Here is a 144,179-nt window from a genome sequence, read left to right as displayed (position 1 = left end):
TGCCATTTGCATGCTGTACCTGCATGCTTACTTTCAATGGTACACAAAATTGCTGGAGAAACTCAGCGGGTGCAGTAGCATCTATGGAGCGAAGAAAATAGGCGACGTTTCAGGCCGAAACCCTTCTTCAGACTGATGGGGGGTGGGAGGGGAGAAGGAAGGAAAAAGGGGAGGAGGAGGAGCCCGAGGGCAGGGGGATGGGAGGAGACAGCCCGAGGGTTAAGGAAGGGGAGGAGACAGCAAGGGCTAGCAAAATTGGGAGAATTCAACATTCATGCCATCAGGATGCAGGCTGCCCAGGCGGAATACGAGGTGCTGTTCCTCCAATTTCCGGTGTTGCTCACTCTGGCAATGGAGGAGACCCAGGTCAGAGAGGTCGGATTGGGAATGGGAGGGGGAGTTGAAGTGCTGAGCCACCGGGAGTTCAGGTAGGTTATTGCGGACTGAGCGGAGGTGGTCGGCGAAACGATCACCCAACCGCCGCTTAGTCTCCCCGATGTAAATCAGCTGACATCTAGAGCAGCGGATGCAGTAGATGAGGTTGTAGGAGATACAGGTGAACCTTTGTCGCACCTGGAACGACTGCTTGGGACCTTGAATGGAGTCGAGGGGGGAGGTGAAGGGACAGGTGTTGAATTTCTTGCGGTTGCAACGGGAAGTGCCCGGGGGGGGGGGGAGGGAAGGGAAGAATTGACAAGGGAGTTGCGGAGGGAGCGGTCTTTGCGGAAGGCAGGGGGGGGGGGGGGGGGGGGGGGGGGAGATGGGAAGATGAGGCGAGTGGTAGGGTCACGTTGGAGGTGGTGAAAATGGCGGAGGATTAATATTTGCCGGCTGGTGGGGTGAAAGGTGAGGACCAGGGGGACTCTGCCCTTGTTGCGAGTGCGGGGATGGGGAGAGAGAGCAGTGTTGCGGGGTATGGATGAGACCCTGGTGCGAGCCTCATCTATGGTGGCGGAGGGGAATCCCCGTTCCCTGAAGAACGAGGACATTTCCGATGCCCCGGTATGGAATGTCTCATCCTGGGAACAGATGCGGCGTAGGCGGAGGAATTGGGAGTAGGGGATGGAGTCTTTACAGGGGGCAGGGTGGGAAGACGTGTAATCCAGATAGCCATGCGAGTCAGTTGGTTTGTAGTGTATTTTCAATGACTGATGTATAACCATATATAACAACCATATAACAATTACAGCACGGAAACAGGCCATCTCGGCCCTACAAGTCCGTGCCGAACAACTTTTTTCCCTTAGTCCCACCTGCCTGCACTTATACCATAACCCTCCATTCCCTTCTCATCCATATGCCTATCCAATTTATTTTTAAATTATACCAATGAACCTGCCTCCACCACTTCCACTGGAAGCTCATTCCACACCGCTACCACTCTCTGAGTAAAGAAGCTCCCCCTCATGTTACCCCTAAACGTCTGTCCCTTAATTCTGAAGTCATGTCCTCTTGTTTGAATCTTCCCTATTCTCAAAGGGAAAAGCTTGTCCACATCAACTCTGTCTATCCCTCTCATCATTTTAAAGACCTCTATCAAGTCCCGCCTTAACCTTCTGCGCTCCAGAGAATAAAGACCTAACTTAGAAACATAGAAACATAGAAATTAGGTGCAGGAGTAGGCCATTCGGCCCTTCGAGCCTGCACCGCCATTCAATATGATCATGGCTGATCATCCAACTCAGTATCCCGTACCTGCCTTCTCTCCATACCCCCTGATCCCCTTAGCCACAAGGGCCACATCTAACTCCGTCTTAAATATAGCCAATGAACTGCCCTCAACTACCCTCTGTGGCAGAGAGTTCCAGAGATTCACCACTCTCTGCGTGAAAAAAGTTCTTCTCATCTCGGTTTTAAAGGATTTCCCCTTTATCCTTAAGCTGTGACCCCTTGTCCTGGACTTCCCTAACATCGGGAACAATCTTCCTGCATCTAGCCTGTCCAACCCCTTAAGAATTTTGTAAGTTTCTATAAGATCCCCTCTCAATCTTCTAAATTCTAGAGAGTATAAACCAAGTCTATCCAGTCTTTCTTCATAAGACAGTCCTGACATCCCAGGAATCAGTCTGGTGAACCGTCTCTGCACTCCCTCTATGGCAATAATGTCCTTCCTCAGATTTGGAGACCAAAACTGTACGCAATACTCCAGGTGTGGTCTCACCAAGACCCTGTACAACTGCAGCTTATTCAACCTATCTCTGTAACTTAGTTGTTGAAACCCAGGCAACATTCTAGTAAATCTCCTCTGTACTCTCTCTATTTTGTTGACATCCTTCCTATAATTGGGCGACCAAAATTGTACACCATACTCCAGATTTGGTCTCACCAATGCCTTGTACAATTTTAACATTACATCCCAGCTTTCTATACTCAATGCTCTGATTTATAAAGGCTAGCATACCAAAAGCTTTCTTTACCACCCTATCTATATGAGATTCCACCTTCAAAGAACTATGCACGGTTATTCCCAGATCCCTCTGTTCAACTGTATTCTTCAATTCCCTACCATTTACCATGTACGTCCTATTTTGATTTGTCCTGCCAGGGTGTAGCACCTCACATTTATCAGCATTAAACTCCATCTGCCATCTTTCAGCCCATTCTTCCAAATGGCCTAAATCACTCTGTAGACTTTGGAAATCCTCTTCATTATCCACAACACCCCCTATCTTGGTATCATCTGCATACTTACTAATCCAATTTACCACCCCTTCATCCAGATCATTGATGTACATGACAAACAACAAAGGACCCAACACAGATCCCTGAGGCACCCCACTAGTCACCTGCCTCCAACCCGACAAACAGCCATCCACCATTACCCTCTGGCTTCTCCCATTCAGCCACTGTTGAACCCATCTTGCTATTCCTGCATTTATACCCAACACTTTAACCTTCTTAACCAACCTTCCATGAGGAACCTTGTCAAAGGCCTTACTAAAGTCCATATAGACAACATCCACTGCTTTACCCTCGTCAATTTCCCTAGTAATCTCTTCAAAAAGATTAGTCGAAGATGACCTTCCAGGCACAAATCCATGTTGACTGTTCCTAATCAGACCCTGTTTATCCAGATGCTTTATATATATTATCTCTAAGTATCTTTTCCATTAATTTGCCCACCACTGAAGTCAAACTAACAGGTCTATAATTGCTAGGTTTACTCTTAGAACCCTTTTTAAACAATGGAACAACATGCGCAGTACGCCAATCCTCGGGGACTATTTCCGTTTCTAATGACATTTGAAATATTTCTGTCATAGCCCCGGCTATTTCTACACTAACTTCCCTCAATGTCCTAGGGAATATCCTGTCAGGACCTGGAGACTTATCCACTTTTATATTTTTCAAAAGTGTCAGTACTTCTTTTACTTTGAAACAACTATGTACAAGGACATTATGGAGGGTACTGTAGGTACTTTGCTCAGGCAGATATTTACCTGTCATCATGGAACCCGAGTATCACTGAGCAAAATATAATTCAGACTGAACAATTGAAAATATTTTTGAGAGGGAATTCAAAACATTATCTTAAGTCTCTTTCAAAAGACAGTCAAGATCTGCATGCAGTTGCAGTTTCCTGATTAAATACCATTTGAACCAATCAAACATCAAGTCATTTTGCAGAAGGATTCCTGTCCCCCACATCGTTGAAGAGATTAAATGTTCTGGTAGTCACAGTAAATCCAGTTATAATGCACCCAGCCTCAAGGCCAAATGTCCAACTCAAAAGACCAGAGATGCTGCCTGACCCACTGAGTTACTCCAGCTGTTTGTCTTTTATAAACCAGCATGTGCAGTTCCTTATTTCTACACTTACTAAATGCAGATGTAGGCTGATCAATGTTTCACCCCGTTAAACTAATGCAGATTTGCATTTTCAGATACAAGGTTTTATAACTGCTGTTAGTACAAACACTGATGACTCACTCACATGGGAAGCCAGTGGTCAAGGAAGAGGTGGAAGGATCCGAGCTCACCACTGAAGCAAACAGAGATGATCCTGCTGCAGGGGCCACACTTACAGCTCCTGTGGTCAAACCTGCAAACACATCATGTTCAAATCTTTACACTTAAAGATAAATGTTTTCCAGAATAAAGATGCAGCAAGCCTGAAGGAGACGGCTGCTGTTTTAGGGTACATTTACTTCACTCATAGTGAGAGTTAACCATCCATAAATGCAAGTTTAACTTCATTATCATATGTACGTGCAGCAAGGCACTAATCTTACTTGCAGCAGCATCATAGGCACACAGATGCAGACAAACAAGCAGCTGTTATTTATTTCAGATGACCAGTCTTTTGTGTTTAAAGAACTGCACTGACTCCAAAGCATCTGAGCTCTAATACTAAAAATAAGTAGATAGCTGACATTCCCCAGGTGAATAAAGGGGTAATCTATGGGTGGAACCAGGGGATATGTGGGATCCTAAATGAATGCTTCTCTTTGGTATTCGCCAGGGAAAAGAACGTGGAGGCTGGAGAAATGAGGGAGTGCAGCGTATATTCACCAAGTTAATTCCTGGAATGGCGGGACTGTCATATGCTGAAAGAATGGAGCGACAGGGCTTGTATGCACTGGAATTTAGAAGGATGAGAGGGTATCTTATAGTAACATATAAAATTATTAAGGGGTTGGACACGCTAGATGCAGGAAACATGTTCCCGATATTGGGGGAGTCCAGAACAAGGGGCCACAGTTTAAGAATAAGGGGTAGGCCATTTAAAACTGAGATGAGGAAAAACTTTTTCACACAGAGAGTTGTGAATTTGTGGAATTCTCTGCCTCAGAGGGCAGTGGAGGCCGATTCACTGGATGCATTCAAAAGAGAGTTAGATAGAGCTCTCAGGGCTAGCGGAATTAAGGGATATGGGGAGAAGGCAGGAACGGGGTACTGATTGTGGATTATCAGCCATGATCACATTGAATGGCGGGGCTGGCTCGAAGGACCGAAGATTCCCTCTCATCCTTCTAAACTCCAGAGTGTACAAGCCCAGCTGCTCCATTCTCTCAGCATACGACAGTCCCGCCATCCCAGCAATTAATCTTGTAAACATACGATGCACTCCCTCAATAGCAAGAATGTCCTTGCTCAAAGTAGGGGACCAAAACTGCACACAATACTGCAGGTGTGGTCTCACTAGGGCTCTGTACAACTGCAGAAGGACATCTTTGCTCCTATATTCGATTCCTCTTGTTATAAAGGCCAACATGCCATTTGCTTTCTTCACTGCCTGCTGTACCTGCATGCTTACTTTCATAGACTGATGTACAAGGACCCCCAGATCCCGTTGTACTTCCCCTTTTCCCAACGACGCTATTTAGATAATAATAATACCAAGGCCCCCCCTTTTAACATCTCCACTGACCTCCTTACCCCTCCTCCACACTGCTACCTCTCCCAGTTTGACCTGGTCACCCCTATTGAAATCTCCAAACTCATCAGCTCTTCCAAACCCACTACCTGCTCCCTCGACCCTCTCCCCTGTTGAAGTCCTGCCTCCCCGTTCTCTGCCCCAACCTCACTAATCTCTTCAACTCCTCATTGTCCAAAGGAATTGTCCCCTCCGCCTTCAAAACTGCTGCTGTCACACCAATCTTAAAGAAACCTGGTCTTGATCCCTCCTCTCTCATTAACTACCGCCCAATCTCAAACCTCCCCTTTCTTTCAAAAACCCTGGAGCGTATCGTTGCGTCGCAACTTCATTCCCACCTCCTTGCGTATAACCTACTTGAACCCCTCCAATCTGGCTTTCGCCCCCTCTATAGCACAGAAACTGCTCTCCTCAAAGTCCTCAACGACATCCTCACCTCTGCTGACACTGGTTCCCTCAACATCCTCATCCTCCTCGACCTGAGCGCAGCCTTCGATACAGTGAACCATAACATCCTGCTCACCAGACTTAAAGACCTTGGCATTGAAGGTTCTGCACTCAGCTGGCTCCGTTCCTACCTTTCCAACCGATCCCACTTCATCTCTCTCCATAACCACACCTCTGCTACAGCCACTGTCACTCAAGGCGTTCCCCAAGGCTCTGTTCTCGGTCCCCTCCTCTTCATCATCTACATCCTCCCCCTTGGTCAGATACTCCGCCACTTCAATCTGGACTTCCACTGTTACGCTAATGACACCCAGATCTACCTTGGCACCAAATCCCCCCACAAACCCCCCCCCCCCACCCTCTCCCATATCAACTCCTGTTTGTCAGCTATAAAAACCTGGATGCAACACAATTTGCATTTATTTGCTGCTGAGGGGGGAAGACGCCTTTTCTGTAAAATCGCTTCTGTCTTGTCTTGATGACATTAAGTCCTGGTTGGCCCTAAACTTTCTTGGATTTAATGAAAAGGAGACAGAGGTGATTTTAATTGATCCCAATGGCTGCCGTGAACCTCCATTTGTTGATTTAGGTCCATTGTCAAGGTACGTGAAGCCAACAGTTGTGAACCTGGGTTTTAGGATGGACAGTGACTTTAAATTAGATCGCCAAATATGCACGGTGGTTAAGTCCAGCTTCTTTCACCTAAGGAAGCTGGCGAAGGTGAAGCCCATTCTTGAGCGGCAGCATTTTGAGACAGTAATCCATGCCTTTATTACATCTAGGCTGGATTACTGTAACGCGCTCTATTTTGGTGTTGCTCGTTCTTCACTAGCTCGTCTCCAGTTGGTTCAGAATGCTGCTGCTCGCCTTTTAACAGGGACTCGAAAGAGGGAGCACATATCGCCAATTCTGGCCTCCCTGCACTGGCTCCCGGTGCACTTTCGAGTTCATTTTAAGATACTGTTATTTGTTTTTAAATCTCTGAATGGGCTCGCCCCGCCTTACATCTCTGAGCTGCTCCACCCATACGCTCCTGCCCGGTCCCTCAGGTCAGCTGGTCAGCTGCTCCTGGAGGTACCGAGGTCTAGTCGGAGGCTCAGAGGGGCTAGAGCCTTCTCTGTTGCTGCTCCGGCACTCTGGAACACCCTGCCGTTGCACATCAGACAGGCCCCCTCTCTGTCCATCTTCAAATCCAGTGTTAAAACACATTTGTACTCCCTGGCTTTTGACCATGCCTGAGGCTTTGCTTCTGTTTGTGGTGTTTTTGATGTTTCTTTATTTTACATGTCTTTTCCTACTATTTCTTTTGATTGTTATTTTTGGTGTGTATTAACTTTTTTTGTCAATAATTAGTGATGTACAGCACTTTGTTGCAGCTATGTTTGTTTTTAAAGTGCTCTATAAATAAAATTATTATTATTATTATTATTATAATTTCCTCAAACTCAACAGCGATAAAACAGAATTCCTCCTCATAGGCTCCAAAGCCACACTCAGCAAAATCAATAACCCCACTCTCACCATCAACGGCACCACTGTCTCCCCCATCTCCCCAGGCCCGCAACCTTGGCGTGATCTTTGATTCCACCCTCTCCCTTGAGCCTCACATCCGCCATGTCATTAAAACCTCCTTCTTTCATCTCCGCAACATCGCCAAACTCAGACCCTCTCTCACACCGCCCGCTGCTGACTCATCCATGCCTTCATCTCCTCCCGACTGGACTATTGCAACTCACTTCTCCTTGGCATCAGCTCCACCTACATCAACCGACTCCAACTGGACCAGAACGCAGCCGCCCGACTCATCACCCACACCAAATCCTGGCATCACATCACTCCAGTCCTCAAACAACTTCACTGGCTTCCCATCTCCCACCGGATCACCTACAAAATCCTGATCCTCACCTACAAAGCCCTCCTCCATCTGCCCCCCCCCCCATATCTCACTGACCTCCTCTCCCCCTACCAACCCTCACGGTCCCTCAGATCCACATCAGCTGGTCTCCTCTCCATCCACAAGTCCAACCTCCGCAGTTTTGGGGACAGAGCCTTCTCCAGGGCAGCTCCCAGGCTCTGGAACTCCCTCCCGCAACTGATCCGCAATTCCGTGTCCCTCACCATCTTCCAGTCCCGCCTCAAGACCCATCTCTTCACCTCTGCCTATCCTTAGCCCCACGTGCCGTCCCTTTTCATCTGTGCATTAATTACCTCATACTGTGTTTTGTATTGAATTCTGTATTTACTTTGTGTACTAGTCATGTCTCTACTATTTATTTCATTCCCCTTACATGTTTTTCCTCTACCTGCTACATTTTTGTAAGGTGTCCTTGAGACTCTTGAAAGGCACCCATAAATAAAATTTATTATTATTAATAATCTGCCTTCCTGTTTTTGCTACCAAAGATGATAACCTCACATTTATCCGTATTAAACCTCATCTGCTATGCATCTGCCCACTCCCCCAACCTGACCAAGTCATCCTAATCCCTACTCTTTGTTTCCTGTCTGCCAACCACTTCTCTAACCATGTCAATACTCTACCCCCAATACCACGTGCCTTCATGTTACCCACTAATTTCCTATGTGGGACCTTATCAAATGCTTTCTGAAAGTCCAGGTACACTACATCCACTGGCTCTCCCTTGTCAAATTTTCTTAGTTACATCTTCAAAAAATTCCAGAAAATTAATCAAGCATGATTTCCCCTTCATAAATCCATGCTGACTCGGACCGATCCCGTTACTGCTATCCAAATGTTCGGCTATCTTATCTTTTATAATCGACTCCAGCATCTTCCCCACCACCGATGTCAGGCTAACTGGTCTACAATACCCTGTTTTCTCTCTCCCGCCCTTCTTAAAAAGTGGGATACCATTAGCTATCCTCCAATCCACAGGAACTGATCCTGAGTCTATAGAACATTGGAAAATTATCACCAATGCATCCACGATTTCCAGAGCCACTTCCTTAAGTACCCTGGGATGCAGACCATCAGGCACTGGGGATTTATCAGCCTTCAGTCCCATCAGTCTATCCATTTCCTGCCGAATGTGGATTTCCTTCAGTTCCTCCGTCACCCCAGATCCTCTGGCCACTACTATATGAGGAAGATTGTTTGTGTCCTCCTTAGTGAAGACAGATCCAAAGTACCTGTTCAACTCATCTTCCATTTCCTTGTTCCCCATAATAAATTCACCTTTTTCGGTCTTCAAGGGTCCAACTTTGGTCGTAACTAATTCTTTCCTCTTCACATACCTAAAGAAGCTTTTACTATCCTGCTTTATATTCTTGGCTGGCTTACCTACATACCTCATCTTTTCTCCTCGTATTGTCTTTTTGGTTATCTTCTGTTGTTCTTTAAACATTACCCAATCCTCTTGCTTCCCGCTCATCTTTGCTACGTTGTACTTGTTCGCTTAAATTTTTATACTGTCCCTGACGTCCTTTGTCAGCCATGGTCGTCCCTTTCTCCCTTTGGAATCTTTCTTCCTCCTAGGAATGAACTGATCCTGCACCTTCTGTATTATTCCTAGAAACACCTGCCATTTTTGTTCCACTGTCATCCCGGCTAATCTTTCCAGTTAACTTTGGCCAACTCCTCCCTCATGGCCCCATAGTCCCCTTTATTCAACTGCAACACTGACACCTCCGATCTACTCTTCTCGCTCTCCAAGGCTTTTGACAAGATCACAGGTGGTAATTTAGTCCGGAAAGCTAAGCCAGACAAATTCTGGAATCTGGTATTTGATTGCATTATGGGATAGTCGGTGAAGTAAATAGGCAACATAAAACAGAGAGAAAACCTGTGAGCAGCTGACCTCTTTCATCTGGTAACCACAGCCACTGGATGAATGATTTACAAGTTTCACTTTGTCCAGGTACTCTCACTGTGGTTTTATTTAGAATATCCACACTAGAATAGAACGAGCTTCTGATCTTATCGTCTTCCATGAAAACCAGTATCCCCCTCAGAAGTAAAGGTTTATAATACCTCTTAGAAACATAGAAACATAGAAATTAGGTGCAGGAGTAGGCCATTCGGCCCTTCGAGCCTGCACCGCCATTCAATATGATCATGGCTGATCATCCAACTCAGTATCCCGTACCTGCCTTCTCTCCATACCCTCTGATCCCCTTGGCCACAAGGGCCACATCTAACTCCCTCTTAAATATAGCCAATGAACTGGCCTCCACTACCCTCTGTGGCAGAGAGTTCCAGAGATTCACCACTCTCTGCGTGAAAAAAGTTCTCCTCATCTCGGTTCTAAAGGATTTCCCCCTTATCCTTAAGCTGTGACCCCTTGTCCTGGACTTCCCCAACATCGGGAACAATCTTCCTGCATCTAGCCTGTCCAACCCCCTAAGAATTTTGTAAGTTTCTATAAGATCCCCTCTCAATCTCCTAAATTCTAGAGAGTATAAACCAAGTCTATCCAGTCTTTCTTCATAAGACAGTCCTGACATCCCAGGAATCAGTCTGGTGAACCTTCTCTGCACTCCCTCTATGGCAATAATGTCCTTCCTCAGATTTGGAGACCAAAACTGCACGCAATACTCCAGGTGTGGTCTCACCAAGACCCTGTACAACTGCAGTAGAACCTCGCTGCTCCTATACTCAAATCCTCTTGCTATGAAAGCCAACATACCATTTGCTTTCTTTACTGCCTGCTGCACCTGCATGCCTACCTTCAATGACTGGTGTACCATGACACCCAGGTCTCGCTGTATCTCCCCCTTTCCCAATCGGCCACCATTTAGATAATAATCTGCTTTCCCGTTTTTGCCACCAAAATGGATAACCTCACATTTATCCACATTATACTGCATCTGCCAAACATTTGCCCACTCACCCAGCCTATCCAAGTCACCTTGCAGTCTCCTAGCATCCTCCTCACACCTAACACTGCCCCCCAGCTTAGTGTCATCCGCAAACTTGGAGATATTGCCTTCAATTCCCTCATCCAGATCATTAATATATATTGTAAATAGCTGGGGTCCCAGTACTGAGCCTTGCGGTACCCCACTAGTCACTGCCTGCCATTGTGAAAAGGACCCGTTTACTCCTACTCTTTGCTTCCTGTTTGCCAGCCAGTTCTCTATCCACATTAATACTGAACCCCCAATGCCATGTGCTTTAAGTTTGTATACTAATCTCTTATGTGGGACCTTGTCGAAAGCCTTCTGGAAGTCCAAATACACCACATCCACTGGTTCTCCCCTATCCACGCTACTAGTTACATCCTCGAAAAATTCTATAAGATTCGTCAGACATGATTTACCTTTCGTAAATCCATGCTGACTTTGTCCAATGATTTCACCACTTTCCAAATGTGCTGCTATCCCATCTTTAATAACTGACTCTAGCAGTTTCCCCACTACCGATGTTAGACTAACTGGTCTGTAATTCCCCGTTTTCTCTCTCCCTCCCTTCTTGGGATATGAACTTCCCCCTAACCTGGCGTTTCTGAACCACCAAACTCCTGTGTTAATCAGAGGGAGATAGATGGACATTCCTCTCATTGTATTACCGACTCACCTGCTGGCTTTGCACCAAAGGAAAAGCTCTGAGATGCAAGGGCTGCCGTGGCCGCACTTGACACAGTCGTAGGTGCACCAAAAGCAAAACCTGGAAGAGATAATAGCAGCATCAAATCAGGAGGGAGCCTGTACACATCTTCAATGGAATAACTCTCCAAACAAAACAGGCTTTTTACTGTACAGTAAAACAGTAACACATGACTTAGCATTGCAGACTCAGATGTCCCAGATTACCATTACTCCAAGAGGCATTGGCTATTTTGTTGGAATGTGTACAGTATTATAAATGTTTCCATGAACAAGATGAGCTGGAGAGGAGGTTCAGGAAACAGGGCCATAGGGAACAGCTGTCGAACCATTGGGACTTTTAAACAATGAGACAGCCATCAGATAGTGAAGATTGGCTGTGCTTCAACACTGCCAAGCAAACAGAAATATCAATTATGCAATCATTTCACACGTCAATTGCATCGAAACTTAAACAAGAAATGCTGGGAGAACTCAGTCGGTCGGACAGCATCTGCGGAGAAACCGGTCAACATTTGGGAATTTACTCAGAACGGCGAGGTGTGAGACGGAAGACTCAACATGGATTGATTTTGACATGCCAAGTAATCAGAAGCATCAGTACTGACTATCAGCGAGACGTTTTATTGACGGGGTGAGAGGGGACATCAGCACAGTGATGGGAAACCATGAGCAGTTCACTTGATGCCCCAGTACTGAGGAAGGATCCATCACCCGAGACTTCGACTGGTTTCTCTCTCTCGCTAGTTGACTGGCTGAGTTATTTCAACATTTGTTTCAGATACCAGCATCTGCATTTTAACTTGTTTTACATTAAATTCTCAACACTTTCTTAGCATTTATGAATTGTGTATTGACTAGAACTGTAGTAAGATGTAATAGGAAGGCTTTTTTTGATGTGCACGTTTGCAGACAACTCAAAAGTGGGTGTTAAAAATTGCAGCGGGATCTTGATCGGTTGGCCAGGTGAGCCGATGAAATTTAATGCAGAGAAAGGTGAGGAGAGTCTAACATGGGCAGGAACTACACAGTGAGTAGTGTTCTGATGGGTGTTGTAGAGCAGAGGGATCAAGGGGTGCAGGTGCGGAGTTTTCTGAAAGTGAGGCTACGGGTTGATAGGGTAGTATTAAATATAGAAGTTGGGAGGTCATGCTGCAGTAATATAAGATGTTGGTGAGGCCACATTTCGAATATTGTGTTCAGTTTTGGTCACCACGTTGTAGGAAAGCGTGCAGAAATGATTTACGAGGATGTTGCCAGGATTCGAGGGCCTGAGCTATAGAAACATAGAAATTAGGTGCAGGAGTAGGCCATTCGGCCCTTCGAGCCTGCACCGCCATTCAATATGATCATGGCTGATCATCCAACTCAGTATCCCGTACCTGCCTTCTCTCCATACCCTCTGATCCCCTTGGCCACAAGGGCCACATCTAACTCCCTCTTGAATATAGCCAATGAACTGGCCTCAACTACCCTCTGTGGCAGAGAGTTCCAGAGATTCACAGATATAGAGGAGGTTGAGCAGGCTATGTCTTTATCTTCAGCATGCAGGAGGATGAGGGGTGATCTTATAGAGGTGTACAAAATCATGAGGAATAGAATGGGTAAACGCAGTCTTTTGCCCAGAGTGGGGGAAATCAAGAACCAGGTCATCGGTTTATGGTGAAGGGGGAAGGATTTAATAGGAACCTGGAGAGGCAACGTTTTTGTTTACACAAAGGGCAGTGGGTGTATGGAACAAACTGCCAGACGAGGTACTAACGGCAGGTACTATGGCAATGTTGAAGCATTTAGATAGGTACGTTGATAGGATAGGTTTAGAGGGATATGGGCCAAATGCAGAGGTGGGACTAGTGTATGAGGCACGTTGGTTGGCTTGGGCAAGTTGAGATGGGCCTGTTACTGCTCTGTACGACTCAAATTAAAAGAAGAAGTCATTAATTCTTCAAAGCAGCAGTTTGAGGAATGTACCACCAAGGAGAAGTATTGTGGGGATAGACGTGATAAGGATACGAGTACTGCAGTAGAACCAGAATGCAACAAAATGTGTGCTCAATAAACATGTATGGCTGCTGAAGGTACTGACTCACTTCTTTTCATTGATGATACAACTGCTGATGGTAGTAGCATAATGAATCCTGAAGTGTATAGACACTTCCTATCTGCTCATGTTCAAACAAATGCCTCAAAACTCATTGGCCGGCGGTGACAACGACAATGGTTTAGGACAATGATCCCAAACATACTGCTAAAGCAACAAAGGAGTTTTTCCAAAGCTAAAAAATTGTCAATTCTTGAGTGGCTGTCAATCACCTGATCTGAACCCAATTGAGCATGTCTTTTATATGCTGAAGAGAAAACTGAAGGGGACTAACCCCCAAAACAAGCATGAACTAAAGATAGCTGCAATACAGGTCTGGCAGAGCATCACCAGAGAAAACACCCAGCAACTGGTGATGTCCATGAAACGCAGACTTCAAGCCGTCATTGCATGCAAAGGATAAGCAACAAAGTACTTTCATTTACATGACATTGCCAAACAATATGGTGCCCTGAAATTAGGGGACTATGTATAAACACTGCTGTAATTTCTACATGGTGAAACCAAAAAGTATAAAAATGGATTTATTAAAATCTGACAATGTGTACTTTAACCACATGTGATTTATTCTATTACAAATCTCAAATTGTGGAGTACAGAGGCAAATAAATAAATGATGGGTCTTTCTCCCACACATTATGGAGGGCACTGTATGCAAGATGCTCAGAGCCTACTAATATAGTCCCCATGCACTAATGGCATGTGTAAAATGGTGCCCAGCAAGAAACTTCATAGTATAAATAATAATGCATGGGCGGAAACCAGATCACCCAGGGAAAACTGGTGGTGACAGGGAGAATGTGGAAACACCACACCAACAGCATCCAAGGTCAGGATTAAACTAGATCTTTGGCACTTTGAGACAGCAGCTCCATCAACTGTGCCACTGTGCTGCCCAAACTGTACAGCAAAATTCAGCTCCTTATCTGTTACAAACCAATCCACAAAGAACAACAATGCCAAGGCATTATCAGCCCATGATTCAACAATCTGTGCAGGTGAGAGGACAAAGCTGATTAACTATTTCCTCTTTATCCTGTTGTTTGTGACCTTGCGTACACAGGAGGGATGACACCAATGAACACAGCGTGGATGGAAACAACACTCACCTGTCGCTGGTGCTCCGAGGGAGATGGGTGCTGCTGGTTTGGGAGGTGCTGTGGTGCAAGCCGGAGTGCCAAAGCTGAATCCACTCAGTGGTTGAGTTGTGCAAGTGGTAAAGCCAAATCCTCCAGCTGTGGTGGTCTGGGTTGGAGCAGCTGGGGCAGCTGGAGCAGCGGTAAACCCAAATCCAGTGGTAGCTGTCGTCTGGGCTGTGGAGACAGCACCGAGTCCAAAGCCCCCTGGAACTGGTTGCGCCGGTACAGCGCCAAAACTGAAGCCGGAAGGCGCCACGGTCTGGGCAGTGGTTCCGGAAGGCAGTGAGAAGCCAGCGGTGGTGGCAGTGCAGGCAGAGGTGGCAGGAGCAGTAGCGCTCGTGGCTTGCATGCTACCAAAGGAGAAGCCAGCGGCTGGTGGGGCTGTTGCACTGCCAAAGCCCCCTAAACTGCCTTTATTCATTCTGCAGAGAAAATACAAGTTTACATTAAAACACACATCTGTACATAGCACAGGAATAGACACCCTGGCCCACCATGTCTGTGACAAATTAAACGACTGCGACCTGCCCAAACATGGTTTATATCCCCCTCATCCCCTGCCTGTTCACATGACTGTCTAGCACCACACCTGGCCCTGACTGTTCACATGACGTCCGTCTCGTGCCTCCACTATCACTCCTGGCCCCGACTGTTCACATGACCGTCTCGTGCCTCCACTATCACTCCTGGCCCTGACTGTTCACATGCCTGTCCAGTACCTCCACCATCAGTCCTGGCCCTGACTGTTAACATGACCGTCTCGTGCCTCCACCATCAGTCCTGGCAACACGCGCTAGGCTCATTTCACTCGTGCTCTCTGTAAAAATAATTTGCCCCACACATAAGTTTATAAACTTCTGTCAAGTTGCTCCCTCAGCCCACTACACTCCAAGTTCAAAAACAATTCACATTTGACCAATATCTTGTTGCAGATTATAGCTAACAGCTAACATCTTGGTGAACCTGCACCCTCTCCAAAGCCCCCATCCTTACCCCCTCCCTGTAATGCAGCAAACAATCGCCCAGTCTGTGCACCAAGCCTCAAGACCACCAAGCGCGGACTGGCCCATCGTTTCACTCAACACCTTTGCTCAGTCCGCCCTGGCCTATGCGATACCCCGGTTGGCAAACACTTCAACTCCCCCTTCCCCTACTGACCTTTCTGTCCTGGGCCTCTTCCATTGTCAGAGTTTTGCTATGACAGCTTACAACTCAGTGGTATGAACATTGACCTCTAACTTCAAGTAACGCCTCGCTTTCCCTCTCTCTCCATCCCTCCCCCAACTTAGTCCTCGCACTAGTTTCACTATCCGCCTGTTCAGTTTCACTGTTTGTATAACATTATTGCCTCCCCAGTCAACAATGGACCACTGTGGGCTCCATCTTTGCTGGAGCATGGTTGCTTTTTGCATATCTTTCATTTTATTGCTCGATGAGCCTTTTATATATCTTGTTTCCCTCTCGCCTGACTCTGTGTCAAGAAGGGTCTTGACCTGAAACGTTACCTAATCCTTTTCTCCAGAGATGCTGCCTGACCTGCTGAGTTACTCCAGCTTTTTGGGTCTATCTTCAGCGTAAAGCAGCATCTGCAGTTTGTTCCTACACAGCACCAGTAACTTGGCTTTACATAAAGCTTTGAAGACATCAACACCTTATTTTATGACACTCCATCCCCTCCTGCTCTATCTCCCTCAATTCATTCCATGCCCAGACTACATCCCTGCATCCAATAACACCACTATCCCACGCCTCCCCCAAACTGACCCCCACCACTCGTCCCCATTCTGAGGAAGGGTCCATGGCCCCAAAAGTGGCCGGTTTCCCTCTCCTCAGATGCTGCTCGACCGGCTGAGTTCCCCCTATCCTTTTGTTGATGTTTTCAAGGAGAATGAACATTAATGCAAGGTCCAGCAGTTGAACGTACGCAAGGGGGAATCCTCCAGCCGTGGTGGTTGCTGCTGACTGCGCTGGGAAGCATCCAGCCGTGGTGGTTGCTGCTGACTGCGCTGGGAAGCATCCAGCCGTGGTGGTTGCTGCTGGCTGTACTGGGAAGCCTCCAGCCGTGGCGGTTGCTGCTGGCTGTACTGGGAGACCAAAGCCAGTGGTTGCAGTTGGGGTGGTGAATGAGAACATGTTGGCATTTGGGGCCGAGGTGGTGGCAGGTGCAGCGGCTGCTGGCTGCTGTGCTGTTCCAAAGCCAAAGCCTCCTTGAGGAGCCCCAGCATTGTTGCCAAATGAAAATCCGCCAGTGCCACCCGTGGACGTCTTCTGCGAGGCAAATGAGAAGCCGCCTCCGGCAGCCGGATTTCCAAAATTAAAGCTCATTCTGAAACCTGAGGGCAAAGACAGATGATGCAATTAAACCAAGATCAGAAACTAAGTGGCCAGCCCTGCTGGTACACAAAAATGCTGGAGAAACTCAGCGGGTGCAGCAGCATCTATGGAGCTGCACCCGCTGAGTTTCTCCAGCATCTTTGTGTACCTTCGATCTTCCAGCATCTGCAGTTCCTTCTTGAACACGGCCAGCCCTGCTGGGTTGGAATTGACAGCACCATGGTGAGGAGCACACAGGTGTGATGGGCCGGGCCATGTCCATCAGCTCAGGTGCACACTCAACAACAGACCCCACTCTCACCTGCCAACCAAAGCAGGCCACCCTCCACCTGACTGCATGTACCCCTCCCCCACAACTGCAGGCCACAGAGAAGACTCTCCCCCTCTCCCTTGGGCAAGGGTCTCTCCATCTCCCACTCCGCCCCCCCCATTCTCCCTGGGAGCCTGGATCAGTCTCTTCCTCCGCAATGCTTCCCGCTCTCTCCCTTTCCGACTGCCACCTCACCTCTCTCTCTCCCCATGGTTGAGGTCTCCCCCTACCTACACCGCCTCATTCCCTCTCCGATAACTCACACTCCCCAGTCTCTCACTCCTCCACCCATCCCTACCTCCTAGGGTCTCAGTTTCCCCACCACTCACCCCTCTCCCCAGGGTCTTCTTCTCTTCCCTCTCTCTTCACCACTGTCCCTCACTTCTCTCTCTCTGTTGTCATAAGGGCATAAGTGACAGGAAAAGGATTAGGCCATTCGGCCCATCAAGTCTACTCTCCCATTCAATCATGGCTGATCTATCTCTCCCTCCGAACACCATTCTCCTGCCTTCGCCCCATAGCCCCCAACACCCGCACTAATCAAGAATCTATCTATCCCTGCCTTAAAAATACCCACTGACTTAGCCTTCCGTAGCAAAGAATTCCACAGATTCACGACCCTCTGACTAAAGAAATTTCTCCTTATCTCCTTCCTAAAAGAACGCCCTTTAATTCTGAGGCTATGACCTCTAGTCCTAGACTCTCCCACTAGTGGAAACATCCTCCCCACATCCACCCTATCCAACCCTTTCACTATTCTGTATGTTTCATAAGGCCATTGGAATAGGAGTAGAATTAGGCCATTCGGCTCATCGCCATTGAAACATAGACAATAGGTGCAGGAGTAGGCCATTCGGCCCTTCGCACCAGCATTCAATATGATCATGGCTGATCATCCACAATCAGTATCCCGTTCCTGCTTTCTGTCTATATCTCTTGATTCCATTAGCCCTAAGAGCTAAATCTCACTCTCTATTGAATACATCCAGTGAATTGACCTCCATTGCCTTGTGTGACAGAGAATTCCTAAATCATGGCTGATCTATCTCTTCTCCTAACCCCATGACCACTGACACCCGTACTAATCAAGAATCTGACTATCTCTGCCTTAAAAATATCCACTGACTTGGCATTCTGTGACAAAGAACTCCACAGATTCAAAGACATTTCTCCTCATCTTCATAAAAGAACGTCCTTTAATTCTGCGGCTATTGCCTCTAGTCCTAGACTCTCCCACAGGTGGAAACATCTTCTCCACATCCACTCAACCCAAGCCTTTCACTAGTCTGTATGTTTCAATTAGGCCCCCCCCTCATTCTTTTAAACTCCAGCGAGTACAGGCCCAGTGCCGACAAACGCTCATCTCAGGTTCTCTGCCGCAGAAGGCAGTGGAGTGTATTCACTGGATATTTTCAAGAGAGAGTCAGTCTGAAGAAGGTTCTCGACCCAAAACATTACCCATTCCTTCTCTCCAGAGATGCTGCCTGACCAGCTGAGTTACTCCAGCATTTTGTGTCTACATTAGATTTAGCTCTTAGGGCTAAAGGAATCAAGGGATTATGGGAAGAAAGCAGGAACAGGGTACTGATTTTAGATGATCAGCCATGATCATATTAAATGGCTCGAAGGGCCGAATAGCCTATTCCTGCACCTAATTTTCTATGTCTCTCCCTCACGACAACCTCTCCTACCCCGTGGTCTCTCCCCAGTATCTCCCGGTCCCCATTTCCCAGTCTCTCTCCCCTCCCTCAGGTCACCTCCGTCACACATCTTCCTCTCCCCCAGGCCTCCCTCCCTCCACTCAACTCTCACCTGGCTCCAGTCTCTCCCCCTGGTCACTCATTCCCATCTCCATTCCTCTCACCCTATCCCCACTACCCCATCCCTCTCTCCCACACTGCCTCTCCCCATTCGCCACAGAACCAACCTCTCCCCGTCTCTCTCTCTCTCCCGCCCACCCCCCCCCCCTCTCTCCCCCTGTCCCACTCACCCCAGGCCCAAATCCTCTCTCTCCCCTGACCCAACCAGGCCCACTACCCCCCCACCTTCACTCTCCCCCTGGGTACCCACTCTCACCCCCACACCGTGTGTGTCCCCCACACCGTGTGTGTACCCGCTGTCCCCCACACCGTGTCCCCCACACCGTGTGTGTACCCACTGTCCCCCACACCGTGTGTGTACCCCAGTCCCCCACACCGTGTGTGTCCCCCACACCGTGTGTGTATTCCAGTCCCCCCACACCGTGTGTGTACCCCAGTCCCCCACACCGTGCGTGTACCCCAGTCCCCCACACCGTGCGTGTATTCCAGTGTCCCCCACACCGTGTGTGTATTCCAGTCCCCCACACCGTGCGTGTACCCCAGTCCCCCACACCGTGTGTGTACCCCCACTGTGTCCCCCACACCATGCGCGTACCCCAGTCCCCCACACCGTGTGTGTACCCCAGTCCCCCACACCGTGTGTGTACCCACTCTGTGTCCCCCACACCGTGTGTGTACCCACTCTGTGTCCCCCACACCGTGTGTGTACCCACTCTGTGTCCCCCACACCGTGTGTGTACCCACTGTCCCCCACACCGTGTGTGTACCCCAGTCCCCCACACCGTGTGTGTACCCCAGTCCCCCACACCGTGTGTGTACCCCAGTCCCCCACACCGTGTGTGTACCCCAGTCCCCCACACCGTGTGTGTACCCACTCTGTGTCCCCCACACCGTGTGTGTACCCCACTGTGTCCCCCACACCGTGTGTGTACCCCACTGTGTCCCCCACACACGTGTGTGTGTACCCCTCTGTGTCCCCCACACCGTGTGTGTACCCCCTCTGTGTCCCCCCACACCGTGTGTGTACCCCCCCAGTCCCCCACACCGTGTGTGTACCCCACTGTGTCCCCCCCACCGTGTGTGTACCCCACTGTGTCCCCCACACCGTGTGTGTACCCCCTCTGTGTCCCCCACACCGTGTGTGTACCCCACTGTGTCCCCCACACCGTGTGTGTACCCCTCTGTGTCCCCCACACCGTGTGTGTACCCCACTGTGTCCCCCACACCGTGTGTGTACCCCTCTGTGTCCCCCACACCGTGTGTGTACCACTCTGTGTCCCCCACACCGTGTGTGTACCCCACTGTGTCCCCCACACCGTGTGTGTACCCCAGTCCCCCACACCGTGTGTGTACCCCAGTCCCCCACACCGTGTGTGTACCCCAGTACCCAGTCCCCCACACCGTGTGTGTACCCCAGTCCCCCACACCGTGCGTGTACCCACTCTGTGTCCCCCACACCGTGTGTGTACCCCAGTCCCCCACACCGTGTGTGTACCCACTCTGTGTCCCCCACACCGTGTGTGTACCCACTCTGTGTCCCCCACACCGTGTGTGTACCCACTCTGTGTCCCCCACACCGTGTGTGTACCCCAGTCCCCCACACCGTGTGTGTACCCACTCTGTGTCCCCCACACCGTGTGTGTCCCCACTCTGTACGTGGATAAATAGCTTCCTGTCGGGTCGAAGCCAGAGAGTCAGAGTGGGCCATCACACATCCACGGCCCTCAGCCTCAGTACCGGCTCTCCACAGGGCTGTGTACTGAGCCCCCTGCTCTACACCATCTACACGCATGACTGCACCCCAGTCCACCACAGCAACACCATTGTCAAATTTGCGGATGACACTACAGTGGTGGGACTCATCTCCGCGGGGGACGAGTACGCCTACCGGGATGAGGTGGAGCAGCTGACAGGGTGGTGCGAAGAAAATAACCTGCTCCTCAACACCTCAAAGACGAAGGAGGTAATAATAGACTTCAGGAAAAACAAAACGGACATGGTACCACTGACCATCAGAGGGGACTGTGTAGAGAGGGTGGCGGATTTCCGCTTCCTGGGAATCCACATTGAGGAGGACCTGACGTGGAGCGTGAACACCACTGCGCTGCTGAAAAAGGTCCAGCAGAGACTGCACTTCCTGCGGGTGCTCAGGAAGCACAACATCACTCAGAGGCTGCTGCTGTCCTTTTATCGGTGCTCCATTGAGAGCATACTAACATACTGTGTATGCGTGTGGTACACCAGCTGCACAGTGGCTCAGAGGAAAGCGCTCCAGAGGGCCATTGACAACGCCCAGAGGATTGTCGGCTGCCCTCTCCTTACCTTGGAGGACCTACACAGTTCCCGCTGCACCAAAAAAACCCAGAATATAATAAAGGACATCTCCCACCCCGGACACTCCCTGTTTGAACTGTTGCCGTCAGGCAGACGGTACAGATCCACAAGGACAAGGACAAATAGACTACAAAACAGTTTTTACCCCACTGCTATAAAAGCACTAAATGTGGCCGCCAAGGAACGCAGGGGCGATACAGACTAAGGGACTGTGGTAACGGTGAAATCGACAGAAGGATGGAGGGTTGGGTGTGTATGCGTGCTTTGTCTGTGTTTTTTATTTATTGCTTATCTTTATTATTTTACCGTGGATGTTTCGTTAGCTTTAGAAATGTTTGAATGCTGCACTGACTGGCTGACATTTTAAATTTCGTTGTACATGGCCCATGTTACAATGACAATAAAGAAACTATTCTATTCTATTCTGTGTCCCCCACACCGTGTGTGTACCCCACTGTGTCCCCCACACCGTGTGTGTACCCACTCTGTGTCCCCCACACCGTGTGTGTCCCCACTCTGTGTCCCCCACACCGTGTGTGTACCCCACTGTGTCCCCCACACCGTGTGTGTACCCACTCTGTGTCCCCCACATCGTGTGTGTACCCCTCTGTGTCCCCCACACCGTGTGTGTACCCACTCTGTGTCCCCCACACCGTGTGTGTACCCCAGTCCCCCACACCGTGTGTGTACCCACTCTGTGTCCCCCACACCGTGTGTGTACCCACTCTGTGTCCCCCACACCGTGTGTGTACCCCAGTCCCCCACACCGTGTGTGTCCCCACTCTGTGTCCCCCACACCGTGTGTGTACCCCAGTCCCCCACACCGTGTGTGTACCCCAGTCCCCCACACCGTGTGTGTACCCCAGTCCCCCACACCGTGTGTGTACCCCACTGTGTCCCCCACACCGTGTGTGTACCCCACTGTGTCCCCCACACCGTGTGTGTACCCCAGTCCCCCACACCGTGTGTGTACCCCAGTCCCCCACACCGTGTGTGTACCCCAGTCCCCCACACCGTGTGTGTACCCCAGTCCCCCACACCGTGTGTGTACCCACTGTCCCCCACACCGTGTGTGTACCCCAGTCCCCCACACCGTGTGTGTCCCCACTCTGTCCCCCACACCGTGTGTGTACCCCAGTCCCCCACACCGTGTGTGTACCCCACTGTGTCCCCCCACACCGTGTGTGTACCCCAGTCCCCCACACCGTGTGTGTACCCACTCTGTGTCCCCCACTGTCCCCCACACCGTGTGTGTGTACCCACTCTGTGTCCCCCACGCCGTGTGTGTACCCACTCTGTGTCCCCCACACCGTGTGTGTACCCACTCTGTGTCCCCCACACCGTCGTTGCCGCTCACCAGTCTCCGAACCGTCGCTCCTTCATCCGGGTGTCTGCGTCAGAGCGCGGCGCCAAAACCCGCCATGCTGCGCGCGCAGCGCCGACGCCTGGCCGCGCTCATTTCCATGAGGGGAGGGGGCGGGGCGATGCGGGGAGGGGGCGGGGCGATGCGGGGAGGGGGCGGGGCGATGCGGGGAGGGGGCGGGGCGATGCGGGGAGGGGGCGGGGCGATGCGGGGAGGGGCGGGGCGATGCGGGGAGGGGGCGGGGCGATGCGGGGAGGGGCGGGGCGATGAGGGGAGGGGGGCGGGGCGGGCGGCGCGGGCGGGGCGATGCGGGGAGGGGGCGGGGCGATGCGGGGAGGGGGCGGGACGATGCGGGGAGGGGGCGGGGCGATGCGGGGAGGGGGGCGGGGCGATGCGGGGAGGGGGGGGGGGCGATGCGGGGAGGGGGCGGGGCGATGCGCGGGGAGGGGGCGGGGCGGCGCGGGGAGGGGGCGGGGCGATGCGGGGAGGGGGCGGTTGTGCGCTTAGACCACTTGTCGCCACTGGGGGGCGCTGCAGGTTTCCCGCCGGTGAACAGCAGGGGGCGGGGCCAAGGTCGAGGCGGGCTGTTATTGGGCGGCCGGACTGTCCGTCACCCCGCCCCGCCTGTTTACTGTCGCCATGGAGACCGCAGCCCAGGCAACGCGGGGAACAACGGGACCGGGCGGGTGAGTGAGGGAGGGAGTGAGGGAGGGGGTGGGTGAGGGAAGGAGTGGGTGGGTGAGGGAGGGGGTGAGGGAGTGAGGGAAGGGGGTGAGGGAGGAAGAGAGGGAGGGGGTGAGGGAGGTGGTGAGGGAGGGAGGGAGTGAGGGAGTGAGGGAGGGAGTGAGGGAGTGAGGGAGTGAGGGAGTGATGGAGGGGGGGGGTGAGGGGAGGGAGTGAGGGAGGGAGTGAGGGAGGGAGTGAGGGAGGGGGGTGAGGGAGGGATGGGGTGGGGGGGGTGAGGGAGGGAGGGAGGGACAGAGGGAGGGAGAGGAGATGGTGGGGAGAGAGATAGGGGGGAGGGTGTGTCGGTGGTGTGTGAGGGAGAAGGGAGAGGGCCAGAGAGTGGGGTGGGGGAGTGTGAGGGGAGGGGGAAGTTGTGGAGCAAAGAGCTCCATCTATGATCTTTGGTGTGGAGTGGGGTGGGGTGAGGGCAAGGGTGAGAGAGAGAGAGAGAGAGTGAGTGAGGAGAGGGACAGGAGAGGGAGTGGAGGGAGGGAAGGGGAAGTATGACGGGGAAAGGGGGGATGTGAGGGGAGGTGGGAGAATTGAGCGGAAAGAGTATTCTCATTAAACTCCATCTGTGATCTGTGTGACTGATTTCTATACTGCTGTATCCTTTGACAGCCTTCATCTCATCCCATGCGAGTAAATGTTAACATAGAGATAATTTGGTTAAGGCAATATATTATGTAACATTATGACACAGTGGGACCTCTCAGGAATCAAAGCGGTCGCCTCTGTGTGGAGCCACAGGAGATGGGCAAGGTAGTGTTACCGTCGATGAAGTACTGAAGGTATGTCGTGTATGAAGATAGACAAATCTCCAAGGTCTGATCAGATATATCCGAGGACACTGCAGGAAACTAGAGAGGAAATTGCGAGTTGAAATTTACAAGTCTTCGTTAAATACAGGAGGTGGCAAATGCAGGGAAAATGCTGGGAACTATAGGCCAGTGAGCTTAACATCTGTAGTTGGTAAGTTACTGGAGAGTATTTTGAGGGATAGGAAATGCAGGCATTTGAATGGGCAAGGTCTGATTAGGGATAGTCAGCACGGTTTTGTACGTGGAAGGTCGTGTCTCTCAAATCTGATTGATTTTTTTGATGACGTGATAAAAAAGGTCGATGACGGCAGAGCTGTAGATGTTGTGAACATGGATTTCAGTAAGGCGTTCGACAAGGTTCCGCATGGTAGGCTGCTCTGGAAGGTTAGATCGTATGGGACCCAAGGAGAGATAGCTGAATGGATAGCACATTGGCTCCATGGAAGGAAACAGAGGGTGAAGGAGGAAGGTTGTTTCTCAGACTGGAGTCCTGTGACTAATGGTGTGCCTCAGGGTTCAGTTACTGTTTGCAACTACATCAATGATTTGGATGAGAACGTACAGGGCAAGATTAGCAAATTTGCTGATGGTACAAAAGTTAGTGGTTTTGCAGATAGTGAAGATGGTTGTGAAAGATTGCAGCAGGATCTGGATCGATTGGCCAGGTGTGCGGGGGAATGATTGATGGAATTTAATTCAGAGAAGTGTGAGGTGTTGCATTTTGGGACGTCGAACAAGGGCAGGACCTACACAGTAAATGGTAGGTCTCTGGGTATTGCAGAGCTGATGGATCTAGGAGTCCAGATGCATGGTTCCCTGAAGGTTGAGTCACAGGTAAATAATGTGGTTAAAAAGGCTTTTGGCATTTTGGCCTTCATCATTCAAGCTTGAAAGGGCTCAGAAAAGATTTACGAGGATGTTGCCAGGACTAGAGGGTGTGAGCTACAGGGAGAGGTTGAGTAGGCTGGGTCTCTATTCCGTGGAGCGCAGGAAGATAAGGGGGGGATAGAAACATAGAAACAAAGAAAATAGGTGCAGGAGTAGGCCATTCGGCCCTTCGAGCCTGCACCGCCATTCAATATGATCATGGCTGATCATCCAACTCAGTATCCTGTTCCTGCCTTCTCTCCATACCCCCTGATCCCTTGAGCCACAAGGGCCACATCTAAATCCCTCTTAAATATAGCCAATGAATTGGCCTCAACTACCTTCTGCGGCAGAGAATTCCCCCCTTAATCTTCTAAATTCTAGCGAGTACAAACCGAGTCTATCCAGTCTTTCTTCATATGAAAGTCCTGACATCTCAGGAATCAGTCTGGTGAACCTTCTCTGTACTCCCTCTATGGCAAGAATGTCTTTCCTCAGATTAGGAGACCAAAACTGTACGCAATACCCCAGGTGTGGTCTCACCAAGACCCTGTACAACTGCAGTAGAACCTCCCTGCTCCTATACTCAAATCCTTTTGCTATGAATGCTAACATACCATTCGCCTTCTTCACTGCCTGCTGCACCTGCATGCCTACTTTTAATGACTGGTGTACCATGACACCCAGGTCTCGTTGCATCTCCCCCTTTCCTAATCGGCCACCATTCAGATAATAATCTACTTTCCTGTTTTTGCCACCAAAGTGGATAACCTCACATTTATCCACATTATACTGCATCTGCCATGCATTTGCCCACTGACCCAGCCTATCCAAGTCACCTTGCAGCCTCCTAGCATCCTCCTCACAGCTAATACTGCCGTCCAGCTTTGTGTCATCCGCAAACTTGGAGATGTTGCATTCAATTCCCTCGTCCAAATCATTAATATATATCGTAAATAGCTGGGGTCGCAGAACTGAGCCTTTCGGTACCCCACTAGTCACTGCCTGCCATTGTGAAAAGGACCTGTTTACTCCTACTCTTTGCTTCCTGTCTGCCAACCAGTTCTCTATCCACATCAATACTGAACCCCCAATACCGTGTGCTTTAAGTTTGTATACTAATCTCTTATGTGGGACCTTGTCGAATGCCTTCTGAAAGTCCAGATACAACACATCCACTGGTTCTCCCTTATCCACTCTACTAGTTACATCCTCGAAAAATTCTATAAGATACGTCAGACATGATTTACCTTTCATAAATCCATGCTGACTTTGTCCAATGATTTCACCACTTTCCAAATGTGCTGCTATTCCATCTTTAATAACTGATTCTAGCAGTTTCCCCACTACCGACGTTAGACTAACTGGTCTGTAATTCCCTGTTTTCTCTCTCCCACCCTTTTTAAAAAGTGGGGTTACATTAGCTACCCTCCAATCATCAGGAAAAACTCTAAAGAGTTTTGAAAAATTATCACTAATGCATCTACTATTTCTGGGGTTACTTCCTTAAGTAGCCTTGGATAGAGAACTGGTTGGCAGACAGGGATCTTATGGAGGTGTATCAAATCATGAGAGAAATAGATCGGGTAGATGCACAGAGTCTCTTGCCCAGAATAGGGGAATTGAGGACCTGAGGACATATAGTTTCAAGGTGAGGAGGAAAAGATTTAATAGGAATCCGAGGGGTAACTTTTTCACGCATAGAGTGTATGGAACAAACTGCCAGAAGAGGTAGTTGAGGCTGGGACTATCGCAACGTTTATGAAACAGTTAGATAGGTGCATGGATAGGACAGGTTTGGAGGGATATGGACCAAGCGCAGGCAAGTGGGACTAGTGTAGCTGGGACATGTTGGCCAGTGTGAGCAAGTTGGGCCGAAGTGGCTTGTTTCCACACTGTATCACCCTATGACTATGATGCTGAGGGGATTTCACCTCTAATGGAGGGTTCTGGATCGGGGCTCTAGTTTCAGAATAAGGGGTCACGTTTAGAAATGAAGAGGAATCTCTTCCTCAGAGGGTTGTAAATGTTTTGAATAATCTACAATAAAAAGTTATGAAGGCTAAATTTGACTGGAATGTTAGGCTTTTTATCATTAGGCAGAAAGATGAAGGTGAAAGCACAACGACCATGCATGGTGGAGCAGAGCTGAGTGCTACAGGGCCTACCACTGCTCCTATTGTGTTCTCATGTATTTATGCACTAAACAGGGATATTAAAGATTAACAAGATAACAGAATGGATTTCACCTTTTCTGTTAACCAACTGCAAGCTTTGTCAAACCTACTTACGCATCCAGAACAAGAGGAAGGGGAGCTGGAAGAACGGGTACGTTTCAGAGTTGTACCAGAAACTGAGGTTAATAGACAGAATATCTTTTAGACTCTGGACTTTGTTTTCACTCTTCAAAGGACTCATGATCTTAAGAAAAATTTAATAGGAACCTGAGAGGCAACTTTTTTCACATAGAAGGGTATATGGAACAAGCTGCCAGATGAAGTAATTAAGGCAGGTAAAATAATATTTAAAAGTCATTTGACCAGGTTCATGGATGGGAAAGGTTTAGATGGATATCCAGAATCAGGGGCCACAGTTTAAGAATAAGGGGTAAGCTATTTAGAACGGAGATGAGGAAAACACTTTTTCACGCAGAGAGTGGTGAGTCTGTGGAATTCTCTGCGTCAGAGGGCGGTGGAAGCCGGTTCTCTGGATACTTTTAAGAGAGAGCTAGATAGGGCTCTTAAAGATAGCGGAGTCTGGGGATATGGGGAGAAGGCAGGAACGGGGTACTGATTGGGGATGATCAGCCATGATCACATTGAATGGCGGTGCTGGCTCAAAGAGCCGAATGGCCTACTCCTGCACCTATTTTCTATTGAAAAAGTTTCCCCTGAATCTCCTCTTAATGAAAGTATTAAAAAGAATCATTAGGGATAATAGTTATGATCACTTGGAAAGGCAGAGGCTGATTAGGGGAGTCAGCATGGTTTTGTGCATGGGAAATCCTGCTTCACAAATCTGATGAAGATAAGTTGGCAGACATTGTGTGCATGGCATTCAGTAAGATTTTGACAAATGTCTGCACAGTAGGCTGGTGATGAACGTTTGGGCATGTAGGATCAAAGGTATTCTGACAAATTGGATCCAAAATTAGTTTAGTGGTAGGAGGCAGAGGATAGTGGTGGAAGGGTATTTATCTAACTGGAAATCTGTACCTAGTGATGTACCGCACAGATCAGTGCTGGAGATTTGTTTTAGTTTGCCATATATATATATATATTAATATGGGGATGAGAATATCTGCTGTCGGCTTAGTACGTTTTTGTGATGACAGAAAGATCTGTAAAGTTGGAGATTGATTGTCTTGGGATACAAAGGGACAGAGTTTAGCTGGAAGATGGGGTGAGGTGATGGTAGATGGAAGTTAATCCATGTAGGAGACAAAGCAATTGATTAATCTAATACTGGCTGTACAAATGCAGGGAGCTTAGAAGCATTGATGTACCGAGGGATCTTGTGGTGCAAGTTCACAGCTTGCTAAAAATCATGGCACTGATGGATAAAGTAGTGAAGAAGGCATCCAGCTTTCTTGATTTACTAGGTAGAGGTATTGAGCAGCCAATTAAACTACAGCCCACACTTCTTTGCGATGAGGGAGGAAACTAGAGCACCTGGAGGAAACTCAAGTGGTCACAGGGAGAACATGCAAATTCCATACAGACAGCGCTAGAGGTAATGATCAAACAACTCGGACTCTCGTGTTGTGAGGTAGCAGCTCTACCGCCTGCGTCACTGTGTTGGTTTATGGCGAGAGGAGAAATATTTACAGAGATCTGAGGGCAAAGCTTTGAGTTAGCATCTTGAGTTAGCACCTTCAAGGGAGCAGGTAAATTTATCACTGTCAGAAAATGGAGGCTGAGTCTGAACATGCAGAAGCATAGGTTATGTCACCACCTTCTACTGAAGTGGGAGCATCAGCTTTTTCAGGGGAGTGATGCTGATTCTCTGTCCCAGCATTAGGAGTATAAAGCTTCCCACATCTGACAATTCAGTGTTGGCTCTGTGGTGATTTTGCTTGCTAGCTGAACTGTGAAATTGAGCGACAATGGGTATCTATTGGAAATATAATCTCTACAGTTTCCAATGAACAATAAAATAATAACTATGATATGCAATTTAATTTTTTCATTCCATGTTGAAAGATCTCAGCATTGAGCCAGTTGTCGATGGGATGTAATGACTTCTGTATATTGTGTTTTTGGCTTGCAGCCTGATGGAGGAGCCATTGCTCTGCAGCCCGGCCATATTGGACCTCCAAAACGATTGAACCACACAGGTAAAGTGTCCAAGTGCAGCATGGAGCAGAGGAGCTGGCCCTTAGTTTAGGCCTACAATGTCAGTGCTCAACACAACATGTAGTAATCATGTCTTTCCGCTGACTTGTTAGCACGCAACAAAAGCTTTTCACTGTGGCTCGGTACAAGTGACAATAAACTAAACTGAGCTAAACTGAACTGAGAACCTTTTTCCCATGGACTAGAGGGCACAGCTTGAGAGGGGCAAAATGTAAAGATGTGCGGGACAATTAGTTTTACACAGAGTGTGGTGAGTGCTTGGAATGCGCTGCCTGGGGTGGTGCTGGAGGCAAATATGATTGTGGCATTTAAGAGACTTTTGAATGGGCACATGGAGATGCTGGGAATGCAGGGACATGCAGTTAAGAGTTAGTCTTGTCATTATGTTTGCAACTGACATTGTGGGTGGAAGGTTTAAGAAACAACTGCAAATGCTGGAAAAATCGAAGGTAGACAAAAATGCTGCAGAAATGCAGCGGGTGAGGCAGCATCTATGAAGCGAAGGTATAGGTGATGTTTCTGGTCGAGACACTTCAGACTGATGTCCGGTTGGGGGTGGGCGGAAAGAAGAAAGGAAGAGGCGGAGACACTGGGCTGTGGGAGAGCTGGGAAGGGGATGGGAAGGAGGGAGAAAGCAGGGACTACCTGAAATTGGAGAAGTCAATGTTCATACCGCTGGGGTGTAAACTACCCAAGCAATATATGAGGTGCTGCTCCTCCGATTTATGGTGGGACTCACTCTGACCATGGAGGAGGCACAGGACAGAAAGGTCGGATTCGGAATGGGAGGGGGAGTTGAAGTGCTGAGCCACCGGAAGATCAGGTTGGTTAACGCGAAGGTGTTGGACGAAGCAATCGCCAAGCCTGCACTTGGTCTCACTGATGTAGAGCAGTTGACACCCAGAACAGCGGATGCAATAGATGAGGTTGGAGGAGGTGCAGGTAAACCTCTGTCGCACCTGGAACGGCTGCTTGGGTCCTTGAATGGAGTCGAGGGGGGAGGTAAAGCGACAAGTGTAGCATTTCCTGCGGTTACAAGGGAAAGTACCCTTGTACCCTTGGTGGTTTGGGTGGGAAGGGACAAATTGACCTGGGAGTTACGGAGGGAGCGGTGTCTGCGGAAAGCGATAGGGGAGGAGGTGGGAAGATGTGGCCAGTGGTGGGATCCCGTTGGAGGTGGCGAAAATGTCGGAGGATTATCTGTTGTATATGACGGCTGCTAGGGTGGAAGGTGAGGGCAAGGGGGACTCTGCCCTTGTTATGAGTGGGGGGGGGGGGATGGGGAGTGAGAGCAGAGCTACGGGGTATAGAAGAGACCCTGGTGAGAGCCTCATCTATAGTAGAGGAATTGGGAGTAGGGGATGGAGTCCTTACAGGAAGCAGGGTGGGAAGAAGTGTAGTCTAGATAGCCATGGGAGTCAGTGGGTTTGTGTAGGGTCTGTTCCTGGGCTGTGCTGTACTGTTCTATACCCAATGTCCTACAATGCCAAAATAAACAAATAAATAAATCTCATCTGCCTGCACATGATTCATAGCTGCAGCTTCTCTCACACCCATCCCATGGATCAGTTGGAGTGGGGGTTGGATATAGTGAGGAGCTTACAGGAGGCAGGAAGGGTTATAGACAGTAGTTCCAGGAAGACAACACTAAACGTTCAGCCCAGATAGTTGGGTGACCATCAGGCGATGCAGAAGTCTCAGTTGTTATCTCACTCTCAATCAGTGTAATCAAAGTCAGTGTGAACATGGTGGGCTGAAGGGCTGTTTCTCTGCTAGATGGTTCTATGAGAATTAGTTCTGTTGTGGTATTTCAGTGACTGCTGTCTGATATTAATTGTAAATACGTACACTGCTCCAAGAACTTCAATTTTAATAGAGGAAGACTAATTATTAGGAAAATCTTGGCTACTAGGCGAGGTTTGTTTTCCCTGTAGCAGAGGAAGCTAAAGAGTTAACTGATAGGGATATACAACATTAAGCAAGGCACAGGTAGAGAAGTACAAATGGTTTTCCACCAGTGAGGGCATTCAAGACAAAAGGTCATAGGTTTCAGGTGACAAGTATATGTCAATATATGGATGAGTTGAATGTGCAGATAGCTATTAATGACTATGATATAGTTGGGATCATGGAGACATGGCTCCAGGGTGACCAAGGCTGGGAGCTGAACATCCAGGGATATTCAATATTCAGGAGGGATAGACAGAAAGGAAAAGGAGGTGGGGTAGCGTTACTGATTAGAGAGGGGATTAATGCAATGGAAAGGAAGGACATTAGTTTGGAGGATGTGGAATCGGTATGGGTAGAGCTGCACAACACTAAGGGGCAGAAAACGCTGGTGGGTGTTGTGTACAGGCCACCTAACAGTAGTAGTGAAGTTGGAGATGGTATCAAACAGGAAATTAGAAATGCGTGCGACAAAGGCAAAACGGTTATAATGGGTGACTTCAATCTACATATAGATTGGGTGAATCAAATTGGCAGGGGTGCTGAGGAAGAGGATTTCTTGGAATGTATGCGGGATAGTTATCTAAATCAACATGTAGAGGAACCAACGAGAGAGCAGGCTATTTTAGACTGGGTATTGAGTAATGAGGAAGGGTTAGTTAGCAGTCTTGTTGTACGTGCCCCCTTGGGCAAGAGTGACCATAATATGGTTGAGTTCTTCATTAGGATGGAGAGTGACATTGTTAATTCAGAAACAATGGTTCTGAACTTAAAGAAAGGTAACTTTGAGGGTATGAGACGTGAATTGGCCAAGATTGACTGGCAATTAATTCTAAAAGGGTTGACGGTGGATATGCAATGGAAGACATTTAAAGACTGCATGGATGAACTACAAAAATTGTTCATCCCAGTTTGGCAAAAGAATAAATCAGGGAAGGTAGTACATCCATGGATAACAAGGGAAATCAGGGATAGTATCAAAGCTAAGGATGATGCGTACAAATTAGCCAGAAAAAGCAGCATACCGGAGGACTGGGAGAAATTCAAAGACCAGCAGAGGAGGACAAAGGGCTTAATTAGGAAAGGAAAAATAGATTATGAAAGAAAACTGGCAGGGAACATAAAAACTGACTGCAAAAGTTTTAATAGATATGTGAAAAGAAAGAGATTAGTTAAAACAAATGTAGGTCCCTTGCAGTCAGAAACAGGGGAGTTGATCATGGGGAACAAGGATATGGCGGACCAATTGAATAACTACTTTGGTTCCGTCTTCACTAAGGAAGACATAAATAATTTGCCGCAAAATAGCAGGGGACCGCGGGTCAAAGGAGTTGGAGGAATTGAGTGAAATCCAGATTAGCCGGGAAGTGGTGTTGGGTAAATTGAATGGATTAAAGGCCGATAAATCCCCAGGGCCAGATAGGCTGCATCCCAGAGTACTTAAGGAAGTAGCTCCAGAAATAGTGGATGCATTAGTAATAATCTTTCAAAACTCTTTAGATTCTGGAGTAGTTCCTGAAGATTGGCGGGTAGCAAACGTAACCCCACTTTTTAAGAAGGGAGGGAGAGAGAAAATGGGGAATTACAGACCAGTTAGTCTAACATCGGTAGTGGGGAAACTGCTAGAGTCAGTTATTAAAGATGGGATAGCAGCACATTTGGAAAGTGGTGAAATCATTGGACAAAGTCAGCATGGATTTACGAAAGGTAAATCATGTCTGACGAATCTTATAGAATTTTTCGAGGATGTAACTAGTAGCGTGGATAGGGGAGAACCAATGGATGTGGTGTATCTGGACTTCCAGAAGGCTTTCGACAAGGTCCCACATAAGAAATTAGTATACAAACTTAAAGCACAAGGCATTGGGGGTTCAGTATTGATGTGGATAGAGAACTGGCTGGCAAACAGGAAGCAAAGAGTAGGAGTAAACGGGTCCTTTTCACAATGGCAGGCAGTGACTAGTGGGGTACCCCAAGGCTCAGTACTGGGACCCCAGCTATTTACAATATATATTAATGATCTGGATGAGGGAATTGAAGGCAATATCTCCAAGTTTGCGGATGACACTAAGCTGGGGGGGCAGTGTTAGCTGTGAGGAGGATGCTAGGAGACTGCAGGGTGACTTAGATAGGCTGGGTGAGTGGGTAAATGTTTGGCAGATGCAGTATAATGTGGATAAATGTGAGGTTATCCATTTTGGTGGCAAAAACAGGAAAGCAGACTATTATCTAAATGGTGGCCGATTGGGAAAGGGGGAGATGCAGCGAGACCTGGGTGTCATGGTACACCAGTCATTGAAGGTAGGCATGCAGGTGCAGCAGGCAGTAAAGAAAGCGAATGGTATGTTAGCTTTCATTGCAAAAGGATTTGAGTATAGGAGCAGAGAGGTTCTACTGCAGTTGTACAGGGTCTTGGTGAGACCACACCTGGAGTATTGCGTACAGTTTTGGTCTCCAAATCTGAGGAAGGACATTATTGCCATAGAGGGAGTGCAGAGAGGGTTCACCAGACTGATTCCTGGGATGTCAGGACTGTCTTATGAAGAAAGGCTGGATAGACTTGGTTTATACTCTCTAGAATTTAGAAGATTGAGAGGGGATCTTATAGAAACTTACAAAATTCTTAAGGGGTTGGACAGGCTAGATGCAGGAAGATTGTTCCCGATGTTGGGGAAGTCCAGAACAAGGGGTCACAGCTTAAGGATAAAGGGGAAATCCTTTAAAACCAAGATGAGAAGAACTTTTTTCACGCAGAGAGTGGTGAATCTCTGGAACTCTCCGCCACAGAGGGTAGTTGAGGCCAGTTCATTGGCTATATTTAAGAGGGAGTTAGATGTGGCCCTTGTGGCTAAGGGGATCAGGGGGTATGGAGAGAAGGCAGGTACGGGATACTGAGTTGGATGATCAGCCATGATCATATTGAATGGCGGTGCAGGCTCGAAGGGCCGAATGGCCTACTCGTGCACCTAATTTCTATGTTTCTATGTTTCTATAGATGGGAGTGGACATTTTTTCACACTGAGCATGGTTGTAGACTGGATTGCATTGCCTAAAGAGATGGTGGAGGCAGAGGCTTTCAATACTTTGAATAAGTATCTAGACAGGTACTTGAATTACTAAGGCATGGAAGATATGTTAACACAAGTGAATGGGATTAGTCCAGGTAGGTACCATAGATGGCATGGCCAAATCACATCCATATTGACAGATGTTTCTCTGCAATACGACTCTACAACTCCCCGACTGTGTGCATGTCTACTATCTATTCTGACAACTTCCTACCTGCTGCAGTCTTCCACATACTAGTTGAGATTGTATCTACATCCTTCGTCTTAGAACATGTCCTCCCCTGCTTTTTGGTGCCCAACATTCTTGCTATCCACTGCTGCATTTTCTTGTTCATCATTATTTTTGTCCTCCTCACTCTCCTCGTGCCAATGAATGGTGCCATGCCTGGAGAGACCCTTGTGCCAGCAAGTATTGGTCTTCGCCTCAGTCTATTCTTAGATGCTTTAACCATTGGCTTGCCTGCTGTGTTGGATGGAGGCCTTGTCTGTCTTATTTTCTGGACCAGTATCACCACCCTTCCTGATCGTTTCCTCAACCTTTTCACTGCCGACACCATCCTAAAACAATTCATCACATAACAGACAGGTTAATATTAACAATAGAATACAGCATCTACCAGCCACATCTAGATGATAAAGGACGTTTGCTGTTGTGAAAGACATTGCTCTTGCATTTATTTAGAAGGAGTAAGAAACTTTGGAATGTGGATAATTTGCTTACACTATTTAAAGCCAGATGGTTGCAAATATGGTTCTATTTGTCATATGGTTGCTGATTGTGGTGTACACTCAACAGATGAATTATAGAAGCCTGTGACCCATACAATTTGTCATTTTTACTTCAGAAGAACATACTAACTTAAAAATATTTCATTTGATGAACCATATCTGATTAATTTTAGTTCGTAATGAATAGTACTGCTAAAATCAAGTGAATTACTAACAGGATCAGAGGCACTAAACAAGTACCTATTTCACAAGTACATTTTTCGCTTGGGCAACTTACAACCCAGTGGTATAAAAATTGATTTCTCTAACATCAAGTAACCCCTGAATTTCCTCTCTCTCCATTCCTTCCCCACCCATCATACCAGCTGCAAAGTCGTCTTGTTGAGTCTCGTTGTCTGTACTCGTTCTCACCCAACAAACAGCTAACAATGGCCTGTTTCCTTTATCATCGTTACTTTTTTGCATATCTTTCATTCATTTGTTCTCTCTCTACATCACAGTCTATATCTCCTGTTTCCCTTTCCCCTGATTCTCAGTCTAAAGAAGGGGCTCGACCCTAGAGATGTAATGCTGAGACGCTGGTCAGGCCACATTGGGAGTACTGTGAGCAGATTTGGGCATCATATCTGATCATGGATGTGCTGGCTCTGGAGAGGGTCCAGAGGAGGTTTACCAGAATGATTCCAGGAATGAGTGGGTTAGCATATGATAAGTGTTGACAGCACTGGGCATCTACTCGCTGGAGTTCAGAGAGTTGAGGGGAGCACCTCATTGAAATTTACAGTATAATGAAAGGCATAGATAGAGTGGATATGGAAAGGATGTTTCCACTGGCGGGAGAGTCTAGGACCCGAGGTCATAGCCTCAGAATTAAAGGGTGCCCTTTTTAAAAGGGAGGTGAGAGGAGGAACTTCTTTAGTCAGAGTGTAGTTAATCTGTGGAACTCATTGCCACAGAGGGCTGTGGAGGCCAAGTCAGTGGATATTTCTAAGGCAGAGATAGACAAGTTCTTGATTAGAACAGGTGTCAAGGGTGAGAGAGTTAGATGTAGCTCTTAGGGCTAACGGAATCAAAGGATATGGGGATAAAGCAGGAATGGGGTACTGATTTTCGATGATCAGCTATGATCATATTGAATGGCGGTGCTGGCTCAAAGGGCCAAATGGCCTACACCTGCACCTATTTTCTATGTTTCTTTGTTATGGGGAGAAGGCAGGAAAATGGGATTAGATGACAGAGATCAGCCATGATTGAATGGCAAAGTAGACGATGGGCCGAATGGCCTAATTCTACTCCTATAACTTGTGAATTTATGACCCAAATCGTCACCTATTCCTTTTCTCCAGTTGCTATCTGGCTTGCTGAGTTACTGCAGTTTTTTGTGTCTATCTTCGGTTTAACCCAGCAGCTGCAGTTCCTTCCTCCGGATAGAAGTTGGGACGTTCTCTTACAGTTGTACAATAGACAATAGACAACAGGTGCAGGAGTAAGCCATTTGGCCCTTCAAGCCAGCACCTCCATTTAATGTGATCATGGCTGATCATCCCCAATCAGTAAGCCATTCCTGTCTTCTTCCCATATCCCCAATCTTCAAGAGCCCCATCTAGCTCTCTCTTGAAAGTATCCAGAGAACCTGCCTCCACCACCCTCTGAGGCCAGAGAATTCCACAGACTCACAAGTCTCTGTGTGAAAAAGTGTTTCCTCATCTCCGTTCTAAATGGCTTACTCCTTATTCTTAAATGGCCCCTGGTTCTGGACTCCCCCAACATCAGGAGCATGTTTCCTACCTCTGGAGTGTCCAAACCCTCAATAACCTTATATGTTTCAATAAGATCCCTTCTCATCCTTCTAAATCCCAGAGTATACAAGCCCATCCGCTCCATTTACTCAGCATATGACAGTCCCGCCATCCCGGGAATTAACCTTGTGAACATACACTGCACTCCCTTGACAGCAAGAATGTCCTTCCTCAAATCTGGAGACCAAAACTGCACACAATAATCCAGGTGTGGACCCACTAGGGCTCGGTCCAACTGCAGAGGGACCTCTTTCTATACTCAACTCCTCTTGTTATGAAGGCCAACATGTCATTCGCTTTCTTCACTGCCTGCTGTACCTGCATGCTTACCTTTATGGACTGATGTACAAGGACCCCCAGATCCCGTTGTACTTCCCCTTTTCCCAACCTGACACCATTTAGATAATAATTTTCTTTCCTGTTTTTGCTACCAAAATTGGATAACCTCACATTTATCCACATTAAACTGCATCTGCCACGCATCTGGCCACTCACCCAACCTGCCCAAGTCACCCTGCATTCTCATAGCATCCTCCTCACAGTTCACACTGCCACCCAGCTTTAACTCATCTGCAAATTTGCTAATGTTATGTTAGCATTTTTTACGAATGGTATGTTAGCATTCATAGCAAAATTATTTGAGTATAGGAGCAGGAAGGTTCTACTGCAGTTGTACAGGGTCTTGGTGAGGCCACACCTGGAGTATTGCGTACAGTTACATAGAAACATAGAAATTAGGTGCAGGAGTAGGCCATTCGGCCCTTCGAGCCTGCACCGCCATTCAATATGATCATGGCTGATCATCCAACTCAGTATCCCGTACCTGCCTTCTCTCCATACCCCCTGATCCCCTTAGCCACAAGGGCCACATCTAACTCCCTCTTAAATATAGCCAATGAGCTGGCCTCAACTACCCTCTGTGGCAGAGAGTTCCAGAGATTCACCACTCTCTGTGTGAAAAAAGTTCTTCTCATCTTGGTTTTAAAGGATTTCCCCCTTATCCTTAAGCTGTGACCCCTTGTCCTGGACTTCCCTAACATCGGGAACAATCTTCCTGCATCTAGCCTGTCCAACCCCTTAAGAATTTTGTAAGTTTCTATAAGATCCCCTCTCAATCTTCTAAATTCTAGAGAGTATAAACCAAGTCTATCCAGTCTTTCTTCATAAGAAGACAGTCCTGACATCCCAGGAATCAGTCTGGTGAACCCTCTCTGCACTCCCTCTATGGCAATAATGTCCTTCCTCAGATTTGGAGACCAAAACTGTACGCAATACTCCAGGTGTGGTCTCACCAAGACCCTGTACAACTGCAGTAGAACCTCCCTGCTCCTATACTCAAATCCTTTTGCAATGAAAGCTAACATACCATTCGCTTTCTTTACTGCCTGCTGCACTTGCATGCCTACCTTCAATGACTGGTGTACCATGACACCCAGGTCTCGCTGCATCTCCCCCTTTCCCAATCGGCCACCATTTAGATAATAGTCTGCTTTCCCGTTTTTGCCACCAAAATGGATAACCTCACATTTATCCACATTATACTGCATCTGCCAAACATTTGCCCACTCACCCAGCCTATCCAAGTCACCTTGCAGTCTCCCTTCCCCTCACAGCCTAACACTGCACAATGCCACTGCCAATCCCCCCCCCCCACCATTTAGACACTTACTTATTATTTTTTTAATTCAAATCGTTTGCTATGTCACTCTTCAAGGGAGATGCTAAATGCATTTCGTTGTCTCTGTACTGTACACTGACAATGACAATTAAATTGAATCTGAATCTGAATCTGAATCTGAATCGGACACTGCCCCCCAGCTTAGTGTCATCCGCAAACTTGGAGATATTGCCTTCAATTCCCTCATCCAGATCATTAATATATATTGTAAATAGCTGGGGTCCCAGCACTGAGCCTTGCGGTACCCCACTAGTCACTGCCTGCCATTGTGAAAAGGACCCGTTTACTCCTACTCTTTGCTTCCTGTTTGCCAGCCAGTTCTCTATCCACATCAATACTGAACCCCCAATGCCTTGTGCTTTAAGTTTGTATACTAATCTCTTATGTGGGACCTTGTCGAAAGCCTTCTGGAAGTCCAGATACACCACATCCACTGGTTCTCCCCTATCCACGCTACTAGTTACATCCTCGAAAAATTCTATAAGATTCGTCAGACATGATTTACCTTTCGTAAATCCATGCTGATTTTGTCCAATGATTTCACCACTTTCCAAATGTGCTGCTATCCCATCTTTAATAACTGACTCTAGCAGTTTTCCCACTACCGATGTTAGACTAACTGGTCTGTAATTCCCCATTTTCTCTCTCCCTCCCTTCTTAAAAAGTGGGGTTATGTTTGCTACCCGCCAATCTTCAGGAACTACTCCAGAATCTAAAGAGTTTTGAAAGATTATTACTAATGCATCCACTATTTCTGGAGCTACTTCCTTAAGTACTCTGGGATGCAGCCTATCTGGCCCTGGGGATTTATCGGCCTTTAATCCATTCAATTTACCCAACACCACTTCCCGGCTAACCTGGATTTCACTCAATTCCTCCAACTCCTTTGACGCGCGGTCCCCTGCTATTTCCGGCAAATTATTTATGTCTTCCTTAGTGAAGACGGAACCAAAGTAGTTATTCAATTGGTCCGCCATATCCTTGTTCCCCATGATCAACTCACCCGTTTCTGACTGCAAGGGACCTACATTTGTTTTAACTAATTTCTTTCTTTTCACATATCTATAAAAACTTTTGCAATCAGTTTTTATGTTCCTTGCCAGTTTTCTTTCATAATCTATTTTTCCTTTCCTAATTAAGCCCTTTGTCCTCCTCTGCTGGACTTTGAATTTCTCCCAGTCCTCTGGTATGCTGCTTTTTCTGGCTAATTTGTACGCATCATCCTTCGCTTTGTTACTATCCCTGATTTCCCTTGTTATCCATGGATGTACTACCTTCCCTGATTTATTCTTTTGCCAAACTGGGATGAACAATTTTTGTAGTTCATCCATGCAGTCTTTAAATGTCTTCCATTGCATATTCACCGTCAACCCTTTTAGAATTAATTGCCAGTCAATCTTGGCCAATTCACGTCTCATACCCTCAAAGTTACCTTTCTTTAAGTTCAGAACCATTGTTTCTGAATTAACAATGTCACTCTCCATCCTAATGAAGAACTCAACCATATTATGGTCACTCTTGCCCAAGGGGGCACGTACAACAAGTTTTGGTCTCCTAATCTGAGGAAAGACATTCTTGCCATAGAGGGAGTACAGAGAAGGTTCACCAGACTGATTCCTGGGATGTCAGGACTTTCATATGAAGAAAGACTGGATAGACTCGGTTTGTACTCGCTAGAATTTAGAAGATTGAGGGGGGATCTTATAGAAACTTACAAAATTCTTAAGGGGTTGGACAGGCTAGATGCAGGAAGATTGTTCCCAATTGTTCGGGAAGTCCAGAACAAGGGGTCACGGTTTAAGGATAAGGGGGAAATCTTTTAGGACCGAGATGAGGAAAACCTTTTTCACACAGAGAGTGGTGAATCTCTGGAATTCTCTGCCGCAGAAGGTAGTTGAGGCCAGTTCATTGGCTATATTTAAGAGGGAGTTAGATGTGGCCCTTGTGGCTAAAGGGATCAGGGGGTATGGAGAGAAGGCAGGAACAGGATACTGAGTTGGGTGATCAGCCATGATCATATTGAATGGCTGTGCAGGCTCGAAGGGCCGAATGGCCTACTCCTGCACCTATTTTCTATGTTTCTATGTTTCTATGTTACTTGTAATCCCTTCATCTAAATCATTAATATATATTGTAAATAGCTGCGGTCCCAGCACCGAGCCTTGTGGTACCCCACTAGTCACTGCCTGCCATTCTGAAAGGGACCCGTTAATCCCGACTCTTTGTTTCCTGTCTGCCAACCACTTCTCTATCCTTGTCAATACTCTACCCCCAATACCATGTGCTCTAATTTTGCCCACTAATCTCCTATGTGGGACCTCATCAAGGCTTTCTGAAAGTCCAGGTACACTACATCCACTGGCTCTCCCTTGTCCATTTTCCTAGTTGATTCCTCAGAAAATTCCAGAAAATTAGTCAAGCATGATTTCCCTTTCGTAAATCCATGCTGACTCGGACCGATCCTGTTACTGCTATCCAAATGTGCCATTATTTCATCTTTTATAATTGACGCCAGCATCTTCCCCACCACTGATGTCAGGCTACACAAAAAAGCTGGAGAAACTCAGCGGGTGCAGCAGCATCTATGGAGCAAAGGAAATAGGCAACGTTTCGGGCCGAAACCCTTCTTCAGACGCTCCATAGATGCTGCTGCACCCGCTGAGTTTCTCCAGCTTTTTTGTGTAACCTTCGATTCTCCAGCATCTGCAGTTCCCTCTTAAACACTGGTGTCAGGCTAACTGGTCTATAATTCCCTGTTTTCTCTCTCCCACCTTTCTTAAAAAGTGGGATAACATTAGTTACTATTCAATCCACAGGAACTGATCCTGAATCTATAGAACATTGGAAAATGATCACCAATGCGTCCACAATTTCTAGAGCCACCTCCTTAAGTACGCTGGGATGCAGACCATTGGGCCCTGAGGATTTATCAGCCTTCAGTCCCATCAGTGTGAATACAGCATGTGGACAGTTACATACAACATGTGGACAGTTACATAGATACAGCATGTGGACAGTTACATACAACATGTGGACAGCTACATAGATACAGCATGTGGACAGTTACATACAACATGTGGACAGTTACAGAGAGATACAACATGTGGACAGCTACATAGATACAGCATGTGGACAGTTACATACAACATGTGGACAGCTACATAGATACAGCATGTGGACAGTTACATACAACATGTGGACAGCTACATAGATACAGCATGTGGACAGTTACATACAACATGTGGACAGTTACAGAGAGATACAACATGTGGACAGCTACATAGATACAGCATGTGGACAGTTACATACAACATGTGGACAGCTACATAGATACAGCATGCGGACAGTTACATACAACATGTGGACAGTTACAGAGAGATACAACATGTGGACAGCTACATAGATACAGCATGTGGACAGTTACATACAGCATGTGGACAGCTACATAGATACAGCATGTGGACAGGGCCTTTGGGGTACATTCTCATCACCCCCCTCAGACTCTACCACTAGACATTACAGGCCATTTAGAATGTCTAGTTGTCTTACCAACACTTTAGGATGTGCTGTCTTTTGACAACTGAAGCTGTGATGTCACTGTACAACCCTGATTCAAGTATATGAGAGGCATGGGTAGGATAGACAGTCAGAGGAATCGACTGTGGGCCGAAGGGCCTATTGTGGTGCTGTACTGATCTATGCATTCCGTGTCCATGTCAATAGATCACAGAGTCAGCATCACAAATGCTTGCTTTGGTTTACTAATAAACCCTTACCAAGCATTCATTGGGAACAAAATATAATCTACTTGCAAATGACAAAACAAAGATGCTTGAGAAGCAAGATGTTCCAAAGACATTTGAATAAACAAGCATTAGTTCTCTGTACCGTACCAGTTAAGAGCAGGACATTTCTATCTCAGTGATTTCTGGAAATGCTAACAAAATAATGAACTTTGGACTCAGTGGGTCTTCAGAGTTTAGTAGTCATTCTCTTAGCCCGCCTCTAAACCCTATCCAAACTATAAATGTATTTCCATGGTACTGGGATTGAAACATAATCCCAGTCCAATGCTGCTGCAATTGGTCACTGACGATCTGATTGCTACTTTCTCATTCACCCTCGCACGAACCCACTCTGTGACAGATACCTTGGACATTCACCCCAAACTATTAACCACCTCCCAATGCCCGAGTATGACACTGAGGCAGTTCTCTATTACATTTGCCCACTGAATTGCATTCATCCATTATTTTAAGGAGGTTTTTACCTTCCAAGGAGTGGTATCAATCTACGATACTGATAAACAGGTTCAGAAATGTTCTTTGCAAAAATGAACTAAAATCTCGGACATTAATGAGGAACTTGGTGTGACATCAGAGCAGTTACTGTGACATCACAGAGACCACTGCTCTTATGTTGCCCTGACAAACTATCCCAACTATTTCTTATGTTCAATATCAAATAGAGTTGGCTGTCACCTGTAAATATTTCTCAAATGTACACATTAGATATTACAATGTACAAGTTATGAACAAATGTGTACACGTGGTTATGTAGGACTTATTACCTGTTGTCCATTGGCCAAGCCAGGCTCATTCATTCACCTGATCAGCGAAACAGAAACACGGTTCACTGTGTTAACCATGGAATTTAAATTCACTTATGAATAATTTGAGTTATGACTGGCAGTAAAACTATTGGATAATCATAAACCACTCTTCTTGTTTACTAATCTCTTTCCAGCTCTTGTTAATCACATGAAATGTACCTTTGTGACTGACTTCTAAATGGATTCTGAAATGGCCGAACAAGTGGTCAGTTGGACAGTATTTAATATGGGCGATAAATGATTCACAGACCCTGAAAAGTGAATGTAAAAATATCACTGCAGAATCACTGAGACGTTTTTGTTAGTAGGAGACACACTAACTGTTTTACTAATGGTCACATTTCACATCTACCTTAGCAGACATAGTGACACAGTTATAGGACAAGGGGCAAGTCATTTAAAACTGAGAGCCTGCCCTGGAATTCTCTGCTGGGCCCTCTCTCTCCCCTCTCTCTCTTTCCCCCCTCTCTCTCCCCTCTCTCTCCCCTCTCTCCCCTCTCTCTCCCCTCTCCAAGGGTCATTTGAAATATTTAAGGTGCTGATAGATCAAGGAATTGAGGGTTGTGGGGAACTAGCAGAGAAGCCCAGTTGTAAGCAGCATGGATTAGCCATGATCACATTGAATGGTGGGGCAGGATTGAGGGGCCGAGTGGCCAACTTCTGTTCCTGGAGCATCGGTCCTCCATTCTCCAAACGCATTACTGTAAGGTGTAGTGCAGTAAACATCACCAGGATAATGGGAGCATCCAGGTGATTACATGGAGTCTGATGAACTTGTAATCTCAGTTTCCTCAGAACACATTTAAAATGTGATGAGAAAAATAAAGTTCTACATTTCTGCACCATTTGTGTTCAGCAGATTGCAGCATTGTTGAGCCCACAGATGTTAAAACAATCTGGGTTGAGGATGATGTGCCTGAGGGGTCAGAGTATGAAGACATTTGGGATACAAGACAACAGCCTGAGTGAGTGACAAAGACCTTTAGACCTTGTGATATGGAGGACATACAATACATCGCAATCAATGTTCTGTTAATATTAGTGCTAATATTCCTGTAACTTTCTGCTATTGTTTGCATTCACTATTTGAAATGGATCAGTTTAATGGAGCAAACCGTTTTTTCATATTTCCTCACTCTCCCTTCAGGAATCTGGAAGGAGAATAAAGTGTAGGAAACATTATCGAGGAGATAGAAGTGTTCAATGGGCTGAATGGCCTCTTTAATACCCTCTTAATACATCTCAATCATATCCCCAATTAGCCTCCTCTGGCATGATGATCAGCACTGGGGTTGTGGGCCGAAGGTCCTGTTCCTGTGCCGTACTCTTCTATGTTCTATACTCCAGGGAGAACAAATCTACCTCATAAGGTCATGTGTTAGGAGTAGAATTAGGTCATTCAGCCCATCAAGTCTACTCCGCCATTCAATCATAGCTGATCTCCCTCCTAACCCCATCCTCGCCTTCTCTGACGGCCTCCACAGTCTTCTGTGGTAAAGAATTCCACAGATTCACCGCCCTCTGACTAAAGAAATTCCACCTCATCGCCTTCCTAAAAGAACGTTCTTTAATTCTTAGGCTGTGTCCTCTAGTCCTAGACTCTCCCACTAGTAGAAACATCTTCACATCCACCCTATTCAAGCCTTTCACTAATCTGTATGTTTCAATTAGGTCCATCCTCATTCTTCTAATTCTAACTCCAGTGAGTACAGGCCCAGTGCCGTCAAACGCTCATCATATGTTAACCCACTCATTCCTGGGATCATTCTTGTAAACCTGCTCTGGACCCTCTCCAGAGCCAGCACATCCTTCCTCAAATATGGTGCCCAAAATTGCTGACAATATTCCAAATGCGGCCTTACCAGTGCGTTATGGAGCCTCGGCATTACATCCCTGTTTTTGTACACAAGCCCTCGTGAAATAAATGCTACCCCTCATCTCTCCTCATAACTGCACCCCCGGCAACATCCTGAGGAATGTTCTCTACTCCCTCCCCTCCCCAGTACAACCTGGATGGCCAAGATGACACACAATACTCCAGCTGAGATCTTCCCAGGCTTGAATAAACCTGGAGCATAACCTCCCTCCTTCTGTATTCAGCACCCACTAATGAAGGCCAGTATTCCATCAGCCTTCCTAGCCATGTCATCGATGTTTGTGTGAGCCACTGGTTCTGTTGCCTCTAGGTATGAAGTTCTGTTCAAACAGAGAGTTGGCACAGAGGATGTGTTTCTAGGCATGAGCAGAAAGGATGGATCGACAGCCTGTTGTGAAGATATGGTGGTGAGTGACTATAATCTGTACGATTGGGGCATTCAGAGAGTTGTACTGCAGAGACACAGAGCCTCCGATGCACCACGTCCTTGCCAACGTTGTGGCCGTCCTTAATGCCTTCGTTAGGCCCATATCCTTCTATGCTTTGTCTATTAAAATTTCTGTCTAAATGTCTCTTAAACATGATGATTGTAACTGAATCCACAGCTCCTCTGAAAGCTAGGTATCGACCACTCTCTGCTTGAAACCCCCCCCCCCCCCCCCCCCCCCTCAGATCCACTTTAAGATTGCTCCCTTTCACCTTAAACCTGTGTTCTCTGTTTTGGACTCCTCCACCATGGAGAATAAAATATTGTAATTCTTTAATTTCCTCCACTCACAGCTTGGGACCATTTGATACACCTGTAGGAGCTCTGAAACCTCACTGCAAGTGTGACTGAAACAGCCAACGTACATTCAGGGGCAGTGTTGAAGACGGATTATCACATTCTTGTACAATTCAAGTTCAAAAATGTGACTATATGGTTGATTTTGTCCTAAAGAAAGGGTTTAGCTCTTCAATCGTCCAGTTTCCAGCACAATGTAACACAACTCTTCATTGGGCCCTTTAATGCAGATGAGCACGCACAATCCTGAGAATCTTCTCTCCTCTGGAACATCTTTGGATGAGAATTTTCTTGCTGTGATTTGTGAGCCAAATACTCATCCGTGTAAGATGTGTCTGAGTCAGTGGATTTTATTAGCAGCTCAGTGCCACAGCTTCAGAAACCCAGGGGATCAATCCTGACCTTGGGTGGAATGCTGTCTGCATGGAGTTTGCATGTCCCCGTAGCTCCAGTGGGCTGAAGGACCTGTTTCCTTGTCGTATCTCTAAAACGACGGCTAGTCCACATAGACCCAAGCTGAGTTTTCAATGGGTGTTGTGGCAGGAGGGACAGGTTTACACAAGGAATACCTCTGTGCCTAGAACATCAAAGAACTAGACAAACAAACTATATATAAACAAACATACAAACAACTCCTTTACCCATCCGTGACAAGACATGGTTGACTGTTGGATTGTTTCAATATTCTGTTGATTACTTGCGGGTGATATATTTCAACCTGTTTTTTAGATAAGAATCAATCTGCCCGGCTGCAAGTCAGCAGACCTGACTCTGGACGTCAAAGAGCGATTTCTGGGCCTTCGCTCATCTGTCTAGTAAGTGTCCGCAGGTCGAGTATCCAGGTATCTCGGGCAGGGAGAGAGACACCCAAGCTCAATGCTGCTCTAAAATTAAAACAGAAAATGCTGGAAATACTCAGCAGGTCAGGCTGCTTTTGTGGTAAGATCGTTAGCAATAGTGGGAATACTGTTCAGCTGCAGGGTGGGAAAGGGATGAAAGGGGTGAGATCGGGTGGACATGGGGTTAATGAGGGTATTGGCAGAATATAGATCACGCTGAGGAGATTAGTTTAGCATGGCATTGTGTTCAGCTCAAGATATGGTGGGTCAAACAGCCTATACCTGTACTGTACTTAGTGTCCGGTCAGTGATTTATCTACCTTCATATGTGGCGAGATGTCCAGCACCTCCTCGACCGTAATATAGACTGTCCACAAGACATCTCCATCAACTGTCCCAATTCTTCTAGTCTTCATGTCTTTCTCTATGGTAAAAACAAAGGAGAAATACTCATTGAAGCCCTCAATCTCCCATTGCTCCACACAGAGATGACTGCTCTAGTTATACTGAGGGACCCTATTTTCTCTCTAGTTATCCGTTTTCCTTAATGTACATAAAATCTCTCTGGATTCTCCTTAATATTATCTGCCAGTACTACCGACTGCCCCTCTTTCTTTGCCTTACTGTCATACTTCTCAGTTCCCAAAACTCCTCCAGGGATACAAGTGATCCTAGCTCCATCTACCTGTCCCATGCCTCCTGACCAGTGCTATAATTTCTCTCATCATCCAAGCTTCCTTACACCCACCTTGAAAAACAACAAGGTAGCTGGACTTGATGGAATTCCAGCCGAGGTCTACAACCTGCTCCATCACCATCTGCATCAACTTCTCATCAAGATCTGGATAAATGAAGATGTGCCGAGACTCAGCAATCGTTACCGTTGACATAAGGAAAGGCGATCGATCTGACTGCAGAAAGTATCATGGGATTTCCCTATTAGCAACAGCAGGCAAAGTCCTCGCCCGCATCATGAACAACCGACTCAAGCCTTTAGCCGAGAAGATCTTTCCAGAGACACAAGTCGGGTTTAGACCATCACGTGGAACAGCCAACATGATCTTCACAATGCGTCAACTACAAGAAAAATGTTGTGAACAACTTCAACCTTTGTACATGGCATTCATTGACCTCACTAAGGCCTTCGACTTGGTATCAAGGGAACTCTAATGGGACATCCTATCCACCTATGGATGTCCTGAAAAGTACATTTGAATCCTGAGACTCCTCCACGATGACATGCTTGCCACAGTCATGGCCAGGAACAGCAACTGTGAGCCATTTCAAGTCAGATCAGGAGTGAAACAGGGATGCACGATTGTCCCAACACTGTTCACTATCTTCATTGTGACAACCATCCACATCATCCAGGACAACCTAACCTCAGGAAACAAAACAATCTATGGAACAGATGGCAGACTTTTCAATCTTGCCCGTCTCAAGTCCAAAACTAAGACATCTATGAGCTCCCTCATCAAGTTCCAATACATAGACGACAACTGTGTTGCAGCTCTCTCAGAAAATCATCTGCAACAGATCCTGACTGCCTTCAACAATGCATACACAAAACTTGGACTTACCTTCAACTCCAAGAAAACTCAGGTTATCCACCAATCGTCACCAACGGAGACAAATCTGAAAGGACCATCAATTTAACGGTGAAATAACCCTGGAAAATGTGGATCACTTTCCGTATCTTGGAAGTCACGTCTCCTCCAATGTCGACATAGATGACGAGATCCAACATCATCTTAAGTGTGTCTTCAATCCAGCGTCTTTCATAATCGTGACATCCGAACCGACACCAAAATGTTAGTGTACAAGGCAGTGGTGATTTCAACGCTCCTGTATCCATCAGTAACCTGGACAACATACCAACACCATCTGAAAACACTTGAAAAGTTCCATCAACGATGTCTTCGAAGCAGCTTAAATATCAGCTGGGAAGACATCAGCATGCTGAATGAAATAAAAACATTTAGCATCGAAGCCTTCGTCATCAAGAACCAACTAAGACGGGTCGGTCATGTTGTTCAGATGGAAGATGAGCATCTATCAAAACAAACCTTCTACTCCCAGCTTAAAGAATGCAAACAGAAAAAGACAGACAAAAGAAGAGATTCAAGTTCCACAATACTACAATACAAAAAAAAGTTCACCTTAAAAGCCAGAATGAAGAAATGTGAGATCGACATGGACAATTGGGAAACCAATGCCAAGGACAGGAAACTCTGGCGAACCATCATTCAAGAAAGAACAGCGATCTTCGAAGCCAAGGGATGTGCAGAATTAGAAGAAAAGAGAAGAAAACTGAAAGAGAGGCAGCAACACCCAAAGCCCGATCTGCCATCTGGAATTACCTGTCCTGAATGTCGAAGAACTTTCAAAGCCAGGATAGGACTCGTACGTCACTTGAGAGTCCATAAAATCAACAGAACATAGACCATCATCCTCGACCTCGAGGGGTAGCCACCTGTTTTGTCTTTCATACTAACGGAACTATGCATACCTTGAACTCTCACTATCCACTATTCAAAGTATCCCACTTTCCAAACATTGCTTTGGCTTCAAACAGCCGACTACAATCGAGTTAGGCAAGTTCCTACCAAAGTAATGATTTGATTTTGTCCCCCATTACTACTTCTCCAGTGTTATGTTTCTGTGGTCCAATGTCCACTCTTGCCTCTCTTTTACTCTTTATATATCTGTAAAAACATTTGGTATCCTATTTTATATTATTGGCTCGCCTACCTTCATATTTCCCCACCACCTCTTACTATGACATGGGTAGCAACTGTATCATGGTATTGGGGGTTCAGTATTGATGTGGATAGAGAACTGGCTAGCAAACAGGAAGCAAAGTGTAGGAGTAAATGGGTCCTTTTCACAATGGCAGGCAGTGACTAGTGGGGTACCGCAAGGCTCAGTGCTGGAAAGTAGACTATTATCTAAATGGTGGCCGATTAGGAAAAGGGGAGATGCAACGAGACCTGGGTGTCATGGTACACCAGTCATTGAAAGTAGGCATGCAGGTGTGCAGCAGGCAGTGAAGAAAGCGAATGGTATGTTAGCATTCATAGCAAAAAGATTTGAGTATACTGTAGGAGCAGGGAGGTTCTACTGCAGTTGTACATGGTCTTGGTGAGACCACACCTGGAGTATTGCGTACAGTTTTGGTCTCCAAATCTGAGGAAAGACATTCTTGCCATAGAGGGAGTACAGTGAAGGTTCACCAGACTGATTTCTGGGATGGCAGGACTTTCATATGAAGAAAGACTGGATAGACTCGGCTTGTACTCGTTAGAATTTAGAAGATTGAGGGGGGATCTTATAGAAACTTACAAAATTCTTAAGGGGTTGGACAGGCTAGATGCAGGAAGATTGTTCCCGATGTTGGGGAAGTCCAGAACAAGGGTCACAGTTTAAGGATAAAGGGGAAATCTTTTAGGACCGAGATGAGAAAATCATTTTTCACACAGAGAGTGGTGAATCTGTGGAACTCTCTGCCACAGAAGGTAGTTGAGGCCAGTTCATTGGCTATATTTAAGAGGGAGTTAGATGTGGCCCTTGTGGCTAAAGGGATCAGGGGGTATGGAGAGAAGGCATGTACTGGATACTGAGTTGGATGATCAGCCATGATCATATTGAATGGCGGTGCAGGCTCGATGGGCCGAATGGCCTACTCCTGCACCTATTTTCTATGTTTTTATGTATCCTGGAACATTCAGCTGCCAATCCTGTCCCTCCTTCAGCAGGTTTCCATAATGGCTTTAACGTCTCAGTCATGCGTACCAATCCATTCCCCCAGTTCATCCACCTTCCCCATCAGGCCTCACAATAAACACTCCTTCCTCTCTCCCCACTGCACTCATGTCTATCCTGTCTACTGAACTTGCTGTCATTGGCTTCCAGCCTCTCACCTACCTCACTCCTGCATTAGAACCATTCTAGCTTAAACCCTCCAATGTAGGACTAGCAATCCCCGCTGGCCAGGATATTGGTTCCCCTTGAGATCAGGTCCCTCTTGTACTGGAGAATCCCAGTGTAGCTCCATACCCTCACTGCAAGAGAACCTCTGCCCCAGAACAAGTGATAGCATTGGTACAAACATCTGAATCCTTTCCCCCTGCACCAACTCCTCAGTCTGTGCCTTGGGTGCACCACTCAGTGCATCCTCCTTCTGTCTGGCAGCATTCCTACACAGACATCTCATACTGGAAGACTAACAGGTTTTAGGCTCTCTCACCAAGTTGATGCCTGCCTTGGGTGTGTTCCTGGGACAGTCTGTAGTTCAGAGTCCTCTGTTGCACAGCTGTTCAGGAAGAACCTCAATAAGGATCCATGTACAGTATCCTTTTCTACATCTTTGCAATGCACAGTTCATCAATGATCATCACGTCCGTGTCACAGCTGTGTGTTGGGAGTGGGAATTGGACCATGCGTTAAGGATATGGTGGGAAGAACTGCTCCTACTACAGCCAAAGCAAGGTCAACAACAGATGGACAAACACTTTAAAGCTTTAAAACTGAAACCTACTAAAGCCAACTTTACCAATCTGTTTCCATCACTTCATAGATGGCAGCTTTCTGAAACCAAGTAGCATTAAACTAATATGTGGATGGTGAGTTTGATCTAATTGAGGTCTCATTAATCCTTGTTATCTTTGTTTTCTTCTGTTTTCCAGCAAGCTGGGTTTACACCTGCCCCATCCTGTGGACAGCAAGAATGGAAAGGCTGAGTTCCACGCTGACTCTCACACGCTGCAAGTCACCCTGACAATGAAGAGAGACTTTGACTTCATTAATTTTGCTTGAGCAGACAGAAGGAATGGGAGATTTGGTCAGAGGCAAGATAAATTCAAGCAGGAACAAACATTACGCTGGACTATTGTCCTGTATTTATAATGTGTTCTTAGCACAGGCAAATTTATGTACATATATAGCCCAATCATCCAGAAAAGTGGGATTTCACAAAGTACCACCATGATTCTATGCAACAAAGCTAAACTTGCCTCCAGGCCACATCTGAATAATCTCACTCCCACAGCTCTTGACAGCAGCAGCACAGATGGAGGCACTAAACTATAATATTCTGAGCATTATTGTTGTCATTCTTTGATTTGTTCTGAAAATGGAAGTGAGGAAGATGATCCACAATAATTGTAATCTCATCTTCTTTATAATATTTGGTGCATGTTAAACCATAAAGCCCTTTCTGTAACTCTGACTGTGCCTGGCAGATAAGCTGATACAAGACAGGAAATTGAGCACAGATCACTGACGCACCATGGACATCTCTCATCTGGCCATTCTTTGGTGATGTGTAGTTGATAGAACACACTCCAGGTTGCCCTCTTTATTCCCGCCTTGTGCCAGGGTAATATGCTGTTGACATATTGTGTTCTTCCTTACTACTGGATAAATACCTCAAAGTTCCCCATGTGCACTGGCAGCCGTTCAACTCAGGTCATTAATATTCTACCCCAATACCTATCCATTTAGTGCTTGCTCCTCTATAGTTTCTGAAACTCGCTGTGGAAACAAACCTGCAGAATTTGTACTGTTTATTTCTTGCATCTGAAATGGTTTAGATCTGTTATTTTAATATATTTTTCCTATTAATCTTTCTGGTGTAAACTGAGGAAAAGTGGGAATTAAATATTTCTGAGGTTCCCTTGTGGCTCAATCTGATTTCAGTTATTCTTTCGTTGTTGATACATCATAGAATACTATTTTGATAATATTGTACTTTGTCCTGTATTTTCAATAAAGTTAAACTACTGTATGGGTATAAAATCTAAAGTGATGAATGAAGCCAACAAGCCCAAGATAACAATTAAACCAGGCTGGCATTAAAATGAAGGTCAGACGGACCTGTTCATCGTTCCTGTTTCACCACTGCCGTCCTCCAGCAGATGGTGGTAGTCCCTATTCACTTTCCATTTGTATTTCTCTGATGCTCATAACTGCTGACATCTCCATCAAAGACTAACAGCGATTCCACTTTCTTCTTCATCGTTTTAGCTCATCCTACATCTCAATAATCTATTTTATCATCACCACAGCAGTATTTAATATCAAAGGGTTCATGGTACCACAGCAATTCTGCTTCTGTTTTGATCAAACATTGGCTGCTGTCTGCTGTTGACATTAGTGGAACAACCTTGTGTCAGCTACCTTCTGCTTTCTGTCTTTCCAATCTTATTCACTTTCCCTCTAACTTTCCTACATTCTGTCTAGTTGCTGATTTCCTAACATGGTTTGTCGGCACTGGGCCTGTACTCGCTGGAGTTTAGAAGAATGAGGGGGGACCTCATTGAAATGTACAGAATAGTGAAAGGCTTGGATAGAGTGGATGTGGAGAGGATGTTTCCACCAGTGGGAGTCTAAACTAGAGGTCATAGCCTCAGAATTAAAGGACGTTCTTTTAGGAGCGAGTTGAGGTGGAATTTCTTTAATCGGAGGGTGGTGAATCTGTGGAATTCTTTGCCACACAAGGGTGTGGAGGCCAAGTCAGTGTATATATCTAAAGCAGAGATATATAGATTCTTGATTACTAGAGGTTACGGAGATTACTAGTCAAGTCAGAGTTTTATTGTTATGTGTCCCAGATAGAACAATTAAATTCTTAGGTACACAAAAATGCTGGAGAAACTCAGCGGGTGCAGCAGCATCTATGGAGCGAAGCAAATAGGCGACGTTTTGGGCCGAAACCCTTCTTCAGACTGATTGAAATTCTTACTTGCTGCAGCACAACAGAATATGTAAACATAATGCGGAACAGGAGATAAAAGTTCAGTGTGTCTATATACCATAGACCATATATATACACAATAAATAAACAGATAAAGTGCAATAGGTTGTCATTGTTCAGAGTTTGTTTGATGTCAAGATTAATAGCCTGATGGTTGTGGGGAAGAAGCTGTTCCTGAACCTGGATGTTCCAGATTTCAGGCTCCTGTACCTTCCTCCAGATGGCAGCGGAGATGAGTGTGTGGCCAGGATGGTGTGGGTCTTTAGTGATGTTGGCAGCCTTTTTGAGGCAGCGACTGCGATAGATCCCTTCGATGGTGGGGAGGTCAGAGCCGATGATGGACTGGGCAGTGGTCACAACTTTCTACATTCTTTTCCGCTCCTGGACGTTCAAGTTGCCGAACCCAGGCACGATGCAACCGGTCAGCATGCTCTCTACTGTGCACCTGTAAAAGTTAGAGAGAATCCTCCTTGACATGCCGACTCTCCATAATCTTCTCAGGAAGTAGAGGCGCTGATGTGCCTTCCTTATGATTGCATCAGTGTGCTGGGACCAGGAAAGATCTTCGGAAATATGCACGCCCAAGAATTTGTTGTTCTTGACCCTTTCCACCATCGTCCCATTGATATAAACGGGATTGTGGGTCCCTATCCTACCACTTCCAAAGTCCACAATCAGTTCCTTGGTTTTGAGTTTGTTGCGCTGGCACCATTTGATCAATCGGTTGATCTCACTTCTATACTCTGACTCATCACCATCAGTGATTCATCCCACAACAGTGGTGTCGTCGGCGAACTTGATGATGGAGTTTGCACTATGTCCGGCTATGCAGTCATGAGTATAGAGTGAGTACAGCAGGGGGCTGAGCTGATTGTTATCGAGGCTGACACATTTCCAGCAATATGGACAGATTATGGTCTGGTGGATGAGGAAGTCGGTGATCCAATTGCAGAGGGATGTGCAGAGACCCAGATCGGAGAGCATGGTAACCAGCTTTTTTTAAATTTATTTATTTAAAAAAAAATGTAATCAAAAATATTTATTTAAATATTAAAAAAGTATTTACAATACAATAAAACAAAACACCACCATAATACAAGACAAACAAATATGCTAAGCAACTATATTCCAATCCTTGTCCAGGATACCTTGTCTGGCAAGAAAGTGCATTTATTGCCTGTACAGGTCGACGCTCACACTGACTACCATTAAACAGGTGCCTGAACCGGTTTGATTTGCCAAGCTGCCAAGTGTAGGTGACTGTCATTGTCCTGCTGTGCACATAGTGCCTGATGTTGTCTGTTATAGAATGAATGCAAGGTGGAGGAGAAGCATCTCATCTTCAGACCAACTGTGAAATCATCTTCAGACCATGACATTCAAATATTTGAGCAATAATTTTGGTTGAATCTTTCCATTTTTAAGTTCAGATTTCTATTATGGGCCTTTGATACAGATAGAGAACACATCTTTGATACAGATCTGTGACATTGGCCCCACTTGCTCTTTGGTTATTTTCTCTTTGAGAGTGGAGGAAATTCCCAAACTGATCTTCAGGGCTTATCTGAAGAAGTGTCCTGACCTACTACCTCCCACCAGAAAACCAAAGACCACAAACAAGAACTCAGCATGGTGAACCGGTTCAGGCACCTGTCTGATGGTAGTCAGTGTGAGCGTCGACCTGTACAGGCAATAAATGCACCTTCTTGCCAGACAACCATGCTGAGGTGCAGAGATGTTGGGATAAACTTCACCTTCTCTCCAGAGATACTGCCTGTCCCGCTGAGTTACTTCAGCATATTGTGTCTATCTTCAGTGTAAACCAGCTTCTGCAGTTCCTTCCTACACAAGTTATTTACATCTGACTGTCTTACAACCCATGTGTATGAATATTGATTTCTCTAACTTAAAGTAACCCCTGCATTCCCCCTCTCTCTCTCCATCCCTCCCCCACCCTAGTCACACCAGCTTCTCGTTCTCACCCAGCAAACAATGGCCTGTTTCCTTTATCATTGTTATTTTTTGCATATCTTTCATTCATTTGTTCTATATCTACATCAATGTCAATATCTCTCATTTCCCTTTCCTGTGACTTTCAGTCTGAAGGGTCTCGACCCAAAACGTCACCCATTCCTTCTCTCCAGAGATGTTGCCTGTCCCGCGGAGTTCCAAACTTGATGGCTAACTGAGCTCATCTGCCTGAACATGACCATGCTCTTTATTCCCTGCACTTCCCTCAACAGCTAGGGTGTTGTGTTCATGGATTTTAGTAAGACTCTTGATGGGGTCCCTCATCGTAAACTAATCTAGAAGATTAAGATGTAAAGGATTCACGATGATTGTATGGATTCAGAATTGGCTTATTCATAGAAGACAGATGGTTGTGGCTGGAGATCTGGTTGGTGACCAGTGGAGTTCCATAAAGGTCTATACTGGAACATTGCTGTTTCTGATATTTATAAATCATCTGGACATAAATCTAGATGGATTGGTGAGCACATTTGCTGGTGAAATCAACATGAGAGAAGTTGCAAACAGTGAGGAATGCAGTCTGAAGATATAGTGGGAATAGAGGGATGTGGATCATGTACACACAAATTATATCAGTTTAATTTGGCATCATGTTGGACACATACATTGTGGGCTGAAGGGTCTGTTCCTATGCTGTACTATTCTGTGTTCTATGATCACCTCCTCAAAAAACTCAATCGTTAGTAAGACGTTTGCTATGTCGCTCTTCAAGGGAGATGCTAAATGCATTTCGTTGTCTCTGTACTGTACACTGACAATGACAATTAAAATTTAATCTGAATCTGAATCTGAAGACACAACCGGCATGTACAAAGCTGGGCTGCCTATCTCTAATTAACCCATTCTCTGACAAATGGGAGTAAATTCTATTTCGAAGAATTATTTCCAAGTTTCCCTCACTGCCCTATTGTTCCCTGGATTCTCTCTACTTCCTTTCTCAAATGAACAACATTGGCCATTCGACTGTCCTCCGGGATGTCACCCATGGCTAGATAAGATGCAGAGCCCCCCCGTCATCTCCTCTCTGGCCTCCCTCAATAATAATAATAATAATACATTTTATTTATGGGCGCCTTTCAAGAGTCTCAAGGGCACCTTACAAAAATTTAGCAAGTAGGGGAAAAACATGTAAGCGGAATTAAATAAATAGTAGAGACATGACTAGTACACAAATTAGAGACAGAATTCAATGCAAAACACAATATGAGGCAATGCAAGCACAGATGAAAAGGGAGGGGGACGTGGGGCTAAGGATAGGCAAAGGTGAAGAGATGGGTCTTGAGGCGGAACTGGAAGATAGTGAGGGACACGGAATTGCAGATCAGTTGGGGGAGGGAGTTCCAGAGCCTGGGAGCTGCCCTGGAGAAGGCTCTGTCCCCAAAACTGCGGGCGGCTGCGTTCTGGACCAGTTGGAGTCGGTTGATGTAGGTGGAGCTGATGCCAAGGAGAAGTGAGTTGCAGTAGTCCAGTCGGGAGATGAAGGCATGGATGAGTCTTTCAGCAGCGGGAGGTGTGAGAGAGGGTCTGATTTTGACGATGTTGCGGAGATGAAAGAAGGAGGTTTTAATGACATGGCGGATGTGAGGCTCAAGGGAGAGGGTGGAATCAAAGATCACACCAAGGTTGTGGGCCTGGGGAGATGGGGAGACAGTGGTGCCGTCGATGGTGAGAGCGGGGTTATTGATTTTGCTGAGTGTGGATTTGGAGCCTATGAGGAGGAATTCTGTTTTATCACTGTTGAGTTTGAGGAAGTTATGTTGCATCCAGGTTTTTATAGCTGACAAACAGGAGTTGATATGGGAGGGGGGGGGGGATTTGGTGCCGAGGTAGATCTGGGTGTCATCAGCGTAACAGTGGAAGTCCAGGTTGAAGTGGCGGAGTATATGACCAAGGGGGAGGATGTAGATGATGAAGAGGAGGGGGCCGAGTACGGAGCCTTGGGGAACGCCTTGAGTGACTGTGGCTGTAGCAGAGGTGTGGTTATGGCGAGAGATGAAGTGGGATCTGTTGGAAAGGTAGGAACGGAGCCAGCTGAGTGCAGAGCCTTCAATGCCGAGGTCTTTGAGTCTGGTGAGCAAGATGTTATGGTTCACTGTATCGAAGGCTGCGCTCAGGTCGAGGAGGATGAGGATGTTAAGGGAACCAGTATCAGCAGAGGTGAGGATGTCGTTGAGGACTTTGAGGAGAGCAGTTTCTGTGCTATGGAGGGGGCGAAAGCCAGATTGGAGGGGTTCAAGTAGGTTATACGCAAGGAGGTGGGAATGAAGTTGTGACGCAACGATACGCTCCAGGGTTTTTGAAAGAAAGGGGAGGTTTGAGATTGAGCGATAGTTAATGAGAGAGGAGGGATCAAGACCAAGTTTCTTTAAGATTGGTGAAACAGCAGCAGTTTTGAAAGCGGAGGGGACAATTCCTTGGGACAATGAGGAGTTGAAGAGATTAGTGAGGTAGGGGCAGAGAACGGGGAGGCAGGACTTCAACAGGGGAGTGGGGAGAGGGTCGAGGGAGCAAGTAGTGGGTTTGGAAGAGCTGATGAGTTTGGAGATTTCAGTAGGGAAGAGATTGAATTTTTTTTCGCCTTCTATCACAGTGAAGAATGTGGAGGAGTCACTGTGGTGGATGTTTGTTAAAATGTTTTTGTGTGTTCTGTTGCTTTTTATTTGTGACTGACTTGGCAAATGAAATTCCTTATACGTTGCAAAACATACTTGGCTAATAAAGTATTATTGTGATTGTGTGTTGTTCTATATCCTCTTGTTTTCGCTTTATGCCACCCCTCTGCTGCCTCTTCAATTAAATCAAGGCCAGCCAATCCACTCGCTCTTTATAGCTCCAATGCAGGCATCATCCTGGTGAATCTCGTCTGTAATTACACCTACCCTGTTTTGCAGTGAGCAGGCCTGCACGCCATATCCCTTCCTCTCTAGCGAACCATGTTGCTTCTTACACTGAACTCCAAAGTCGCCGTTAATCAACATTCTTCATCACCCAACCATTTGCTCAATATTTCTGACCCCTATTTGACTTATGCTTTCCATCTTCACCTTTGTCAATCACCTTTACTATCAACACCACCACCACTTTACAAGGTAGACAAAATGCTGGAGACAGTGGGCTGAGGGAGAGCTGAGAAGGGGAGGAGAAAGCAGGGACTACCTGAAATTAGAGAAGTCAATGTTCACTCTTAACCACCACTTTACATGTCATTTGCAAACCTACTAATCATACTTGTTACAATCACAAATAAATTTAACATGTACCATTACTCCATGCATTCCACCACTAATCACCATGTACATCCTATCAACAAACCAATTTTGGATCCAATCGTGCCAGCTTTGCTTTCGACCAGCTACTATGTAGGACCTTTCTCCAATGCCTTATCACAGTCCATTTGGTCAACATCTACTGTCCTGCCTTCATCAATTTGACTTACCCTGAAATAACACAAAGTAGCAAGATAGCATCAACTCAACCCTATGAGAAGTTAGGCTTTGGAAACATGTTTCTGTAGAACAAACTAGTCAAACTGAAAAGGCAAGAATATTTGAAGCAAGGGTTTAAAAAAAAAGTAATTGGTGATCAATTGACATGCGGAAACATTGTGTGTTCATTATTTTATATTATTATACAAGATCTAGTGATGCAGAGTGAACAGAGCAGATCTAATTTGATGGAGACACAAGAGGCTATAGATGCTGGAATCTTGAGCAAAAAGCAGATCACTGAAGGAACTCAGCAGATTAGGCAACATCTGTGGATGGAGCAGACAGATGCCCAAAGACACATGACTGGTAATGTTATCTGTCCATTCCCCTCCATGCTGCCTGACCTGCTGAGTTCCTCCAGGAATCCAATTGTACATTCAATCCCCACAATCTTTATATACACAATTCAAAATATTAGTAATTGGACAGTTATTTGTACATTTACAAATCTATTCCAAAACAGGACAGATGAAATATCTATGCAGCATTAAGTTTGACTGGCGTGAGCTCAGTACAGTAGCTAACAATACATACTGCAAAAGAATCACACCATTCAATTTACTCTGTCGGGTCAAGAATTTACTCACATCATGCCACATAGTCTTAACAAAACTGCAACAGCAAATTATAGCAACAATATATTGTAACATACAAAATCCAGTGCTCATCTGAAAGCATTGCATTGACCTTGGATGGACACAGGCGCTGCCACTATTGTCCAATGATTCTAAATAACTATCTCCAAGAGGCTCGAGAGGTACAAAACCAGTACAGTAACATTTAGCTTCAGTAGCTCAAAACATTTTTAATGACGATGTCTCGTACTTACAACTATCTTGGCCAAATGAAAGAAGCGTTGAACTTGATTTTGATAATCTCAGTACATGCGACAATAAATTATATTCAACTAAATAATAACCTTACAATGCCGTCATTAATTGATTGTGATCATATTGTAATACAATTCAATGTAATCATTCAAGAAGGAAGATCTGCTAAATAGCTAAAATTATGACATGATGGCATTGACTTGTCACAGAAGCTGGAGCAAATCTAATATGGAAAATGAAAGATTATTAGAAGGTGTTTCTGGAAAACGTAATGCAACTAAAACCTAAACAATATACTGGAGAGAAAGCAAAGCTCGGTTGCCTTGGAGGGCTGTGGATATCACAATGCTACCAAGGGGCTAAATATTCAATTCTATCAACTTGAAATGTTTTCTCTAGAATTCAGAAGATTGGTGGGGAAATGGTGAAAACATTTAAGTTTTCAAGAACTAAATGACATTCAGGTCCACCCCAGATTACATGATTCCGTTCCTGCTTGTCACCTGAACTGTTCACAGGTTAGACATGTGGTGATTGGGCTATATATATATTATATATTTTAAACCACAGAAGGTGATCTCAGTCATTCAGAGTTTCCATTAGCAGAAGGTAGGTACCTGTAATCCTGCAGCAATCACACTGGCCACTCAAATGTTCTGTATGTATATGCTGTACAAAAGTTGGAAGCTCATAAGCTGCAAAGAGCTGTGAAGCAACTTGGAGGTATTGACAGCTGCTAACCCTAAAACCACACTCAATAGAGGGCAGATGCTGGAATATGAAGAGTTAAGTAAATAAAAAGTTCTACAGGTAATGGCTTCGATATTCAACAATCAATGTTAAATCAATTGTTAACATTAAATAGAATTGAATGATTATTAAGCCAAGGTAATATAATATATTTCCTTTACTTTCATACTGAATGGTGAAAAAGGCTTGATTAGTCGACAGAAACTTGAAACAAAAACCCAGCCAATCGAGCAGCATCTGTGGAGAGAGAAACCAGTCAACATTTGGCGGCATGGACTCTTCCTCCTAACTGGGGGAGAGGGAAGGGGTCAGTTTACTGTGGATGGGTCAGTTTACTGTGGATGGGTCAGTTTTCCAACAAGAGCTGTGGGGGACGGGGAGGTGTGGGACAAAAGTCTTGACAGGGACAAAAGTCGGACCGGTCTGGTGATCAGGAGCATGAGTACTGACCATCAGCGAGACTTTTTACAGAGACTGGGTGAGAGGGACATCGACATGGTGATGGGAAACGATGGACAGAGTGGCCAGTGGAAGATGCACGTTGTACTCTGGTTTCCAGTGGACCTGACTGTGGCGGTGGAGGAGGTGTTGATGGACAGAGAAGAATGGAAGTGGAGGAGTGAGTGAGACTGAGTGTAAATGTTCCACACAGCCTTCACCCAATCTGGGTTTGGTTTCTTCAGTGTAGAAGAGGCCACATTGTGAACACCAATTGGAAGTGTAAAGGAATTATTACTTCACTTGGAATAATGTTTTTAGTCCCAGACAGCAGGAAGGAAAGAACAAATGTTGCATTTCTTCCAGTTGCATTGGAAGATGGTGAGGGATGGAAAGAAAAGAGCAGACCAAGGAATCACTGAGTGAGTAAGAAATGCAGAAAGGTGAGAAGAAAGGAAGATGTGGCATGGTGAGATCCTGTAAGAAGCCCTATAGGGATAGTTGGAGATATTTACCAGAGATTGCTTAACGTTGCAGCAACAAGCATCAGCAATGAGTGGCCATATGAAGCGTTTCCAGTTTCAACATGGACTCTGAAGAGGGAGGAGAAATAATGATCGTAGAATTGGAAAACACTACCATATCTGGACCACTGATTCTTTCCCAGAGCATGCAATGACCCTTTCTGATTTGTAACCCGACATGCCCTGAAGCCAAAATACCATCACAGGATGAGGGAAGGACAATGCAAAACATGAATATATCTTCAAATCTAACTGCAGCTGCAAACTAGAATGGCTAGGTTCAAACAACAGCAGAAGCAACACCAAGAACTAATCTCAAGGAACATGCAAAAAGTAACTTAAATTTTGGTTTAAATTTGGTGGATAATCTAGATTTTGAATCAGAAAATTCTAAAATTCTGAAAAGGATCATAGCAGCAAAAGCTATATTATGCTGTGATTTAAAGAAAGTGGATGAGGAACTTCCCACAACACAAAGAATTGCACCTACTGTGCCCTCCATAATGTTTGGGACAAAGACCCATCATTTATTTATTTGCCTCTGTACTCCACAATTTGAGATTTGTAATAGACAACATCACATGTGGTTAAAATGCACATTGTCAGATTTTATTAAAGGCCATTTTTATACATATTGGTTTGACCATGTAGAAATTACAGCAGTGTTTATACATAATTCCCCCAGAGCAACAGACAGCCAACCATGTCATCTCAACTCTACCACCCACCAAATGGAGCTCAGGGCCTGGCAGACATTGACGCCAACAGAGACACCAACCTGGCTGCTCAAGGCCTGGCTTGAGATCTAACTATTCCTTTGGTTTACGTTCCATTCATTTCAGAGCACCATAATGTTTGGGACACATGGCTTCATAGGTGTTTGTATTTGCTCAGGTGTGTTTAAATGCTCCTTAATGCAGGTATAAGAGAGCTCTCAGAACCTAGTCTTTCCTCCAGTCTTTCCATCACCTCTGGAAACTTTTATTGCTGTTTATCAACGACGACAAAAGTTGTGCCAATGAAAGTCAAATAAACCATTATGAGACTGAGAAACAAGAATAAAACTGTTAGAGACATCAGCCAAACCTTAGGCTGACCAGAATCAACAAAGCTAAAAAATGGTCAATTCTTGAGTGGCCAAGTCAATCACCTGAACTCAATTGAGCATGCCTTTTATATGCTGAAGAGAGAACTGAGGGGACTAGGCCCCCAAAACATGCATAAGCTAAAGATGGCTACAATACAGGCCCGACAGAGCATCACCAGAGAAGACACCCAGCAACTAGTGATGTCCATGAATCGCAGACTTCAAGCAGTCATTTCATGCAAAGGATATGCAACAAAATAGTAAACATGACTACTTTCATTTACATGACATTGCTGTGTCCCAAACATGATGGTGCCCTGAAATGGGGGGGGGGGGGGAAACACTATGTATAAACACTGCTGTAATTTCTACATGGTGAAACCAAATTGTATAAAAATGGCCTTTATTAAAATCTGACAATGTGCACTTTAATCACATGTGATTTGTTCTATTACAAATGTCAAATTGTGGAGTTCAGAGGCAAATAAATAAATGATGGGTCTTTGTCCCAAACAATATGGAGGGCATTGTGCCTTTCCTTTGCGAAGCTGTAAAACAGAACCAGATAGTCAAGGAAATATAAATACCTAGTTACTAATATTTACCTAGTAGTTACCTTGTGCTTATTTTCTGACTGGTTTACCACATCTTAATGCCCCAGCGATCCTTCCTTTGATTAGTACAACTGAGTTAGATGGAGCTCTAGGGGCTAGCGAAATCTAGGAATATGGGGAGCCATCAGGCACGGGGTACTGATTGTGGATGATCAGCCATGATCACAATGAATGGCGGTGCTGGATCGAAGGGCCAAATGGCCTCCCTCTGCACCTATTTTCTATGTTTCTATCTGCCAAGACGGAAAGCACTATTATTGAACTGTTGTTTTCTAATTTAGGGTTTCTAACATGTGCAATTTAAAGTGACGACAATCCCACAAAGATAAACCATATTCAAGTTTACAAGGAGGTCAAACCTTTATCGTTAACTGCACAAAGCACACGCCTTCCTGTGTGTGCAGGCCTGTGTGTACGTGGAATGGAATCTGCCTACACGTGTGTTTACATGTGTAGTTGCACTTTATCTGTAAGAGTTGGATGAAGGTCATTGCCCCGGTGAGCACATTCAAACTGGACGGCAAAGTCTTCTCTCCTGTGGGTCTTCAGCGAGTGCACAAATCTTCTTTTCCCACAATTTCATTGAACTCGAATGCAGGAACATTCATGCATAAATCTTGAGGCAAGGGTGGAAGAAAAGGCTTCCTTCCTCCAACACACAAATGCCAGGCAGCAGCACAAGCTAGAAACTGTTTGCAGAATATAACTTAGATCGGGAGTTTTCGCAGTTGCTCATACGTAATGAAGAACTGAAGGAAATAGTTAAGTTAAACAATGCAACAATTTGTTAACTCTCTCAGCACATTCAGAGCAAACAAGAGAAACACGTTCCCATACCAACACTCCTTGAGAAATACGTCATACTAAAAAACTGCAGAGGCTGGAAATCTGAAATAAAAACCCAAGAAAATATTAGCAGGATTTAATAGCCCTCGATCCTGTCCCACCATTCAACATAATTATGTCCGATCCATGCTGTCCTCAACATTTCCCCACAACTGCCCAAATATGTCTCCATCTCCATCGTCAATATATTGAATGATTTGGCCTCCACTGCCCTTGAGGAGCCGAGAATTCCAGAGATTCATAACCCACAATCAGAGACAAGACATTTCTACCCACCTCAGTTTGAAATGACCAACCCTGATCCTGTAACTTTGGCCCCTTGTTCCTGACACTCCCACTGGGGGAAACATGTCAACTTTTCCCTTGTCAATCCTCCTTGTGATTTTACTTTGGAGTCACGTGAGTGACTACGTGAAGAACCCGCCAGGACGCATGCGTGTCATATCGCTTCACGCATTGCGAAACGACAGGTGGGGTGGAACCACGTTCCCCCGCAGCGGTAAATTTGAAACCGAGACCGACAGGTAACTGAATTACTCTGCGGTCGTTTTTTGTTTCCCGCGCTGTTTTTTACAGGGGGGGAAACTGGACAAAAATAGAGTCCACAAGGGCTGCGTCTAAAACTGGCTGGGGAGGACCGCGGAGTTGCGGGCAACCAGCAGCAGCTGAAGGCACCAGCATCACCGTGAGTGGGATCAGCTGTGCCCGACTTAGCACCCGCGCTGGCCAGATCAACACCACGACCGGGCGGGAAGACTACACAGATCAGAGCCGTTCATCCTTGGGGAGAAGGCAGGAACGGGGTACTGATTGGGGATGATCACCCATGATCACATTGAATGGCGGTGCTGGCTCGGCCAAATGGCCTACTCCTGCACCTATTATCTATTGTCTAAATTAGGTCACTCCTAATTCTTCTAAACCCCAATGAATACAGACCCAAACTGACCTGCCTCTCGATAAAACAACCCTCTCATCCCAGGAATTGGTCTGGTGAATGGTCTTTGAACTGCCTCAAAACCTACGAGATCCTTTTTTAGGTTAAGTACAAAAAGAGAAAATGCTTCAGTCTGAGCAAGTTAGGTAGTTTAAACAGTGCTGGCAAGTCAATGTTTCAGGTTGATGACATTTTGATGCTGAGGTCAGTGATCTAAAACACTGCATATTTTTCACTCTAGATGCAGCCTGACCTGCTGAGAATTTCCTATATTTCTGTTTTTGTTTCAATAATCGAAAATACTTTAACCATCGGCCACATGCCATTGACTCCAGACCCAGGAACATGTTTAAGGGCTTTTTGTGCAGAGGGGCCAAACAGCATAGGTACAAAGGTCCCTGAAAGAGGTGTCAGAGGTACATGTGGTGGTCAAGAAAGCTTTCAGGAGATTGCCCTTCATCAGTCAGGGGACTGAGTGTAGAATTTGGAATGCTATTTTACAGTTGCACAAGTTGTTGATGAGGATGCATTCGGAATATTTGGAGTATTGCCATAGGAAGAATGTCATTAAGATGGAAAGAGTGCAGAGAACATTTATGAGGATGTTGCCACAACTCTATGGCCTGAGCTAGAGCGAGTGGTTGGGCAGACTACGGTTTTATTACTTGGAGTGCAGGAGGCTTACAGATTCAAGATTCAAGAGAGTTTATTATCATGTGTCCCTGATAGGACAGTGAAATTCTTGCTTTGCTTCAACAGAACAGAACATAGTTGGCATGACTACAGAACAGATCAGTGTGTCCATAGACTGCACAGACTTTTAGCCGGAGTGGGGGAATTAAGAAGCATAGGACAGAGGTTTAAGGTAAGAGGGGAAAGATTTAATAGGAACCTGAAGGGCAATGCTTTTACACAAGGAGTGATGGGTACATGGAACAAGTTGCTAGAGGAAGTAGTTGAGGAAGGTACTATAACAGGATCATGGATAGTAAAAGGTCAGAGGGTCAAATGGGGGCAGGTGACTGGCATAAATGGGACATGTTGGGCAGCATAGACAAGCTGGGCCAAAGGGCATGTCTCCCTCCATGCTGCCTGAATGACTCTATGAAAAGGATACGATGATATTCCAGGGCCCAAGCCGTAACCAGTTTGGCCAGAATCCTTTGTACAGAGCAAAGAAACCTTCCGTTTTCCAGATCTAATGATGAATTTAAAAATAAATTAAATATTGGCCTTCTTCCAAAGACATACAGGTTTGTAAGTTAATTAACTTGGTAAGTGTAAAAATTGTCCCTAATGTGTGTTAGTGTGTGAGGATCGGTGGTCGGCGCAGACCTGGTGGGCCGAAGGGTCTGTTTCCGTGCTGTATCGCTAAACTAAAACAAAACTCTCTTATTTAAAATATTTACTCTAACCCCAATTAGCAGTGGCACAGCAGTAGAATTGTTTTCTTGCATTGTCAGAGATCCAGGTTCAATCCTGACTATGGGTGCTGTCTGACCGAAATTTGTACGTTCTTCTGTGACCGTGTGGGTTTTCTCTGGGTGCTCAGGCTTCCTTCCACATTCCAAAGACATGCACGTTAATTGGGTTCTGTAAATTGTCCCTAGTGTGTAAGTTACAAAACTCGCAGATGATAGAACTAGTGTAAGGGTGACCACTGGTCAGCACAGACTCTATGAACCAAAAGGCCTGTTTCCACATTGTATCTCTAAATTAAATACTGTTAAAATGTTGAGACCTGCTTTGGTTTCTTCCAGGCCAAGTGAATTCTTAGTGACATATTTCAGAGCAATACAAGTCCTTCAGCTCACTGAGTCCACACTTACATCAGTGCCCATTTGTACTCATCCCACTTTATTCTCCCCACATTCCCACCAACTCCTCTAGATTCTCGGCCGGCCAGACCCTCATGCAATGGTCATTACCTGATATGAGCAACATGCAAGGCTCATGTTGATAACTCTCTCCACCTTTACCTGCACAAGACCATCCAGGGTCCCTTTATAATCCACCTGGCTCCCCAAAGCCACGCTCTGGTTCATCTTGCGAGTGCGTACTACATCAACGGGATTGGATGCCAAGGCACCAGCCAAACCACAGGTGAAGCTCGAGCTGGAACAGCAACAAGTATCAACATGGCCAAGGTATGAACATTAGGACTCTTGAAGTCTCTTCTACTATTCCTTGAGATCGTGACTGAACTGTGACTGTCTCAGTCACTCCACACTATTTTAGAATAATCATGCAAGCAAATTCACAAACGACCATAGAAGTCCGAGCCGCATGACGCACAAAGAGGCTCTTCAGTCCACCGCATCCTTGTTGCCTGTTGCACCAACTTATACCAATCCCATTTATCCACATCAGGGTCTCTGCCACCAGCACCCCTTCAGATCTAAACCTCCTCCCTTGCACCTTAAACCCATGACTTCTGGCTTGAGATTAACCTCACCATGAGAAAGAAATTCTGACAATCCCACTCGCAACTCCCTGGATAACTCATCCCTTCCCACCCCCTCCTGAGGTACCTTCCCCTACAACCGCAGAAGATGCAACACCTGTCCCTTTACCTCCTCCCTCGACTCTGTCCAGGGACACCGACAGTCCTTTCAGGTTAGGCAGAGATTCACTTGCACCTCCTCTAACCTCATCGACTGTATCGGTTGTTTAAGATGTGAACTCTTATACATCAGCGACCAAACGTAGGCTGGGCCATCGTTTAGCTGAACACCATCGCTCAGCCCGCCTGAACCAACCTGATCCCCCGGTTGCTGGACACTTTAATTCTCCCACACTGACCTTACTGTCCTAGGTCACCTCCATCGTTAGAGTGAGGCTAAACGCAAATTGGAGCAACAGCAACTCATATTTTGCTTAGGCAGCTTATAGCCCAGTGGTATTAACATTGATTTCTCTAACTTCGGGTAGCCCCGGCATTCCTTCTCTCTCCGTCCCTCCACCACCCAAGTCGCATGAGCTTCTCGTTTTCACCCAACAAACAGCGAACAATGGCCTGTTTCCTTTATCATCATTACTTTTTTGCAGATCTTTCATTCATTGTTCTTTATCTCTCTACATGTCTACATCTCTCATCCTCTATATCTCTTGTTTCCCTTATCCCTAACCTGTCTGAAGAAGAGTCTCGACCCGAAACGACACCCATTCCTTCGCTCCACAGATGCTGCCTGACCAGCTGAGTTACTCCAGCACTCTGTGAAACGTCACCTATCCATGTTCTCCACAGATGCTGTCTGATTTGCGAGCGGTGCGAGGGGGGAAGTGAATATGGAGGTCAAAGTGCTGTTTATGAATGTGCGAAGTATAAGGAATAAAGTGGACGAGCTTGAGGCTCAGTTAGAAACTGGCAAGTATGATGCTGTGTGAATTAATGAGACATGGCTGCAAGAGGGCCAGGGCTGGGAATATTCAAGGGGATACCTCTTATCGAAAAGACAGGCAGAGGGGGTGGAGTTGCCCTGTTGGTGAGGAATTAAATTCAGTCCCTTGCAATGGGTGACATTGAAGCAGGAGATGTGGAGTCAGTATGGATAGAACTAAGGAATTGTAAGGGTCTTGGTGAGACCACACCAGGAGTATTGCGTACAGTTTTGGTCTCCTAATCTGAGGAAAGACATTCTTGCCATAGAGGGAATACAGAGAAGGTTCACCAGACCGATTCCTGGGATGGCAGGACTTTCATATGAAGAAAGACTGGATAGACTCGGCTTGTACACGCTAGAATTTAGAAGATTGAGGGGGGATCTTATAGAAACTTACAAAATTCTTAAGGGGTTGGACAGGCTAGATGCAGGAAGATTATTCCCGATGTCGGGGAAGTCCAGAACTAGGGGTCACTGTTTAAGGATAATCTCTGTTAGGACCAATATGAGAAAATCATTTTTTACACAGAGAGTGGTGAATCTCTGGAATTCTCTGCCACAGAAGGTAGTTGAGGCCAGTTCATTGGCTATATTTAAGAGGGAGTTAGATGTGGCCCTTGTGGCTAAAGGGATCAGGGGTATGGAGAGAAGGCAGGGATGGGATACTGAGTTGGATGATCAGCCATGATCATATTGAATGCCGGTGCAGGCTCAAAGGGCCGAATAGCCTCCTGCTGCACCTATTTTCTATGTCTATGTCTATGTCTAAGGGTAAAAAGAGCCCAATGGGACTAATCTACAGGCCCCCAAACAGTAGCCTGGACATAGGGCGCAAGTTGAATCAGGAGTTTAAATTGGCATGTAGTAAAAGTAATGCTGTGGTTGTTATGGGAGATTTCAACATGCAGGTAGACTGGGAAAATCAGGTTGGTACTGGACCCCAAGAAAGGGACTTTGTAGAGTTGATGGATTGTTAAAGCAGCTTGCATTGGAGCCTACCAGGGAGAAGGCAATTCTGGATTTAGTGTTATGTAATGAACCGGATTTGATAAAGGACCTCGAGGTTAATGAGCCATTAGGAGGCAGTGACCATAACATGGTCAGGTTTAATATACAATTGGAGAGGGAGAAGGGTAGATCGGGGGTGTCAGTGCTGCAATTGAATAAAGGGACTAGGGGGCCATGAAGGCAGAGCTGGCCAAAGTTGACTGGAAAGATACACTAGCAGGGATGACAGTGGAACAACAATGGCAGGTATTTCAAGGAATAATACAGAAGGTGCAGGATCAGTTCATTCCTAGGAGGAAGAAAGATTCCAAAGGGAGAAAGGGACGACCATGGCTGACAAGGGACATCAGGGACAGTACGAAGAAGTACAACGTAGCAAAGATGAGCGGGAAGCAAGAGGATTGGGTAATGTTTGAAGAACAACACAAGATAACCAAAAAGACAATACAGGGAAGAAAAGATGGGGTATGTAGGTAAGCTAGCCAAGAATATAAAGCAGGATAGTAAAAGCTTCTTTAGGTAGGTGAAGAGGAAAACAAGACCAAAGTTGGACCCTTGAAGACTGAAAAAGGTGAGTTTATTATGGGGAACAAGGAAATGGCAGATGAGTTGAACAGGTATTTTGGATCTGTCTTCACTAAGGAGGACACAAACAATCTTTCTGATATAGTAGTGGCCAGAGGATCTGGGGTGATGGAGGAACTGAAGGAAATCCACATTAGGCAGGAAATGGTGTTGGATAGACTGATGGGACTGAAGGCTGATGAATCCCCAGGGCCTGATGGTCTGCATCCCAGGATACTTAAGGAAGTGGCTCTAGAAATCGTGCATGCATTGGTGATAATTTTCCAATTTTCTATAGACCCAGGATCAGTTCCAGTGGATTGGAGGGTAGCTAATGTTATCCCACTTTTTAAGAAAGGTGGGAGAGCGAAAACAGGGAATTATGTTCCAGTTAGCCTGACATCGGTGGTGGGGAAGATGCTGGAGTCAATTATAAAAGATGAAATAGCCGAACATTTGGATAGCAGTAACAGGATCGGTCCGAGTCAGCATGGATTTACGAAGGGGAAATCATGCTTGACTAGCCTTCTGGAATTTTTTGAAGATGTAACTAGGAAAATGGACAAGGGAGGGCCAGTGGATGTAGTGTATCTGGACTTTCAGAAAGCATTTGATAAGGTCCCACAGAGGAGATTAGTGGGCAAAATTAGAGCACATGGTATTGGGGGCAGAGTGTTGACATGGATAGAGAAGTGGTTGGCAGACAGGAAACAAAGAGTAGGGATTAATGGGTCCCTTTCAGAATGGCAGGCAGTGAATAGTGGGGTATTTGGATGAATGGATTCAAAGTAACATTAGCAAATTTGCAGATGACACAAAGCTAGGTGGCAGTGTGAACTGTGAGGAAAATGCTATGAGAATGCAGAGTGACTTGGACAGGTTGGGGGAGTGGGCAGATGCATGGCAGATGCGGATAAATGTGAGGTTATCCACTTTGGTAGCAAAAACAGGAAGGCAGATTACTATCTAAATGGCGTCAAGTTGGGAAAAGGGGAAGTACAACGGGATCTGGGGGTCCTTGTACATCAGTCTATGAAAGTAAGCATGCAGGTACAGCAGGCAGTGAAGAAAACAAATGGCATGTTGGCCTTCATAACAAGATAAATCGAATACAAGAGCAAAGATGTCCTTCTGCAGTTGTACAGAGCCCTAGTGAGACCACACCTGGAGTATTGTGTACAGTTTTGGTCCCCTAATTTGAGGAAGGACATTCTTGCTATTGAGGGAGTGCAGGGTAGGTTGAGAAGGTTAATTCGAGGGATGGCGGGACGGTCATATGCTGAGAGAATGGAGCAGCTGGGATTGTACACTCTGGAGTTTAGAAGGATGAGATGGTATCTCATTGAAACATATAAGATTGTTAAGGGTTTGGACACGCTCGAGGCAGGAAACATGTTCCCGATGTTAGGCGTGTCCAGATCCAGGGGCCACAGTTGAAGAATAAGGAGTAAGCCATTTAGAACGGAGACGAGGAAACACTTTTTCTCACAGAGAGTGGTGAGTGTGGAATTCTCTTCCGGTGGAGGCAGGTTCTCTGAATGCTTTCAAGACAGAGCTAGATAGGGCTCTTAAAAATAGCGGCGTCAGGGGATATGGGGAGAAGGCAGGAACGGTGTACTGATTGGGGATGATCAGCCATGATCACATTGAATGGCGATGCTGGCTCGAACGGCCGAATGGCCTACTCCTGCACCTATTGTCTATTGTTTATTGACCCACTGAGTTACTCCAGCACTCTGAAACGTCACCTATCCATGTTCTCCACAGATGCTGCCTGACCCACTGAGTTACTCCAGCACTCAGTGAAACGTCAGCTATCCATGTTCTCCACAGATGCTGCCTGACCCGCTGAGTTACTCCAGCACTCTGTGAAACGTCACCTATCCATGTTCTCTACAGATGCTACCTGACCCACTGAGTTCAGCTTTTTGTGTCTATCTTGGCGAATTTATAAATCTCTGTCAGGTGTCCGTCATTCTCCTCCGCTCTAGGGAATGTGTTCAAATTGTCCTGATAACTGACATGCTCCAATCTAGGCAACATCCCGGTGAAATGGAGACACAAGGAACTGCAGATGCTCAGTGCTCCAGGCAGCATCTGAGGAAGGAAGGTCTTGGGCCATGACCTTTCTTCAGACTGATTTGTTCAGCAAAATTTAGCAGCAGGATGCTTCTTCAGTCTGAAGCAGGCCCCAACCTGAAATGTGCCTGTCCATTCCCTCCACAGTTGCTGGCTGACCCGTTGAGTTCCTTCAGCACTTTGTGTTTTGCCCAAACTCCTGTTGAACCTCCTCTGCATTCCCACGTGCAAAATGTCGCCAATGCAAGCAGGGGTAGTGGTGGAAACAGATATAAAGCAGCTTAAGAAGCTTTTAGCCGCAAATATATGCAGATATTGGAGGCGTATAAGGTCATAAGGAATTGGAGTAGAATTAGTCCATTCGGCCCATCAAGTCTACTCCGCCATACAATCATGGCTGATCTACCACTCCCTCCTAACCCCATTCTCCTGCCTTCTCCCCATATGCTCTGACACCTGTACTAATCAAGAAATGGATGGATCATCAGTCAGAAGAGATTAATTTAACTTGGTATCAAGTTCGGCACAGAGATTGTGGACAAGGACCTGTTCCTGTGCTGTATTTTTGTCTTCACTAACTCTCATATCAACTCCTCTCATATCTGTGGATAAATGTGAGGTTATCCACTTTGGTGGCAAGAATGAGAAGGCAGATGATTACTGAATAGTCAGATTAGGAAAAGGGGAAGTACAACGAGACCTGGGTGTCCTTGTACATCAGTCACTGAAAGTAAGCATGTAGGTACAGCAGGCAGCGAAAAAAGCTAATGGCATGTTGGCCTTCATACCGAGAGGAGTTGAGTATAGGAGCAAAGAGGTCCTTCTGCAGTTGTACAGGACCCAGGGGAGACCACATCTGGAGTGCAGTTTTGGTCTCCTAATTTGAGGAAGGACATTCTTTCACAGCGCTCCCAGACCTACACCAGGTCTGGGAGGGCTGTGAAACATTTTTCCTGCATCTAGTTTGTCCAATCCTTTTATAATTTTATATGTTTCTATAAGATTCCCTCTCATCCTTCTAAATTCCAGTGAATGCAAGCCCAGTCTTTCCAATCTTTCCTCATATGACAGTCCCGCCATTCCGGGGATTAACCTTGTGAACCTACGCTGCACTCCCTCAATAGCAAGGATGTCCTTCCTCAAATTAGGGGACCAAAACTGCACACAATACTCCAGATATGGTCTCACCAGGGCCGTGTACAACTGCAGAAGCACCGAGCCTTGCGGCACTCCAGTCGCCACTGCCTGCCATTCTGACAGGGACCCGTTTAATCCTACTCTTTGTTTCCTGTCTGCCAACCAATTCTCTCTATGTCAATACCCTACCCCCAATACCATGTGCTCTAATTTTGCCCACTAATTTCCTGTGTGGGACCTTATCAAAGGCTTTCTAAAAGTTCAAATTTAATTCTTCCACCTCAACCCTTAAAGTAAATCTCTCCATCTTTATGCCATCAGAACATTAAGGAAGGAGATATGGTAAAAAATAATTCCTTATACATGATCATCAAAGGCACGACCACATCGTTTAAGGTGAGAGGTAGTAAATTGAGAGTAGATTAGAGGGGAAATCTATGGCTGCGGCTGTGTGGAACACATTGCCTGAGGGGGTGGTGGAGGTAGAGACACTTGTGGTTTATAAGAAGCATCTCGACACTTGCTTGAATTGCCAAGGCAGGGATTTAGATTCTTAGATCACTGGGATCTGTTTTGGGGTAAGGGGGAACTGTACAAAAGGGACGGATTGCATCTTAACAGGTGTGGGACCAGCATTCTGGCAGGCAGGTTTGCCACTGCTACACGGGTGGCTTTAAACTGAATAAGGGGGGTGGGGTGTTGAATGGGATAGTGGAGGATGGAGTTAAAGGGAAAGGGTTTCTTAAATGTGTGAGCGTAGAGACCGAGGGGTGTAAAATGAGGGTAGAAGCAATAGGTAGCAAGGTGAAAAGTAAAAGTGGCAGGCAGACAAATCCAGGGCAAAAATCAAAAAGGGCCACTTTTCAACATAATTGTATAAGGGGTAAGAGTGTTGTAAAAACAAGCCTGAAGGCTTTGTGTCTCAATGCAAGGAGCATTCGTAATAAGGTGGATGAGTTGAAGTGCAGATAGCTATTAATGACTATGATATAGTTGGGATCACGGAGACATGGCTCCAGGGTGACCAAGGCTGGGAGCTGAACATCCAGGGATATTCAATATTCAGGAGGGATAGAGAGAAAGAAAAAGGAGATGGGGTAGCGTTACTGATTAGAGAGGGGATTAATGCAATGGAAAGGAAGGACATTAGATTGGAGGATGTGGAATCGGTATGGGTAGAGCTGCGAAACATTAAGGGGCAGAAAATGCTGGTGGGTGTTGTGTACAGGCCACCTAACAGTAGTAGTGAAGTTGGAGATGGTATCAAACAGGAAATTAGAAATGCGTGCGACAAAGGCAAAACAGTTATAATGGGCGACTTCAATCGACATATAGATTGGGTGAATCAAATTGGCTGGGGTGCTGAGGAAGAGGATTTCTTGGAATGTATGCGGGATAGTTATCTAAATCAACATGTAGAGGAACCAACGAGAGAGCAGGCTATTTTAGACTGGGTATTGAGTAATGAGGAAGGGTTAGTTAGCAATCTTGTTGTACGTGCCCCCTTGGGCAAGAGTGACCATAATATGGTTGAGTTCTTCATTAGGATGGAGAGTGACATTGTTAATTCAGAAACAATGGTTCTGAACTTAAAGAAAGGTAACTTTGAGGGTATGAGACGTGAATTGGCCAAGATTGACTGGCAATTATTTCTAAAAGGGTTGACGGTGGATATGCAATGGAAGACATTTAAAGACTGCATGGATGAACTACAAAAATTGTTCATCCCAGTTTGGCAAAAGAATAAATCAGGGAAGGTAGTACATCCGTGGATAACAAAGGAAATCAGGGATAGTATCAAAGCGAACGATGATGCGTACAAATTAGCCAGAAAAAGCAGCATACCGGAGGACTGGGAGAAATTCAGAGACCAGCAGAGGAGGACAAAGGGCTTAATTAGGAAAGGAAAAATAGATTATGAAAGAAAACTGGCAGGGAACATAAAAACTGACTGCAAAAGTTTTTATAGATATGTGAAAAGAAAGAGATTAGTTAAAACAAATGTAGGTCCCTTGCAGTCAGAAACAGGTGAGTTGATCATGGGGAACAAGGATATGGCGGACCAATTGAATAACTACTTTGGTTCCGTCTTCACTAAGGAAGACATAAATAATTTGCCGGAAATAGCAGGGGACCGCGGGTCAAAGGAGTTGGAGGAATTGAGTGAAATCCAGGTTAGCCGGGAAGTGGTGTTGGGTAAATTGAATGGATTAAAGGCCGATAAATCCCCAGGGCCAGATAGGCTGCATCCCAGAGTACTTAAGGAAGTAGCTCCAGAAATAGTGGATGCATTAGTAATAATCTTTCAAAACTCTTTAGATTCTGGAGTAGTTCCTGAAGATTGGCGGGTAGCAAATGTAACCCCACTTTTTAAGAAGGGAGGGAGAGAGAAAATGGGGAATTACAGACCAGTTAGTCTAACATCGGTAGTGGGGAAACTGCTAGAGTCAGTTATTAAAGATGGGATAGCAGCACATTTGGAAAGTGGTGAAATTGTGATGCGAATAGGGCTGTTGAGCCAAAACCAAAAAGGCCTAAGGCAGGCAAGGCCATAGTAGTGGGAGACTCCATCGTGAGAGGTACGGACAGGGGTTTCTGCGGCAACAGACGGGATGCGAGGATGGTGTGTTGCCTTCCCGGTGCCAGGATCCAGGATGTCACGGACAGAGTGCAGAAAATCCTCAAGGGCGAAGGTGAACATCCGGAAGTGGTAGTGCATGTCGGCACAAACGATGTCGGAAAGAAGGGGATGAATATTCTGCAACGTGACTTTAGAGAGCTCGGAAAAATGTTGAAAAGCAGGACCTCCAGGGTTGTTATCTCCGGTTTGCTTCCAGTTCCCCGTGCTGGCGAGAGCAGGAACAGGGAGATACGGGACCTGAACGTGTGGCTGAGGATCTGGTGCACGGGGCAGGGATTTAGATTCTTAGATCACTGGGATCTGTTTTGGGGTAAGGGGGAACTGTACAAAAGGGACGGATTGCATCTTAACAGGTGTGGGACCAGCATTCTGGCAGGCAGGTTTGCCACTGCTACACGGGTGGCTTTAAACTGAATAAGGGGGGTGGGGTGTTGAATGGGACAGTGGAGGATGGAGTTAAAGGGAAAGGGTTTCTTAAATGTGTGAGCGTAGAGACCGAAGGGTGTAAAATGAGGGTAGAAGAAATAGGTAGCAAGGTGAAAAGTAAAAGTGGCAGGCAGACAAAACCAGGGCAAAAATCAAAAAGGGCCACTTTTCAACATAATTGTGTAAGGGGTAAGAGTGTTGTAAAAACAAGCCTGAAGGCTTTGTGTCTCAATGCAAGGAGCATTCGTAATAAGGTGGATGAGTTGAATGTGCAGATAGCTATTAATGACTATGATATAGTTGGGATCACGGAGACATGGCTCCAGGGTGACCAAGGCTGGGAGCTGAACATCCAGGGATATTCAATATTCAGGAGGGATAGACAGAAAGGAAAAGGAGGTGGGGTAGCGTTACTGATTAGAGAGGGGATTAAGGCAATGGAAAGGAAGGACATTAGTTTGGAGGATGTGGAATCGGTATGGGTAGAGCTGCACAACACTAAGGGGCAGAAAACGCTGGTGGGTGTTGTGTACAGGCCACCTAACAGTAGTAGTGAAGTTGGAGATGGTATCAAACAGGAAATTAGAAATGCGTGCGACAAAGGCAAAACGGTTATAATGGGTGACTTCAATCTACATATAGATTGGGTGAATCAAATTGGCAGGGGTGCTGAGGAAGAGGATTTCTTGGAATGTATGCGGGATAGTTATCTAAATCAACATGTAGAGGAACCAACGAGAGAGCAGGCTATTTTAGACTGGGTATTGAGTAATGAGGAAGGGTTAGTTAGCAATCTTGTTGTACGTGCCCCCTTGGGCAAGAGTGACCATAATATGGTTGAGTTCTTCATTAGGATGGAGAGTGACATTGTTAATTCAGAAACAATGGTTCTGAACTTAAAGAAAGGTAACTTTGAGGGTATGAGACGTGAATTGGCCAAGATTGACTGGCAATTAATTCTAAAAGGGTTGACGGTGGATATGCAATGGAAGACATTTAAAGACTGCATGGATGAACTACAAAAATTGTTCATCCCAGTTTGGCAAAAGAATAAATCAGGGAAGGTAGTACATCCATGGATAACAAGGGAAATCAGGGATAGTATCAAAGCGAAGGATGATGCGTACAAATTAGCCAGAAAAAGCAGCATACCGGAGGACTGGGAGAAATTCAAAGACCAGCAGAGGAGGACAAAGGGCTTAATTAGGAAAGGAAAAAATAGATTATGAAAGAAAACTGGCAGGGAACATAAAAACTGACTGCAAAAGTTTTTATAGATATGTGAAAAGAAAGAGATTAGTTAAAACAAATGTAGGTCCCTTGCAGTCAGAAACAGGGGAGTTGATCATGGGGAACAAGGATATGGCGGACCAATTGAATAACTACTTTGGTTCCGTCTTCACTAAGGAAGACATAAATAATTTAAGACATAAATAATTTGCCGGAAATAGCAGGGGACCGCGGGTCAAAGGAGTTGGAGGAATTGAGTGAAATCCAGGTTAGCCGGGAAGTGGTGTTGGGTAAATTGAATGGATTAAAGGCCGATAAATCCCCAGGGCCAGATAGGCTGCATCCCAGAGTACTTAAGGAAGTAGCTCCAGAAATAGTGGATGCATTAGTAATAATCTTTCAAAACTCTTTAGATTCTGGAGTAGTTCCTGAAGATTGGCGGGTAGCAAACGTAACCCCACTTTTTAAGAAGGGAGGGAGAGAGAAAATGGGGAATTACAGACCAGTTAGTCTAACATCGGTAGTGGGGAAACTGCTAGAGTCAGTTATTAAAGATGGGATAGCAGCACATTTGGAAAGTGGTGAAATCATTGGACAAAGTCAGCATGGATTTACGAAAGGTAAATCATGTCTGACGAATCTTATAGAATTTTTCGAGGATGTAACTAGTAGCGTGGATAGGGGAGAACCAGTGGATGTGGTGTATCTGGACTTCCAGAAGGCTTTCGACAAGGTCCCACATAAAAAATTAGTATACAAACTTAAAGCACAAGGCATTGGGGGTTCAGTATTGATGTGGATAGAGAACTGGCTGGCAAACAGGAAGCAAAGAGTAGGAGTAAACGGGTCCTTTTCACAATGGCAGGCAGTGACTAGTGGGGTACCCCAAGGCTCAGTACTGGGACCCCAGCTATTTACAATATATATTAATGATCTGGATGAGGGAATTGAAGGCAATATCTCCAAGTTTGCGGATGACACTAAGCTGGGGGGCAGTGTTAGCTGTGAGGAGGATGCTAGGAGACTGCAGGGTGACTTGGAGGCTGGGTGAGTGGGCAAATTTTTGGCAGATGCAGTATAATGTGGATAAATGTGAGGTTATCCATTTTGGTGGCAAAAAAAAAACAGGAAAGCAGACTATTATCTAAATGGTGGCCGATTGGGAAAGGGATGAGATGCAGCGAGACCTGGGTGTCATGGTACACCAGTCATTGAAGGTAGGCATGCAGGTGCAGCAGGCAGTAAAGAAAGCGAATGGTATGTTAGCTTTCATTGCAAAAGGATTTGAGTATAGGAGCAGAGAGGTTCTACTGCAGTTGTACAGGGTCTTGGTGAGACCACACCTGGAGTATTGCGTACAGTTTTGGTCTCCAAATCTGAGGAAGGACATTATTGCCATAGAGGGAGTGCGGAGACGGTTCACCAGACTGATTCCTGGGATGTCAGGACTGTCTTATGAAGAAAGACTGGATAGACTTGGTTTATACTCTCTAGAATTTAGAAGATTGAGAGGGGATCTTATAGAAACTTACAAAATTCTTAAGGGGTTGGACAGGCTAGATGCAGGAAGATTGTTCCCGATGTTAGGGAAGTCCAGGACAAGGGGTCACAGCTTAAGGATAAAGGGGAAATCCTTTAAAACCGAGATGAGAAGAACTTTTTTCACGCAGAGAGTGGTGAATCTCTGGAACTCTCTGCCACAGAGGGTAGTTGAGGCCACTTCATTGGCTATATTTAAGAGGGAGTTAGATGTGGCCCTTGTGGCTAAGGGGATCAGGGGGTATGGAGAGAAGGCAGGTACGGGGATACTGAGTTGGATGATCAGCCATGATCATATTGAATGGCGGTGCAGGCTCGAAGGGCCGAATGGCCTACTCCTGCACCTAATTTCTATGTTTCTATGTTTCTATGAAATCATTGGACAAAGTCAGCATGGATTTACGAAAGGTAAATCATGTCTGACGAATCTTATAGAACTTTTCGAGGATGTAACTAGTAGCGTGGATAGGGGAGAACCAGTGGATGTGGTGTATCTGGACTTCCAGAAGGCTTTCGACAAGGGCCCACATAAGAGATTAGTATACAAACTTAAAGTACACGGCATTGGGGGTTCAGTATTGATGTGGATAGAGAACTGGCTGGCAAACAGGAAGCAAAGAGTAGGAGTAAACGGGTCCTTTTCACAATGGCAGGCAGTGACTAGTGGGGTACCGCAAGGCTCAGTGCTGGGACCCCAGCTATTTACAATATATATTAATGATCTGGATGAGGGAATTGAAAGCAATATCTCCAAGTTTGCGGATGACACTAAGCTGGGGGGCAGTGTTAGCTGTGAGGAGGATGCTAGGAGACTGCAAGGTGACTTGGATAGGCTGGGTGAGTGGGCAAGTGTTTGGCAGATGCAGTATAATGTGGATAAATGTGAGGTTATCCATTTTGGTGGCAAAAACAGGAAAGCAGACTATTATCTAAATGGTGGCCGACTAGGAAAAGGGGAGATGCAGCGAGACCTGGGTGTCATGGTACACCAGTCATTGAAAGTAGGCATGCAGGTGCAGCAGGCAGTGAAGAAAGCGAATGGTATGTTAGCTTTCATAGCAAAAGGATTTGAGTATAGGAGCAGGGAGGTTCTACTGCAGTTGTACAGGGTCTTGGTGAGACCACACCTGGGGTATTGCGTACAGTTTTTGGTCTCCAAATCTAGGAGGAAGGACATTATTGCCATAGAGGGAGTGCAGAGAAGGTTCACCAGACTGATTCCTGGGATGTCAGGACTGTCTTATGAAGAAAGACTGGATAGACTTGGTTTATACTCTCTAGAATTTAGGAGATTGAGAGGGGATCTTATAGAAACTTACAAATTCTTAAGGGGTTGGACAGGCTAGATGCAGGAAGATTGTTCCCGATGTTGGGGAAGTCCAGGACAAGGGGTCACAGCTTAATGATAAGGGGGAAATCCTTTAAAACCGAGATGAGAAGAACTTTTTTCACACAGAGAGTGGTGAATCTCTGGAACTCTCTGCCGCAGAGGGTAGTCGAGGCCAGTTCATTGGCTATATTTAAGAGGAAGTTAGATGTGGCCCTTGTGGCTAAGGGGATCAGAGGGTATGGAGAGAAGGCAGGTACGGGATACTGAGTTGGATGATCAGCCATGATCATATTGAATGGCGGTGCAGGCTCGAAGGGCCGAATGGCCTACTCCTGCACCTAATTTCTATGTTTTCTATGTTTTCTAAGTGACAGCAAATGAAGATAAATGGGATTAGTGCAGATTGGGACAATGTGAGACTTGGACATGATGGGCTGAAGGCTTGTTTCTGTGCCAAAGACTCTGTGGCACGTTTACTATATTTAATTTGGGAATACAATTAGTGAACCTGTACTAGTCACATTCTGCCAATTGATGACCACCCCTCTAAGCACAGCTAATCTTCTCATTCAGTCAATAACTCACCTCACAATCTAACACAACTGGTCCAAGGAGAGACATAACCACATTCATATTCCATATTGTTGCAAGAGGCTCCTGTTTGAGCAGTTTATCAGAATTCCCATTCTTATGCAAAATTAACTCATCCTGACTAGTATTCTTCACAGCTCCAATACGGTCTCGATATACATGACAGTAATATACTAATACCTGTTCAATCGTGGAAGAAACTTACAGAAAGTGCGTGTAAACTGTGTCTCCCATAAGGCCAGACAAAATGAGATATTTTTTCGTCACATCGTAGATGGGTAGCTCCACCCCCACGACAATGGCAGCTCGCTGAGCTGTCAGGCTGACTCCCTGTAAATCACACAGAGAACACGGCTTGAAGAGCTACAAGGGACAGCTCGCAACTCAAACAAGTTGATGATTTTTTGTTTTAAAGAGAAACCTCAGTCAGTAAATGGGTGGAAAGATAAACCAGTTAATGGGACAATGTGAGACTTGTCATATGATGGGCTGAAGGCTGTTTCTGCTGACTCTGTGGCCGTTTACTATAACCCACACAGGGAATACAGCTAGTGAACCTCGTACTACCAGACATTCTGCCAATTGTGATTCCACCCCCCCCCAAGTGATTCAGCTATCTTCTCATTCGTGAGTCCATAACTCCCCTCAGTCGTGATTCCACTGCCCCCCCCAAGGATACCAGACATACCCCCTCGTGATTCCAATCCCCCCCTTGTTTCAACAAGGCCCTCGTGATTCCACTCCCCCCCCTCGTGATTATCACACTCCCCCCCTTATGCGTGATTCCCACTCCCCCCCTCGTGATTCTTCACTCCCCCCCTCATGATTACCCTCGGGATTATACATGACAGTAATATACTAAGAACTCCCCCCCTCGTGATTCCCACTCCCCCCCTCGTGATTCCAGACATTCCCCCGTGATTCCACACTCCCCCCCCGTGATTTCCACTTCCCCCCTCGTGATACCACACTCCCCCCCTCGTGACCACACTCCCCCCCTCGCGTGATTCCACTCCCCCCCCCTCGTGATTCACACTCCCCCCCCCCGTGAGAGCTACATTCCACTCCCCCCCTCGTGAAACCAGTTCATATTTTCCCCCCCTCGTGATTCCACTCAGTTAAACTGCTCCCTCCCCCCCTCGTGATACCACTCGTCCCCCCCTCGTGAATACCATCTCACACTCCCCCCTCGTGATTCCACTCCCCCCCCTCCCACATCCCCCCCCGTGATACCACACTCCCCCCCTCGTGATTCCCCACCCCCCCTCGTGATTCCACACTCCCCCCTATCCCCGTCGTGATTCCACTCCCCCCCCCTCCCGTGACACATCCCCCCCTCGTGATTCCACACTCTCCCCCCTCGTGATTCCACTCCCCCCCCCTCGTGATGACAAGACATTCCCCCCCTGACTTCCCCCCCTTCCACACTCCCCCCCCTCGTGATTCCACTCCCTCCCCCCCCCTCGTGATACCACACTCCCCCCCCTCGTGATTTGCACCATCGTGATTGACACTCCCCCCCCCCTCGTGATGCCAGACTGTGCGATGACATGATAGCCCTGGAGCAAGGATAGTCTGGGTGCTGGGTGGTATAGAGCAGGTCAGATACACAAGGGTTAGTGGGATTTGCACCATTTTGGTATAGCTCTCTTGTTCCTGCTGTCCAAACCTGTTCCTCACAGGCATATAGCAAATATATTTGCTCAGGCTGCACCCTTGTAGCCAAAATCAATCCCTCCCTTCCCCATTTTGTTCCGCACTGCTGTTCCAGGAATGTAGTGTGAGGGCCACTCCCCACTGAGGCTCTTCCATGGCTCAAGAAATTGTCCCTTTGGGAGTCATTCAGCTAGAGGCAGAGTCTTACAGCACCGGGTAGATATCTGCCTCTTCCACTCCAGGGAAAATACATACAGCCTATCCAGTCTCCTCAGAGCTGAAATGCTTTGATCTAGGCAACACCGATGAATGTCCTCTGCATCATCTCTAGTGCAATGACACCCTTCCTATAGTGTGGTGCCCACAGCTCCACACAATACTCCAAGTGTGGCCGAACCAACGTTGTTAACGTTGCACCATGCCAACCCTGCTGTTATATCTGATGCCTCGGCCAGTGAAGGCAAGCATCCCATATGACTTCATCCTCTTGACCCACCACTTTCAGGCATCTGTGAACATACGTCAATGTTCCTTTGTTCAACACTTCCGATGGTTCTATCATTTATTATGTACGTCTTACCCTTATTCCCAAAATGCATCTCATTCTATCTGATGGGATTAAATTGCATTTCCAATCAATCTGTTCAACATTCCCGCTGATCACTATCTGCTGTACCGTAAATAACCTTCCTCGCTAACCACGACCAAAATTGCACCTCACCTGCACTTACTCATCGCGTCTGATATGTATGTCAGTCACCACCAACAAACTCTGTGGCATGGAGAAATGTGTGGGCTGCGAATAGGTGAGACAAACAAAAAGGGGAAGGAGACAGCAGGGAGGGACTTTTGGCCAAGATCCTTTGTTATACCCAGTCATACGTTCCTTCTGCTGCTGGATATGGGGGGCAGGGTGTGGTGGAGACGCCCCTCAAAATAAGGGAAGGAATCCCACGCCAGTGGGCCACATGAGTGGCACGGGTGGGGGGTAAATTTGTGAAATTTGAGCAATGTATGTTGACTGTATTGAATAATCTGTATAGCCTTACCTGGCAAGGGAGAGACCGTGATCAAAAAGGCAGCGAGTAAAAGAGACCGTCTGATCTTATCAGAACAGTTCTGGTGGTCCTTCCGGGACAAGGGCCGTGGATCATGGATCGAATTTGGAGGTCACGTTGGTGTCAAGGGGTCTGTCAATTGCTGGCTTCATGTGGTTGGGTGGATCCATGCTGGTTGGGTAACCATCCTAACACCTCATCCAGTCACAATGGCAGCACCAACTGGAGCGGGAGGACAGGGTATCCACAATACCCTGAGAGTCAGTGTGAAGGACCTCAGCAAGGGGACTCCCTTCTCACGGGACCTGTTCGTAAGGAAAGTCTTGCTAGAGGCCTGCAAATTCAAGTCCAAGGACATCTTCTGCCTCCAGGACTTCCCGGGTAATGGATACATTGACATTACCTTCAAGTATCCGACGGGATGGCAGAAGTTGATGGAAGACTTCTGGGAGAAGGGGAATAGAAACATAGAAATTAGGTGCAGGAGTAGGCCATTCGGCCCTTCGAGCCTGCACCGCCATTCAATATGATCATGGCTGATCATCCAACTCAGTATCCCGTACCTGCCTTCTCTCCATACCCCCTGATCCCCTTAGCCACAAGGGCCACATCTAACTCCCTCTTAAATATAGCCAATGAACTGGCCTCCACTACCCTCTGTGGCAGAGAGTTCCAGAGATTCACCACTCTCTGTGTGAAAAAAGTTCTTCTCATCTCGGTTTTAAAGGATTTCCCCCTTATCCTTAAGCTGTGACCCCTTGTCCTGGACTTCCCCAACATCGGGAACAATCTTCCTGCATCTAGCCTGTCCAACCCCCTAAGAATTTTGTAAGTTTCTATAAGATCCCCTCTCAATCTTCTAAATTCTAGAGGGTATAAACCAAGTCTATCCAGTCTTTCTTCATAAGACAGTCCTGACATCCCAGGAATCAGTCTGGTGAACCGTCTCTGCACTCCCTCTATGGCAATAATGTCCTTCCTCAGATTTGGAGACCAAAACTGTACGCAATACTCCAGGTGTGGTCTCACCAAGACCCTGTACAACTGCAGTAGAACCTCCCTGCTCCTATACTCAAATCCTTTTGCAATGAAAGCTAACATACCATTCGCTTTCTTTACTGCCTGCTGCACCTGCATGCCTACCTTCAATGACTGGTGTACCATGACACCCAGGTCTCGCTGCATCTCCCCCTTTCCCAATCGGCCACCATTTAGATAATAGTCTGCTTTCTTGTTTTTGCCACCAAAATGGATAACCTCACATTTATCCACATTATACTGCATCTGCCAAACATTTGCCCACTCACCCAGCCTATCCAAGTCACCTTGCAGTCTCCTAGCATCCTCCTCACAGCTAACACTGCCCCCAGCTTAGTGTCATCCGCAAACTTGGAGATATTGCCTTCAATTCCCTCATCCAGATCATTAATATATATTATAAATAGCTGGGGTCCCAGTACTGAGCCTTGGGGTACCCCACTAGTCACTGCCTGCCATTGTGAAAAGGACCCGTTTACTCCTACTCTTTGCTTCCTGTTTGCCAGCCAGTTCTCTATCCGCATCAATACTGAACCCCCAATGCCTTGTGCTTTAAGTTTGTATACTAATCTCTTATGTGGGACCTTGTCGAAAGCCTTCTGGAAGTCCAGATACACCACATCCACTGGTTCTCCCCTATCCACGCTACTAGTTACATCCTCGAAAAATTCTATAAGATTCGTCAGACATGATTTACCTTTCGTAAATCCATGCTGACTTTGTCCAATGATTTCACCACTTTCCAAATGTGCTGCTATCCCATCTTTAATAACTGACTCTAGCAGTTTCCCCACTACCGATGTTAGACTAACTGGTCTGTAATTCCCCATTTTCTCTCTCCCTCCCTTCTTAAAAAGTGGGGTTACTTTTGAATGAAGCACCGTTGTCGCTGCTGAAAGTGCAGCCGCTCTTCATCCCCTCCACACAGAAGGAAAAAACGGTCACGGTGCACATGTTCAACCCACATGTGCCCGTAATGGATGTCCTCACCTTCCTTGCTCGTCATGTCGAGGAAGCAGGGGACTGTGTGGACGTGAAGGACCTGTTCAGGATCTGGACGAGCATATGGCAAGTGAAGGTGAAGCTGAGGGTGAACGAGAAGGGAGCCATCATCCACCCTCCCTCGGTGTTCGCTATCGGAGGGAAGCTAGGGTACACGAGCTATGCGGGGCAACCCAGGCTGTGCAGGAAATGCAACAAGCCTGGGCATGTGATGGCCCAATGCAGTGCAGTTGTCTGCAAGAACTGCAAGCTGGAGGGCCACGAGACAAAGGATTGCCAAGTCAGCAAGAACTGCAGCCTGTGCGTGGAGGCAGGCTACCTCTATAGGGCTTGCCCTAAATGAGCCTGCATCTAATCACAAGCAATAAGAGGGGCTGTTGCCAGCACCCCCAGGGTGGGTGAGACACCTCCCACCACTGCCATGGCCTCAGCAGAAAGGGAGAACCGGGATGAAGACAGCCCGACCACCTCTAGCCCCCAATTGCCAGACAGAGACCCCCAGCGCCCTGTCCAGGGGAGAGAGTCGATGGAAGAGGGGGAACAGCAGGGGGAATGGCAGGTAGTGAACAGGAAGAAACACCGGAGGGTTCTGCCCAAAGAGCCAAGGCCGGAAGGGACGGGAAAGTCGAAGAAGGGTTCTTTCCCAGACAGACGCTAGCAACCTCTCCTCATCGGAGGATGAGGCAACATCGAGGACCCGACGATGGAGGCAGAGGAAGAAAACAGGAGAGGAGATCGGAAAGGGAAAGGGCTCGCTTGTTGTCCTGCAGGACCGGGAACAGTGCAGCGGCCAATGGGCTCCAGCTCCGGGAGACCGGGAGCAGTGCAGTGGCCAATGGGCACCAGCTCCGGGAGATCGGGAGCAGTGCAGTGGCCTGTTGTCCCCCAGCTCCAGGAGACCGGGAGCAGTGCAGCAGCCAATGGGCCCCAGCTCCGGGAGATCGGGAGCAGTGCAGCAGCCAATGGGCACCAGCTCCAGGAGATCGGGAGCAGTGCAGCAGCCAATGGGTCCCAGCTCCAGGAGACCGGGAGCAGTGCAGCAGCCAATGGGCCCCAGCTCCAGGAGACCGGGAGCAGTGCAGCAGCCAATGGGCCCCAGCTCCAGGAGACCGGGAGCAGTGCAGCAGCCAATGGGCCCCAGCTCCGGGAGACCGGGAGCAGTGCAGCGGCCAATGGGCTCCAGCTCCGGGAGACCGGGAACAGTGCAGCAGCCAATGGGCTCCAGCTCCGGGAGACCGGGAGCAGTGCAGCAGCCAATGGGCCCCAGCTCCAGGAGACCGGGAGCAGTGCAGCAGCCAATGGGTCCCAGCTCCAGGAGACCGGGAGCAGTGCAGCGGCCTGTTGTCCCCCAGCTCCAGGAGACCAGGAGCACGGAATCAGCCACTGTAACCCAGCTACAGGAGACGGAGAGGGCGGTGCATCCAGAAGACGGTGGAACAAGGAGGGTCCCTCTAACGACAACTCCGGCTACTCCACAGGAAACCCCTCTCCTTGAGGATACCGGCACCCAGTACCTGAGCCCCGAAACGGTGCTGCAATTCACCAAAGCGGTGGGCATTTGGGGACAAGATGTCGGTCAGTGACTCTAAAGGACAATGGAGCTAAAACTGGCATCATTAAATGTGTGCACTGTGAAGAACTGCGCGATGTGTTAATGCCCTGCAGCACCTGGCTAAGATCAAGGCAGATGTGACTTTTCTCCAGTAGTGCGGGTTGCCACACCTCCGCTGCTATCGGAAGTGCTCGCGCTGGTGGCCCCACGGACTGTCGGTGTGGTCGGGGGGGCAATGACTGTCTTGCTTCCGTCCTGGGGATCTTGCTGCAGGGAGGGAACTTCGCCATCACAGTGGTCAGGGAGGTGGTTGGGAGGCGTCTACTCATGGTGGATGTTATGTACTGTGGTTCTCCGCTCCGGCTGATTAATGTGTATGCCCCACCCGTGTGGAGCGAGCGGCTGGCCGTTCTCCAGCAGCTCCCAGTGCTACTGGCCACATCCCAGCAGCTCGCTCTGGCCGGTGACTTCAACTGCATCATTGATGCGGCTGGACGATCCGGCAGTGCCGACAACAGACGTTTATAGGCGTAAAAGAATGCCCAACGCCGCCCTCACCCTGATGGCCACCTTCGTGTGTGGCTGCATCAGGTGGAGCGCAGAGCCAAGGCACGTGGGCACCAAGTGTCATTACCTGCTGAGGTTCTACCTGTCCCCGGTGTTGCGAAGGATGGGCCTGGCGCAGATGCCACGCAATGCGCCAGTCAGCTGGACATTGCCGCCCCATCTGTCGTTTGAGGAAAGGTTCTTCCGGACCAACACCTTTGACCACAGGTCCATCGGGCAGATGTCAGCACGGAACGTCCTGCAGGCACTGCAGGGAAAGGACTCTATGGATCCTGTGACGTGGTTCCCAGACCAGACTGCCCAGCTTGTCTGGCAAAATGCCTCATCGCCAGAACTCACCAACAAGCACCAAGACCTGGTTTGGCTGGCGGTGAGGGGAGCCCTCCCAGTCACATCCTTCCTGCACCGTCGGAACCTTACTACCAGCGCACGCTGCTCTCGGGACGGCTGCTTTGTAGAGGAGACGGTTGCCCACCACTTTGCAGAGTGCGGATTCGCAAAAAGAGTCTGGAGAGGTTTACAAGGGTCCCTGTCACGATTCATCCCGAACAGCTCCGTCACAGAGGACTCTATGATTTACGGACTGTTCCCAGGGATGCATTCAGCGACGGACATTGAGTGCTGCTGGAAGGTCATCAACTCGGTGAAAGATGCTCTGTGGTCTGCCCTAGCTTTGTTCATCACCCAGCGTAGCGAGATGTCCATCAGGGAATGTTGCCGACTGGCCCGCTGCAGACTGCAGGAGTATGTGCTGAGGGACGCACTGAAGCTCGGTGCAGCCAACGCCAAGGCTCGGTGGGGGAGGACCACAGTCTAGGGTCCTTCCGCTGCTGGACATGGAGGGCACTGTATGGTGGAGACGCTCCTCAAAATAAGGGAAGGGATTCCACGTCAGTGTGCCACACGAGTGGCAAGGGTGGGGGTAAAATTGTGTATTTGTGAAAACAGTATTGAATGTATGTGTAGCCTCCGAGAACGTCAGATGGAGTTTTGTAAGGATCATGTATTGTATTTTTTTATTTCTGGAATAAAGTATATTTTGAAATATAAAAAAGGCCACACAATGCCCCACGTCTTGGAGCTGAGCAACGCCCATAACACCCAGAGCAACGACCAGAGCAGTGCCCAGAACACCCACACACCAGTGCCCAGAACACCCACACACTAGTGCCCACACACCAGTGTCCTCACACCAGTGTCCACACACCAGTGCCCAGAACACCCACACACCAGTGTCCAGAACACCCACACACCAGTGTCCACACACCAGTGTCCACACACCAGTGCCCAGAACACCCACACACCAGTGTCCAGAACACCCACACACCAGTGTCCAGAATACCCACACACCAGTGCCCACACACCAGTGCCCAGAACACCCCACACCAGTGCCCAGAACACACACACACACCAGTGTCCACCCACACACACACACAGTGCCCACCACACCAGTCCAGAACACACACACCAGTGTCCCCACAACCACACACACACACACACCAGTGCCCACACACCAGTGCCCAGAACACCCACACCAGTGCCCAGAACACACACACGCCAGTGTCCACACCAGTGTCCAGAACACACACACCAGTGTCCAGAACACACACACCAGTGTCCAGAACACACACACACCAGTGTCCAGAACACACACACACCAGTGTCCAGAACACACACACACGTGTCCAAAACACACACACACCAGTGCCCAGAACACACACACACCAGTGTCCAGAACACACACACACCAGTGTCCACACCAGTGTCCAGAACACACACACCAGTGTCCAGAACACACACACACCAGTGTCCAGAACACACACACACCAGTGTCCAGAACACACACACACACACGTGTCCAGAACACACACACACCAGTGTCCAGAACACACACACACCAGTGCCCGGAACACCCACGCCAGTGTCCAGAATACACACACACGCCAGTGTCCAGAACACCCACACCAGTGTCCAGAACACCCACACCAGTGCCCAGAACACCCACAGAGCAACAAGCAGCAACAGAAGAGCAGGGCTTGACACCTACTTTCCACCACAGCAGTGGTCCAGCAAGCCATTTGCAAGGCAGTGCCGCCAATGAGCAGAAAGCCACGACAGCCCACTTTTAGCAGTGATTCACGCTTGCGTTTCGGAAATACGTCCTGAGCACTAAACGAGGTAGTCCTGTGGGATTTCAACACCATAAGATCACTGGATTCCCTGGCTGTTATCTGCCTGCCTACTCGTATGATTGGAGACATTACACTAACAAGTCTGAAGAAGGCTCTCGACCCGAATGCCACCCATTCCTTTTCTTCAGAGATGCTGCCTGTCCTGCTGAGTTACTCCTGCAGTGGAAATCTACCAGGATTTGGGTCAATATGGAGAGATTGGTAAAAAGGCGAGAATGCATGGGATGGGTTTATTCTGCTTGTATTGGGAGACAACTTCACAGAGTTGTGTACGAGGGGACAGAAGGGGCAGATAATTACAAATATTTTTCTCTTAGTAAGGGTGTCCAAAACAATAGGACAGGTTCAAGTGACGAGGCTCGGGGAGGATCTGAGGAGGGAATGTTGTCACACAGATGGTGACTGGAACCGGAAGAAGGGGTGGAGGAAGAGCATCTCATGTTTCAGAAGGATTCTAGTATTATGACCACTGAATACTTACTCTCCACAAGCCTCTGGTACCTTCTTGCTGGTAGATATTAATAAAATTACCAATCATGCTTCCCTGACAAAGCCCACTTTGAGCTTGCATCCGAATCTGAAAAAGAGGTCAAACAAAAAAAATCCATCAATATTTCTTTAAACGAGGAAAGCATTGGAATTAGGGGTTGTTTGCAATAGTTTAATTCTTAAATATAATCAATTCACCAACTATATATTATAATATCCCTCTGAATATGAAGTTTAAGATTTCTGAAAGAGACAGTGTGGATTAAACAGTGTAAAAGGTTTATGGGATACTTTGCTTCATCAGACGTCTCATACACCGTGTAACAGCTTTCCAAATTATTCATCGCGTTTTTCCTAAACATGTTCCCAAGATGATAATCGGACCCAAATACAGGGAAAGGGGGGAATAAGGCTCAGCCTTATTTGAAGGAAATCAGGCAAGAAGTGCAGAAGTGTGAAAACGCATACCTCCAGATTCAGGGACAGTTTCTCCCCGGCTGTTATCAGGAACTTAACCATCCTATTATCGACTAGAGAGCAGTCTTGACCTACCATCTACCTCATTGGAGACCCCGGACCTATCTTTAATCGGACTTTACCTTGCCCTAAATGTTATTCCCTTTATCCTGTGTCTGTATGCTGTGGACGGCTTGGTTGTAATCATGTATACTCATTGCACAGACTCGAGAGCACACAACAAAAGGTTTTCACTGAACCTCAGTACACATGACAATAAACTAAACTGGAGAGAATGTTGATTGCACACTTTGTCTGTAGTTCTGGTCAACACATTCTAGGAAGGATGTGGAGGCTTTGGAAGGGGCATAGAGGATATTAGCCAGCTGGAGAGGTTTGCAATGTTTTCTCTAGAGCACAGAGGTTGAGGGAAGATGATAGAAGTATATAAAATTATAAGAAAAACAGATAAGGTTGCCAGCCAGAACCTTTTTCTAAGGGTGGAAATGTGAACGATTTGACAACAGTGGAGAAGCTTTTAGATAGGAACATGAATATACACAGAATGGATAGATGTGGCTGAGATTAATTTAACATTTGGCATCATGGTCATCAAAGTCATTGTGGGTTGCAGAACCTGTTCCTGGTCTGTAGTGGTCTACTTTCTATCCATAACTCTGCCCGTTTTTGTGTTGTTTGCAAACTTCTGATTAAGCTCATCTACGTTTTAGTCCAAATAATTTGTATACATCACAAACACCACTGATTACAGGCCCCCATACAGAATAACACCCCCCCACCATTCATGGCCATCCTAATGGACCAGGTCTCCTAACATGCATTAATCTAGATCAACCCACCATGAAGGACCTTCCCAAAAGATTGACAGAAATTCAAGCAGACAACATCAGCAAACACTGATGGATTGGTCTGTAAGTTTGCAGATGACGTCTAGATTGCCTGAGTTGCAGACTGAGGGAGGCTGTCAAAGTATACTGCAGGATACGGATCAGCTACCCAAATGTGCAGAGGAATGGCAGGTGGAATTCAATCTGAGCAAGTGTGTGGACGGAACCCGGGTTTCCCCTCTCCCCAGGGTGTCCCGTTCTGACTAGATAGCCTCTAAACATGCCCATGACAGATGTAGACTTGGCCAATCTTCTTGCCCCAGCTCCTGCCTCATAGTGTTGTGCGTAAAATAAGTGGACGTTTACTATAGCAACAGAGCACAGCAGATCTTTCACAGGATTTGCATGCCCTAGAAAGCAAGAGTTTTATCTGAACACCACCAACAGGTCAACCTTCTTTCAGTGTTAGCCTTGATGATGATCTACACCCTGGAGGTGTCATGCTGGGCAATAGATGCCCCACTATTATCTGTGGTATTTACTAAACAATAGAAAATTGTCACCATTCCAAATTCAAGGGATAACATCATCCTATGTACAGCCAATAGACAATAGGTGCAGGAGTAGGCCATTCGGCTCTTCGAGCCAGCACCGCCATTCATGTGATCATCCACAATCAGTACACCCACACCTCCGATCATCCACAAACTACCAGGTAAAATAAATGAGTCCGAAGAAGGGTCTCAACCCAAAACGTTGCCTATTCCTTCGCTCCTAAGATGCTGCCTCACCCGCTGAGTTTCACCAGCATTTTTGTCTACCTTTGATTTTTCCAACATCTGCAGTTCTTTCTTAAACAAGTAAAATAAATTTGTCGTCACCTATCCATGTTCTCCAGAGATGCTGTCTGACCTGCTGAGTTACTCTAGCAGTGTTCTTTTGTGAATTAGCCAGCATCAGCAGTTAGATATTTCTACAGCTTCCACAGTCCCCCCAGACCTACACCAGAGCCACTGGCCTTCATTACAAGGAAACCAATATCTCTCCGTGAAACTACACTGCAGTTCAGCTTTCTCCGCACCCAGTCAATCAAGACAGTGAAAGAGGAACTCAGGGAAGCCAATATTTCAGCACCTCTTTACCCCAGTAACTCCACACCCACCCCCCTCACCCCTGTAACTCCACTACCCACCTCTTTACCCCTGTAACTCCACACCCACCCCCCTCACCCCAGTAACTCCATACCCACCCCCCTCACCCCAGTAACTCCACTACCCACCTCTTTACCCCTCTAACTCCACACCCCCCCCTTTACCCCAGTAACTCCACACCCACCTCTTTACCCCAGTAACTCCACTACCCACCTCTTTCTTTACCCCAGTAACTCCACACCCACCCCCCTCACCCCAGTAACTCCACACCCACCCCCCTCACCCCAGTAACTCCCACACCCCCCCCCCTCACCCCTGTAACTCCACTACCCACCTCTTTACCCCTGGAACTCCACACCCACCTCTTTACCCCAGTAACTCCACTACCCACCTCTTTACCCCTGTAACTCCACTACCCCCCTCACCCCAGTAACTCCACTGCCCACCTCCTTACCCCTGGAACTCCACATCCACCTCTCTCACCCCTGTAACTCCACACCCACCTCTTTACCCCAGTAACTCCACTACCCACCTCCCTCACCCCTGACATCTACATGCTCCACACAAACTGGATGAAATGGGGAAAGAAAGTAGACAAAACTTTTATACTGTTGAAAGAACTTTAGCAAAATACTGGGGGAATAATTGGACCTGGAGCCCAGTGATTGCAGAGAGGATACTGCATATCTAAAGGAAGGTGCTGATAAGCATCCTTGTGGGAGTTGAGAGGCCACATAATCAGAGGATACAGCCCATCTCGTTTTATACCATCAATCATCCATTTACATGAATCCTACATTGATCCCAATTTATTCTCCCCACATTCCCATCAACTCCCCCAGTTTCTACCCCTCACCCACACACCAGAGCCAATAAAACCCACCAATCCACACATCTTTGGGCTGTAGCATGAATGCAGAACTGGGGGAAACCCACACAATCACAGGGAGGAATGCGTATAACATTGCAAAGATTACATAGACAGTAGGTGCAGGAGTAGGCCATTGGGACCTTCGAGCCGCTATTCAATGTGATCATGGCTGATCATCCACAATCCTGCCTTCTCCCCATATCCCTTGATTCCACCAGCCATAAGAGCTCTATATAACTCTCTTTTGAATGAATCCAGTGAATCCGCCTCCATTGCCTTCTGTGGCAGAGAATTCCACAAATTCACAACACTCTGGGTGAAAATGTTTTTCCTCATCTCAGTTCTAAATGGCCTACCCCTTAATCTTAAACTGCGGCCCCCTGGTTCTGGACTCCTCCAACATCACAAACATGTTTCCTGCATCCAATCCCTTAATAATTTTTTATGTTTCTATAAGAAACCCTCTCATCCTTCTAAATTCCAGAGTATATAAGCCCAGCCACTCCACTCTATTAACATGTGACAGTCCCACCATCCCGGGAATTAACCTGATGAACACTCCCTCAATAGCAAGGATGTCCTTCCTCGAATTAGGAGACCAAAACTGCAAACAATTCCCCAAGTGTGGTCTCACTAGGGCCCTGGACAACTGCAGAAGGCCCTCTTTGCTCCTATACTCAACTCGTCTTGTTATGAAGGCCAACATGCCATTCGCTTTCTTCACATGTAAGTACCTGTCCCCTAGTACATCTGGGGGATTGTTTGTCTTCCTTAGTGAAGACAGAACCAAAGTACCTGTTCAATTCGTCTATTTATTATTCGTCATAATAAATCCACCTGCTTCTGTCTTCAAGGGACCCACATTTGTCTAAATTATTTTTTTCCTTTTCACATACCTAAAGAAGCTTTTACTATCCTCCTTTATATTCTTAGCTAGCTTACCTGGAGCGGGGCCTTACTTCGCCCGGCGCGGTTTTAAATGGCCATGGGACTTGCTGGCGCCCGCCGGGGGCTCCAACATCAAGACCCGGAGCAGGGCCTTACATCGCCCGGCGCGGCTTTAAATGGGCGCGGTCTTGCTAGCGCCCGCCGGGGGCTTTGATTTTGACATCAGGAGAAGAATGGAGAGCAGGGGAGAGACAAGACTTTGCCTTCCATCACAGTGAGGAGGAGATTCGCTGTGATGGATGTTTGTGTAAATTGTGTTGGTGTGTGTCTTGGTTCTTTTCTTGTATGACTGCAGAAACCAAATTTCGTTTGAACCTCATGTGAGGTTCAAATGACAAATAAATGGTATTGTATTGTACCTATGTACTTCATCTTTTCTCCCCATATTCCCAGACGATTGAGAAGCTATTAAAGATCATCAGAACTAAAAGTAACTAAAAGGCAATATGGGGAGGAAATATGAAGGTACACTAGCTAATAGTATAAAATAGAATAGCAAGAGTTTCTTCAGTTATATAAAGATCAAGAAAGAGGCAAGAGTGGATGTTGGACTGCTGGAGAATGATGCAGGAGAAGTGATAATGGGGATTATAGAAATGGCAGAGCAGTTGAATAACTTTTTTGCATCAGTCTTCACAGTGGAAGACACCAGCAACGTGCCTGAAATTGAAGAGTCAGGGGGTGGAAGTTAGTGTAGTGGCGATTGCAAGAGAGAAGGTGGTTGGGAAGCTGAAAGAGCTGAAGGTGGATGTCACCTGGACCAATGGACTTCACCCTGGGGTTCTGAAAGGGGTGGCTTTAGAGATTGTGGAGGCATACATAGTGATATTTCAAGAATCGCTAGAGTCAAGATGATTGGAACATTGCCAATATTACCCCACTGTACAGGATGGGAGCAAACCAGAATAGTGGGAACTATTCGTCTGACTTTGGTGGTTGGTAAGATTCTAGAGTCCATTATAAAGGATGAGGTTACAGAGTTTTTAAGAAGTTCACGATAAAATAGGCGGAAGTTAGCATGGCTATGTGAAGGGGAGGTCTTGCCTGACAACTTTGCTGAAATTCTTTGAAGAAGTAAATAGCAGGACAGACAAAGGAGTCAGTAGATGTTGTCTACCTAGATTTTCAGAAAGCCTTTGATAAGGTGCCACATGGGAGGCTGCTAAGGAAGATAGGAGCCCATGGTATCAAAGGGCAGATACTAGCATGGATGGCAGGTTGGCTGGATGGCAGAAGGCAAAGAGTGGCAATAAAGGGGGCTTTTACTGGTTGGCTGCCAGTGACTTGCAGAGTTCCAAGGGTTCAGTGCTGGGGCCGCTACTCCTTCACGTTCATTTAAGGCACAGATAGACAGATTCTTGATTAGTAAGGGAGTCAGAAGTTATGGGGAGAAGGCAGGAGAATGGGGTTAGGAAAGATAGATCAGCCATGATTGAATTGCAGACTAGACTTGATGGGCTGAATGGCCTAATTCTACTCCTATCACTTATGATATGGAATTCCACACAGCACCAGAGGACAGGATTGAAATTGGGTCTGTGGGGTTCTATTAGCTCCGTCACCGTGACATCATAGAGCTACAGATGTTCATGATACACCAACACTTTCAATCCTGGGATTAGCATCGTGAATCTCCTGTGGTCCTCTCTAAAGGAGAATGCGCAAACTCCACACGGGCAGAACCAGAGGCAGCAGCTCTCCTAACTGTACCACTGTGTTGCAGCCTGCAAGTTTTGTTATCAGAGAAGCATTGTAGTGTTAATCTATCCCACAAGCTTCTCAACCCATAGATCAATTCACACAAGATAGACACAAAACGCTGCAGTAACTCAGCGTAACGGGCGGAATCTCTGGATAGAAGGAAGGGGTGACGTTTCGGGTCGAGACCCTTCTTCAGACTGCCGGCCATGTGTATACCATGGTATACTCAGAATATACCATCATGAAAATGTTACCACTGTACCTTTAGGACATCTGTAGGGTTCGCAATCGAGGATGAAACTACTCCAGCAAGAATTCCACAGCCAACATTTACAAGCAGGGCTTCATCTGTAAAATGAGTGCACTTGTATGAGTGTAACGGCAAACCAAAAAATAAAATGATAACTTAAAAATAAATGGTATAAATATTAAAATGTAAAATAAACATTCATAAATAATGTTGCACCCACCACAATGCTGAATGCTTTGCTTTTGGACTGAATCATACATTTCATCAAACCAAGTCTCCCCAAGTTATTACATGGGATTGGTATCCAATGAAACACATATATATAAGCAAAAAACAAACTGCTGAAGGAGCTCAGTGGATCAGGCAGCATCTCTGGAGGGAAATGGGCAGACAATGTTTCGGATCATGTTCCTTCTTCAGACTGAAAAATCATTTGTTCATTTCTCTCCAACTTGGAGAGTTCCCCCAACACTTTATTTTCACTCAAGATGCCAGCATTTGCAGTTTCCTGTGTCTCCACATATCTACCAAAGTCAAAGTCAAGATTTATTCGTCAAGAATGGCATTGAGAAGCTTGGAGAACTGACTAGATGTTTACAGTACACAAATATTTTCATTATGAAGCTAACGGACAACTGCTAACACTGATGATCAGCAGTAAACAAATCACACGTGTCATTGTATGATCACTACCCACATCACACGTGTCATTGTATGATCACTACCCACACTGCACGTGTCACTATGATCACTACCCACACTGCACGTGTCACTATGATCACTACCCACGTCACACATGTCATTGTATGCTGATGAGCCTTCTGATCAAGAAGGCTCATCAGCGTCTCTTCTTCCTGAGGAGACTGAAGAAGGTCCATCTGTCTCCTCAGATCCTGGTGAACTTCTACCGCTGCACCATCGAGAGCATCCTTACCAACTGCATCACAGTATGGTATGGCAACTGCTCTGTCTCCGACCGGAAGGCATTGCAGAGGGTGGTGAAAATTGCCCAACGCATCACCGGTTCCTCGCTCCCCTCCATTGAGTTTGTCCAAAGCAAGCGTTGTCTGTGGAGGGCGCTCAGCATCGCCAAGGACTGCTCTCACCCCAACCATGGACTGTTTACCCTCCTACCATCCGGGAGGCGCTACAGGTCTCTCCGTTGCCGAACCAGCAGGTCGAGGAACAGCTTCTTCCCGGCGGCTGTCACTCTACTCAACAACGTACCTCGGTGACTGCCAATCACCACCCCCCCCCCCCCCGGACACTTATTATTATTTATTCAAATCATGTGCTATGTCGCTCTTCCAGGGAGATGCTAAATGCATTTCGTTGTCTCTGTACTGTACACTGACAATGACAATTAAAATTGAATCTGAATCTGAATCTGTATGATCACTACCCACATCACACGTGTCACTATGATCACTACCCACATCACACGTGTCACTGTGTGATCACTACCCACATCTAGCTGACGATATCATTTGAAATGTTCAGTTTGTTTGTCACATTGGCACTAGCGCATCAAGTTAACAGTTAGTATCAAAGCGATTTAGAATTTCTTTCTCACCTATATTTGACTTATTAACAACATTTGAATCAAAACGTTAGATCAATTTTGAAGCATATTTTAATGACGTGTCCTTTTCCCACCAAAGCTCTCCATGTTCTTCTCACACATCAGATGCTGCTTGACCCAAGTAGTTTGTATTTTGCTCCAGATACCAGCATCTCTAGTCTTGTGTTTCCACTATCACGCTGACATTCTGGCCCCAGTCACAGTATAATGTAGTTCCCAATAGTCTTCTTTACTCAGAATTGTCAGAAAGAGCAACATGTACTGCCAATCTATAGCTAGCTATTTGTAACTGCCCTGGAGTTGGTTCAATTCCTTCGTCTCGTTAGTCGACAAGACTATAGATGCAATATTGATAGAGCAATGGCAATATGCTCCCAAATCAGGATGGTGCAATATGAGGAGGGATTTGTAGGTGGTGCCATTTTTTATGTGCCTGTTGTCCTTATGTGACATATGACTCTAGCCAGTTCATTCTTTTTCATAGATTGATTTTTAACCAAGTCTCCTTGATGTCACACTGGACATAGGCTGCCTTTTAACATGGTCTTGTTTGGACCTAGACTACGAGGTCTCAGGGTTAACGACCTTGCATCAGAACCGTTGTTACAGGTCAGACTTGAAGGGTCAACTCTGTTTTTCTCATCACAGAAGCTGAGTATTCCCAACATTTGTTGTATCTGTTTCAAATTTCCAGCAGCTGCAGGTTTTTGTTAAACTTCTAGAGGTATTGGCATTCAGAAGCATGCCAGAAGCAATACTCTTCTAGAGGTATTGGCATGATCACTTGATATCGCCGTTAACAACATCTTCCAGTACATTGAGAATAGGCTGAGGGTGTAGTATTTAGACTAATTGGATCCTGGCTTTTTGTTTGTTGACATGACAGAGGTGGGAAGTTTTCCACGGGCAGTTGTAACTAAAGTCAGCTTTGTAACCATGCTGAAGCTGCTTTGTTATCCGTATCCATTTAAGGAGGGTGAGGGGTGATCTGATAGAAATATAGAAAATGATGAAAGGTACAGATAGAGTTGATAGTTAGAATCTTTCTCCCTGGTAGGCATATCAAAAGCAAGAGGGCATAGGTTTAAGGTAAGAGAGAGGACATTTTAAAGCGAGGAGAATAAAACATACAGATCAGTTGCTAACTGCAGCACGTTACCCAGAGGTGGGTTTCGTGACGAAGAAGCTGTGTGGTGTAGGGTTGCACTTTGTACAAGGACTGGAGAAATCATCAAATGTTCATGTTAAGTAAAACTAACCTTCTGGGCAGCTGACAAACAAGCGTTTCAAACTTTGGTATGTTCCGATTTTGATGGTTCCGTAGGATGCTTGCCGCAACAGAGCTGGGCTAATGCTGTATCAGGAGATAAAGATATTATAACAAACTAACCTGCATTTGAGAAATATTCATGATGCTATTGTCCCATATTGGCTCAGCACCAGCCCATCTTAACCCTCTCAGTGCCAGCCTCCATCAAAACAGCTCAAAGTGATGCAACAATGTCCACAAGTAAGAGTTTTATGGCTCCGTTTTCGGTTCATATGACAATTAAACACTCTTGACTAGGAGGACGTTAAGGAGGAAGAGGGCGTCAGTGGTTATGGGGATAAGGCAGGAGAATGGGTTTAACAGGGAAAGTTAGACCAGCCATGATTAAAAGGTGGAGTAGACTTGATGGTCCGAATGGCCTAATTCTGCTCCTATCACTTATGAACTTAACAATCCAAACTTGCAGCCTATTCCTTCATTCTAGTCGCGTATCTAAAAGCAAAATGCTGGATGTTGGAGGTCTGAAATGAAGACGGAAAATGGAAATATTCCAAAGAAAGATGTGACTCTGCCTATCTCTCCGTAGATGCAGTTTAATGAGCATTTCCAACTTTTCTGCTATTAAATAGCCAAACAAGTGTGCTCCCAGAAATAGCATTTTGTCCATTTGCTATCAATATTGGTTTTCTATGTATCACTTCATACATGATACATTCTTCCATTAAAGCACTAGTAGACATAGCAGACTGAAGGGTCTCGACCCCAAACCTCACCCGTTCCTTCTCTCCAGAGATGCTGTCTGTCCCGCTGAGTCACTCCAGCACTTTGTGTCTACCGTCGATTTAAACCAGCATCTGCAGTTCTTCTCTAGACATAGCAGCCTGTTTTCTAAAACCGTGTTGCTACTCCAACATGACTCGGCAATGGGATATAGACAGACTGAGTGGCTGGGTGAAAACCTGCCAAATGGAGCTTAATACTGGGAAGTGAAAGATCATGCCATTCGATAAGAGGAATCAAAAGAAATTATTCTGCAAATGGACAGAGGCTGCAAAGAGTGAAATTCAGAGGGATTAAGGTGTTCGAACACCTGAATCACAAAATGTTATTAGGCAGATCTAAAAAGGCAAATGGGAAAAACACCGGTGGCTGTTGTGAAGAGGTTGAAGTTTAAGAATGGGAACATTTTGTTTCTGTTGTACAGGGTTAGTAAAGTCTCATCTCAAAGTAGTTCAAAGTTCAAAGTAAACTTTATTGTCAATTCAATTATGCAACAGTAGTTACACAGAGGATTGAAATTACGTTTCCCCATACTCCAAATGTGCAAGTAATATTTAAAACACAGACAACATACCAATAAAAATAGACAATAGACATTACATTATTTAAAATATTAAAATATTCACAGTGTGCCAAAATGTAGCAAAAACTTTGAGGTATTTTAAAAAGGGTGCAACAATGAAAGGTGCAATATAGAAAAAGTGCAAATTTCGTACTGGAGACATTGAGCCAAAGTTATTTTCACAGTTTGTTTGTCTTTGTTTGGGTACTGTTCATGGAATTTTCTTAAGTGTGTTGAGTAGTCTGATGGCCTGAGGGAAAAAGCTGTTTTTGAATCTGGTGGTTTTGCTCCGCATGCTGCGGTAGCGCTTACCGGAAGGTAGGAGGGTGAACAGTTTGTGTGCTGGGTGGGTGGTGTCTTTGATGATATTGCTTGCTCTCTTGCGACAGCGAGATGGGTATAGGTCCTGGATTGCTGGTTGGGGTGATCTGGTGATCTTCTCCGCTGTCCTCACCACTCTCTGTAGGGCCTTCTGGTCAGCAGCAGAGCAACTGCCATACCAGACTGAGAGACTGCTGGTAAGAATGCTCTCAATGGCACCCCTGTAAAAAGTCGTGAGGGCAGAAGGGGGGAGGTCAGCTCTCCTCATCCGTCGAAGGAAGTGGAGGCGTTGCTGTGCCTTCTTGACAAGGGAGATGGTGTTGGTGGACCCTGTCTGATCATCTGTGATGTGCACTCCCAGGAACTTGGTGCTTTTCACAGACTCCACTGCACTGCCATTGATGGTAAGTGGGGTGTGTGTTGTGTGTTTCTTCCTGAAGTCCACAGTTATTTCTTTTGTTTTATTGACATTGAGTTGAAGGTTGTTGATATCACACCAGTTGATGAGTTGTTGAACCTCCTCTCTGTAGGCTGAATCGTCATCGTGGCTGATGAGGCCCACCACTGTAGTGTCGTCTGCGAACTTGATGATGTGGTTCGAATTGTGTTTGGCACTACAGTCACGAGTCATCAGCGTGAACAACAGAGGGCTCAGCACACATCCCTGTGGAACCCCGGTGTTCATGATGGTGGTCTCTGATGAGTTTTTGCCAACTCTTACTGTCTGTGGTCTGTCAGTGAGGAAGTCCAGTAACCAGGTGCATAGTGGGGTGCTGATGCCTATTTCGCCGAGTTTATTCACCAGATGTTGGGGGATGACTGTATTGAAGGCGGACCTGAAGTCGATAAACAGCATCCGCACGTAACTGTTTTTGGTTTCCAGATGAGCCAGGCTTAGGTGGAGTGCTGTTGCTATGGCATCATCAGTGGAACGGTTGGGACGGTAACCAAACTGGTATGGGTCAAGTGTAGAGGGGAGACTGGATGTTATATGGGCCTTGACCAACCTTTCAAAGCACTTCATCATGATGGACGTGAGTGCTATGGGCCGGTAGTCGTTCAGTGTTGAGGCTGGGGATTTCTTGGGTAGCAGTATGATGGTGGTGGCTTTGAAGCATGCTGGTATGATGGCTTGGCTCAGAGAGGTGTTGTAAATGATCTGCAATACTGTGCACAGTTTTGATCCTCTCGTCTAAGAAAAGGTAGACTAATATTGGAGATAGTCGAAAGGAGATTCACCAGGCTAATTCCTGGGTGACAGTGTTGTTCTATCAAGCAAGGCCGGACAGTTTGGGTATGTAATTCTTGGAGCTCAGAAGAACGAGGGATGACCTTATTCAAACTAGTAAGATCCTAAGGGGGCTTGACATGCTAGTTATTGAGGTGTTTTCACAAGTGGGAAAGTCATGAACTAGGGGACAGATGATAAAAAAAGGCAGTCATTTAAAACTAAGATGTGCAGAAATTTCTTCACTCAGCTGATGGGGGATATCTGGATTTCTCTGACCCTGAGGCTGGTGGTCGCCAGATCATTCGATATATTTAAGGCAGCCAGATAAATATTTGAAAGATCTGGGAACGGAAGGATATGGAGAACTGACAGAGAAGAATTAGGATCAGCAAGGATCATCCATTCTCAAATTGAATAGCGGGGCAGGATTGAGAGGCCACTTGGATGACTCCAGCACAGACTGTGTTCTTGTGTAATGCTGCATAAATACAGGGACACATCAAGGATGTGCATTTTATTTAACAGCATTCTGTAATTTTAACAGCGTTCAGAAATGGCTATCACACAACTTGCCAAGCCTTACCCAAATAACATTTACATATAAACCAAATCTTCTGTTAAGACCTCTACATTTTTAGAAACATAGGTGCAGAAGTAGACCATTCAGCCCTTCGAGCCAGCACCGCCATTCAATATTTGATCAAGACTGATCATCTAAAATCAGTACCCCGTTCCAGCTTTTCCCCCATATCCCTCGATTCCTTTAGCCCCAAGAGCTAAATCTAACTCTCCCTTGAAAACATCCAGTGAATTGGCCTCCACTGCCTTCTGCGGCAGAGAATTCCACAGATTCACAACTCTCTGGGTGAAAAAGTTTTTCCCTCATCTCTGTTCTAAATGGCCTACCCCTTATTCTTACACTGTGATCCCCTGGTTATGGACTCCCCCAACATCGGGAACATTTCTCCTGTTTCTAGCCTGTCCAATTCTTTCAGAATTTGATATGTTTCTATAAGATCCCCTCTCATCTTTCTAAATTTCAGTGAAAACAAGCCCAGTCGACCTATTGTTTCAGCAAAAATCAGTCCCGCTATCCTGGGAATTAACCTGGTGAACCTACGCTGTGCTCCCTCAATAGTAATAACGTCCTTCCTCAAATTAGGAGACCAAAAATGCACATAATACTCCAGGTGCAGTCTCACCAGGGCCCTGTACAACTGCAGTAAACTGCTCCTAAACTCAAATCATCTCGCAATGAAGGTCAACATGCCATTAACTTTCTTCACTAACTGCTGTACCTGCATGCTTATTTTCATTGTTGATGTACAAGCAGGTCTCGTTGCACCTCCCCTTTTCTTAATCTGACACTATTCAGATAATAGACATAAAAAGCTGGAGTAACTCAGTGGGAAGGGCAGCATCTCTGGAGAGAAGGATAATCTGCCTTCCTGTTCTTGCCACCAAAGTGGGTAACTGCACATGTATCCAAATTATACTGCATCTGCCATGCTTCTGCCCACTCACTCAACCTAGCCAAGTCACCCTACAGCCTCATAGCATCCTTATCGCAGCTCACACTGCCAACCAGCTTTGTGTCATCCGTAAACTTGGAAATGTTACATTTAATTCTCTCGTTTAAATCGCTAATATATATTGTAAACAAATGGGGTCACAGCACCGGGGCCTTGCAGCACCTCACTAGCCACTGCCTGCCATTCTGAAAAAGTCCTGTTAATCCCTACTCTTTGCTTCCCATCTGCCAACCAGTTCTCTATGTTTAAGAAGGAACTGCAGATGCTGGCAAATCGAAGGTAGACAAAACTGCTAGAGAAACTCAGCGGGTGCAGCAACATCTATGTAGCGAAGGAAATAGGTAATGTTTCGGGCCGAAACCCTTCTTCAGAAGAAGGGTTTCGGCCCGAAACGTTACACATTTCCTTTGCTCTATAGATGCTGCTGCATCCGCTGAATTTCTCCAACACTTTTGTCTACCAATAAGTTCTATATCCATGTCAATACACTACCCACAATACCATGTGCTCTAATTTTACACACTAATCTCTTGTGTGGGACCTTGTCAAAGGCTTTTTGAAAGTCCAAATACACCACATCCACTGGCTTTGAAATACAGAGAAGGATTTCAGACTGTGATTTGCAGTGAAGAAACCTTCAAAATGAACCATTGAGAGTTAGTTCTACCATTCAGAGATAAGATCTTGATCTTACTTGATGTAGTCATACATGATTAACTGTACACATTTAACTCTGTGCACCTTCAACTTAAGAGTCAAATGTCAAGCTTCTAGTGGGGGGTAAAGAACAGCAAAGATAGTCAGCAGCTCCAAAAACATCACTGGAAGGAGGGGGAGATGGGAGGTAAAAGGAGTTAGGAATCTGAATGTTTAGCAGTTAAGTGTGAATCACTTACTCCAGAGATGTGGGGTTGACAAAAGAGAAGTGTTTGAGAGGAAGGCTATTAGTCACGGTTGTGGAATACACAACTGAGGGAATAATAGAGGCACATTCAAGTGTTCAAAGAAGACCTTTAGTTTACACTTACCCAGAATACAGAGCCCTCAATCCTTCCTCTTTACATATTCGAAGTAGAGCATGCAGCATTCCTCGGTATTTAATCTCCTTATAGCGCAAATCAAGTGTTTGGCCCTGGACCTGCAGTCGGGTTTTTGTCAGGTCTATTGGAAAAGTGCCTAACAGAATGGAAGAAATAGCTTTTTACTTCTTCAATATTGACAAGGAAACTCAAATTGTAGTTCCACAAATTATAATAATCCACTGTCACATTACATGCTGAAGAATGTCAGCCGGTAATTTTAGTCTTTACATTTTAGGAGCCAATTGATAAGTGAACGCATAAAATGATTCGCAAGGCAAATAAATATTCATAGGGTCATGTAATAGGGGCAGAATGAGGCCATTCAATCATGGCTGATTTATCTCTCCCTCCTAACACTATTCTCTTGCTTTCTCACCATAACACCTGACACCCGTACCTAATCAAGAATCTATCTATCTATCTCTGCTTTAAAAAATATCCATTGACTTGGCCTCCACAGCCTTCAGTTGCAAAGAATTCCACAGATTCACCACCCTCAAATCACAAGAGATATCAATGAGACGGGTTTGTTGTCATTTAAGTAATTTCTGCAAAACCTTAGCACGGTAACACAGTAAGGTCAACTTTGAGGGTATAGGAGAAAGTCTCTCAAGTTGAATGGAGCAGATTGTTCGAGGGGAAAGGAACATTAGGACTGAGATGAGAAAATCATTTTTTACACAGAGAGTGGTGAATCTGTGGAATTCTCTGCCATAGAAGGTAGTTGAGGCCAGTTCATTGGCTATATTTAAGAGGGAGTTAGATGTGGTCCTTGTGGCTAAAGGGATCAGGGGGTATGGAGAGAAGGCAGCGATGGGATACTGAGTTGGATGATCAGCCATGATCATATTGAATGGCGGTGCAGGCTCGAAGGGCCGAATGGCCTACTCCTGCACCTATTTTCTATGTTTCTATGTTTCCATTAGCCAAGTGGGATGTTTTTAAAAGTGTGCTGACAAGAGCTCAGAAAATGCACGTCCCTGTTAGAGTGAAGGGCAAAGCAGGCAAACATAAGGAAGCTTGGCTGACGAAGGAAATTGAGGCATTGGTCAAGAATAAGGACTCATGGGACAGGTATATGCATCTGGGATTAAGTGTATCTCTGGAGGAGTTTTGGGAACAAAGGAGCAAAAAGGAAATCAGAAAAGCAAAAAGGGGTCAGGGATAGATAGATCATCTCTGACCCCTCTCACACTGGCCACAAACTCTTTGAATCACTTCCCTCTGGAAGGCGATTCCGGACTGTCAAAGCTGCCACAGCCAGATATAAAAACAGCTTTTGAGTAGTAGCTCTACTCAATAACCAAAACCTGTAGCCTACTTTTGCTCTGGTACTTTGTAATTGTAATTGTAATTGTAAATCTTTATTGTCATTTCCTGAGTATTCGCATACTCAGAGGAAACAAAAAAACGTTTCTCAACCAGTGTCCGTTCAGTTTTCGTTACAAAATAAATAGCAATTAAAATTAAAATACAGTCATGAACAATTTAACCCTCTAATCACATTCAATAACATTCAACAGCCGTTCCGACCGGCAGCGGCACAACAGTGGCTCTGCTGCAGTGTGGGGGGTTTGTGCGCGATACTTGGCAGGGGGGAAAGTTCATTTAACAGTCTTATAGCCTGTGGGAAGAAGCTGAGGAGCATCCTGCTGGTTTTGCAGCTGATGCTCCTGTACCTCTTCCCAGATGGGAGGATGGTGAAAAAGTCATGTGATGGGTGGTAAGGGTCTTTGATGATGGAGATGGCTCTGTTGATGCATCTCTTCTTGTATATGTCCAGCAGGAAGGGGAGTGGAGCACCAATAATCCTGCTTGCGGTCTTCACTATCCTGTCCAGTTGGTGCCGTTCGTACGCCTTGCAGCTCCCGAACCAGGAAGTGATGCCGTATGTCAGTGTGCTCTCGACAGTCCCCCTGTAAAAAGTCCGTAGATGTGTGGTGGGGAGGCCTGCTTTCCGTAGTCTTCGGAGGGGGTGAAGTCGCTGCTGGGCTCTCTTGACCAGAGCTGTGGTGTTGGCCGTGGACGTCAGGTCATCAGACAGGTGTAGTCCCAAGAACTTCATGCTGCTGACCCTTTCCACATCAGCTCCGTCGATGTGCAGAGATGCATGGTGATGTTTCCCCGCCCCGCCCTCCTGAAGTCAACCACCATCTCCTTAGTTTTTCCCACGTTAAGAATGAGGTTGTGGGATTTGCACCAACCTGTGAGCAGCTCCACCTCCATCCTGTACGCCGATTCATCGTTGTCACTGATGAGACCCACTACTGTTGTGTCATCAGCGAACTTGCTGATGAAGTTGTTATTGAGTCTGGCAGTACAGTCGTGTGTCAGCAGACTAAACAGAAGGGGGCTTAGGACACAGCCTTGGGGTGAGCCAGTGCTCACGGCTATGGTTTTTGATGTCCTACTGCCCACCCTGACTGTCTGCTGCCGCTGCGACAGGAAGTTCAGGACCCAGCTACATGTGCCAGCATCAACCCCCAACAGCTCCAACTTCTCCACCAGCTGCTGCGGGATGATTGTGTTGAAAGCGGAGCTGAAGTCTATGAAGAGGATCCTGGCATAGGTCTTTTGCCGATCGAGATGTGACAACACGAGGTTCAGTGTTGTTGAGACTGCGTCCTCTGTGGATCGGTTGGCTTTGTAGGCGAACTGCAGTGGGTCTAGGTCGGCAGGTAGACTGTTTTTGATGTGCTGCATAACTAGTCGCTCAAAGCACTTCATTACAATGGGTGTAAGGGCCACTGGTCGAAAGTCGTTATGGCAGGCTGGGTTTGGTTTCTTCGGTACAGGGACGATGATGGCACTCTTAAGACAATTCGGCACTACTGCCTGGCTGAGTGAGATGTTAAAAATGTCTGTGAAGACATCCTTCAGTTGCTCGGCACAGTCTCTTAGAACGCATCCAGGAATGTTGTCCGGCCCTGCAGCTTTGCATGGATTGACGCTGGCGAAGGCCTTTTTAACTCTGGCTGCGGACAGCCTGAGCGACTGGTCACTGGGAGATGGCAGTGGTGCACGTGTCTGGGTGCTGTTTTTAACCTCAAACCGTGCGTAGAACTCGTTCAGTTCATCTGGTAGGGAGGGGTTGCTTTGGCATATCCGCATCGGGGGGGGCTTGTAGTCAGTGATGGTCTGAAATCCCTGCCACAAGCGGCGTGTGTCTTTGTCATTTGCGAAGTGGCTATTCAGTTTTTGTCCGTACAGCCTCTTCGCTTCCCTGATCCCCCGGGATAGGTTGCCCCTTGCCAGTTTGTATGCTTCGTTGTCCCCAGATTTGAATGCCGCATTCCGGATTCTCAGTAGGGAACACACTTCCCCAGTTAGCCAAGGTTTCTGATTGGCACGCCTCCTGATGGTTTTTACCACCGTTACATCCTCAATACATTTGTTGATGTATGCGATGACGGATTCAGTATATTCTTGGAGGTTGATGCCACTGTCGTCTGTTGCTGCCTCTCTGAAGATGGCCCACTGTGTGGTTTCAAAACAGTCCTGTAGTGCTGCCGTTGCTCCCTGTGGCCATGTTCTGACATCTTTGACCGTTGGCCTGTCCTGTTTCACCCTGGGTCTACATGCAGGTGTGAGCATGACCGCTAAGTGGTCAGAGTTGCCGATATGGGGGAGGGGGGCTGCTTTATATGCATCTTTGAGGTTGGTGTACACCAGGTCTAGTTTGTTCTTCCCCCTGGTTGCAATGTTCACGTGCTGGTAGAATTTAGGCAGAACAGATTTAAGGCTTGCCTGGTTGAAGTCCCCCGCTGCCATGAAGAAAGCATCTGGATGTTCCCTCTGCTGCTCACTGATGTTGTTATGGAGCACTGTCATAGCCTCCTTCACGTCCGCGCTCGGTGGTACATAGACAGCGGTTATGAAGACAGCTGTTAGTTCTCTGGGTAGGTAGAAGGGTCGGCATTTCACAGTCATTAGCTCCACGTGGGGTGAGCAGTAGGTGGAAATCACTACAGCATCCCGGCACCATGATCTGTTTACATACACAGCCAGCCCCCCTCCCCTTGCCTTACCAGCTAGCGAGGCTACTCTATCAGCTCTGTGTAGCATAAGTCCCTCCAACTGGATCGCAGCATCTGTGATGTTCTGATTCAGCCAGGTCTCCGTTAGGATGTAAACACAGCAGTTCTTCACGCTTCGTTGGGAGGCTCTCCACGCTCTGAGGTAGTCCATCTTGTTGTCAAGGGAGCGGACATTTGCCAGCATGACTGTAGGCACTGCCGGTTTGTAGTACTTTATTTAATTCACATGTTTAATCGATAATGTTTTATTATTAATGTTTAATGTCTCATTCTTAACTGTCACTGTATGTCATGTTGTCACTTGCGTGCGGAGCACCAAGGCAAATTCCTTGTATGTGAATACTTGGCCAATAAACTTATTCATTAATTCATGTGGCAGCTAGCATTAAGGACAATCCCAAGAGATTTTATAAATACATAAGGGGGGAAAGGGTAACGCTCAGGAATCAAAGTGGTCACCTCTGTATAGAGCCACGGGAGATGCGCAAGGTCCTCAATGAGTATTTCTCCTCTGTATTTACCAAGAAGGACAGGTGGAAGGAGGAACATGGGGCAGTGAATGGAAGTGTCTTGAGAGCAGTCAGTGTTATGATTGAAGAGGTGCTGAAGGTACTATCGTGTATGAATGTAGACAAATCTCCACGGACTGATTAGATATGTCCTAGGACATTGTTGGAAACATGGCTTTGGATGAACAGTAAAAGGGGGGGGGGGGTTTAATTAGGAGTGGAAGTTTAGGGCTCGCCGGCGGTGACAAGGAACTTGTAAACAACACAGACACAGCGGGAGGTCCCGGGGCCGCCAATGGAGGGCGGAGCGAGGCCGGGCCGGACCGGGCTGTCCTGACCTTGTCCCCGGGGAGGGAGGGATGTAACGGTGCGCGGGCCCGTGAGGGTGAGGGTGAGGGTGATGCCGCGGGCGGGGCGGGGGCCCGTGAGGGTGAGGGCGGGGCGGGGGCAAGTTACCGAACTCGGCGGTGATGGACGCCAGGCCATGTAACATGCCGCGGGTGGGTGCGGAGTGCGGGGCGCGGGCCCGTGAGGGTGAGGGTGAGGGCGAGGGCGAGGCCGCGGGGCGCGGGCCCGTGAGGGTGAGGGTGAGGGCGAGGGCGAGGCCGCGGGCCCGTGAGGGTGAGGGCGAGGGCGAGGCCGCGGGGCGCGGGCCCGTGAGGGTGAGGGCGAGGCCGCGGGGTGGGTGCGGGGCGCGGGCCCGTGAGGGTGAGGGCGAGGCCGCGGGCGGGGCGGGGGCAAGTTACCGAACTCGGCCGTGATGGACGCCAGGCCTCCGTACACGAACGGCTTCCAGCTGACGGCCGCCATGTTGACGTCACCCGCGGTCCCGGCGCCTCAACTACATCGTCACTTCCGCCTCATGCGCGAGCAGCTAGCGGCCTGTCGTCACTTCCGCCCCAGGTGCAGGCGCGGGCCGCTCGGCCCCTCGATGTTATCCCGTCACCCACGTCATCGTGGCCGAATGGGGCTGATCCATGCTGGTCTCCACAACCCTCTCAAATATGTCTCCATGTCCACCTTCAATATCTCGGATGATCCGGCCCCCACCTCGCTCGGGAGCCAACAATCCCCCAACATCGGGAACATGTTTCCTGCCTCTAGCGGGTCCAAACCCTGAATAATCTTATATGTTTCAATGAGATTCCCTCTCATCCTTCTAAACTCCAGAGTGTACAAGCCCAGCTTCTCCATTCTCTCAGCATATGACAGTCCCGCCATCCCGGGAATTAACCTTGTAAACCTACGCTGGGCTCCCTCAATAGCAAGAATCTCCTTCCTCAAATTAGGGGACCACAACTGTACACAATACTCCAGGTGTGGTCTCACCAGCAAAGATCCTATAGCGGAGCAAGATAGACTACTCCTGCTAAATGCAATGGACTGACGTGTAGTAGCTATGGAGGGGATCATGGGCATTTTCCACGCCCATTTTAGCAACCTGAGCCTACCTGACCCGACCCGACTCGCACTGTAATCAATGTTGCGGGGCAACAGTTTGTGTGGGTCAGATTCATAAATCTGTCAGTTCAAACTTCTTGTCAAGAATAAAATTTGATTCTGGTCATTGTCTTTTTTAATGTTTTTTAAATCATTTCTTTTTAAATGGCTCACAAACAGTGTTTGAGTTGATTTTGTAGTAACCGGAACCGACCCGACTCGCAGGGTGATTGACAGGGGGGGACTTTTTGTGCGTGATTATAGGGTTAGATTCATGATTCAATTAGTTCATAATTCTGTTGATTCTTGTTAAGGAATAAAATGTTTATAAACACACATACATGAAAATTATATAAATGTATATAACACACACAATTATATTTCTTCTAAACCAATAATGAACTTTATTTCAGACTAGACAAGGGACATTAAATAAGAAACATTGTAAATAAGAAACATTGTCTTGGGGCACTCTCTCTCGCACTCTCTCTCCCCACTGCCCCGGACCCCGCACTCTCTCTCCCCACTGCCCCGGGCCCCGCACTCTCGGACCCCGCACTCCTTCTCCCCGCTGCCCCGGACCCCGCACTCCTTCTCCCCGCTGCCCCGGGCCCCGCACTCTCTCTCCCCGCTGCCCCGGGCCCCGCACTCTCTCTCCCCGCTGCCCCCGGCCCTTGCACTCCTTCTCCCCGCTGCCCCGGGCCTTGCACTCCTTCTCCCCGCTGCCCCGCACTCCCTCTCCCCGCTGCCCCGGGCCCCGCACTCCCTCTCCCCGCTGCCCCGGGCCTTGCACTCCTTCTCCCCGCTGCGGATCCAATCTTTGGCCGGAAGCAAGAAGGCGGGAGCAAGAAAGCGGAGCAAGATGGCGGAACAAGATGGCGGAGTCAGCTTGCTAAAATGTGTCCTGTAATCACCCATGAAACCGCCCATGAGCGTACCTCACGTTTGCGTGAGAGTAACCTATCTTGCTTCGCTCTAAGATCTTTGCTCACCAGAGCCCTGTACAACTGCAGAAGGACCTCTTTGCTCCTATACTCAACTCCTCTTGTTATGAAGGCCAACAGGCCAAAACTGCACACAATACTCCAGGTGTGGTCTCACCAGGACTCTGTACAACTGCAGAAGGACATCTTTGCTCCCATTGGGCGGAAATTATTTTAAAACATGGGGGGGGGGGGACACAATTTCCTGGTGGCCCAATGAAAAGTGTGCATGACAACTAACAATTTTATCTCCTCCCACTCTTACCCCCCCCCCCTTACCCCACACACACACATCTTACTAAACGATCCTGGGACCTGGGAAAGACTTGAGAGACTGTGAAAAGACCAAAATACTGTATATTTAAATAGATATATATTTGCGCTGAGGCCTAACACCTTGGAGCTGACGGCCTCCAACTGGAATCGACCTTGAGGGCTCCAGTCACAGAGCCTGTGGACTTACCATCACGGAGCTGGCTGACTTTGGAAGCTGTGGTGGCGTTGGGGCTGCAATTCGACCTCGGAGGCTTCGGCCGCGGGCCCTGTGGACGGTGACATCGGGAGCTCGCAGGACCCTGGTCGGTGACCGACTTTCGGGATCTCCAGCAACAGCAGCTTCGTCCGCCCTGAATCGTGGGGCTTGAATCAGCCCGTTCGCGGGGCCTTTCATCGTTCAGCGCAGCTTAAAATCGGCCGGGGGATCTACCATCGCCCGACGGGGGGGGCTTCAACATCGAGAGCCTCGATGCAGCAGTTTGCCTGCCTGACCGCAGAAGAAGCAGGGAAGGCAGTTTTGCTGCAACAAGTTTTACAAAACATGGGGGAGATTGTCCCCCACCTCTCAAAACATGGGGGGTAGGGAAGAAGCTGTTCCTGAACCTGGACGTTACAGTTCTCAGGCTCCTGTACCTTCTTCCCGATGGCAGTGATGAGATGAGTTTGTGGCCGGGATGGTGTGGGCCTTTGATGATTTTGGCTGCCTTTTTGAGGCAGCAACTGCGATAGATCCCTTTAATGGTGGGGAGGTCAGACCCGGTCATGGACTGGGCAGTGGTCACAAATTTTTGCAATCTTTTCCGCTCCTGGACGTTCAAGTTGCCGAACCAGGCCATGATGCAACCAGTCAGTGTGCTCTCTACTGTGCACCTGTAGAAGTTTAAGAGAATCCTCTTTGACATACCGACTCTCCGTAATCTTGTCAAGAAGTAGAGGTGCTGATGTGCCTTCTTTATGATTGCGTCAGTGTGCTGGATCCAGGAAAGATCGTCAGAAATATGCATGCCCAAAAATTTGAAGTTTTTGACTCTCTCCGCCATTGTCCCATTGATATAAACGGGATTGTAATCATCATCCTTCCTGTTCCAAAGTCCACAATCAATTAATTGGTTTTGCTGATTATGAGCGCCAGGTTGTTGTGCTGGCACCAGTTGGTCGATCTCACTTCTATACTCTGACTCATCACCATCTGTGATTCATCCCACAGCGAACTTGAAAATGGAGTTTGCACCACGTCTGGCTACACAGAGTGCTCTGTTACGCAGCTCCTCAGGATGAATCATGACAATGAACCTTGACCCTGAGGAGAGAGTAAGAGGAGTAAAGTGACGTGCCTCAATGACTATCAACCAGAGTCTGTTCGTATTGGTGGAAATGTGTCAGCCTCGATAACAATCAGCACGGGATCACCTCAAGGCTGCGTGCTCAGCCTCCTGCTGTACTCACTCTATACTCATCACTGCATAGCCAGTCACAGTGCGAACTCCATCATCAAGTTCGCTGATGACACCACTGTTGTGGGACGTATCACTGATGGGGATCAGTCAGAGTATAGAAGAGAGATCGAGCAACTGTCCATATGGTGCCAGCGCAGTAACCTGGCCCTCAACACCAGCAAAACCAAGGAACTGATTGTGGACTTTGAAAGGAGTAGGAGGGGGACCCACAGCCCCATTTATGTCGATGGTTGAAAGGGTCAAGAGCTCCAAATTACTGGGCGTGCACATCTCTGAAGATCTTTCCTGGTCCGAGAACACTAATGCAATTATCAAGAAAGCTCTTCAGCACCTCTACTTCCTGAGAAGATCACGGGGAGTTGGTTTGTCAAGGAGGACTCTCTCTAACCTCTACAGGTGCACAGTCGAGAGCATGCTGACCGGTTGCATCATGGCTTGGTTCGGTAACTTGAGCGCCCTGGAGAGGAAAAGACTACAAAAAGTAGTAAACACTGCCCAGTCCATCATCGGCTCTGACCTTCCTTCCATCGGGGGGATTTATCGCAGTCGCTGCCTCAAAAAGGCTGGCAGTATCATCAAAGACCCACACCATCCTGGCCACACACTCATCTCCCTGCTACCTTCAGGTAGAAGGTACAGGAGCCTGAAGAATGCAACAACCAGGTTCAGGAATAGCTACTTCCCCACAGCCATCAGGCTATTAAACCTGGCTCGGACAAAACACTGATTATTAATAACTCATTATCTGTTATTTGCACTTTATCAGTTTATTTATTCATGAGTGTATATATTTATATTATGGTATATGGACACACTGATCTGTTTTTGTAGTAAATGCCTACTATGTTCTGTGTGTTGAAGCAAAGCAAGAATTTCATTGTCCTATCAGGGACACATGACAATAAACTCACTTGACTTGACTTGGAAGGTAGAAACATAGAAAATAAGTGCAGGAGTAGGCCATTCTGCCCTTCGAGCCTGCACCGCCATTCAATATGTTCATGGTTGATCATCCAATTCAGTATCCTGTACCTGCCTCCTCTCCATACCCACTGATCCCTTTAGCCACAAGGGCCACATCTAACTCCCTCTTAAATATAGCCAATGAACTGGCCACAACTATATTAGGGAATTGTCTCGATCACCCCAAAGGCAGTGTACATTGTTCATAAATTCTAGGAGCAGAATTAGACTATTGGTCTGCCCGAGCGTTGCTCACCACCCAGCAGAGCGAGATGTCCGTCAGGGAATGTTGCCGACTGGCCCACTGCAGACTGCAGGAGTACGTGCTAAGGGACTCGCTGAAGCTTGGTGCAGCCAACGCCAAGGCTCGGTGGGGGAGGGCCACAGTCTAGGGTCCTTCCGCTGATGGACATGGGGGGCACGGTATGGTGGAGACGCCCCTCAAACTAAATTAAGGGAAGGTATCCCACGCCAGGGGGCCACATGAGTGGCACAGGTGGGGGACATTTTTGTGGAACTTGGAAGACTTGTGAATGGTGTTAGGCGGTCTCTGGCCGACGGGGATGTCGGATGGAGTTTTCGCACTGTGTGCACATTGTATATATTTATTACTTGGACAGGGGCCACAGAGTGGCACGGGTGGGGGACTGTTTGGTGAAATTTGACAAATGTAAAAAAATTGTACTGAAAAAATTTGTATAGTCTCCGAAAATGTCGGATGAATTTTGTTTGTTTGAATGGTTCAGGAATTGTATATATTTATCAATTGAATAAAGTCTATTTTGAAATTTAAAAAAAAATAGTTACCTGGCAGTGGCGTTACCGAGGGTTGGAGCCATGGGTGTGGAGGACAGAGAGATGGTGAACAACAGAGAGCCCGAGGAGGAGGAGGAAGATTTGGTGGCTCCTATGACAGACGTCAGAGAGCAATGTGAGCAGAATGAAAAGTGTGTGCAACTGCGGTCACACCTGGACGAGTGCACAGACCGAGTGAACTCGAGATCGCAAACAGAAGAGACATGCACCGAGGAGCTGTTTGACTTCTTGCGTTCCCGTGACCACTGTGTGGCTGAAAAAATCTTCAGTAAGTTGAAGTGAAATCCAATTCCGAAGAAAGTGCTGGGATTCGTACTAGTTGTTAATTGAGTTTATTCACAGATTTCTGATTGTATATACAGCATATTAATCTTGTGGTCCACTGCACAGTGATTTGGGTATTGCTTTTATGTATTTGCAATTGAGTTTGGTGCCACCAACTGTTGGTCGTCAATAAATTTATTGAACATGAAGAAAAAAAAAAAAAAAAAAGTTACCTGGCCACAGTCTAGGGTCCTTCCGCTGCTGGACATGGGGGGCACAGTATGGTGGAGATGCCCCTCAAATTAAATTAAGGGAAAGTATCCCACGCCAGGGACCACATGAGTGGCACGGGTGGGGGACTGTTTGGTGGAATTTGACAAATGTAAAAAATCGTACTGGAAAAATTTGTATAGTCTCCGAAAATGTCGGATGAATTATGTTTGTTCGAATGGTTCATGAATTGTATATATTTATCAATTGAATAAAGTCTATTTTGAAATAAAAAAAAAAAAAAAGTTACCTGGCAGGGGAGAGACCTTGATCACCAAGGAGGTTCCCCCATCACTTCTTGGCCTTTTGGCTAAGATCAAGTGTAGTATCTGTTCTTATCAGGGGTAAAAGAGAACATCTGTTCTTATTAGAACAGTGAAAGGGCTATCTGTTCTTGTTAGAGCAGTCCTGGCGGTCCATTAAGGACAAGAGCTGCAGATTGCGGTGTAGAATCGTAGCAATGGCAGCTGCAATTGGAGCGAGAGGACAGGGTATCCGCAATACCCTGAGGATTAGTGTAAAGGAGGGGATGCCCTTCTGTCCAAAGATCTTAGAGCAGAGCAAGATGGGCTACTCCTGCGAAATACAATGGGCTGATGTGTAGTACGCTACGGAGGGGATCCTGGGCATTTTTCCCCGCCCATTTTAGTAACCTGACCTACCTAACCCGACCCGACTCGCAGTGTAATCAATGTTGCGGGGCAACAGTTTGTGTGTGTGATTATAGGGTTAGATTCATAATTCTGTCAGTTCATACTGCTTGTCAAGAATAAAATTTGACTCTGGTAATCGTCTTTTTTAATGTTTTTTAAATCATTTCTTTTTAAATGGCTCACAAGCAGCGTTTGAGTTGATTTTGTAGTAACTGGAACCTACCCGACCCGACTTGACTCGCAGGGTAATTGACATTGCGGGGTAAGTTTTTGTGCGTGATATAGGGTTAGATTCATGTTAGTTCATAATTCTGTTAATTCTTGTTAAAGAATAAAATGTTTATAAACATACATACATGAATGTGATATAAATGTATATAATCATATAACACACACGATTATATTTCATCTGATCCAATGATGAACTTTATTTCAGACTGGACAAAAATAAGAAACATTGTAAACCTCCCTGCAACTTCACACACACTAGGCCTTACCCACCCCTCCCCCCCCCCCCCCCCCCCCCCCGGCATTCTCTCGCCTGCCCCCACACTACAATGTCTCTTCCCCCCTCCTATGCCCCTCTCCCTGCTGCCCCAGGCCGGCCACACCCCCTTTCCCCGGGCTGCGCATTCCCTCTCCCCGGGACCCACACCCCCTCTCCCCCTCTCCCCGGGACCCCACCCCCTCTCCCTCTCCCCGGGCCCCACACCCCCTCTCCCTCCCCCCCCCCCTCTCCCTGGGCCCCACACCCCTCTCCCTCTCCCTGGGCCCCACACCTCCCTCTCCCCTCTCCCCGGGCCCCACACTCCCTCTCCCCTCTCCCTGGGCCGCGCACGCCCTCCCCCGCTGCCCCGGGCCCCACCCCCCCTCTCCCTCTCTCCGGGCCCCACACCCCCTCTCCCCTCCCTCTCCCCGGGCCCCCACACCCCTCTCACTCTCCCCGGGCCCCACACCCCCTCTCCCTCTCCCCGGGCCCCCACCCCCCCCTCTCCCTCTCCCCGCTGCCCCGGGCCCCACACCCCCTCTCCCTCTCCCCCGGCCCCACACCCCCCCCCCTCCTGGGCCCCACACCCCCTCTCCCTGCCCCGGGCCCCACCCCCTCCCCTCTCCCTCTCCCCCCCGCCCGGGGGCCCCACACCCCCTCTCCTCTCTCCGGGCCCACCCCACACCCCCTCTCCCCGGGCCCCACACCCCCTCCCTCACTCTCCCCGGGCCCCACACCCCTCCCCTCTCTCCCCGGGCCCCACACTCCCTCTCCCCGGGGCCCCACACCCCCCTCCACTCTCCCTGGGCCCCACACCCCCTCTCTCTCTCCCCGGGCCCCACACCCCCCCCTCCCTCTCCCCGGGCCCCACACCCCCTCTCCCTCTCCCCGCTGCCCCGGCCCCACACCCCCTCTCCCTCTCCCTCTCCCCGGGCCCCTCACCCTCCCTCTCCCCCGGCCCCACACCCCCTCTCCCTCTCCCTCTCCCAGGGGCCCCACCCCCCCTCTCACTCTCCCCGGCCCCCCACACCCCTCTCCCTCTCCCCCCCGGGCCCCACACCCCCCTCTCCCTCTCCCCGCTGCCCCCGGCCCCCCACACCCCCTCTCCCTCTCCCTCTCCCCGGGCCCCACAACCCCTCTCCCTCACCCTGGGCCCCACACCCCCTCTCTCTCTCCCCGGGCCCCACACCCCCCTCTCCCTCTCCATCTCCCCGGGCCGCTCACTCCTTCTCCCCGCTGCGGAAACAAAGATCCGATCTTTGGCCGGAAGCAAGATGGCGGAGCAAGATGGCGGGGACTGGTCGCTAAAATGAGTCCTATAATCACCCATGAATCCGCCCATGAGCGTACTACACGTTTGAGTGAGAGTAACCCATCTTGCTCTGCTATAAGATCTTTCCTTCTGTCGAGATATGTTCGTGAAGAAGGTCTTGCTGGAGACCTGCAAGTTTGAGCCCAAAGATATCTACTGCCTCCAGGACTTCCCGGGTAACGGATATTTCGATGTTACCTTTGTGCTTCCGACGGGATGGCAAAAGTTTATGAAAGATTTCCAGGAGAAGGGGAATGAAGCTCCGCTGTCGTTGTTGAAAGTGCAGCCACTCTTCACCCTCCCAAACCAAAAAGAAAGGATGATCACGGTGCACATGTTCAACCCACATGTGCCCGTAGTGGATGTCCTCACCTTACTTGCTCGCTACATCGACGGAGCAGGGAACTGCGTGGACGTGAATGACCTGCATGGGATTTGGACGAGCAAGCGGCAAGTCAAGGTAAAGCTGAGGGTGGACAAGGAAGGAGCTCTCCTCCACCCTCCCTCGGTGTTCGCAATTGGAGGAAACCGAGGTTATTTGAGTTACGTGGGGCAGCCCAGACTATGCAGAAAATGTAACAAGCCTGGGCATGTGGTGGCCCAATGCACTGCAGTGGTCTGCAAAAACTGCAAAACGGAGGGCCACGAGACAAAAGACTGTCAGGCCAGCAAGAACTGCAACCTGTGTGGGGAGGGAGACCACCTTTACAGGGCCTGCCCAAAAAGAGCCTGCACATATGCACAGGCAACAAGAGGGGCGGCTTCCAGCACCCCCAGGGCAGGTGAGACACCCACTACCACTGCCAAGTCCCCAGAAGAAAGGGGAAACAGGGATTAGGACAGCCCAACCACCTCAACCACCTCGAGCCCCCAAGTGCCAGGAGAACTCCAGCACCAAGCCCAGGAGGGAGAGTCGATGGAGGAGGGGGAAGAGCAGAATTGGACGACGGTGACGTATGGAAAACACCAGAAGGGTCAGCACAAGGAGCAGAGACCAGAAGGGGTTGGCAAGCCCAAAAAAACCCTCAAAAAACGGTCTCTCTCCCTGACGGAAGGCAGCAACCTCTCCTCGTCGGAGGATGAGGCGAACTGGAAACCCCACAGGAAGAAAACCGGGGAGGAAAGGAGAAGGTCCAGGCCGATTATCCACCAGCACCAGGAGACCGAGAGCAGCGGTCGAGGGGCTCCAGGCCCAGGACATCGGGAGCAGAGCAGCGGTCAAGGGGCTCCAGCCCCAGGACATCGGGAGCAGAGCAGCGGTCAAGGGGCTCCAGCCCCAGGACATCGGGAACAGAGCAGCGGTCGAGGGGCTCCAGCCCCAGGATGTCGGCAGCAGTACAGCAACCGTTGGGCCCCAGGCCCTGGAGACCGGGATCATCGCAGCAGCCGATGGTGCCAAGCTCCTGGGCATCGGGAGCAGTGCAGTGGCTGTTGGGCCCCAGCTCCGGGCAACCGGGAGCGGTGCAACGGCCAATGGGCCTCAGCTCCGAATTTCCGGGAGCAGTAAGTCTGTCACCATGCCCCAGCCACGAGAGACGGGGGAAGCGGCGCACCCAGAAGGGGGTAAAACGAGCAGCCCCCCCCCCCCCCCCAACGACACCTCTGGTTACGACACAGGAAACCCAACTCATTGAGGAGGGCGGGTACCTGAGCCCAGGAAAGGTGCGCCAATTCACTGAAGCGGTGGGCATGAGGGGAACACGAAAATGGTCAGTGACTAAAAGACAATGGAGCTCAAACTGGCATCTTTAAACGTGCGCAGTGTGAAGAGCACTGCACGATGTGTTAATGCCTCACAGTACCTGGCCAAGGTCAAGGCAGATGTGACTTTTCTCCAGTAGTGCGGGTTGCCACACCTCCGCTGCTATCGGAGGTGGTCGCCATGGTGGCCCCACGGACTGTTGGTGTGGTCGGGGGGCAATGACTGTCTTGCTTCCGGCCTGGGGATCTTGCTGCGGGAAGGGAACTTCGCCATCACAGTGGTCAGGGAGGTGGTTGCGGGGCGTCTCCTCGTGGTGGATGTTATGTACCGTGGTTCTCCGCTCCGGCTGATTAATGTATATGCCCCACCCATGCAGAGCGAGCGGCTGGCTGTTGGGAGTCGGGGTAAGTGTGGGAGACATGTACCCAACTTCAGAATTCCAAAAGTGAAGCGAAATGAAGGTATAGAGAAGCGAGAACTGAAGGGACTACAGCAGCTAAAGTGCTTGGTAAACATTGAAAATATTGGGAATTATCGCGTTTGCTCACTGCATTTCATCAAGTAAGGCATTATTTGTGTTTTTTCTTGATTCCTTTGGTATCTAAAAATTCTCAGAAGTGATAAATCTGGCTGTAAATTTTTCTTCAGATGCGTTTTCATTTTGTATGTATAAACGCACGAGAACCATGGGCGATTTAAAACAGCCAGATTTATCACTTCTGAAACTTTTTAGATGCCAAAGGAATCAAGAAAAAACACAAATAATGCCTTACTTGATGAAATGCAGTGAGCAAACGGCCAATGTTCGCCAAGCACTCAGGCTGTTGTTGCCCCTTCTGCTCTCGCTTCTGTGCGATTCAAAAATCACAAATGCTCTTGAGACAAATTCAGACAAAGAAGTGTTTTTATTAATTTCATATTCTGCAGAATAGGTGCCTCTCCTCTGATGTCCCCTAGAGGCACAACGAAGATGGAGATGCTTTCTATCTTTATACATTTCTTTACTATGGTCACTACCTCATGTCTCCCCATCGAGCTTCTGCCAATCAGAACACTGACTTCTGCTGAAGTTTCTATCTGTTTGCTACTTTATATCTAGAATTTCTCTCTGTTCTGTATATTGTTACTTTCTTCTACCAGCAGTCTGGCTTCTGCTGACACCTTATTTCTTTCTAAGTTATATTTTTCAGAGTTCTAGTATAAATCAACCCTCCCTAATAACCCTTTTCGAGGCACCTATTCTGCAGAATATGAAATTAATAAAAACACTTCTTTGTCTGAATTTGTCTCAAGAGCATTTGTGATTTTTTGAATCTCACGCTTCTATCTACCGTCATTTCTCCTCACTTTAGGAATTCTGAAGTATGCTAAATGTCTCTCAACTTATCCCGATTTCCATAATTATTTACAGCGCAAAAATTGACAATTTCAGCGGTGGGTTTTAACGGGCCCACTACGCTGGAAACAATGGTAAGTGCCTACCTGCAGTTCATCGCGTGTACTCCACTTGGAGTAGCGTAGCAACAGTACGGTCATGGGTCATGGGTCGTGACCCGACTGCCGTGAAACCTCCCTATTTCCTTCGCTCCATAGATGCTGCTGCACCCGCTGTGTTTCTCCAGACTGTGTGACGTCAGGTCGGGGAGGCGGGACCTGTCCTGAGTGACGTCGCGCCGAGACATGGTCCCATTGGCCGTTGGCGCTGCCCGTCAGTGGGGGAGGGAAGGGGGCGGGAACTGGTCCTGTGTGACGCTCGGTCGGGAGGCGGGACCTGCGCCTATGTGACGTTGGGCCGGGGAGGCGGGACCTGTCCTGTGTGACGCTCGGTCGGGAGGCGGGACCTGCGGGAGGCGGGGAGGCGGGACCTAGTCTGTGTGACGTTGGCCGGGGAGGGGGGGACCTGTCCTGTATGACGTTGGGCCGGGGAGGCGGGACCTGCTCCTGTATGACGTTGGGCCGGGGAGGCGGGACCTGCTCCTGAATGACGTTAGGCCGGGGAGGCGGGACCTGCTCCTGTATGACGTTAGGCTGAGGAGGCGGGACCTGCTCCAGTGTGACGTCGCGCCGAGACCTGGTCCCATTGGCCGCTGGCGCTGCCCGTCAGTGGGGGAGGGCAGGGGGCGGGACCAGGTTGCCCGTCACGTGAGGCGGTGCGTCACATGGGCCGGTGTGTCGACCAAAGGGACGAGGCCTCCGCTCAGCGCCCGGAGCTCAGGTGGGAACAGTCGCACCGCCGCACGGCCCCACGTCCATTCCCCAACCTCTCCTCCCTTCGCGAGGGCGATCCTGCGGCCGGCGACCCGTGGAGTCGGAGCCCGAGTCGTGCGGGGAGGGGGAGATGTCAGTGAGTGATGGAAGGAAGGAGTTCCGGGCGCCCTCTGGTCCTCCGACTTTTGCGCCTCCTGGTGGCTGGAGGCAGCGGTGCAGCGTCTCTGGTCAGCCGGCCACAGCGCCTCCTGGCGGCGGGAGGGTTGAGTTTAGTTTATTGTCACGTGTACCGAGGTACAATGAGAAGATTTTTTTGTTGCGTACCAACCAGTCAGCGGAAAGACAACACTTGATTACAATCGATCCGTCCGCAGTGTACGGATACAGGATGAAGGGAATAACGTTGAGTGCAAGACTTGTGTGACTCCAACGCAGAGACAAGTTTTCTCCCTGTATAAGGACATAAGTGATAGGGGCCAGACACGGAAATCACTATCAAAATATGGAGGGGACCGGGGGACACACACAATTTGTTGGCGGCCGCGGGCGCATGCGCACACTCACACACGCGTGAGGCTTCGGAGGCTCAATGTAGTGCTAAATGCAACTCAACTCTGCCTGTCTAGCCGGGTTAACCTACAGCCCTGCCTGGACTGACGGGATACCAGTGCTGCTTCTTCGCGCTGGCCGTAAACCTGGGCCATAATTTCCCACAAGCACAGGCAGGGCTGTAGGTTAACCTGGCGGGACAGGCAGAGTTGAGCTGGGTTTAGCACTGCTTCTCTGCGCTGGCTGTGGACTTGGGGGTACTGATACGAGACGACAGATGGCGCAATGGGCTAAGTGTTCGGCTGGCGACCGGAAGGTAGCCGGTTCGAATCCCGCTTGGGGTGCATACTGTCGTTGTGTCCTTGGGGCAAGACACTTCACCCACCTTTGCCTGTGTGTGAATGTAATGTAATTATGTGAAGCACTTTGGGGTCAATGCAAGTTGACTAAAAATGTGCTATATAAATAAGATTATTATTATTATTATTACTGCTCCCGTCTGACTTCCGACCTCTCTGGCCACCCGTGGGGGGGAGGGGGGGGGGGGGCCCTCGGGTGGGGACGGGACAGTGCCGGAGAGCCAGGATCGACCCTGGCTGCGGGTGAGGCACAGGTCTGTGCCGAGAGTGTTTTGGCACGTCTCCCTCCTCCAATCACTGCACTCTATCCTCCATCCTACCCCACCCACCCCATTCCTTCCTTCTCAGTTGTACAGTTGTACAGGGTCTTGGTAAGACCACACCTGGAGTATTGCGTACAGATTTGGTCTCCAAATCTGAGGAAGGACATTATTGCCATAGAGGGAGTGCAGAGACGGTTCACCAGACTGATTCCTGGGATGTCAGGACTGTCTTATGAAGAAAGACTGGATAGACTTGGTTTATACTCTCTAGAATTTAAGAGATTGAGAGGGGATCTTATAGAAACTTACAAAATTCTTAAGGGGTTGGACAGGCTAGATGCAGGAAGATTGTTCCCGATGTTAAGGAAGTCCAGGACAAGGGGTCACAGCTTAAGGATAAGGGGGAAATCCTTTAAAACCGAGATGAGAAGAACTTTTTTCACACAGAGAGTGGTGAATCTCTGGAACTCTCTGCCACAGAGGGTAGTTGAGGCCAGTTCATTGGCTATATTTAAGAGGGAGTTAGATGTGGCCCTTGTGGCTAAGGGGATCAGGGGGTATGGAGAGAAGGCAGGTACGGGATACTGAGTTGGATGATCAGCCATGATCATATTGAATGGCGGTGCAGGCTCGAAGGGCCGAATGGCCTACTCCTGCACCTAATTTCTATGTTTCTATGTTTCTCCAATGATCTTGCTGAATCATCATGTCCTGCCCCCATTGCCTGCTGACCTACGTCTCTCTCGTCCAATCGGTGCCGTCGATCAGCAGTCCCACCCCCACTGTCTCGCGGAAAGCGGAGATTTCACTGGGTTTTAAAATCCGGATTACAAAAACTTGGGGGGGATCATCCCCCACCTCTCAAAACAGAGGGGGGCGTGTCCATTGGGCCCATCAAGTTTACTCCGCCATTCAATCATGGCTGATCTATCTCCCTCCTAATCCCATTCTCCTGCCTTCTCCCCGTAACCCCTGACACCCGTATCTCAGTACATGGAACGGTAATGAGCCAATATTAGGGGAAGGGGAGGTGCAACGGGACCTGTGGGTCCTTGTACATCAGTCACAGAAAGTAAGCAGGCAGATACAGCAGGCAGTGAAGAAAGGGAATGGCATGCTGGCCTTCATTGCGAGAGGATTTGAGTTTAGGAGCAAGGAGTTCCTACTGCAGTTGTGCAGGGCCCTGGTGAGACTGCACCTGGAGTATTGTGTGCCGTTTTGGTCTCCTAATTTGGACGTTCTTTTTATTGAGGGAGTGCAGCATAGGTTCACCAGTTTATTTCCCGGGATAGCGGGACTTATCATATGATGAAAGAATGGGTTAACTGGGCTTGTATTCGCTGGAATTTAGAAGGATGAGAGGAGGAACATCGAAACATATACAATTCTTAGAGGATTAGACAACCTAGATGCAGGAAACATTTTCCCGATGTTGGGGGAGTCCAGAACTATGGGGCCACAGTTTAAGAATAAGGGGTAGGCCATTTAGGACTGAGATGAGGAAACCCCTATTTTACACAGGGAGTTGTGAATCTGGAATTCTCTGCCACAGAAGGCAGTGGAAGTGGGGGTGAAGGGGAGGGGGTGTGTTGGGAGGAGGGGGTGAGGGGGCGCGCACCGACCTGGGGACGCCGAGCATCTGGGCACCGCGCTGAGCTCCCGCCCGCACGTGAGCCGCTCTGCACCGTGATGTCATCCGCATGCACAGCTTACTGACATCACCGCCCCTGCCATTGCGCAGGGTCACATGGGGGGGGGCGGCGTGCATCATGGGAAGAAGGTCACAGAGTGCTGGAGTCACTCAGCGGGTCGGGCAGCGTCTGTGGAGAAGACGGAAAGAGGGCGTTTTTAATGGTCACGACCCCTCTGCAGACCTGAAACATCCCCTATCGACGTTGACCAGAGATGCTGCCTGACCTGCTATGTTACTCCAGCACTCTGTGTCTTTTTGTGTTTGAACCAGTATCTGCAGTTCCTCGTGTTTGCCAAAGATAGGCACAAAGTGCTGGGAAAAAATATGGGCAACGTTTCAGATGTGAGGACCCTTGGCTACTTGTCGATGTTTCCAATGTTGGGGGAGTCCAGAACCAGGGGTCACAGTTCAAGATTACGGGGTGGGCCATTTAGGACTGAGATCAGGAAAAACCTTTTCTCCCAGAGAGTTATGAATCTATGGAATTCTCTGCCACAGAATGCAGTGGAGGCCTATCCACTGGATGTTATCAAGAGAGAGTTAGATTTAGCTCTTGCTGCTAACGAAATCAAGGGATATGGAGTAGCAATGTTACAAAATTTTGAGATTAAAAAAATCAAGTCTGCAATTTATCCCATCAGATAAAGCATAACAACAAGTTTAATTTGACACCAAATTCACTTTCATATCTCAAGTATTAAAAAAGTTATGGCCATTTTCATACTCGGAAATTAGCATCTTGTTCCCTATTGATTTTCAATGGACATTACAAAAAAGCTGTGATCTTGGATAGTCAAAAGCCCGTAACTTTCTTAAGAATTAAGAGAACTGAATGAAATTTTCACCTATCATAGATTGAAGCATTCTGAAAAAATATAAAACAATCTTACTTGGATGACATGAAATTAAAGCATATAATTAGCTAATTACCTAATTGTAGCTAATTACAAAATTGACCGATGTGACAGAAATGGTAATAAACAACCAGACTGCCTTGAAAATTCAAAAATGTGATATTCTCAAGATCAGAACTTTAATATTATTGTATAATATGCTGTAAGTCAGTTATGGATAGGTAAATAAATTACAATTTCTAGCAAAAGACCAAGTCTTTATGGAGAAGATCAGCTGCTAGCTGGTACATTGGCATATCATAATCAGTAGCATCATCATACTCCTCAGACTGCAACCAATAAGCAACTCTGTACACGTTGTTTTTCCTCAATTTTTCAATTTTAGAAAAAAAGGTAGAGGTTATAAAGTTAAACGCTAAAACAAATAGTAAATACTAAAAAAGAAAATCATGTTTAATCAAAATTCAATTACTAGATATAAACATCTATCCATTTCTTAAATAGCCTAAGTGTCCAAAGATTATTCACAAATAATTCACAATATAACATGATTTTTATATCTAATTTACATTAATTTATAGGCCAAATGGAAGGAATTTAGTGTTCAATTGCTGTAAATAAATGCCCATTTAAATCGGCTTTCTAGTGGGTTCATGTGAACGCACTGGTGTAGAACGTTCACATCGCGCTGGATTAGTGCCCTCAAATGCCGAGAAAAATACTGCGGGATATAAAAAGCCCAAAATGAACTACTCGCTATAGAAAACTTTATAAACAGGGTTATATACACGCCCCATTTAATGTAAAAATAAGGTACATACCTTTAATTGTTTGCTTTATAAAACCCTGGAGCTGCGAGAGGTTGCGAAGTGAGAGAGTGATTTTAAAATTATTATAACTATTATTCGAGGCCTATAAAACTAATAATACCTTTTGCGACCGGGTCTTGCAGCGATTTTTCGTTAATGATTTACTAGGCTGAACATCTGCGATTAGAACAGCCTAGTAAAAATCGCGTTTTAAACCCGCCCCCTCCAAACAGCGCCAAAATCGCAGACGTGGCTTTGGGCAGATTCCCAATGACGATTCAGGTAGGTTTTGTAACATACCTATATGGAGAGAAAGCAGGAACGGGGTACTGATTCGGGATGATCAGTCATGATCGAAGGCTGGCTCGAAGGGCCAAACGGCCTACTCCTGCACCTGTTGTCTATGATTCTGTGAAACAGCACCTATCCACATTCCACACAGACGCTGCCCGACCTGCTGAGTGACTCCACCACTCTGACCTTCCCAAGCTGCATGCCGCTCCCACATGACTCAGCGCTAATCACCGGTGGGGCGGTGCCGGCAGTCCCCTCGGATTGGGCGCCGGTCGTGCCCACCGTGCGTGTGGCAGATGTCGCAGCACAGGGTGGGGGTACGTCACGGGGCAGGGTGGGGGTACGTGGGGGTACGTCACGGGGCAGGGTGGGGGTACGTCACGGGGCAGGGTGGGGGTACATCACGGGGCAGGGTGGGGGTATGTCACGGGGCAGGGGGGGGTACGTCACGGGGCAGGGTGGGGGTACATCACGGTACAGTGGGGGTACGTCACGGGGCAGGGTCACGGGGCAGAGTGGGGGTACGTCATGGGGCAGGGTGGGGGTACATCACGGGGTGGGGGTACATCACACGGGTGGGGGGTACATCACGGGGGTGGGGGTACATCACGGGGTGGGGGTACATCACAGCACAGGGTGGGGGTACGTCACGGGGCAGGTGGGGGTACGTCACGGGGCTGCTGGCTCGATACGGTGCCCAGACACTCGGTGACACAGGTCAGTGCAGCCCCCCCCCCCCTTCTCCCACTTGCCTCCTCCCCCCACTCTCATCCCCCTACCCCCCCCCCCCCCCCTTCAAGCACTTGTAATGTTCACGCGTTAGTAATGTCAAGTTTGTCAGCTTGTTGACCCTCTGTGTTCCACTCCTGCAGGGTTTAGGAGGGGTGCTGTGGACGGAGAGACGGGGAACGTGAGCGGCCATTGAGGGGGTCCAGGGTGCCAGTTGAGCCCCCCCCCCATATCTGCTGTGTGCGGGCTGAGCTTCGATGGAGGACCACATGACGGGGCACAACAAGGAGAAGCGTTATGAGTGCGACGTGTGTGGCAAGGCCTGGCAGAGCCCGAGCGAGCTGGAGATCCACCGGCGGGTGCACACGGGCGAGAAGCCCTATGGCTGCTCCACCTGTGGCAAGAGCTTTGCCCGGTCGTCAGGGCTAAAGAGGCACCAGCGGGTACACAGCAGTGAGCGGCCCTTCACCTGCTCCGACTGCGGCAAAGGCTTCAAGTCGTCCAAGGACCTGAAGGTGCACAGGCGCCTGCACACCGGGGAGCGGCCCTACACCTGCGGCGACTGCGGCAAGGGCTTCACCCAGTCCAGCAACCTGCTGGAGCACCAGCGCACCCACACCGACGAGCGCCCCTACACCTGCGCACAGTGCGGCAAGGGCTTCATCTGCTCCAGCCAACCTGCTGTCCCACCAGCGCACCCACACTGGCGAGCGCCCCTTTACCTGCGCCCAGTGCGGCAAGGGCTTCACCCAATCCAGTCACCTGCTGGGGCACCAGCGCACCCATACTGGTGAGCGCCCCTACACCTGCGCCCAGTGTGGCAAGGGCTTTACCCACTCCAGCAACCTGCTGGAGCACAAGCGCACTCACACCGGAGAGCGCCCCTACACCTGCGCCCAGTGCGGCAAGAGCTTCACCCGCTCCTACAACCTCCTGAAGCACCAGCGCACCCACACCGGCGTGCGCCCCTACACCTGCGCCCAGTGCGGCAAGGGCTTCACCCAGTCCAGCAACTTGCTAGAGCACCAGCATATCCACACTGACGAGCGCCCCTTCACCTGCGCCCAATGCGGCAAAGGCTTTGTCTGCTCCAGCAACCTGCTGAAGCACCAGCGCACCCACACTGGCGAGCGCCCCTTCACCTGCACCCAGTGCGGCAAGTGCTTCACCCAGTCTAGTCAGCTGCTGGAGCACCAGTATACCCACACCGGCGAGCGTCCCTACACCTGCGCCCAGTGTGGCAAGGGCTTCACCCGCTCCGACACCCTGCTGGAGCACCAGCGCACTCACACCGGCGAGCGTCCCTACACCTGCGCCCAGTGCGGCAAGGGCTTCACCCGCTCCGATACCCTGCTGTTGCACCAGCGCACCCACACCGGAAAACACCCCTTCACCTGCGCTAAGTGCGGCAAGGGCTTCTCCCGCTCCAGCAAACTGCTGAAGCATCAGCACACCCACACCAGCGAGAGCCTCTTCACCTGCGCCCAGTGTGGCAAGGGCTTCACCCGCTCCTCCTATCTGCTGTTCCACCAGCGGGTACATGCCGGCGACCGTCCCATCGCCAGCCCGGTGTGTGGAGAGCACTTTGCCATGGCTTCCCATCCCCTGTCTCACCAGCGTGTGCACACCAGTGGCCAGCCCTATGACTGTCTGTACTGCGGTGAGGAGTTTGACAGCTTGCGGGGGTTGCGGCAGCACCGGCGGACCCACGCTGGCAAGCAGCTGCTCCCACTGCGGCAAGCGTTTTAAGAGCGCACGGGGGCTGCGGGAGCACCAGCGGATATACACCAGAGAGAGACCCTTTGTGTGCGCTGAGTGTGGCAAGGGTTTCACTCGCATGACAAGCCTGTGGCAGCACCAGGGTACCCACAGAGGTGAGCGTCCCTTCTCCTGCCCGTCCTGTGGTAACGGCTTCACCCGCCTTGACCACCTGCTGGAGCATCGGCGAGTCCACACCGGGCAGCACCCCTTCACCTGCCCGCTCTGTGGCAAGGCCTTTGCCCGCTCCTCCAGCCTGCTGACACACCGCCACATGGACAGATAGGCGCTGTTTAGGTAAACACAAAATGCTGGAACGAATGGGTAACATTATGGGTCGAGACCCTTCTTCAGTCTCGACCCGAAACGCCACCCATTCCTTCTCTCCAGAGATGCTGCCTGTCCCGCTAAGTTACTCCAGCATTTTGTGTCCTTTTTTGTAAACCAGCATCTGCAGTTCCTTGTTTTTAAACCATTCTGGTTAACCATCTCTGCACCTTCCCCAAAGCCTCCACATCAGTCCTGTAATGGAATGACCAGAACTGTATGCAATACTCCAAATGCTACCTGACCAATGTCCCTTAAAGCTGCACATATATATTCCTCTCTCCTTATCTCACACCTTTTATCTCCTTATTTTCTCTCGCCTCTGTCACTTATTCCACTCATCTGCCGATCACCCCCTCACCTGTAAACAGAGTGTTAGTCTGAAGAAGGGTCCCGACTTGAAATGTCACCTTTCCATGTTCTCCACATATGCTGCCTGACCCGCTGAGTTACTCCAGCACTCTGAAACGTCACCTATCCATGTTCTCCACAGATGCTGCCTGACCCGCTGAGTTACTCCAGCACTCTGTGAAACATCACCTATCCATGTTCTCCACAGATGTTGCCTGACCTGCTGAGTTACTCCAGCACTTCGTGTTGGAGTCATAGAGTGATGCAGTGTGGAAACAGGTCCTTCGACCGAACTTGCCCACACCGACCAACATGTCCCAGTACACTAGTCCCACCTGCTTGCATTTGGTCCATATCCCTTCAAACTTTTCCTATCCATGTACCTGTCTAACAGTTTCTTAAACGTTGGGATAGTCAACTACCTCCTCTGGGAGCTTTCTCCCGTATCCCTTGATTCCGTTAGCCCTAAGAGCTAAATCTAACTCACTCTTGAAAACATCCAGTGAATTGGCCTCCACTGTCTTCTGTGGCAGAGAATTCCACAGATTCACAACTTTGTGGGTGAAAAAGTGTTTTCCCCATCTCAGTCCTAAATAGCCTACCCCTATTCTTAAACTGTGGCCCCTGGTTCTGGCCTTCCCCAACATCAAGAACACGTTTCCTACATCTAGCCTGTTCAATCCCGTAATAATGTTATATGTTTCTATAAGATCCCCTCTGATCCTACTAAATTCCAGTGAATACAAGCCCAGTCGACCAATTCTTTCATCATATGCCAGTCCCGCCATCCCGGGAATTAACCTGCTGAGCCTGTGCTGCACTCCTTCAATAGCAAGAATGTCCTCCTTCAAATTAGGACCAAAACTGCTCACAAAACTCCAGGTGTGGTCACACCAGTGCTCTGTACAACTGCAGTAGGGCCTCCTTGCTCCTAAACTCAACTCCTCTCGCCTTGAAGGCCAACATGCCATTAGATTTCTTCACTGCCTGCTATACCTACATGCTTACTTTCAGTGACTGAACTACAAGCACACCAACATCTTGTTGTACTTCCCCTTTTCCTAACTTGACACCATTCAGATAATAATCTGCCTTCCTGTTTTCATTAATGTACATCTGGGTCATTAATGTATATTGTAAATAACTGCGGTCCTAGCACCGAGCCTTGCGGTACCCCACTTGTCACTGCTTGCCATTCTGAAAGGGATCAGTTAATCCCTACTCTTTGTTTCCTGTCTGCCAACCAATTTTCTTCCCATGTCAGTACCCTACCCCAATTCCATTTGCTCTAATTTTGCCCACTAATCTCTTATGTGGGATCTTATCAAAGGCTTTCTGAAAGTCCAGGTACACTACATCCACTGGCTCTCCCTTGTCCATTTTCCTAGTTACATCCTCAAAAATTCCAGAAGATTAGTCAAGCATTTCCCTTTGTAAATCCATGCTGACTCGGACTGATCCTGTTACTGCTATCCAAATGTGCCACTATTTCATCTTTTATAATTGACTCCAGCATCTTCCCAACCACTAATGTCAGGCTAACTGGTCTATAATTCCCTGTTTTCTCTCTCCCTCCTTTCTTAAAAAGTGGGATAACATTAGCTACCCAACAATCCACAGGAACTGATCCTGAGTCTATAGACATTGGAAAATTATCACCCCCAATGCATCCAAGATTTCTAGAGCCACTTCCTTCTGTACCCTGGGATGCAGACCATCAGGCCCTGGGGATTTATCGGCCTTCAGTCCCATCAGTCTATCCAACACCATTTCCTGCCTAATGTGGATTTCCTTCAGTTCCTCCGTCAACCTAGGTCCTCTGGCCCCTAAAACATCTGGGAGATTGTTTGTGTCTTCCTTAGTGAAGACAGATCCAAACTTGTCTGCCAGGCATCTAGATAGAAGTGAGGCATCTAGATAGTTCCAAGGTACAGGCAAAAAGGTAGAAGTTGGACTATGGAATCCAACAAACAACTTCCACACAGAACACAGTGAACTCGCTGTTGTAAGAAAAACAAGCTTCCTTATCTGTATAGAATGTTGGCTTTGCGCCCATATCCCTCCGCATGCACAAGGCGGTATCTCTTTGCTTGCTCAAGGACAGATTCCAACCAGAATTATAATCGGGCATATGTGGCTCCATTTTTGTGACTGATTAATGAGAAAAAGTATTTAAATCCTTTCTTACTATAAGTGTTGACCATAAAGATCAACAAGGAGGGAACTGGTAAAGGTAAAGAAGGGTGTTTTGGATGTGACAATTGGCATCTCTCGCTTGATCAGGTGCAGAAGAGGTACATGGGAATCAGCAAAGTAAGATTAGACGTATTACCTCTTGTCTGGGAATGTGTTGAAGGGTGGATGGTAAATGTAAACATGAAATGGTAGAGAAGATAACAAAGCTTGTTTTCCCTTCTGTGAGGAGTTACAATAGATCACCCGCGTCCCCTTCCGCGAGTAGCATACATACATTGCAGTAATTGAGAGGCTTATGATTGGCTTGGAGAGGGGATGGTGGCGCAGTCCGCCTGAAAGATGAGATGGAATAATGTCAAGATTCCCTTGTATTGTGTTTAACTTGTATTAATCATCTATTGTTGAATAAGATTAACATAAGCGAATAGTGTGTTACTAATGAAATAATTGGTATGCATGTAGTTGATAGAATATTTTCATAGAATAGTCTCTAACAAAAGTAAACAAAAGTTGTTTACTTTACAGTATACTGTAACTGTCGGCTAATTCTGGGGTGAAGTCGGAGAACTGGTGAGCAGTTTTACTGCAGCCATCTCTCCATGATATTTTGCATTAAAATCTTGAAGCAAATCTGCAAAGTCTCCGCTTTTCATTTTCCATTAATTTACCTTTAAATTAATTTCTTCCACATCCAAGCTGCTGAATATCATGCATCTAAACTGAAATGTAAGTTCAGCTTTAAGAACCTCAAGGTAATTAGTTCAGACCAAAGATGGACCCTTGAAGACCGAAAAAGGTGAATTTATTAAGGGGAACAAGGAAATGGCAGATGAGTTGAACAGGTACTTTGGATCTGTCTCCACTAAGGAGGATACAAACAATCTTCCTGATATATTATTGCCATAGAGGGAGTGCAGAGAAGGTTCACCAGACTGATTCCTGGGATGTCAGGACTGTCTTATGAAGAAAGACTGGATAGACTTGGTTTATACTCTCTAGAATTTAGGAGATTGAGAGGGGATCTTATAGAAACTTACAAAATTCTTAAGGGGTTGGACAGGCTAGATGCAGGAAGATTGTTCCCGATGTTGGGGAAGTCCAGGACAAGGGGTCACAGCTTAAGGATAAGGGGGAAATCCTTTAAAACCGAGATGAGAAGAACTTTTTTCACACAGAGAGTGGTGAATCTCTGGAACTCTCTGCCGCAGAGGGTAGTCGAGGCCAGTTCATTGGCTATATTTAAGAGGGAGTTAGATGTGGCTAAGGGGATCAGAGGGTATGGAGAGAAGGCAGGTACGGGATACTGAGTTGGATGATCAGCCATGATCATATTGAATGGCGGTGCAGGCTCGAAGGGCCGAATGGCCTACTCCTGCACCTAATTTCTATGTTTCTATTAGTGGCCAGAGGATCTGGGGTGACAGAGGAACTGAAGGAAATCCACATTCGGCAGGAAATTGTGTTGGATAGACTGATAAATCCCCAGGGCCTGATGGTCTGCATCCCAGGGTAATTAAGGAAGTGGCCCTAGAAATCGTGGATGCATTGTTGATAATTTTCCAATGTTCTATAGACACAGGATGAATTCCTGTGGATTAGAGGGTAGCTAATGTTATCCCACTTTTAAAAAAAGGCGGGAGAGAGAAAATGGGGAATTATAGACCAGTTGGCATGACATCGGTGGTGGGGAAGTTGCTGGAGTCAATTATAAAAGATGAGATAGCCGCACATTTGGATAGAAGTAACAGGATCGGTCCGAGTCAGCATGGATTTACGAAGGGGAAATCATGCTTGACTAGTCTGCAATTTTTTGAAGATGTAACTCGGAAAATGGACAAGGGAGAGCCAGTAGATGTAGTGTACCTGGACTTTCATAAAGCTTTTGATAAAGTCACACATAGGAGATTAGTGGGTAAAATTAGGGCAGATGGTATTGGGGGTAGAGTGCTGACGTGGATAGAGAAGTGGTTGGCAGACAGGAAACAAAGAGTAGGGATTAACGGGTCCCTTTCAGAATGGCAGGCAGTGACTAGTGGGTACCGCTGGGACCGCAGCTATTTACAATATACATCAATGATTTGGATGAAGGGATTCAAAGTAACATTAGCAAATTTGCAGATGACACAGAGCTGGGTGGCAGTGTGAACTGTGAGGAGGATGCTATGAGAATGCAGGGTGACTTGGACAGGGTGGGGGAGTGGGCAGATGAAGTTTAATGCGGATAAATGTGAGGTTATCCACTTTGGTAGCAAAAACAGGAAGGCAGATTACTATCTAAATGGCGTCAATAGAAGCATAGAAAATAGGTGCAGGACGAGGCCATTCGGCCCTGCAAGCCAGCACTGCCATTCATGGTGATCATGGCTGATTGTCCCCTATCAATAACCCGTGCCTGCCTTCTCCCCATATCCCTTGACTCCACTAGCCCCTAGAGCTCTTATCTAACTCTCTCTTAAATCCATCCAGTGACTTGGCCTCCACTGCCCTCTGTGAATTTCATAAATTCACAACTCTGGGTGAAAAGGTTTTTTCTCACCTCAGTCTTAAATGACCTCCCCTTTATTCTAAGACTGGCCCCTGGTTCTGGACTCGCCCAACATTGGGAACATTTTTCCTGCATCTAGCTTGTCCAGTCCTTTTATAATTTTATATGTTTCTATAAGACCCAACCCCTCATCCTTCTAAACTCCAGTAAATACAAGCCTAGTCTTTTCAATCTTTCCTCATATGACAGTCCCGCCATCCCAGGGATCAATCTTGTGAATCTACGCTGCACTGCCTCAATCACAGGGATGTCCTTCCTCAAATTAGGAGACCAAAACTACACAATACTCTAGATGTGGTCTCACCCGAGCCCTATACAACTGCAGAAGAACCTCTTTACTCCTATACTGAAATCCTCTTGTTATGAAGGCCAACATTCCATTAGCTTTCTTCACTGCCTGCTGTACCTGTAAGCCAACTTTCAGTGACCGGTGTACAAGGACACCCAGGTCTCGCTGCAGCTCCCCCTTACCTAACCTAACCCCATTGAGATAATAATCTGCCCCCTTGTTTTTGCCACCAAAGTGGATAACCTCACATTTATCTATATTATACTGCATCTGCCATGTATCTGCCCACTCACTCAACCTGTCCAGGTCACCCTGCAACCTCCTAACATAGAAACATAGAAAATAGGTGCAGGAGTAGGCCATTCGGCCCTTCGAGCCTGCACCGCCATTCAATATAATCATGGCTGATCATCCAACTCAGTATCCTGTACCTGCCTTCTCTCCATAACCCCTGATCCCTTTAGCCACAAGGGCCACATCTAACTCCCTCTTAAATATAGCCAATGAACTGGCCTCAATTACCTTCTGCGGCAGAGAATTCCAGAGATTCACCACTCTCTGTGTGAAAAATGTTTTCCTCATCTCGGTCCTAAAAGATTTCCCCCTTATCCTTAAACTGTGACCCCCTTGTTCTGAACTTCCCCAACATCGGGAACAATCTTCCTGCATCTAGCCTGTCCAACCCCCTAAGAATTTTGTAAGTTTCTATAAGATCCCCCCTCAATCTTCTAAATTCTGGCGAGTACAAGCCGAGTCTATCCAGTCTTTCTTTATATGAAAGTCCTGACATCCCAGGAATCAGTCTGGTGAACCTTCTCTGTACTCCATCTTTGGCAAGAATGTATTTCCTCATATTAGGAGACGAAAACTGTACGCAATATCCAGGTGTGCTCTCACCAAGACCCTGTACAACTGCAGTAGAACCTCCCTGCTCCTATACGCAAATCCTTTTGCTATGAATGGTAACACATCATTCGCTTTCTTCACTGCCTGCTGCACCTGCATGCCTACTTTTAATGACTGGTGTACCATGACACCCAGGTCTCGTTGCATCTCCCCCTTTCCTAATCGGCCACCATTCAGATAATAGTCTACTTTCCTGTTTTTGCCACCAAAGTGGATAACCTCACATGTATCCATATTATACTGCATCTGCCATGCATTTGCCCACTCACCCAACCTATCCAAGTCACCTTGCAGCCTCCTAGCATCCTTCTCACAGCTAACACTGCCCGCCAGCTTCGTGTCATCCGCAAACTTGGAGATGTTGCATTCAATTCCCTCGTCCAAATCATTAATATATATTGTAAATAGCTGGGGTCCCAGCACTGAGCCTTGCGGTACCCCACTAGTCACTGCCTGCCATTCTGAAAAGGACCCGTTTACTCCTACTCTATGCTTCCTGTCTGCCAGCCAGTTCTCTATCCACATCAATACTGAACCCCCAATACCGTGTGCTTTAAGTTTGTATACTAATCTCTTATGTGGGACCTTGTCGAAAGCCTTCTGAAAGTCCAGATATAACACTTCCACTGGTTCTCCCTTATCAACTAGTAGTTACATCCTCGAAAAATTCTATAAGATTCATCAGACATGATTTACCTTTCATAAATCCATGCTGACTTTGTCCAATGATTTCACCACTTTCCAAATGTGCTGCTATCCCATCTTTAATAACTGACTCTAGCAGTTTCCCCACTACCGCCGTTAGACTAACTGGTCTGTAATTCCTCGTTTTCTCTCTCCCTCCCTTTTTAAAAAGTGGGGTTACATTAGCTACCCTCCAATCCTCAGGAACTACTCCAGAATCTAAAGAGTTTTGAAAATTTATCACTAATGCATCCACTATTTCTGGGGCTACTTCCTTAAGTACTCTGAGATGCAGCCTACCTGGCCCTGGGGATTTATCGGCCTTTAATCCATTCAATTTACCTAACACCACTTTCCGGCTAACCTGGATTTCACTCAGTTCCTCCATCTCATTTGACCCCCGGAACCCTGCTATTTCCGGCAGATTATTTATGTCTTCCTTATTGAAGACGGAACCAAAGTAGTTATTCAATTGGTCCGCCATATCCTTGTTCCCCATGATCAACTCACCTGTTTCTGACTGCAAGGGACCTACATTTGTTTTAACTAATCTTTTTCTCTACACATATCTATAAAAGCTTTTGCAGTCAGTTTTTTTTATGTTCCCTGCCAGTTTTCTTTCATAATCTATTTTCCTTTCCTAATTAAGCCCTTTGTCCTCCTCTGCTGGTCTCTGAATTTCTCCGAGTCCTCTGGTAGGCTGCTTTTTCTGGCTAATTAGTACGCATCATCCTTCGCTTTGATTCTATCCCTGATTTCCCTTGTTATCCACGGATGCACTACCTTCCCTGATTTATTCTTTTGCCAAACTGGGATGAACAATTGTTGTAGTTCAGTCTTTAAATGCCTTCCATTTCATATCCACCATCAACCCATTAAGAATCTATTGCCAGTCTATCTTGGCCAATTCACGTCTCATACCCTCAAAGTTACCTTTCTTTAAGTTCAGGACCCTTGTTTCTGAATTAACAATGTCACTCTCCATCGTAATGAAGAACTCAACCATATTATGGTCACTCTTGCCCAAGGGGCCACGTACAACAAGACTGCTAACTAACCCTTCCTCATTACTCAATACCCAGTCTAAAATAGCCTGCTCTCTCGTTGGTTCCTCTACATGTTGGTTTAGAAAACTATCCCGCATACATTCCAAGAAATCCTCTTCCTCAGCACCCCTGCCAATTTGATTCACCCAATCTATATGTAGATTGAAGTCACCCATTATAACTGTTTTACCTTTGTTGCACACATTTCTAATTTCCTGTTTGATGCCATCCCCAACTCCACTACTACTGTTAGGTGGCCTGTACACAACTCCCACTAGCGTTTTCTGCCCCTTAGTGTTTCACAGCTCTACCCATATCGATTCCATATCCTCCAAGCTAATGTCCTTCCTTTCTATTACGTTAATCTCCTCTCTAACCAGCAACACTACCCCACCTCCTTTCCCCAATCTGTCTATCCCTCCTGAATATTGAATATCCCTGGATGTTCAGCTCCCAGCCTTGGTCACCCTGGAGCCATGTCTCCGTGATCCCAACTATATCATAGTCATTAATAGCCATCTGCACATTCAACTCATCCACCTTATTACGAATGCTCCTTGCATTGAGACACAAAGCCTTCAGGCTTGTTTTTACAACACTCTTACCCCATATACAATTATGTTGAAAAGTGGCCCTTTTTGATTTTTGCCCTGGATTTGTCTGCCTGCCACATTTACTTTTCACCTTGCTACCTATTGCTTTTACCCTCATTTTACACCCCTCTGTCTCTACGCTCACACATTTAAGAAACCCTTTCCCTTTAACTCCATCCTTGACTATCCCATTTGACACCCCACCCCCCTTATTCAGTTTAAAACCACCCGTGAAGCATCCTCTTCACAGTTCACATTGTCACCCAGCTTCGTGTCATCCGCAAACTTGCTAGTGTTGCTCCTAATTCCTTCTTCCAAATCATTAATATATATGGTAAACAGTGGCGGCCCCAACACCGAGCCTTGCGGCACTCCACGCGCCACTGCCTGCCATTCTGAAAAGGACCCGTTCACTCCTACTCTTTGCTTCTGGTCCGCCAACCAATTTTCTATCCATGTCAACACCCTACCTCCAATACCATGTGCTCTAATTTTAGTCACCAGTCTCCCATGTGGGACCTTATCAAAGGCTTTCTGAAAGTCTAGATGCACCCCTTTATCCATTTTACTTGTCACATCCTCAAAAAATTCCAGAAGATTAGCCAAGCATGATTTCCCTTTCATAAATCCATGTTGACTTGGACTAATCCTTTTACTGCTATCCAAATGCCCCATTATTACCTCTTTAATAATTGACTCCAGCATCTTTCCCACCACCGAAGTCAGGCTAACTGGTCTGTAATTCCCCGTTTTCTCTCTCGCTCCTTTCTCGAAAAGTGGGATAACATTAGCTATCCTCCAAGCCACAGGAACTGATTCTGAATCTATTGAACATTGGAAAATGATCACCAATGCATCCACTATTTCTAGACCCACCTTCCTGAGGACCCTGGGATGCAGACCATCAGGCCCAAGGGATTTATCATCCTTCAGTCTCATTACCCTACCCAATAATATTTCTCGCCGAATGAAAATTTCTTTCAGTTCCTCTACCCCCTTAGATCCTCTGTCCTCCAGTACATCTGGGAGATTGTTTGTGTCTTCCTAAGTGAAGACAGATCCGAAGTACCTGTTCAACTCTTCTGCCAACTGCTTCGCACCAACTTTCCTTAGCGCTGAAGTTTGGCGGAGTTTTGCGCAGACGGACAGCGGTCTCTGCAAATCGGACGGACTGTGCCCCCTCCCCCCCATGACCCAACGCCGTGGCCGGAGCGAGGTCCAATGGTCAGCGAGGCTGCGGGACATGGTGGGGTGTATAGGGAGGTTTCACGGCAGTCAGGTCACGACCCATGACCCGTACTGTTGCTACACTACTCCAAATGGAGTACATGCGATGAACTGCAGGTAGGCACTTACCATTGTTTCCAGCGTAGCGGGCCCGTTAAAACCCCACCGCTGAAATTGTCAATTTTTGCGCTGTAAATAATTATGGAAATCGGGATAAGCGTGAGAGACATTTAGCCTACTTCAGAATTCCAAAAGTGAGGAGAAATGACGGTAGATAGAAACGAGAGCTGAAGGGACAACAACAGCCAGAGTGCTTGGCGAACATTGGCCGTTTGCTCACTGCATTTCATCAACTAAGGTGTTTTTTCTTGATTCCTTTGGCATCTAAAAAGTTTCAGAAGTGATAAATCTGGCTGTAATTTTTTTTAATCGCCCATGGTTCCCAAGTGGGTTTTTACATACAAAATGAAAACGCATCTGAAGAAAAATTTACAGCCAGATTTATCACTTCTGAGAATTTTTAGATACCAAAGGAATCAAGAAAAAACACAAATAATGCCTTACTTGATGAAATGCAGTGAGCAAACGCGATAATTCCCAATATTTTCAATTCCGATATTTGCACGGCCAATGTTTACCAAGCACTTTAGCTGCTATAGTCCCTTCAGTTCTTGTTTCTCTATAGGGAGGTTGCACGAAAGGTCACTGGGTCATAGGGCTCGACGCACGGAGCCGCTAAATCCAACTGGAAGACATCCGTCACTTCCGGTATATGTTATTAATGCTAGAAACGCGTACTTTCCTACCTGTTAAAAAACGCCAAAATGTTGAATTTTTGCGCTGAAAAAAATTGTGAGAGTCGGGGTAAGTGTGAGAGACATATACCCAACTTTAGAATTCCAAACGTGAAGCGAAATGAAGGTATTGAGAAGCGAGAACTGAAGGGACAACAGCAGCTAAAGTGCTTGGTAAACATTGAAAATATTGGGAATTATCACGTTTGCTCACTGCATTTCATCAAGTAAGGCATTATTTGTGTTTTTTCTTGATTCCTTTGGTATCTAAAAATTCTCAGAAGTGATAAATCTGGCTGTAAATTTTTCTTCAGATGCGTTTTCATTTTGTATGTAAAAACCCACGAGAACCATGGGCGATTAAAAAAAATTACAGCCAGATTTATCACTTCTGAAACTTTTTAGATGCCAAAGGAATCAAGAAAAAAACACAAATAATGCCTTACTTGATGAAATGCAGTGAGCAAACGGCCAATGTTCGGCAAGCACTCAGGCTGTTGTTGCCCCTTCAGCTCTCGTTTTTATCTACCGTCATTTCTCCTCACTTTTGGAATTCTGAAGTAGGCTAAATGTCTCTCACGCTTATCCCGATTTCCATAATTATTTACAGCGCAAAAATTGACAATTTCAGCGGGTTTTAACGGGCCCGCTACGCTGGAAACAATGGTCAGTGCCTACCTGCAGTTCATCGCGTGTACTCCATTTGGAGTAGCGTAGCAACAGTACGGGTCATGGGCAGGGCTGGATTAACCATTAAGCAAAATAAGCACGTGCTTAGGGCATTAAGGGAAGGGGGGCACCACAGAAATGGTAAATGGTTTACGGCACAAAATACCCCTTATACAATTATGTTGAAAAGTGGCCCTTTTTGAGTTTTGCCCTGGTTTTGTCTGCCTGCCACTTTTACTTTTCACCTTGCTACCTATTGCTTCTACCCTCATTTTACACCCCTCGGTCTCTACGCTCACACATTTAAGAAACCCTTTCCCTTTAACTCCGTCCTTCACTATCCCATTCAACACCCCACCCCCCTTATTCAGTTTAAAGCCACCCGTGTAGCAGTGGCAAACCTGCCTGCCAGAATGCTGGTCCCATACCTGTTAAGATGCAATCCGTCCCTTTTGTACAGTTCCCCCTTACCCCAAAACAGATCCCAGTGATCTAAGAATCTAAATCCCTGCCCCATGCACCAGTTCCTCAGCCACACATTCAGGCCCCTGTCCGTACCCCTCACAATGGAGTCTCCCACTACAATGGCGTTGCCTGACTTTGGCCTATTTGGTTTTGGCTCAACAGCCCTATTTGCATCACAAGCCAGTCCGTCGCTCAGTGTATAAACGTCCTCTGTCCCGACAGCTTCTAAGTGGGTGAACCTGTTTACAAGAGGTACAACACCCGGGGACGTTGGCATTCCATGCTTCCCTCCCTTTCTCACCGTCTCCCACCTTCTCTCTTCCAGTACCTTAGGTGTAAGGTTTCCTGACGGGACCGGCCATGCCTTGCCCGAGCCACCCTGCTCGATCTCCGGAATGCTGAGACCTTTGATGAAACATCGTTGAGCTGCGGGTCTGTGGAGTGGCCAGCCACGGGCAGCGGCACTGACTTTAACATCGGGAGCCTGGGATCTCTCGCCGGTTCACCAGCGGTGGAGCTCCGTCCAGCAGGGCCTGTCGGCTTCGGAAGCCGCGGTCTCCGGTAAGGGAAGCGGCCGTTCCAGGCATCCCAGGCCGCTGAGAGGATTCTCCTGATGCCGGAGCAGGCGAGAAGGGCCTGGAACATCGGGCCCCGTAGCAGCAACTGCGGAGGCCTCAATAGGCCCGACTATGGGTGGACTGGAGTTTGTGCCATCCCTCGGTGGGAACCAATGTGGGGGGATGTTTTTATGTTTTATGTTAAATTCTCCTTAATGTTGTGTTGTATTCTTATTAGTTTGCTGCAATGGCTACTTGAATTTCATTACACCAATTGGTGTATGTGGCAATAAATGAATCTTTGAACCTGGGTCTCCAGCGCTGTGAGGCAGCAACTCTACCACTGCACCACCGTGCCACCCCAAAGTTACTCCAGCACTTTATGTCTTGTAGACCAGCTTCTGCAGTTCCTTGTGTCTACATATTGCGATGGCCATTCTCTCTCCCCTCAATTTCTTTCTCTCTCCTCCCTCTCTCACTCACTTTACCGCAGGTAGTTGAGGCAGGTACTGTCACAACATTGAAGTTACATTTAAACAGATGGATGACAGGTTTAAATATGGGCCAAATGCAGGCAAGTGGGACTAGTGTAGATGGGGCGTGTTGGCCGGTGTGGGCAAGTTGGGCTGAAGGGCCTGTTTCTGGGACTAGTATAGATGGGGCATGTTGGTCGGTGTGGGCAAGTTGGGCTGAAGGGCCTGTTTCTGGGACTAGTATAGATGGGGCATGTTGGTCGGTGTGGGCAAGTTGGACTGAAGGGCCTGTTTCTGGGACTAGTATAGATGGGGTATGTTGGTCGGTGTGGGCAAGTTGGGCTGAAGGGCCTGTTTCTGGGACTAGTATAGATGGGGGCATGTTGGTTGGTGTGGGCAAGTTGGGCTGAAGGGCCTGTTTCTGGGACTAGTATAGATGGGGGCATGTTGGTCGGTGTGGGCAAGTTGGGCTGAAGGGCCTGTTTCCGTGCAGGGTGACTCTATGACAGAAGAAGTTTAGAGATGCGGATGTAATGCTGAGGCTTTGTTAGGTGCTGGTGAGGCCACAAATGGAGTATTGTGAGGAGTTTTGGGCCAGGAGGGATGTGCTGGCTCTGGAGAGGGTCCAGAGGGGGTTTACAAGAATGATTCTGGAGATGATTGGGTTCATGAGGTCATGAACCCTATGGAATAAGAGCAGAATTAGGCCATTTGGCCCATCGTCTACTCTGTCTTTTAATCATAGCTAATCTATCTCTCCCTCCTAACCCCATTTTCCTGCCTTCTCCCCATAACCTCTGACACCCGTACTAATCAAGAATCTATCTATCTCTGCCTTAAAAATATCAACTGACTTGTGGCCTCCACAACCCTGTGGCAATTAATCCCACAGATTCACCACTCTCTGACTAAATACATTTCTTCTCATCTCCTTCCTAAAAGAATGTCCTTTAATTCTGAGGCTGTGACCTCTGCTCCTTGACTCTCCCACTAGTGGAAGCATCCTCTCCACATCCACTCTATCCAGGCCTTTCATTATTCTGTTTCATTGTGGTCACCCCCTCGATCTTCTAAACTCCAGCGAGTACAGACCCAGTGCTGACAAACGCTCACCA

General features: G+C 47.3%; 4 protein-coding genes, 1 non-coding gene and 1 pseudogene across 18 annotated transcripts in view; 4 read left to right on the top strand and 2 right to left on the bottom strand.

Moving 5' to 3' along the window:
• nup62l (nucleoporin 62 like) overlaps positions 1-35,132 on the bottom strand; it is a 62,498-nt gene extending 27,366 nt beyond the window's left edge. The window contains 5 exon segments of the mRNA XM_055643402.1: positions 3,935-4,042; positions 11,361-11,450; positions 14,600-15,051; positions 16,554-16,962; positions 34,789-35,132. Of these exon segments, the coding sequence (XP_055499377.1) occupies positions 3,935-4,042; positions 11,361-11,450; positions 14,600-15,051; positions 16,554-16,962; positions 34,789-35,131 (1,402 nt within the window). The 5' untranslated portion in view covers position 35,132.
• dnaaf6 (dynein axonemal assembly factor 6) lies at positions 23,343-51,796 on the top strand. Of its 2 annotated transcripts, none has more exons than XM_055643419.1 (7): positions 23,343-23,476; positions 27,415-27,532; positions 29,474-29,540; positions 44,252-44,357; positions 45,579-45,675; positions 46,782-46,867; positions 51,577-51,796. In XM_055643419.1, exons 2-7 carry the CDS (start codon positions 27,443-27,445, stop codon positions 51,704-51,706), a joined length of 576 nt encoding a protein of 191 aa, XP_055499394.1. In that variant the 5' UTR covers positions 23,343-23,476; positions 27,415-27,442; the 3' UTR covers positions 51,707-51,796. The 2 variants fall into 2 exon arrangements, with proteins under 2 accessions (XP_055499394.1, XP_055499393.1); XM_055643418.1 differs by having other exon boundaries at positions 44,249-44,357.
• A 1,612-nt stretch (positions 51,797-53,408) lies between these two features.
• Positions 53,409-110,689, bottom strand: slc25a14 (solute carrier family 25 member 14). Of its 13 annotated transcripts, none has more exons than XM_055643413.1 (11): positions 110,550-110,689; positions 105,204-105,351; positions 99,739-99,833; positions 96,910-96,995; positions 90,665-90,760; positions 81,324-81,448; positions 67,170-67,305; positions 66,308-66,388; positions 65,203-65,284; positions 61,698-61,775; positions 53,409-60,981 (listed from the first exon to the last, which is right to left on the bottom strand). In XM_055643413.1, exons 1-10 carry the CDS (start codon positions 110,611-110,613, stop codon positions 61,729-61,731), a joined length of 960 nt encoding a protein of 319 aa, XP_055499388.1. In that variant the 5' UTR covers positions 110,614-110,689; the 3' UTR covers positions 53,409-60,981; positions 61,698-61,728. The 13 variants fall into 13 exon arrangements, 9 of the variants coding, with proteins under 9 accessions (XP_055499388.1, XP_055499386.1, XP_055499390.1 ...); XR_008724300.1 differs by lacking the exon at positions 65,203-65,284 and adding an exon at positions 63,767-64,156 and having other exon boundaries at positions 53,410-60,981; XR_008724298.1 differs by lacking the exon at positions 65,203-65,284 and having other exon boundaries at positions 53,410-60,981; positions 61,698-64,156.
• Positions 110,690-115,744: 5,055 nt separating this feature from the next.
• LOC129701966 (cytochrome b-c1 complex subunit 6, mitochondrial-like) lies at positions 115,745-116,242 on the top strand. Its single transcript, XM_055643421.1, has one exon. It carries the CDS (start codon positions 115,760-115,762, stop codon positions 116,018-116,020), a length of 261 nt encoding a protein of 86 aa, XP_055499396.1. The 5' UTR covers positions 115,745-115,759; the 3' UTR covers positions 116,021-116,242.
• A 320-nt stretch (positions 116,243-116,562) lies between these two features.
• LOC129702436 (U2 spliceosomal RNA) lies at positions 116,563-116,748 on the top strand. The gene has a single exon (XR_008724382.1). It is a non-coding gene; the product is annotated as a U2 spliceosomal RNA (small nuclear RNA).
• Positions 116,749-122,538: 5,790 nt separating this feature from the next.
• LOC129701960 (zinc finger protein 271-like) lies at positions 122,539-133,446 on the top strand (annotated as a pseudogene).
• The last annotated feature ends 10,733 nt before the right edge of the window (positions 133,447-144,179 follow it).

The sequence above is a fragment of the Leucoraja erinacea genome, chromosome 12 (assembly GCF_028641065.1).
Source record: "Leucoraja erinacea ecotype New England chromosome 12, Leri_hhj_1, whole genome shotgun sequence".
Classification (NCBI taxonomy): Eukaryota; Metazoa; Chordata; class Chondrichthyes; order Rajiformes; family Rajidae; genus Leucoraja; species Leucoraja erinaceus.
The sequence above is the reverse complement of the archived record's forward strand: the minus strand, read 5'-3'. Positions and strand labels throughout refer to the sequence as shown.

What these genes read in the sequence shown, in the direction of transcription:
- dnaaf6 (XM_055643418.1), top strand. Translation starts at nt 27,443, where the DNA reads ATGGATTTCACCTTTTCTGTTAACCAACTGCAAGCTTTGTCAAACCTA. An exon ending in AAGGGGAGCTGGAAGAACGG is followed by an intron (nt 27,533 to 29,473) that starts GTACGTTTCAGA and finishes TTTGGCTTGCAG; the next exon opens with CCTGATGGAGGAGCCATTGC. An exon ending in AAAACGATTGAACCACACAG is followed by an intron (nt 29,541 to 44,248) that starts GTAAAGTGTCCA and finishes ATTTGTGTTCAG; the next exon opens with CAGATTGCAGCATTGTTGAG.
- LOC129701966 (XM_055643421.1), top strand. Translation starts at nt 115,760, where the DNA reads ATGGGTGTGGAGGACAGAGAGATGGTGAACAACAGAGAGCCCGAGGAG.
- slc25a14 (XM_055643408.1), bottom strand. Translation starts at nt 102,439, where the DNA reads ATGATGAAGTGCTTTGAAAGGTTGGTCAAGGCCCATATAACATCCAGT.